General features: G+C 36.1%; 4 protein-coding genes and 1 long non-coding RNA gene across 6 annotated transcripts; 3 read left to right on the plus strand and 2 right to left on the minus strand.

Annotated features, from left to right (window-relative positions):
* Positions 1-20,488: 20,488 nt before the first annotated feature.
* On the plus strand, positions 20,489-36,532 carry LOC126829313 (calponin-1). The gene is made up of 5 exons (XM_050559088.2): positions 20,489-20,726; positions 29,220-29,350; positions 30,788-30,884; positions 34,795-34,932; positions 35,493-36,532. The coding sequence occupies exons 1-5, from the start codon at positions 20,676-20,678 to the stop codon at positions 36,414-36,416; spliced, it is 1,341 nt and encodes a 446-aa protein (XP_050415045.1). The 5' UTR covers positions 20,489-20,675; the 3' UTR covers positions 36,417-36,532.
* Positions 36,533-40,488: 3,956 nt separating this feature from the next.
* On the minus strand, positions 40,489-56,213 carry LOC126829748 (putative ankyrin repeat protein RF_0381). Of its 2 annotated transcripts, none has more exons than XM_050559862.1 (7): positions 56,146-56,213; positions 53,154-53,302; positions 49,905-50,025; positions 49,110-49,326; positions 48,479-48,586; positions 47,528-47,694; positions 40,489-46,639 (listed from the first exon to the last, which is right to left on the minus strand). In XM_050559862.1, exons 2-7 carry the CDS (start codon positions 53,250-53,252, stop codon positions 45,795-45,797), a joined length of 1,557 nt encoding a protein of 518 aa, XP_050415819.1. In that variant the 5' UTR covers positions 53,253-53,302; positions 56,146-56,213; the 3' UTR covers positions 40,489-45,794. The 2 variants fall into 2 exon arrangements, with proteins under 2 accessions (XP_050415819.1, XP_050415820.1); XM_050559863.1 differs by lacking the exon at positions 56,146-56,213 and adding an exon at positions 53,769-53,894.
* Positions 56,214-59,264: 3,051 nt separating this feature from the next.
* On the plus strand, positions 59,265-61,993 carry LOC126829750 (uncharacterized). Its single transcript, XR_007683510.2, has 3 exons — positions 59,265-59,373; positions 59,811-59,953; positions 61,487-61,993. It is a non-coding gene; the product is annotated as an uncharacterized LOC126829750 (long non-coding RNA).
* A 22-nt stretch (positions 61,994-62,015) lies between these two features.
* LOC126829749 (sorbitol dehydrogenase) lies at positions 62,016-73,883 on the plus strand. Its single transcript, XM_050559864.1, has 9 exons — positions 62,016-62,193; positions 66,398-66,431; positions 67,538-67,702; positions 68,405-68,564; positions 71,702-71,820; positions 72,206-72,271; positions 72,558-72,730; positions 73,082-73,203; positions 73,509-73,883. Exons 1-9 carry the CDS (start codon positions 62,092-62,094, stop codon positions 73,663-73,665), a joined length of 1,098 nt encoding a protein of 365 aa, XP_050415821.1. The 5' UTR covers positions 62,016-62,091; the 3' UTR covers positions 73,666-73,883.
* A 945-nt stretch (positions 73,884-74,828) lies between these two features.
* LOC126829465 (uncharacterized) lies at positions 74,829-90,899 on the minus strand. The gene is made up of 9 exons (XM_050559370.2): positions 90,705-90,899; positions 89,170-89,550; positions 87,376-87,708; positions 86,150-86,431; positions 84,733-84,834; positions 82,696-82,821; positions 82,187-82,208; positions 81,759-81,900; positions 74,829-78,458 (listed from the first exon to the last, which is right to left on the minus strand). Exons 1-9 carry the CDS (start codon positions 90,760-90,762, stop codon positions 78,333-78,335), a joined length of 1,572 nt encoding a protein of 523 aa, XP_050415327.1. The 5' UTR covers positions 90,763-90,899; the 3' UTR covers positions 74,829-78,332.
* Between the last annotated feature and the right edge of the window lie 45,166 nt (positions 90,900-136,065).

Here is a 136,065-nt window from a genome sequence, read left to right on the forward strand (position 1 = left end):
AAAATACTATTTTGGAGTAGATATAAATAACATATTTTGCATTCTAGTCGGTAAAATCAAATGTATTGGACGGACTATATGAATACATGAATCGATTTTTTAAAAAAAAAAATTTGGGGGGGGGGGGGGGCACATCTGTTTTGTGGGACATTTTTTCGGGCATCGGAAATCAGTTTTTCGGAAATCGTAATTTCTTTAAAGGGCATAGGCCTATGGCTCTATTATTTGGAACATTAAAATATACGAAATGGGTCTAAAGCACATATTGTGGAATATGAATGTATACAAAGTGACCTCTAGAGAATCCGCAAGCTAAAAATGCGATTTTTCGAACAATCAGGAGCCATAATCCAGGAAGTTACGCGATTATCAAAAGGAACCAAGATCATAATGTGTAATGGTGATATATTCACATGTTTTTGAGGTTTTTCTTTTTAAATCGGATAAAAATTGGGACCTCTCTACATGGACGGCAAGCTAAAAACGTGATTTTATGTACATTCAAGGGTCATAATTCAGGAAGTTACGGTCCGATACGCGCGAATATCGACAGGAACCAAGATCTTTGGGCTATAAACATGTATTTTAACTCTCATCAAAATCGGATCAAAATTGTGACCTCTAGGGGTCCACAACTTTGAAATACCAGAAGTTTACACCAATTGTGTACGAGGGGCGGCCATTTTGTCCGGCAGTTTTGGTCCGATTTTCACGAAATTCGAACCCAGCCAAAGTTACGGCGTAACGGTGATATATTTGAACGTTTTTTTTTTTTAAATCGGATAATAATTGTGACCTCAAGCTAAAAAACCGATTTTTCGTACAATCAGGGGCCATAATACAGGAAGTTACTATCCGATATACGCGAATATCGACAGGAACCAAGATCTTTGACTTATAAACTTACATTTCAAGTTTCATCAAAATCAGAAGAAAATTGTGACTTCTAGAGGGTCCACAACATTGATATACCATATTTTTACGCTATTTGAGTACGAGGGCGGCCATTTCGTATGTCAGTTTTGGTCCGATTTTTACGAAATTCGAACTCAACCAGCCTTAGGGTGTAACGGTGATATATTCAAACGGATTTTAAATCGAATAAAAATTGTGACCTCAATAGGGCCCACAAGCTAAAAACGCGATTTTTCGTACAATCAGGGGCCAAAATTCAGGAAGTTACTATCCGGTATGCGCGAATATCGAAAGGAATCGAGATCTTAGGGAGATAAACCTATATTTCAAGTTTAGTTGAAATCGGATAAAAATTGTGACCTGTAGAGTGTCCACAAACAATTGTGGACGGACGGACAGGGGCGACGACAATATACGTCCACATGAAAATGTGGGCGTGTAAAAAGACCCTTTTTAAATTTAATACCAGAAGTAAACAATGCTAATTATAGCCACGTAATCACCATGGGAGACTTTATTATTCGTTATATAAATCAATGATCGAACTGAAATGAAATGAAATCAGGTTTAATGTCTTGCTTTTCTGAACTGACTGAGATGGGCTTCTTATAAAGACAGTCATATTCCATGCAGTGTGCTATGAACTCAATGCTTCTCACTGAACCCAGTTGTTATGTGAAAATGATGTGAAAATTCTACAAGAAGATATGCCGGTCAACTAACTGATTAATGACAAATGTAAAGTATAGCTGCAGAAAAAAATTGAGACAACTCATGGCAACCAACTCAGCTTTGGCAATCACATACATGAGTCAATCTATTTTCTTCCGGTATGAAACTCGTACAACCTTAAACCCACCACAGTGTTAGTATGGGCAAAGAAGAGCTACCAAGTTTACTCAAGGATTAAAGTTTGAACACGCTACCTCAATTAGAGTTTGTGCGTTCCAGAGGGTGTGACGGACAAACAACGTGACAGCCAGAGCAGTTTTAGAGGAATTTGAAGCACTAGGGCGCGAGAAAATTTTGCATTTCGGCAAACGTAATTTGAATTTAGGGATGTGTTTTGTGTTATAAATGTGGTGTTTACCGAAAAATGCTGCTTTCCATCTCTCTAATAGTATCATGATTTTCACTTGACACCTTTAGTATTGTCCCACTGCTTCTTTATTTTTTTACAAAATAGTGGAACAACTATTTCAGCAATGGAACATTTGACCCACTAATCGCTGTACTACAAAATGCTCTGGTGACAGATGCTTAGACACTCACCCAATTGACATCTATACAAATTTAAAATTCTAGCTCAAATATAGGGCAGAGTTATTGTGTCCGTAGTCTCAACCAATGAAATTGCTTATCCTGCTTAGTCTAAGCAGAGAAAGCTCATCACCGAACTTCTTCAAGATATTCACCTAATAATCAACTACACTACTTTTGAACAGTCTAGCTCAGAAAGAAGCAGAGAGTTATTTTCCAAAAAGCGTGACGGACAAACAGTTGGACGAACTGATATTAAAAAGCCCCCCCCCCCCCCCCTGCTTTCTTAGAGATAAGTAATCGATGACACAATTATGTCCACAATACCAGGATATAGGCCCTATATACATCTTAAACCAATGGTAATAGAAAAATATATTTTTTGGAAAAGTCAAATAAAATTATTAAGCAAAAATTCTTCACAAACATAATGACACTATATAGAACAGTCTCTCTAAAAACGGGGGAATAATTAGCAGCCATGCGCCTTCCTAGATTACTGCCGCTGTAGGCTCATAACATATCATAAGGAATTCTTGTTGAATGTTAAGAAAACAGAACGAATGATAACACCCCGATGCTGGTGGTACACTGTAAAATAACAAAACATGGTTAACGGATAATGCAAACTTTGTCTTGCTTAATACGCGAAATTCTTATACAGCAGGGTAGTTTGCCCCCAGTCGATAGACAATGCTAATTTGCGCATGATGGCGTATTGCTTTTAATATATCATTCGAATAATTATCTGGACTACGGAACTGAAATAAATAATTCTTGGGCAGTAGCTGTCCATAATAGCTAGTTACGCACGTGTCCTATTTGAATGAAGGAATCAAAGAGCTTACAGTTTGAAAGCTTATATTTCCTTATAGTTCCTTTAAGAACTGTCTCTGATCGGACGATGTCCGCTGACAGTTTCATATTTCTATATAGCTGCAATATGAAAATACCGCTCATCTCCACCTCTGGTTTAAAGGACAGTATTGGTGTCAGTCATTATCACATATGTGATAGAGCTTGTTAAACACATTCCAAATATAATTTTAACACAGAGATCATTGCTACGATAGCTGAGTAATGCAGGTTAACTGAATCGGAAGTGACAAACACCAAAGGAAAACACGAGTCATCTCTCTATATAACTGACTGATGTGACGAGTGATAACAGATACACGGCCGAATTTCTGCTCACTAATAATTCCTTCGAATTATTAACACAGTCTAGAGTGACCGCCCCCCCCCCCCCAACTCATACTGCCAGCTGTTACTGGCTTGATAAAAAGTAGAACTTTACAGTGTAGTAGTAAACAATGGTATAGTTTATTTGGTATTATACGTTATCTACAAGTGTACTGGTTGTATGTATAAATAAATAAATAAACATTCTTATTGACCATTTGCATATTATTGGCGGCTAGCCACTGAAGAGACGGGCTAGGTATGATTTATAAGTCAATTGTTTAAAACATGTAAAGGAGAACTTTCCACGACTGGCATGATAGCAATGGTTGATAGAGTGGAGTGGGTGTTTCCTTAGAATATTATAATCTAGCATCGCTACCTTGTCATTGCTTTCTTGTGTATACATACCATCACTGTGCATCACGGCGAAATTTCATACTACACAAGTACGAGAGTACTATATTATGGACCAGGAAGTGAGCATAATGTCATCGCCGCCACCGTGACGTCATATCACGAATTGATGCACAATTGTCCAAGGAACAAACGTGTCAAGTTTTATGCCGATCGAACTGGTGGAGCCTAGACTCTTTTCGAAGAGCGTCGACCCAAGAACAACAACATGATGAGTAGCTCCTGGTCCAACAAAAATAAGGAGTGGAATTGGGTGTTCTAGATAAGAATAACCATAACTTGGCCTCGTTTAGATCACATAGTAATATACTATTCGATGTTTGATATTCATATAAAATAAAAAGTAAGCCGCCATGTTTGGTATTAACGTACTCGTTCCCAGTCATACTTGGTTACACTATGGATAGTACTTCGAGAATAGATCTCTGCCTTGAATGGCTGCCATATCCAAAGATTCGTATACTATATGTATTTTGTAATGTGGTTCTATCCCGTTTCACATCTGTCATACAGACAATGATTAAATAAACATTTTTAATTTTATTAAATGGATGCAGAATAAATACTTCTCAGAATTCTCGAAGGATACTTATTGTTTTCAACTAAAATCGTCGATTTAGGACTTACAATAATGGTCAACTAGCTTAGTGTCTGTTCTCAACAAGCGGAGATAATTGAAGACAGACAGCGTAAGTTTAGTATGGATAGTTGTACATATCAAAATGTGTATTATTCTTATACATGTCGCAACAGCCACAGGCCAAATAATTGTATATCCGAAAATATTTTAAATACAGTTTTATCGACCCCTGTATATTGAAAATACTACATTTTGATACAGTTATTTTGAAAGTTGCTGATGTCGAAAGTTAACATATTCATTCAGTGGACTAATTGAGCATAATAGAAGAGGCCCAACTGCTAATGGTGTCGAACAGTGCCAACCCATTAGAGGTTACGTTAAAATGGCATAATTCCAACAGCAGATCTTGAGAAAATGATACCTCGTAGGTACCCCCCGCATTAGTTATGTAATACAGTTTAGTGGTCATTGATATCGGGATAAATGCCCAATTGATGATTGTAAAATAAATCAAAATGTTAATGGTTTCCAAGAGTACCAATTATCTCGTTTACGTCATGTCTATTGCAGCACACCATGTTAAGACACTTCGTCTATAGGTGTTATTCGCCATACTTTATGTAACATAGTTCATGGTGCGAACACCGCATAATAACCTTTCAGCTTCCATTATAGACCTCTCATATGTCGCCATATTTACTATAAATTTACTTAGAACATATTCTATTGATGTGCAGATTATGACAGACTCCTTCTGGGTGTGGGGATTGATTGGAAATGAAATGAAATGAAATGGGGTTTAACGTCCTACTGTTCTGCTCCTAAACTGGGCTAATGAAGACGGGCATACGCCATACAGTGTGCTATAAGGGAAGTTTTGCCCGGACAGCGGCACTATCGCCCACTCTTATATCGAATTCCAACTGCCAGGGGATCTTTTAAGTGCATTCCAATATATACACGGGACCTCGGTTTTTCGTCTCATCCGAAGGACTAGACAGCTGTCCTTGTCAGGCCCTCCGTCCTGCATCACTGACAAGGGGAGACCACGCCGGAAAATCTGGATGAACTTTCTCGGCCAATGCAGGGATCGAACACCCGACCTCCAGGCTAGAGAGCCAGCGTCTTACCCACTTAGCCACGTGATCCCCATGGATTGATTGGTAATCGCACTTAGTTGGAAGTTTGTCGACGCAAACAATCACAGGTTATGACCTCAATCTAAAGACCTTTTGGAGCCATAGACCAAAGGCTTAGAAGGTGGATGGAACTATCCAACCTGAACAAGTCAGTTGGAAGAAACGACCTGGATCATCGAGTTGACTTGGATACGCAAGCTTAGAGCGCTGAAAAGAAAAGAATACCGGTTTGGCAGTCGAAATTTGCGCAAGGGTAGGCGTAAAGCTCATTTCCAACCGCTATGGCCCGAGAGACCCCTTGAGTAGGAATAAGTCAGATCGAACGAAACAGTAGTATGGTCAAACTGAGTGTGAGACTGGTATCTAATATACTGCTGTCAACATAATCAGATTACTTTCAACACACCTCTACCACTGTAGCCATAATTATATTACACTTGGCCATACAGAATTAACACTATCAAACTTTCTTGATACGTTCACAGTGGAGAAAATGTAAACAAATATATTTAAATCGCTTCTTCCTGTAGTTAATAATGACATTTGATGACTGGAGAACAATTAACACTAAATAGCACCAAAAACGGCACACTGTAGTTTATGATGTTCGACTCCCAGTTTGAATGATAGACTCCCAGTTTGAATGATAGCTTCGTATAACTATCTATCCGAAATGATTGACTCTTTCGCAGACCATTTGATGTCTACATACAAAAGACGCTAAAGCTCCACACGGATTCAATCTCTGACACACCTTAAAATATATTTCATCGAATGTTGTATGGATTGTCATTTTTTAAAATACAACAACTACGACGTATGTGTTGAACATTGTATCAGAAACAAAACCGTCTATCAACGTCGCGTACAAGCCAAGAGTGAGAAATGCATCAACAGGCGGTAGGTCTGTTATTTTGGAAAAAGAGTCAACCATTTTGAACTAAAAGCGATACGAAGCACTAGTTCCGCCTGGGGGGGGGGGGGGGTCACGTGACTAAGTGGGTAAGACGCTGGCTCGCTAGCCTGGGGGTCGGGTGTTCGATCCCTGCATTTGCCGAGAAAGTTCATCCAGATTTTCCGGCGTGGTCTCCCCTTGTCAGTGATGCAGGACGGAGGGCCTGACAAGGACAGCTGTCTAGTCCTTCGGATGAGACAAAAAAACCGAGGTCCCGTGTATACATTGGAATGCACGTAAAAGATCCCTTGGCAGTTGGAATTCGATATAAGAGTAGGCGATAGTGCAGCTGCCCGGGCAAAATTTCCCTCATAGCACACTGTATGGCGTATAGGAGCAGAACAGTAGGACGTTAAACCCCATTTCATTTCATTTCATTTCATTTCAGTTCCGCCTGGGGTTATAGCTGCATACACTACTGCCGGTCAAGAATGTAACCATCGAATACAATGAAACCGAATATACAATTGATAGTGTTTTACTAGGTATATAGATGATGGCACGATATGTTTATACAATGATGATAACTGAATATAAGTTGTCCGTATTTTAAGACTACTTATCAAGAACCACTCTAACGTCTTAGTCAGCATCTTAACTAAAGTGAAAACAAAAATAGACATTTGTTACATACTTAAACGGATCAAGTGCCGAAAATAAACTCAAGAGATTCTCATACAAACTGCTTTTGTACTGGGTTTCTATGGTGATAAATAAATCAAAAATCTTTAACTATGCTAGCACCATCTTGTTGCAAAATGACTAGATAAAGACTGTCCGACCCGTTAAAGACAACATCTGTTGGAACGAGTCCTAAATGGGAACCTGAATAAAAGCTATGTCCGTGTATGCTATTATTTAACTGAAGATGTCTATGGATAATGTTACTTGATACCAGGAAGTTTAAACGAAATACAGTGTTAAAAGCAGAGCTAATTCCATTTCATTTTATTTCTGTTGTCGCCATCCACTTCCGTCCCGCCGTCGTCGACAAATGCATTTTTTAGTCTTTTTGAATTTTATTCAACGAACGTAGATTGGACAACTTGTAAAGCTGTCTAATTTATGAAATCGGATCAGATACACCCCACCTGGTAACATTGATCGTTCTGTGGATCCTCTTAAAAACTAGGGTTAAAGAGCCTTTCGCTAGAGCCGGTTTTGTCGTCATGGATATACTCATTATATTTACATTAATAGTCATGTAATGGAAGATTTCAGGAGTAATGGAAATCTAATTAATTACTTTGCAAACATGATTAATTACTATTTATTGCAAATGTCAATACTTCTAACTATCACAAGCACCACATTTTAACACCAAAAAAGAAAATTATGTAAATTATAGAAATGTGTATGTTGGTTCCGAAATGACCAAGTTGTGTTAAGGGGAGATAAAACCCTATTTTGCTATGTGTCTGATTGACACTCTATTAAGTCAGTAGTAGAGCTGTTATTTATGGCTATTACCAGATACCCATTGTTTATACAATAACAACTGATGCCAATCTACAGTAATGTAATACTCAAACCTTCCCACAGCTAATAATAGTACTATAATAAGATATAACGCTGTGCTTATTGGCAATATCAACACATAGGCACAAAACTTTCTCAGTTTTCTCTTATTTTGGCTGAATATACATCAAAAGACACGTAGGGCAGACATTTGTTAAAAAATGAAAAAATGCTCATTACAGCTAGGAACTGATTTGGCCAAGCAATTGTCATCATATTGTTAGGTGATTAATCTTTGTTGATCACGTGGACAGCTTATACATTTTCATGAGTGAACACACGTTCATGGGAGTACTGATGCAAAAGTCACACCTGTCTCTGGCACGGACTTCGTATCAGATGGGGACGTATGGTCATTTCGAAGATATGAAGAAACACGAGAAGGTTCTTCGGTTGCTCCTCTGCTCACGCCTACCAAACCAAACCCCATAAATGTTTCAATGTGGAGGAATCATCTGACATCGAATCTGTATCTGGGGCCTGTTTTACGAAATTCTAACTAAGATAAAATCCAAATTTTAGTAATTTGATTGGATAATATGAGATTGATTTTAGTGCTTAGCCAATCAAAACTGAAGTATCTACTAAAATTTGGATTTTATCTTTAGTTAAGATTTTAAGAAACAGGGCCCATGTGTCGTTGTGCTTGTGACATTGTTGTGCAGTCATGTTGTGCAGATAGAAAAAGCCGTTTCTTCCTGTCGGTAGCTGGGGGTTCCTAATTAGGCCCGTTTTCCATGTGCGCGTTTTTGCGGCGTTCCATGTGCGTATTCCCCGCGAAAAAGTCGGTCTCATGCAAATGTAATGGGACCGTTTCCATGTAACCGGCGAAAACGCACGTTGGAAACGGGCTTAACGTTTTGTGAGATGTAAAGGCACGTTTCCTCATAATTGAGTCAACTATTCGACCATCTACCTCTAGTCTAAATATACTCCTTGCAGTCTTGCCTGCTATTGAACACGTGATTAAGCTAGTGGGGTCCTATATAACATATGTGTTATAAGAGAACCTAAATTTTAAAAAATAGATATACATATATAAACAAATAAGGTGCGTTCCATAAGGTGTGTCTATAACTTTAGTTTGAGATACCTAGATTAGATACCACACTCCATTAATCTCTATCTTAAAATAATAAACCCCAATTAAAGGTGGTGAATGGTTTATATCGCTAATGTCAAACACCCAGTCGTTCATAAAATTGATGGCAGTATAGTAATAGAACAATCGGAATTGATAGCTTACAAGAATTTAGTACGGATCCAGCAGCATATTATGATTTTTGCTTCTGGGGAATCGGGCACTCGTGTGACGATGTAATTTCTGAACAATGAAATCCTCGGTGGAAGCGAAAGTTAACTCTTACGAACGAACGGTCAAGAAATGAAATGATATGGGTGTAAACGTCCCACGAGCATCCGCCATGCAGTGGGCTGTGAGATATTTTGCCCTAGCAGTGGCATTTCCGCCTACTATTCATCCAATTCCAACTGCCAAGGGTTCTTTCATATGCATGCTGACGGGCATAGGTCCATGGGTGGTCCTCGGCTTTTTGAGAACGATATGACCAATACAAAGTTCGATTCGATTAGTAAGTCAGCACTAGCTATGTTTACCAAACCAGGTGACGTCTGGTATGTAGCTTGACTTAAATTTACCTCACGAGACGATATTTAAAGGGACTATCCTGATTTGAACAGAGTCTCAAAAATAAAAGTCCGAGTACGTATGAAATTTAAACACCAAAATATAGAGGAATGGTGTATTTACCCCATCTCCTCAAAATTTTAGCTGAGTCGTTTGGACGTGAACATCAAAACTGCTTATCCGGGCACGTAACCCTTTTAAGATTTCTGGTCAATTTTTTGGATGGGTGACCTGATAATGAATTCCCGTTACTTTTGAGGTTTATACAGTGAATGACCCATGTGCTATACTTGATAACGAAAGGTAAATTTCACCGACACATTATTTTTATAAAATAAAAGTCTGGTTTTATCCAGACACCGCATAATACAGCTTGGGACACCCGTCCGGTCTCCATTTCTAGAATCAGACTGATGGGTTTAAGTTGTTTGAAACGTATCACATATATTGAGTTAGTTGCTCGGCCCTAAGGTAGGGGATTTTAAGGGATTTTAACAGAAAATTAAGCAGTTTTATTCTCCAAAATATTATTGGGATTGGCCCTTTAACAGTCATAAACTTGAACATGAACATCATTTAAATACAAAAGTACTATAAAGATCAACAGATATGTACCGCGATTTCCCGTTCTATGTAGGGCGATAGCGTCGCGCACACAGACTTTTTTTTAAAAAAAACAACAATTTCAAAATTACTGAAGTCTCAGCAATTTAGATTTATTATTTAATCAACACCATTTAGAAAAGGAAAAACAGCCGTGTTGTTGACGTAGAGCTTGGAATAATATCTACACTAGCAACTATATCTACATATCTATCTGTACGCATAATCGAAAGAAAAATAGACTTGTGGCTAAATATAAACTATGACCTCTTGACCTTTCTATTATTAGAAGTTGGATGTTCATTAATTCTAAGAGTATAGCGATGAAATTTTTCCTGCATCTGGCACAATGGTTTACTGCATGACGTGTCTATTCTATTTTTGAACGATACAAACCTGATTATGAATTACTGATGACATGCACCAATTAAAGACAGAATGACCACTTAGCTATATATGGTCATATGATATAATATTTAAAATAGAAATAACCTAAGTATGAAACCGTTTAAGATATGCATCTCCAGACTAAAAAGAAAACAGAAAAGAAACTCTCGAATTACAGGTGCAGTAACGATGCAGACTTTCCAAAGTTGTATGCTTTAAAAGGTATAACCCTACTCACTAGAAATACATTTATGTTCAAATAATGTTTTCGTCAATTCAGATTTATTGCCGTATAAAGCACGCTATTATATTGCTGTGTTCAGACACGAAATTGACGGAGATGGTGGGAGATATAAATTAATGAATAGATTCTGTTTTATTTAACTGACATCTGGCGTGCACGTCAAATAATCCTTGACAGTTGAAATTCGAAGAAAAAGTAGACCGTAGCGCCGATATCCGGGCAAAATCCCCCTCATATCACAATGCACGGAGTATGCCCTTCTTTAAAACCCATTTCACTTCAATTCATTTCTCATCATTTCAGATCCTATAGCTATTAGCTCCAAAGTATAAGTTTAGTGACACAGAAAACAGTAATTTCGCAATGTTACATGTTAAAATCATGAGTTTAACAGTAGTTTACCATGGTGGCAGGATGTGACATATTACAATCAGGAGTTTAAGATTATTTTACCATGGTAAAGTCTATCTTCGGACTGGCCGGATTATCAGCTTGCACAATGGCAAGTGGGCCCCTGATGAAGTGGTACCTCTATCTAGTGAACTCAGTGGACTGCTTGAAATATTATTTTATACTTTTGAACTATCTGTTAATGTGTATAATGTGCAGTTCAAGTAAACTATTTGAAAATATCCACTAATTATTTAGAAATATGAAAAACATAATTTTAAATAAAATCAACAATTCAATAATAACGCTGTATTTACATTTGGTATCTACTGTATTCTACTGTGTACTGCCAGCTATATTTACAATACATGTAAACTGTACTTACTAAAGAAAACAAGACTGGGAAAATTCTAATTACATCTTTTTGTTTCCACTAACATATTTTTTGAAAATTTAATTTATTCATTTTAAAAATTAAATAATAGAATTGTATTGGTGATTGGGTCCCCTTTGTCTCCTGCCAACCAACATTTTCAGACCCACTCCGCCACTGGTAAGGTCTCAGCCACTTGAAAATAAAAAAAAACACAACACAGTTTATATGGAAATACAATCACTAGTTTATAAGTATAGCACGACGTTTCGACAAGTATTCTCTTATCGTTATCCAGCACAAATGATATTTAGTTAAACTGTTATAACAGCATTTATCTATGGCTTCTTTTTTGTTTTACTATAAATATCACCTTTTAGTTTAACTAAAAATCATTTGTGCTGGATAACGATAAGAGAATACTTGTCGAAACGTCGTGCTATACTTATAAACCAGTGATTGTATTTCCATATAAACTGTGTTGTGTTTTTTAATGTGTTCAATCGCTAAATGCCACTCAAGGATTACACTTGAAAATACATTTAGTTCATATCGAACCGAATTACTCAATTATTTCGGATTTCCTATCTCATCAAAGTGACACCCACCCTTCACATTTGTATTAGAAATTATTGAGTAATGTCTGTTTTTGTATTTGTTTCTGATTTCATAGTCTTGGTAGATCAAAGTCCCGATATTTGGTAGTTTTTTTTACAATTAAAAACAATTCGTATAGCATGTGAGTAAACATAATAGGATATATTATCGAAACACGTGATTCATTATATACACCTGAAACTACAGGTAGTTGGTCTACATGTCAGATAAAACATCGGCCAGTTCTATAAATATTTATTACCAGTGCACAACTACGTAACATCTGGAGTAATCTGGTTAATAAAACGGTCAACTATATACTGACTCATTTAATAACAATGCTGGGGAATCTTAACGTGGGCATCCGTCGACTGATCCTAAAATATTCTAGTCTACGTTGTTTAGTTGGGTTTTTTACTCTTGAATCATTTGTTCCAATGTGAATGGTAAGAATTATAATCGCACCCAAAAACAACAAGCCCTTCATAACCCATTCCTAGTCCAATAAAGAACTGAATAGGTTGTTTTGGAAAAGCGAAGACAATTTCGATTCTAATTTAAAACGAATCTCATAAAACCGAAAGCATTAATTAGCTAAAAAGTCTATCAAAGCCCTGCTATCTCGTAAATATCAAGGCGACAATACGCTTAATAAATTTGTTTATTTTGACTTTGCCATTAGTAAATTATTATCAACAAAGAGTTTGGGGGCCGAAGGTGATGCCAGTGGTGTGAACGACGATAACGATGGTGACGCTAATAGAAAACAGCTGCCAGTGTCTGGCCTTCTACCAACAGTATCACCTTCCAGGGCCGGCGGGAGCAATTCTTGATTGGCGGCTGGGTGGGGGGGGGATACCATCCTTGGTCTATAGGCGAGAGTCCAGGGGTCTAGATCGTCGGAGATGCTTTCTGGGCGATTTCTGGCTAATAAAATTACGCAGGGCGATTTCTGGCTAATAAAATTACGCAGGAATGACGTAAATTGCATTTCTTGTCCAATTTCCTTACCATGTAAACACAATCTATGGTGGTTTAATCCTGTGGTGCTGAACTTGATTAAACTTGCAATGTATGTTTATAACCGAACGATCTCGGTTCCTTTCAATATTGGCGCATATTGGAAATGAAATGGGGTTTAACGTCCTACTGTTTTGCTCCGCACTGGGCTAATGAAGACGGGCATACGCCATACAGTGTGCTATGAGGGAAATTTTGCCCGGACAGCGGGCCTACGGCCTACACTTATATCGAATTCCAACTGCCAAGGGATCTTTTACGTGCACGCCAATGTGTACACGGGACCTCGGTTTTTCGTCCCATCCGAACGACTAGACAGCTTTCCTTGTCATCCCCTCCGTCCTGCATCACTGACAAGGGGGAACCACGCCGGAAAATCTGGATGAACTTTCTCGGCCAATGCAGGGATCGAACACCCGACCTCCAGGCTAGCGAGCCAGCGTCTTACCCACTTAGCCACGTGATCCCCCTGGCGCATATAGGACTGGACTGTCACTTCCTAGATTGTGGCCCCTGATTGTTAGAATAATCACATTGTAGCTTGTGGACCCTGAAGAAGTCACAGTTTTTATTTGATTGCAAAAACTTTTCAATTATATCGAAGTTAAACCATAAAACGGTTGAGTTCAAATTGCTCGACAAAATGGCTGCTCCCCTTAAAAGCATGTAATTCCCAGGTTATATATTAAGGCCACCTGTGACCTGCACCAACCATAACCCAAGACCTAGCCCTTACTCTAACCCACAATCCTCGGCAACAAGCCTGTGCCCTAACCCTGTTTGCATCTCGTGACCTTGAAGACAATCTGCCGGTGGCTTTAATATATATATCTGACCGTAATACCCAGGTTGTGGAACATCCAGCGGTTTGAATTTTTGATTCAATTTTGATAAAGATCACAATTTTTTATCTTATTTTCAAAAATGTTCAAATATCACCGTTATTTCCCGGGAATCGGATCGAAACTTCTCTTCAAATAGCCACTCTCCTTTACTTAAAAAAGTGTAATAAAAGCAAGTAATACCCAGGTTGTGGACCATCTAGAGATCACAGTTTTATCCGATTTAGATGAAACTTAAAATGAGTATCGTTCTTGTTTGGGTTCAATTTTCGTTCACATTTACTTCTGCCTTTTACACAAAATGTGAAATATGAATGAAGTTTGTGAACCTTTCACGATGGAACTTAAACTATGTGTTAAAGATAAAAAGTTCTTGAATGAGTTCGACTTTAGTACGCATCAGACGCTATGTATGGATTCTGTAGGCCCTCCAGGGGGGGGGGGCACCATTGTCCCATTCTGATGAAACTTAACAAAAGATCTTGAATGAGGTAATGAGCCCTTTTCTCCATCCATTTCTAGTAAAATGTGGGCATATCTTGCATGGCAACCGCTTGTGTTAACTGGTCATTAACTGATAGCAGTGAATTATTTGATAGATAAGGGCCACAAGGTAAGAGTATAAATAAAACTCCATCCCGTCGTTTTTCTAATTACCTAATCTGTCATAGATACAACGGACGTGAGATGGACTTGAAATAAAGATCGACTGTTCAGTTATCTAATCGCCACCCTCACAACCGTCGTTCTCTTAACCCATGGATCAGTATAGAGCATAGCAGGGTTTTCTTCAACTGAAATTCTATGTTCTAGAAGTCTCATTTCTGTGTTAAAATAGTGCTGACGTGCCATTAAACCATATTTTATTCATTCATTCATTCTGTGTTAAAATTGGGCCTCTTTGATTTTAATAGAATAGTTACTTGCATGCAATAACCTGGAGAAAAGAGTACTTGCGGTCAAATAACTTGCGGCTAAAGCCCCCCCCCCCCTCCCCTTGCACACCGCAGAGCCTGCCTTCTGAAGTTCATGCCCAAAACATTTGCTCCATTTAGCGACAGGGTAGCGTCTGAGCATCTTTCAAAAACACGAATGTTGTTAAAAGAGCAAAGTGAGAAAAGCATTTCATAAATCACAAAATAAGCAAGGACGAATGTAAACTAATGATTAGCAATGATTAGATCACCTGTATGTTCAAGAATTCATAAAAACAATTATACTTAAGACGGCTGGAAACTTAGCGACCATTTTGCACACAACCTATGATTTTTACACCGCAAGCTTTTCGTCTTGAGTTTTACAGCTGACGTGCGAGACCTGCTCTGAATCTATTGCCACCAAAACATCGAATTCTCATTTAGTAGATTGAAGAGCAACTGCTCATTCTCGAAATAACGCTATAGTTCGCCTTCCCGTGATAACGTTTACTGACATTTCGGAACATAAGACGACTATCTCATGTAGTTTAAACCAAACACTAGCCACGTCTAACTGGAATTTAAATTCTGGGAAAATGACCCTGGTTTTAAAATATATGCTGCATGTCATGTACATCCATCTTGATGAGATATAGATCTATAATAACCGGTATACATACTAAACATGTCATATTTATATTTAGTATTTATACAGGCGCGGATCCAGAAATTTTTGCAGGAGGGGGGTTGTCAGGTTCCTGAAAAAATGTTCTCTCGCCCTGCCCTGGTCTTGAAACTTTTTGAGAACTACATGGTCTCTATCGCAATTTTGGCGTATATCTGGGATAACCAGAGGTCACTTTCACAAAACACGGAGACTTAGATTTTACACAAAAACATGCATGATGACACTTAAAGAAGAAGACGGACATCATCATCTCCAAATTATGAGGCATACATACAAACTGGGCTTTTTTTAAAGAGAGAAAACCAATACCCCACCCCGTTTGACGTCAATTTTTATTATGAATTGATACGACCACATTGTGATTCAATTTCATTGATGCAAAGCATTAAAGGTGATATCAGATATCTCTTTTTCATTATCTCGCACTTTGAATGCCCATCCCATCCCACCATCTGGTGATAAAGGATAAAGCACACGCCGTGACACAATGTTTTTTTATTATGTAGCGGAGCAGGGGACCCCAAAACCTTACAACTTTTTGTATGTTTAGCTGAGCAAAACTGCCCCACCCCACCCCTCTGGATCCGCCCCTGTTATAGATGTATTTCCTCAGCGAATCTGGACTGAATGAACGAGGACCTACTTCACCCAGTTCTAGTTATAGATCTATACTGCTGTTTAATTACTTAAGTCCACCCAAATAACTGTATCAAGGACTGTATTAAGTATAATACCGAACCGCACATGTATCAGTTTCACTGGAGCTCTGTGAAGGTATTTACCGATTTAAAGGGCCGTGTTGCCTAAATGAGATCTACTATAAAAGGAGAGCCACATAACCTAAGCACAACTGAGTCATGGTATTATTGATGTAATGTACTTGAAATAATAAAACGGTTCGCTCCTAAATAAAGGTATTTCTGAAATAAACTTTTCGGAATGAAAACACTCTTCTTGCCATCAGTTAGATGTTGCTCAAAATATCGAATATCATTGTTCACAATATTGTGTATCCGGTTTATATATCATGGTAAATTGACACATTAAAACATTGATGAGAGAGAGAGAGAGAGAGAGAGAGAGAGCGAGAGAGAAATGGGGTTTAACATCTACTCGACACAAACTAGGTCATTTCGGGACTAACATATGGTTCAATTTTATTTCCATAATTCGCTTGCGCGTAGGGGTCTTTAGCAGTGGGAGGAAACCGGAGGACCCGGAGAAAACCCGCGAGGTTGGACAGGCGCCCTACTGACTCCTTGTCATGTGCAACCGGGGAATCGAAACCACGCCAGTAGACTCAATGACAGACTTTATGATACAGCGCGCACGTGCTAACCATTCAGCCATCCAACCCCCCACATTGATAACAACATAAGATATTTTTATAATTTTAACGGCGATATAATTTATTATTTCTTGGTGTCAATTATTTACACCGCTTGCCCGTTTGGTAGACACACCGTAAGGGTGCTATCATTGGAAGTTTATTCCTAACTAGCTTTAAAGCATATCTCAGTGGCTATTTCAAAACAATAATGCAAGAAAGGTCACCCAAAATAGCCCCAATAAACTCAAAATTAAACATTGTTAACATGGAGTGGTGTTTAGCCTGGTATAAAGTTTTGACCTCTCCTGAAAACATTTAATCCAAATACTGATATAACATAATGTCTGATAAAACATGTTTGTATTATATTTTCTATACAATAATTCAAATAATGATATCACGTTATGTGTGACAAAACATGTTTGTCTTTTTCCAACTTTATTCAAACAATGATATCACATGTTTGAATGTTTAAAACATGTTTAAAACATGTTTGTCTGTTTCTTATAGGGGGGGGGGGGTGGATGGCCTAAAAGTTAGCACGTGCGCGCTGTATCATAAAGTCTATTGAGTCAACTGGCGTGGTTTCGATTCTTCGGTTGTATAGGGTCGCCTGTCCAATCTCGTGGGTTTTCTCTGGGTGCCCCGGTGTCCTCCCACTGCTAAAGACCCCTACGCACAAGCGAATTATTGAAATAAAATTGAACCATATGTTAGTCCCAAATGACCTAGTTTTTGACGAGTTAAACCCCATTTGTACATCTATATCAATATTTGTGTCGAGTGGACGTTAAACCCCATTTCTCTATCTCTTTCTCTCTGTTTCTTATACTTAATTCGGCCTGACAAGTACAGCTGTCTAGTCCTTCGGATGAGACGAAAAACCGAGGTCCCGTGTATATATTGGAATGCACGTAAAAGATCCCCTGGCAGTTGGAATTCGATATAAAAGTAGGGGATAGTGCCGCTGCCCGGGCAAAATTTTCCTCATAGCACACTGCATGGTGTATGCCCGTCTTCATTAGCCCAGTATAGGAGCAGAACAGTAGGACGTTAAACCCCATTTCATTTCATTTCATTTATACTTAATTCAAATAATGATATCACATAATGTTTGATATTTTTATAACGTGTTTTTCTAATTCTAATAATGACATCACATAATGTCTGATATGTTTAAAACATGTTTACCTGTTTCTTATACTTAATTCGAATAATGCTATCACACAATGTCTAAAATACGTCTGTTTCAACTGAATTCAAATACTAATATTGCATTAAGTGTATTAAGTTTAAATCATTTTTGGAATGATAAATTTATATAACAGATAAAGTTTTTTAGCAGACAACACCTGGCGTATGAACACAGGGTGAATGAATATGATGTATTACATCTAGTTGTAGAAAGGCATAAACATTAGACCTATTTTAAAGATAAGATACTTTATAGCTGGGTTTTAAGTGTTAAACATTTTATTTATTGGTTCTAAGTCGTAGTTCCAAATATATGTGCTCATTTTTCTTCTCATATTGTGTGAGAATTGGGATAAAGTTTAAACTGTTTGCAAGAGAATAATATAATGGATTATATATAATACTCGATATTTCCCCAATTCATTGTCAAAAGAAAATGTATATTCTATGATATACATTAGATTTATTGGTTCTAAGCCATAGTTCTAAATATATGTGTACAGTTTTGCCCATTTTTTGTGAGATCTGGGGATAAAGTTTTACACTTTTTGCAACGAGAATAATACAACGAATTCTAATACTCAATTTTCCTCAATTCATTGTCAAACGAAAACGTAGTCTTTGTGGCCATACGGGGATCACGGTGGCTAAGTGGGTAAGACGCTGGCTCGCTAGCCTGGAGGTTGGGTGTTCGATCGCTGCATTGCCCGAGAAAGTTCATCCAGATTTTCCGGCGTGGTTCCCCCTTGTCAGTGATGCAGGACGGAGGGCCTGACAAGGACAGCTGTCTAGTCGTTCGGAGGTCCCGTGTACACATTGGCGTGCACGTAAAAGATCCCTTGACAGGTGGAATTCGATATAAGAGTAGGCCGTAATGCCGCTGTCCGGGCAAAATTTTCCTCATAGCACACTGTATGGCGTATGCCCGTTTTCATTAGCCCAGTTCGGATCACAACAGTTGGACGTTAAACCCCATTTCATTTCATTTGTGGCCATACAGGTAATGTATTAATATCTCAATGTCTTAACTAAGGTCAATATGACTTAATGCGACTGATTAATTTCCAGTATTACCGGTGTATAAATAACTGGTTAAAATGAAGAATTTATGGAATACCCTCGATGGATGACAAGATTGCAAGAATTCCTGGAAATCCTATCAACTCACATAGAATCACTGATTCAATCAGCTTAACCATGGGTTCTTGACTAAGATACGAAAACAATTCCATCATACCGTCAACGCTCATATCGAATAAACCACATGTCAGAGTAAATGAATACATATCTTAGAGAGAGAGAGAGAGAGAGAGAGAGAGAGAAAGAGAGAGATAGATAGATAGAGATGGGGAAGATTAACATCAACCAAATAAAACTAGGTCATTTCGAGACTGACACGCGGGTACAACAATTGTATTTCAATAATTGTACGTAGGGGGTCTTTAGCAGTTTGAGGAAACCGGAGAACCCGGAGTAAATCCACGATTTTAGGCAGGAAAACCTGATCTAGTCACGTACATGTGTGAGATCGCAACCTCGCTAATTGACTTATTGACAGACCTTTTGATCAAAAGCGCACGTATTAGACCATTCGCCCCACCCCACCTCCCTCATAAAATAAAGAGTAGTCACCGTTAAACTGTAATTCCAAAATTTATAAAGAACACTTTTAATATTATTATCATTTTAAATTCGCTTTACAATTATAAATCCTAAAACCAATTCTTGTTAATTTTTTTTTTTTAATATATAGAATACATCAATGAACATATTGTTTGTCAACATTAAGGACATCAACAAACAAGTAATTTCAAGGAATTATCAAAAGTAAGGCGATGCTGAGCTTTTTTACGTTTTGAAGACTCAATGAAATAACGGTGAACTTATTGTACCAGATTTGGACCGAACACTTTCATTAATAGCTTTCATGTATAAGTTCAATAGATATTAAACGCCAATGTGATGGCACCATAAAAACGTCAGAATGACTCACGTCTGATCGGAATCTAGGAGTAAACTTCAACTAGTTTCTATATATTGTAAATAAATAACACGAGGGAGGAGCTGGAGTGAACATGGGGAATCCGTCACATCACACAGAAATGTGAGTCAGTAATATTCGCCTTAGCAACGGCCACTTCCGAAGGAGTTTACCAAATATTTCTCGACCAACCGTCTTTCCAGAAGCGCTAGTCAGTCACATGTTGCGAGACATATAAGGTGAAGGCATGTAGATGCCTGAAACATGAAACCAAGGTAACGGCCAATTTTTCGGCAGCTGAGCAGGCAAGAATATTATCATATCGGTAACCGTCTTCATCCTTTCCATCGAAGCTTGCAGTAAGAGCCGTGAGGGTATTTGTTGGCCTAGCAGTACCATTTCGCCCAGTTCCTAGCTCGGCGTTTTCAACTTGAGGATCATTTAGTAACCCCTTTCTTTTTAGTGGAACTGTGATTTTAGAAAACATTAACCATGGCGATTATAGCAGCACCCAAAGGCATGGATCGTGCTTTGATCACGAAGGTGAGCCATTTATTAACTTTTATCTTGCTGGTTCCAGGATCAAAATGTCAGGTGTATTTATATATCGAGTCGTAAATATCTAATTTCACGCGATATGTCTTATCTTTAATAACAAACCAGCATGGTGGTTTCTCGATATCAATATAAATATGATTTTATTGATAATGATCTAATTTTAAGAAACTTTCCGATCATTACCTTACAAATTAACACCTGTTGGACAACCCACAGCCATCCCTTTATGGGCACACACTGGCAAAATCCATTAAAGTCCCAGTCTTCCCATAATGGATATTGTTTTTTTTATTCAAATGTAGCGTTTATCTATAAGACTTTACGATTTCTTTACAACTAAGCTGTAACTGTGACATCTGTGTAAGATTTATATTCATCTGAACAACAAGGTCAAATATCACCACCATATATATCACGATGTCTTTGAGGTCGAGGCCGTTTTGGTTACACGATTGATTACCAGACGAGAAATGAAAATTCTCTTTCCCCTCTATCTAAACCTCACCCTGAAGAGACTGGTTACTCATATAATGTCTGGAACATTTCATACCACTTACATGTAAAAAAAATGCCACCTTCCCTATATATGTATCATGTCATTGTCCAGTATACTGCACGGGGCATAAAATGATCAATTTACTGGAGCACCTGATACCATTTCTCGTTAACTCATTTTTGCATAAATTAAAATTTGTGATTTGTTTCCTTTCTTTGAATACATAATATTTGATCATTAATATTCTATCGCACCGTTTTATTAAAGAAAGATGATACAAATTACAATACAATAAAGTTCGTTTAGTAACAGAAGCACAATTACCGAGAATTCGTCAGGCCTTCTGTGCATTCCTCGCATCGCCTAATATGAACACTTTCCAAAATTAGACTGATGTAAGCTACCACTCAGCACAATATCAGCTCAGCGAATACACTGAAGCATTCGTGTGATATGGGTGAACGCGAAAACCGTAAACAAAATGATGCCAACAGAGGCAACGAGAATCATATCTTTTAATACTCTTTACCCAATTTAATATTTTTTTTCTCAATTTATGACGTCATCACATTCCGCGTACACGTTTAACACATACTTTAAAAAATTCATCGTGAACTGAATATGGATAGCTTAAGTACATGAATAATAAGGTTCAGACAGATAGTAAAGTGATTAATAAATAGAACAATACAATTGTCATTTAAATAAACCAAAGGTTCTCCCAATGTCCAGTCATGTTTAAGAAATTAACGCCAGTCAGTTTACGAAAGTTTGAAAAGAAAATGTTAGCTGAGTCAACTTCTCAGAAAAGAAATAGTATCACGTGCTCTAGAAATAATAGATACATGGGCCTGCCTTGTGAATGACACCCGTGAATATTTGAAGGATGGCTTTAAAAAAATGAATTTTTTTTTTTTCGTATCCATATTGGTAGGTTGCCAACACCAGACTATATGAGAGAACTTAAGCAAGCATTCCTACTGCCAAATAAACTATAAAGGCATATTGCTTCCTAAACGGCCAACAAAATACAATATCCAATGGACGACAACATATACATTTTAGATCACCAATCTGTTCATTATTTTATCCCAAATGTTTTCTTCTAACATTTACGGTGGACTTTCTATTGATAGGCCTATAGGCCTATGTGACTCGAAATGTCTAGAAATCAAATGAAATGAAATGGGGTTTAACGTCTTACTGTTCTGCTCCGTTTGGGATAATGAAGACGTGCATACGCCATGCAGTGTGCTATGAGGGAAATTTTGCCCGGGCAGCGGCAGTATGGCCTACTCTTCTATCGAATTCCAAGGGATCTTTAACGTGTACACCAATGTATACACGGGGCCTCATTTTTTCGTCCCATCCAAACGACTAGATAGCTGTCCTTGACACACCCCCATCATACACCAGTGACAAGGGGAAAGCACGCTGAAAAAATCTGGATGAACTTTATCGGCAAATGCAGGGTTGAACACTCGACCTCCAAGCTAGCGAGCCAGTGTCTTACCCACTTAGCCACCGTGGCTAATTATTGGTAAATTCCAGTGGAATTCAATATAAGTTTGAGCAATTTATAATGAAACTGGTCATACAGACAGACGTCTGATTCCAGTTTATCAAAGACCAATTCCGACAAATTGTGCGGTACTTATGAAGACTGAATCACTTCAGCATGTATACCAAACACCAATCTCGTTGCAAATTGTCCATGATTACGCATTTATAATTTGGGGAAGTGTTTGTTGGATAATTAATTATCAAGTTACCCTCTCTAATACAATTCCCATACAGTGTTTTGCGTAATCAGTGTTCCAAAAAGATCAAAGAGACGGATTATATTCCAATTTGCTAGCTTGTCAGTAATGAAGAGGCTCATCATGTGGATTACGTAATTCTTATTACGAGAAAGGGGGAATCATTAAAGGCGCGAGCGCTTATTAAAATTAATGACACGGATTCAATATTGTCCACGGCGATCTTCCATCCATGGTTAATTCTCAATTCAAAGAAAATACATGCCTGAGTAACGAGGATTGATAAATATGGACGCAGTTAGTTCTTTGTGATCATTAGTGATGTTATAAATTATGCAAGCAGCTCTTGGTGAGCATTAGTGGTGTTATAATTAGTCAGGTAAATGCGTGACATAATTCATTCTCAACTCATTTGGATGCGTAACGAGAATTGACAAAAATGCAAGCATCAGTGATGTTATAATGTATGCATGCAGTTCTTGCCGAGAATTTGTGATGTTATAATATTTATGTAAGCAGTTCTTGGCGTGAATTGGTGATGTTATAATTAGTAAGGGTCTAATTAGTACTGTAGAAGCGTGACATATTTGATCAACCTTAATGGAAGGTTACTTTACTCATGTCTGCTGAAACATGGTGTTCATTAAAATACTTGTCTAGGATTGGTTAAAACCAACAACAGCTCTGTAATATTCTTCTATTGCAATAAAATCTATGTAAGTGATAATCTGCACAACAGGAAGCAATAAAATAATAGAAATACTTGCCCTGGTTAAGTACTTAATTGTTTTTAAATATGGCCATAAAATTATTAGTATAAATTATTCAACCACTTTAAAAAGATCTCTATAATATATTTTAACAGAAATAGAATATAGATGTCTATCATTTCAGAATTTTAAGAACACCATTTTATTTTTGAAAATATTTTGCCTGCTTTAACTACATTAAACTTCATTTTGTAATATTGCAACATCATCCCAAAAGTTCCATTTTCTAATGAAGGATTTTAGTATTTTTATATTCAGTTCCCTATTAAATAAATATCCTTCCCTAAACTTTTGAAGAGAAAAGATTGATACTTTGAAAAAACAAGATTCTGTTGAAATTCTTTCATTTCAAAATACTAAGGGCTCTTTAATTTAGTAGAATGAAACTTTAATTTGGTGAGATATTTTCTAAAGATATTATTAAAAAAAACTGATATCTTTAAACTGGTTGAATATCTGCATCTTGATCGAGGAGATAAAAATCATATCATCATACTGCATAACACAAGATATCATTTGTAGGATATATGAAAGAGGTCGGCATAAAGACGGATCCTTGTAGCATTCAATGTAAATAGACTGATTAACGGTATCTACATGCAGACATTCGGTTTTGTAGGAATGTGGACGGGTCAGCTGGTATTCTGTAGGGTATTGGATTACAGCTTTTATCATCACTTATAACGGTAAACAGCAGCACGCGCCTGACATTATAATGATTGTAGTGATCACAACAGCCGACTACACTAAATGCTTTTCTTCACGTCAATATAATATATCAGACGTTTCAAACTTAAATCTTTACAGCACATTTTAAGATTAATTAAGAAATAACACATTTAGTGGTAATCATATAATGTTCGAAGGGGTGTTTTAAAACGAAATGTGAAATAAAGAAGAACCCTATTGAAATTCACAATAGTCCGATTACAAATGACTGCTATCAACAAAGATTTTTCTACTGATTTTAATTTTAATCCTCGTCTCTTTGCGTGGCTCTTATTTTCTCCAAAATCTTCCCCAGAAATATGTATGGAATTCTCCATATAAATCTTGGGATTTCAACGTGATCAACCGTTTAACTGCTTTATCATTCCGCCTCTAAATCGTGAAAATTGACGAAACCCAGGTCGAAAATGTACAGACTATCAACAAACTTGTTTCGATTTTCCACCAAAAAGTCAACAAAGGGAGAGAAAGGCTATACATAGAAAGAACGAGGGTATTATTATCATATTATGGATTATATAACTGGTGGTGGATATTGGACCAATGTAAATATACCCACACTGAAACAATAGCGAAAAAAGTCCTTGTCATTTAACCTTACAAAATCGCACATTTCTCAAATATAAGGTTTCAAAACTCTAATTCCTAAATTAGGCGGTATATGAAATAACAGTTGTTTGCGATAAGCGGTGATATCGAGAGATAAATCACAGAAAAGTAGATTTTAAATAGTGAAAGTAAAGGGGAATATAGTGTTAGAAATTACATATTCAACAATTATAGACTAATTAATAATAACAAATTATTCTGGATTAAACAGACTCATTGTCGCTTTAAGAGATGGGCAAATAATATTAACAACAAACCATGATCTCTTACTATAATGCCAACGATAATGGCATCCTCATGCACTAAGCCAAGACTACCGAAACATGCTACGTGTGCCAAAGATATGTTGGAAATTCAAACTGGAACACGGTTACCGGATACATTGGTTGTTGTTAGAGTTACAAGAACAACTAAACAACCATTTCAGTTTCAGACACATTACATACATTCAAATCATTCGGACACATAGAGCTGAAAAATGATGAAGACCACCACCTCTAATAGATTTAACAGGAAGTACATCTGCATTAATTACCCAAGCTCATTAGTACTTGCATGATGTCTATATATGGACTCGAGATTACATTCGAAACAATTCAGGACAATAAAATTCAGTAATACTGAGTGATCGGGGGAGAACCGATACAGTCCAAACATACCAAAGATAACATTCCCTTATAATGGTCGAGATAAGGTCTTCTGTAACGTTATGGAATGTCCGTGTCAAAAGGAATTGGCTCTGCGCTCTAACAGTCCAAACATGCTAAAGATAAAACTCGCTTTCATGACTGAGATAAGGTCTAGTCAGTTTTAAGTTAACGTACACGGCGCACATTTTCGGATGCCTGTATTTCTTTATTTTTACCCGACATTAATCTATACTAATATTACTTTGTGACTGTCGTTTGTTGGGGGTAGCTCCGTAGCTCGGACCGGGGAGTAATTAACATAGGCATGGTGGTGATGACCTACTGCTTCCGGTTTCGGAGTTCTGCTACGTCCGGTGCATGGCTATACTCGTCAACTACTAGATAGACATAATTATACCAGACAATGCCTTTCGCAGTGTTTTCGAAGAATATGAAAATTGATAATATTATTTATGCTCAAAAGATGTTCTGTGGAATAGATAGTCAGATGATTGCCATAATTTCTGTGACGACTTGACGGGACATATATTCGTACATCCCCTCCTCCACCCCCTCCGGCATGTGCGCCACTGATGGTAATGCTGCGCTCAATTTATGATAGGTATAGATGATATTACATCCTCCACAACGACTACTGATTAAATTTATCAGTGAGACCATTTGGTGTCCTATACCAACCAAGAGATCAAATATCAAAGATGAGTGATCCATGGAAGGGAGCTAAACAGACCCACCCTAATGTGATGCCATTGCTGATACCTAAATGATAAAAATCAGTATTAGTAGACGGTCTCCATGGTGAATCATAACACTGAGCAGACGTACTGTTGATATGAATTTCGAAACATAAGAGATGGAAATCTTCTGAATTCTTCTCTTACTGGTTGACATCATCAATAATTGGATCTGTTCACAGCGAATAGATATCGCTGACTTAGCATGGATGCTTGGGTTTGCACACTGTGATCCATCTTTTTCCAGAAAGCAACTTACCTCACAGGGCTAAATAGGAATTATTCATCCCCAGTTTAAGAGGGTCGCTGGTTTAATAGAATTTCTCTGCGTTGCCCCCCCCCCCCCCTTGTCAGTGGTGCAGACCGGAGGGCCTGTCAACAAGTAACAATAATAGCCGTCCGGATTGGACGAAAAACCGAAGTCCCGTGTACACATTGGGGTGCACGTGAAACAACCCTTGTCGGTTAGATTTCGAACTAAGAGTGGGCCGTAGTGCCACTGTTCGGGTAAAATTTCTCTCATAACAAACTGCATGGTGTATTTCATCTTCATTAGCCCAGTCGGATCACAACAGTAGGACGTTAAACCCCATTATATTTCATTCCATTCAATAGAATCACCAACATTCCAAATTCAATTCCAAACGATACATCCTATTAATTGTCATAACAAAAACGTATATTATGAAAATGTATATTTGATCTTAGGTGTAAATATAAAGGTATATTATGAAAATGTGTATTTGATCTTAAGTATAAATATAAACGTATATTATGGTAATGTATAATTGATTTTAGGTATAAATACTAACGTTTAATTATCGTACTGTATATTTTCTAAATTAAACTGAACCTAGTAAAACTAATCTTATTCCTTATTATAAATACAGCATTTTTGAATATATATTGCAAACTATCAAAAGGTCATTCGCTCTCTTATAACGCCATGGTTTAGAAAAAAAGATTGGTTTCAAAAGAATTGACAGCAAAATTAATACACTTTTAAATAGTATATTTTAACACTACGTCGACTAGTGAAACTGGAATTAAAGCTCTAATACGCAAGAATAATTTCCCGAAAATAAAATTCTCTTAATTATGATAGTTTATACCTTTTCTTACCATTAGAATTCCACATGTAGTGACTGATTACGTAAATGGTTCCCGCCATACCTTTATTCGGTAAAGATCTTCAGTGACTCAGTTCTTAAAATTAGATCATTATGGTCGACTAAAACAAAGCAATGTCCGGCATGAATTTGGTATTGTCATTGTCCGGCCATCACATATCAAAAACTGTGATTACTTAAATATTAATCTACCGATGACATGTGTTATGGGTTAAAATTGCTTGAGAATCATATTTACTGTGGTAATGAAGTAAGGAAGTCGAATCAGCCAAACTTAGCCATCCATATGGGTTGTATAAATTAGTCCATTGGCAACGTACTGGCAGTTGAAGAAAGGCAAAGTCTAAAGATAGCCTTCTGAAATCTGATACACAATCAGAAGATCGTCTGTTACCTGTCTAGGTTACCAAGTCCCATATTGAACGTGCAGTAAAAACAACTTCCCCGATTAACCAGTCTGAGTATGATATCAACCGAACACTAAAGGAGCGTGTATACATCGCATCTTGTAGATAAAAATAGATAAATAGAAATACATCAGCATGATATATATCTGCTGGTTCTAACAATGATATATTCTACAGGAATGGAATCACCAGTAGGCATTGTTAATTTAGCGCATTAGATAAAAAAAAACCAATGCAGTCGTCAAATTAACTTAAGGTTCTCGGCTATTTGTATGGAACTTTTAATACCGGTACGTTATGCTAAAATTTCTGATGGTGGGCAATTGCAATGAAGTGCTTTCTTTTGCTATTTCATTAGACTGTACATAGTGACTGGCCAAGAACACTGTTTATAACACGCGATACCACTTCTTATTCTACTGTCAATCCACAAAGTTTATAATTTCTGATTTCTGTCATGCCTTTTGTATTAAGGTATAGGCAGTCATTGTATTATTTGTTTACAAATAACAGATCGACGGAAATAATGCAAGAAAAATGTTCACACAAAACTAATTATAGAAATGCCATTGACACTGTCGTAAATAATTTTTGACATGGTCTCACCTAGACCCTTTTACGTTTGACTCGGTACCTGGTTGGGCTTAGTGGACTAACTTTTAAAAAAAGCTTAGCTTACGTTTATCTGTTTGGTTTCCTATTTTCCAAGAATTCGTGCATCACTTTGGATTTCATTATATTGCTTTAATGAAAAGATATGTTAAACAATTTTCAACAACCCTGTCCTATTTCTTATATATTTTCTATTTTACAATGAGTTCTACTGCCAAGCATTTTATTCGTAACTAAGGAATAGGAAAAACAGCAATACAATCGTGTCCTTTTCCCCTTTTTCTTTCATTCTACCAAGCAGACGACTCTGCTGTTGTCAGGGGTCGGCTAGGGGGCGGGGGCGGTCTTGACAATAGGCGAACTGCTCCCAGACCCAGCCCCATCCATACCACGCTCCAAGGTCTTCGTCCATGCCAGAGCTGATGTTCATTAATCGCAGGATTATTGAATGATGGTGGATACAAGCAATAATTAACGAGTCATTGTTATTGTGCGTATAATAAGATTAACCGTAAGGCATTACGAGTCAAGAATCATTCTTTGCCAGTGGTTAATCAAAATAAATAACATTAACATTTCAGATGGGCGCCAAATACGACACTAACGCCGAAGCTGAAGTAAAACAGTGGTTAAAGGAACTGTTAGATGTTGACATTGGTTCTGGTACATTTGAAGTAGAGAAAAGTCTCCGAAACGGAAAGATTTTAATGGAGTGAGTATGTGGAAAGGCGTCAAAGCGACTTCATTCATTGTTTTTTTGGGGGGTTTTTTGGGTTTTTTTGTACAATTTGTTGCACCACAGAAAATAGAAAAGGCTACACAAAATAAATGATGCAGTCGAATCTCGTCATCTGCAGATAATCTATATACTAATATTTGTGACTGTAATTTGTTGTGTCTGTTCATGGTTGGTGGCTACAGTAGGGCTGTTCAGAGGAGGTAACCTAGGCCTGGTGGCGTTGGCCTACCACTTCCGGTTTCAGAGTTTTTCTACTTTCAACACGTTCAGCACCGGGTCATCCGCTAGTAATGTTTATTAAAGTTTGTGAAACAACAGATATCAGACGAATACGTCAGTGTGATTCCAACCCTTCCATTAATTACTGTCATTTTCGGATTAAGATAAAGATAAACCCTAGGCCAGTCCATTTATTTATGAGCCCCCCCCCCCCCCAATTCCCTCACGACAAGATAAAGATGAAAGTTTGTTTTAAACTCAATCGAACAACGCCAAGGATGATGACGATGTTTAAGACTACAGTATGTGTATAAAAAGACTAAAATGAAATGAAATGAAATGCCAATGGGGTTTAACATCCTACTGTTCTGCTCCGAACTAGGCTAATGAAGACGGGCATACGCCATGCAGTGTGCTATGAGGGAAAGTTTGCCCGGACAGCGGCACTACGGCTTACTCTTACATTGAATTCCAACTGTCAAGAGATCTTTTACGTGCACGCCAATGTGTACACGGGACCTCGGTTTTTCGTCCCATCCGAACGACTAGACAGCTTTCCTTGTCATCCCCTCCGTCCTGCATCACTGACAAGGGGGAACCACGCCGGAAAATCTGGATGAACTTTCTCGGCCCAAGGCTTCAGCCTGCCAAACCTAAAGGTAAATCTGACACTTATTTAATGAAAGAGGTATTAAATGTGATTATTTTGTGATCTTTGTGGCTAAAGTTATCAGGCCAGCTATTTGAACTATATCTACATTACCACTGTGGTTAGTGTCCTTTTATAGTGGCTAAGTTGTCACTCAATCTACTTGAATTTTGACCAGCGCTGACTAATGCATGCCCGATGATTACCTTACTGTTTGATTTGCAAGAGTTTTACGAACTTGAATGGCTTAAGATCTTTGATAGACAAAGAGGTGTGCTTATTGGTATTCTGGTAATGTTCCCTTGGGCGCCATCAGTAAGAAAAACTGCTGTCAGGCATTATGTTCGTTGCCTGGCAACCCGTATTATGATCTAAACCAATAGACCTACATTTATTGCTTGAACAATGTAGCACAGACGCACCCACAATGGCACTCACAATTTAAAAAAAAAACAGGGCCCAAACGTCGTACATTTCCAGCCGTTCAGCTTCCATAGCTCACCCTTAGCACCTATGTTGTTACATTTATTTTTCCATTTCAGTCTCGTAATTAAAATTTATGAAGGCACACCTAACAAACCACCAAAATGTGACCATATAAAGTTAAAAGTTAACGCACCAACGTCTCACTTCAAACAGGTGAGTATTTTGACCAGATCAAGATTATTAGTCTTGTATATATCGAAATCTCAGCTGAAGACATCAATTGGTCAATTAAGTACGGATCTCTGTTTTAAAACGATTCTTTATCGGTGTATATTATTAGTACAGATAAAGAATCGGTTTAAGACGAGTTATTTGCCCTTGAGTAGGTAAGCAAGAGACGGGCTATTTTATTGTGTCATTTCTCAAGATACATGTGTATACAGTCCTAGGACCATCTAGAAATCAGCCAGATTTCTTCAAGTTTAGGAATGTGACCTCAAAGATAATAGAGATCTGTTGAAGAGAATCTTGTCATCAACTTCTCAAAGATAATAAATTGTCGCCCAATTATTATCTATTTAGATGGTGCAGTGTTTAAGTGTCATATTACACTGCTCTATATTTAGAACTACAAGCTACATGTAGATGGGTTTGAGATTTTCAATTCAAATTGAACTAAAATAAGGGAATAAAAGAAAATAATCAAACTGGAAGTAGAAATAAACAAATTTAATAACAATTTAATATAATGTAAATAATATTGATTCAAATATTACATAAAGTAATAATAAGATATAGTTAGATGTAATATCTACTGCATCTTATTTTAGCCAGGTTATACAAATATCAGGTTCTATGAGATTTTCAATTCAAATTGAAATTGAATAAGAGAAATCAATCAAATTAAATATAGAAATAAACAAATATAACAATTTAGTATAATAATAAAAAAAATGGATTCAAATATTACACAAAGTAATAATAATAATAAGCTTATATAATGAGATGTAATATGTACAGCACCTTGTCTAAGCCAGGCTATAAAATATCTTACACTATTTTACTCATATACTTTGATATTGACCAATTTGATGTTAACCAATTAAATGATTTTGGATTTTTTTCCTGGGGAGATTACTATCCATAAGTAAAACAAGCGTTGTTGAGCACATTATCCTTCTATACCTCTTGCCAGTGGCACTTTACATTCATCTATGAATATTTATTTCCATAGAAAGGGCTCATTGTTGAAATATTTACGGCCTATTGAGCCATCGTACATGTATATTATATGTGAACACAGGGTACAAATTTACAAACTTATCAATTATTATTTAAGAAAATTTGATCCAAAAATATCTTATGTTGGTGCATAAATATGAACATTTAATGATTTTTTAAATAGAGGGAGAGGTTACCAAAAACATATTTAATATACAGCGTTGCCATGCAAGAGACGCCAACATTTTGCAAGAGATGGACAGAGAACAAGCTTTAAAAAAATGTTTTTCGTACAATCAGGTATCATAATGCAGGCAGACACGGTTTGAAGTATCGACTGGATTCAAGAACTTTGGGATATAAACATATAAGCGGACAAGATAAAAACGTGATTTTCCGCGTTTGTCGACTTTCCATGCAGGCTACGGATTCCTTTCTGATTATTTTGGATATGCTAATAACACTCTTCAGCTCCTCATAATACTTCCATTTATTTGACAGATCAGATTCATAATCTGATAATCCCCCATTAAAATTTCTACAATAATGGTATTCAAAATGGCATATTCTTGTCCATTCTATTGCATTAAATTTGTCTTTGTAATGTTCTTGGAGAGTTGTAATTGTGTCTGTTTGATCAAGTTCATCAGAAATCACACTAAGATTTGTCAATTGCAATTTACATGAAATTTCCACATACAAATCATATAAAGAAGTATTATTTTTATGTTGTATACCGTTGTCAATAAGTTTATTGTTTATTTCAACAGATAGTTTCTGGCAGAAATTTATGCGATCACTATATGAAAAAATATAATTTAATATAGATACACTTTTAACATAAATCTTCTTGTCAATTTCCTTCACGTTTTGATCAGTTCTTTTAAATGCACTTAAGACATTGTGTTTCTTCAGTTTAATGTTATCTGTTTTCATACAGGTTGAATATTTTCGAAGCCAGACACTTTAAAAACCATCTTAACCTGGGGGAAAATATAACAATGTTTTAATTATAGTACTATAAACCTGCTTTTTCGTATCCTTTAAATGAAAATTGAGTTCCAATATTGTAGTTATTAGTATAATTTATTCAAGTCAATATCAAAATATAAGTGTAAATATATTACGGGTGGTGTAAATAAACAAATAAAATCAATTATAGGTGGGTGTAATATCAAAATATAAAATAAATAGAACTATCATTATGAGAGATATCTGATGTCTGAAATCATTTTAAATATAAACTATCCTTCAACTTTTGCACTGAATCAAGTATTAATTTGATATTATAAATTCGTACTTTTCAGTTCACTTAAATCTAATATATATATAAAGTCAAATGAAATATATTGTTAAATTTGATTTCATCTAGAGAAAACATACATAAATCATGATACAATAATTTGATAGGAAGTCGCGATGGTTAAGTGAGTAAGACGCTGGCTCGCTAGCCTAGAGGTCCCGGACCTTAAACCCCATTTCATTTCCTAATTTGATATTTGACATAAATCGACGAGTATTTTAAATCGCTATTATTTTACTAAACAAGTATTTACTAAATATTTTAAAATCATACCCATTGGCTTAGTAGAATTGTGATATAAATCAATGAAATTAAAAAAAAGGTTATTTTACTTAAATAGCTGGTATAAAGTAGAAATATACCTTCTATTAAATCATATCACCGATGCTATAATAACTACCTAATCAATATCAAATCTTATTCTTACACTTACACAATTCATACAATATAAAAACATAAATAATATGAAATAGGGGGCGGGGGGAACATTCCATAGTTTTGCTCCGACTTGGCAAATAAAGACGGGCATACGCCATACAGTGTGCTTTGAGCTATAATTTGCCCAGACACCGGCTCTACAGCCTACTAAATTGAATTCCAACTGCCATGGGATCTTTTACTTTTGCTCCAATGTGTACACAGGTTTTTCATCCAATCCGAATGACTATACGTTATCCCTTGGCAGGCCCTCGTTCGCGCCACTGACAAGGAGGAACCACTCCGGATAATCCCAATCAACTTTCTTCCACAACGCAGGGATCGAACATGGGACCTCCAGGTTAGCGAGCCAATGTTTACCTCACTGAGCCATCATGACTCCCGAAATAAAGTAAAAACATTTTACATACAATAAATAAAGAGACTTACCTTTAAATCAAAACAGAGTTCTAATATTGCAGTTATTAATTCAAGTGACGATTAGATGTTCGTTGTCATTTGTTCCTGAGGTTTTACGTCCACTTGCACCAAGGATGATATTCTAGACAAGACGATTTAGACTAATACTACTACCTGGTGCTTTAACGTCTGCTTCCACAGAAGTGATGTCACAGAATATTTGTCCGCGAATTTAAAGGCTGGAATTTCCAGCCTACTTATTTTCTAATAATTTGATTAGTGGATGTGTAATCATTTTTCTAAACACCATTGGAAAACTAGAGGTTTATCCATTGATTGGTTAAAAACCAATCTTGACTAACTTAAATCCTTCAAGTGTCATATTGAGTAATTTGTATATAATTAGTGTTAAGCTGTTAATAAAAATGTTATATATAAAAAGAGCTTTTTATTTTAGAAATTAAAATGTTGTCATTTGATACTCACAATGGCAGGTTTATAGCTATCAACACTTATCTAACTGAACTATTTATATCAGGCCAATAATGCCACTCAAGTTGGACATGTTGTTTAGATTAGCATTCCAGGCAATTAAAAATCAGTGAACCGGGCCAAACCCAAACATCCAGAATTTAGCTCTTTTTTCTAGATGGTCCTAGGGGTGTATAAAAAATATTGCTTTTGTGCAGTTTTGTAGCAAGATCATTCCTAAAAGAAAATGTCAAATTATTCTAAATTAATGTATCTTTTGTAATATTTCAGATGGAAAACATAGAACTATTTCTGAAGGCTTGTAATGCGTATGGAGTTAAACAGTCAAGTTTATTCTTGACCTCCGATCTATTCGAAGGAAGGAATATGGCTATGGTCCTGGCGACCATTTTGCAATTGGGAACTGAGGTATGAAAGTTTCTTATTAACTTATGTTATATTGGCAAATAGTAGTCGGCATGTTATATTTATGAATATGGGATGTCAAAAATAACTTAATTTTAATGTGCTTCAATTACACGTAATAACGACCGAAGCCGTTAGGTGACATTTAGCACTTTAGGGCAGCAAAATCATTAGTAGATTTAATGTAACCTTTTTTTAAAAAAAGTTTGAAATTTATTCAAGATAAGGGGATTTGATTTTAAACATATGCTATAGGTGTTTCGTCGCGTTGCCGGAATTTTGGGACACGAAATAAATCATGATTTTAAGGCATTATTGACCGCAGATATACACGGGGAAAGACAATTTAGGGAGATATTAACGGGTCATGTCTAATCTTTTAGAGGCATTTATCAACTGGATAGAGCAATAAACAATAACACATACTTGTGGAAGAAGAATTACTGATTTATTTTTAGGCGACGTTTCGAAGAGTATTTTCCCAATGTTTTCAAGCAAGTACTATTTGGTCCTATCTACTGCAAAAAAACATATTTTTAATTGTATATCTTCTCTCTTTTCAGGCGCAAAGACACGGATTCAATGGGCCAACATGTGGATCAAAGCCAACTGAAAAACACGTCACTAACTTCTCTGAAGAACAATTAAGAGCTGGAGAATGTATTATTGGTCTCCAAGCAGGAACAAACAAACTAGCTTCCCAGAAAGGAATGAGCATTGGATCAGTCCGACACGTTGCTGATATCAAAGTAGAAGACCAGTGTTCAGAAGGACAGGGTGTTATCGGTCTTCAATCAGGTACAAATAAATTCGCTTCCCAGAAAGGTATGTCCTTCGGAGCTGTTCGTCATATTGCTGACATCCGTGCTGATGATGCTTGTTCTGAAGGTCAGGGAGTCATTGGCCTCCAGTCTGGTACCAACAAATGTGCCAGTCAGGCTGGCATGGTGATGGGAGCTGTAAGACACGTCTCTGATATCCGATGTGATAATGCTATTCAGGATGGACAGGGTGTCATTGGTCTCCAGTCCGGTACAAACAAATTCGCCTCCCAGAGCGGTATGAGTTTCGGTTCAGTCCGCCACATTGCTGATATCCGAGCTGATGATCAAGCACAGGATGGACAGGGAATTATTGGTTTACAATCCGGATCTAACAAATTTGCCTCCCAAAAAGGTATGTCTTTCGGAGCTGTACGTCACGTATCTGACATCCGTGCTGATAATGCTACTCAGGATGGTCAGGGAATTATTAGTCTCCAGTCAGGTACCAACCAGTTTGCATCACAGAAGGGTATGATGGGTATGGGTGCTATGAGGCACATTTCGGATATCAAAGTTGAGGATATGGCTGCTGAATCAAAATCTGCTATTAATCTACAGTATGGTAACCCATCTGGTGCCAACCAGTCTGGTATGTCCTTTGGTGGCCGAAGAGATATCATGAAAACAAAGCGAGCAGAGGCTGTAACCGAAGAGGACTCTTAATGGACTCAACTAAACAAGAAACTGTTCCGTGCCAGGGTTGAATGCACTTAAAATACTGGAAATCAATTCAAATCCCAGAATCACTTACTGATATGAAATAAACGTGATTACCTTTCGCTTTTTTTTTCTCTTCTTCAAATTTTGAGCCATTTCAATGGGTTTTTTTCTCTGAAAATGACTGTATATATGTACGCTTTTCTTTTAAGTTTCTTCCGTCACGCAAGTGTATTTAATGCCGATTTGTCTTTAATGTGCTCAATTTTATGAAATATGTAAGGGAATATCCTAAACCCATTAAAGTTATTAAGCTTAGACCTTAAAAGTATCCTTAATAACAAAATGACATATCATAAAAGTAGCCCCACAAATTTTATTTCGTTAATTTATTTTCTTTTTTTTTACTTAATTTATTTACTTTCCTTGTACTTGAATATAAAAAAAGGATGTCAGCGTCCCCGCTCTCTATCTCTTAGATGTGACGTAAATGTGTTGAAAACATATTGTGGATGACAGTTAAAATAATCTAACAATAAAAATATAAAACCGTATAAAAAAATAAATAAAAACCGATGAGAACCTAGATGGACTGTTGTAGGGTACAAAATATCAGAATTTTCGATGTACTATACAGATTCCCAGATTAAACGTCTTTTTTATGCTTATACTCTTACAAGATATCTTTCATCATCGCTACAGGACATACAACAAAACACGCTGGGCCAGACGAAACAACCAAAATGTACAAAACAATAACACAAATTGTTTTTTTTTTCACTTCACAATCCAGGTATATATTAGAATAATGTGGTTCGAAGCGTATTTATGATTGAATAAAATTATTGTTCATTTGAAGAAGTCGTTTGTTTGGGTTTTTTTCTTCTGAATATATACATGTCCAACATAGGCTTGGTGCCTTTATACATGTATATGTTTATCGTTCACTAATTAAATAGGGAGCCACGGTGGCTAAGTGAGTAAAATGCCGGCTCGCTAGCCTGGAGGTCGCCGGTTCGATCCCGGTGTTGACCGAGAAAGTTCATTGGTATGCAAGCTTAAGATCCCATGTCCGTTGGAATTCGATATAAGATGAGGCCGTAGCGCCACTGCCCGGGCAAAATTTCCCCCATAGCACACTGTATGGCGTGTGCCTGTCTTCATAAGCCCAGTCGCAGCAGAACAGTAGGACATTAAACCCCCATTTCATTTCAAGTTCACTTGCACTGATACCCATTTCACCACAGAACAAGCATGCCAAATTTCATATCGCTAGTACTGGACTTGGCGGAGCGGAAGATTACCAAGAGTATGTGATCATTCCATATTCAATAGTCACCCAACATAAGGAAACTGGACTCCACCCTTGTTCGAATAAGGATGTGGATAGCCCCAAAGAAATATAAGCTGAATAATGAAGTTTATAGCCCTCCTACCCCTAACCAAATATTCCCTCATAAAACGAAATGAATAACAGTAATAGTTTTATTACAATATCATTACGCAGGTCTTCCGACAGATTTTTTTTTGCGCCGGAGGATGAACAATTTTGCCCGCCCGTCCCCCAATTCCACAGGTGCAAGGACATTAAGACAGTAAATACATGTACACTACAATACATTTATGTTCAAAGAATCTTAAGTGTTCCGTTTGATTAAAGCTAATCCCACTTAACACTGCTGTAAAGGAAGCAAATTTTTGTTCCAAATTATGACTGGTCAATAGTCCGATTAACAACCAATAGGTAACTGCGTAACAATATCATTACGCTTTAAACAGAGCTCCAAATTTGACCAAATATGTTTACATAACGTTACGTCATGACTCATGATTTTATTTTGCCCAATTAACCAGGGCATAGCAGAATATTGCAGAAAAACTAATTGCGTGACAAACGAGGCTATCAACACGGGTACAATGTAAAACATACTGTTTGGAGACGAACATACTTTCACCGTTTTTAATATACCTTAAATCACTGTCCAAAGTTTTAGGGAAGACCCCAGATTAAACGAAGTGCTGTCAAGTTGCTCTACTTGGGATAGCTTTGATTGAACGGGAAGAATAGACACACTCCCTCAAAAGTTGTTAGCACGTGCGCGCTGTATTATAAGGCCTGTCATTGAGTCAACTGGCGTGGTTTCGAATCCCCGGTTGTACGTGACAAGGAGTTGCCTGTCCAACCTCGTGGGTTTTCTCCGGGTCCTCCGGTTTCCTCCCACTACTAAAGACCCCTACGCGCAAGCGAATTATTGAAATAAAATTAAACCTAGTTTGTGTCGCGTGGACGTTAAACCTCATTTCTCTCTCTCCCTCAAAAGTTCAAGTATCAGAAGCCAATCCAGAAATGGCCAGAGAGGGATTTCTCTGGCCATTGCTTCAGGAATATGGTCATCCCAAACTTAGGCTGCTTGTCTACAGCTAGCTCCGCTTGAGAACAGGCCCTAAGCTAATTACCCGACATTTTAATTCCTACATCGACGATTTTAGTCGAAAACACTGAGTATGCTTTTAGTAATTTTTAGAAGTATTTAATTCTCTTCTATTGTCATATTGAATGGAATTAAATATGTTTATTTAGCCGCTGTGGGTATGAAAGATGTCAAACTAATCAAAGCCGAATCACAAAATAGTCCTCTAATTATTCAATATGGCGGCGCCCATAAAAGGTAATTTCACAGAGGCGGTTATGTTTGCGGTATCTAACCTTGTTTTGAAAGATAAACAGATTGAAACTCTAAAGACAGTTTACAATTACAAATATTGCAATATTACCCACTAGCACATATTATATATCGCTTTTACCGGATTGGCAGAAGTTGACATTTTGCTAAAGACATGTGTTTACATAAAACACGTGCTTGATCGGGTTATTTTTACTCTGTTGTGTACACAGAGCTGTAGTCCAGACGATAAGTCCCGCCCCAAAATGATCACGTGAGCGTTTTAAATGGCGGCTAAATAGGGCAGTGATCATAATGACGTATGACGTAGATGGATCGCTGCGTGCAGTTTGGAATATGGTGAGATGGGCGACAGCTGGGACACTTGTCCAGGGGCCAGGAGACTAGCGGGGCTCGGAGATATGCCGAGTAATTTTTTTTTTAAGTTGTGGGTATACACTGTAGAGATCGTAAAGTAGAAGAAAACTGGTGACTTTTATTAATGTGGGTACCTAGTGGCGTGGTTAGGATTAAAATCGGATTCTGTAAATCCACTTCCGTTTGAATACACTTCAACATGATTTTGGGTTTTGAAAAAAAAAACGAATAGTTTATGTGATGACAGCATTTTCTTTTTGATATTTTGGAGTCTGATGGTCACGGTTTTGGTTTTTCCATTTGTTTGCGTGCTTAAAATGTCCTGTCAAAATCGTGCACATCTGATTATTATTACATGAGTAAAACTAAATAAAACGTAGTACATATATTTGGTATGGCATAAGTTGTGTTAAATTTCAGTTTCTGTGTTTTAGCAAAGTGACCTCCCTGACAGGGCAAGGGGGGTGGGGTGGGTTGGGCCTAGAAATTTTTGGAAAAGATACATGGTCTCTAGCTTCATTTTGGGGTATATATGAGACACTTTGATCAGTTTGATTGTGTATAAAACAGATACCAACAAATTTTATATTCAGTACTAATATTTATTTTCTTGGTAAAGAAGAAACTACATATAAGTATAAATAAGCTTTTGTAACTGCCAGACCAATAAATTAACATAAATTATATAGCAGTATAACTATATTTATGAGATCAAAGCAAATATAATGTACATTTATTACAGCGTATTTTTGATAAACTGATAAATAAGACTTTCAAGTAATATATGTGTATCAATAAAGCATTACTTAAAGATGCATTCTGTATGGTTATTGCTATAATAGTTCAAAAATAGATAACCAAAATTATGATAATAGAAAATTTATTGCATGTGAATAAATGTCTAACTAATAGTTTATATAACATTTAAAGCCAAAATAAAGACCTGCAATAGACAGATTTTTAGCTCTTACATAATGCATCTTTAAAAAAATCGGTATGGTATTTAACATAATCTCAACAGTAGGCCTACATTACCAGATTACCAATAGGAATACAATTTTGTTTTTTTTTTTACATTTGAGTTTTACTCTACTTTTCTATTGTGTCGATTGTATTGGAAATGGTTATAACCCCAAAAACAGTTAAGACACTTTTCCATAAATCTACACAGCACAGCCCTGCATACAAATACTGACAATTTAATTAATCAACAGGGTTACATGATCTGAATAAAATAATAAATAAATAAAAATAAACAAAATCAGATTGCAAGACTAGAAACCTTAAAACCTGTTTGATACCTTTTTCTTTGTCTTTTTTCTAGTTAGGGAATTTATGACCAGACAGTATCTAGATTCCTAAAAGCACAACTGAAAGTATGATCCTAAAATTGTCTATCAATAAATGAAATGAAATGAAATGGGGTTTAATGTTCTACTGTTCTGCTATGACTGGGCTAATGAAGACGGACATACACCATAGTGTGCTGTGAGGAAAATTTTGCCCGAACTGCGGCGCTACAGCCTACTCTCATATAAAATTCTTGTATGTTCAAGCCCATGTTCAAGGGACCACGTTTTTTCTTCCCATCCAAACATCTATTCCCTGTACCTTTCCAGGCCCTCTGTCCTGCATCATTGACAAGGGGGGAAACAAGCAGGAAAATACAGCTAACACTGGGATCGAACAGAAGACCTTCATGTTAGCGAGCCAAAGTCTTACTCACTGAGCCTCTGTTGCTCCCGTCTATCAATAAAGTAAATTTGTTAATATAACCAGTTTTTTTTCACCTGTAATCACCATACATGTACTTTAATTCGCAGGGATTTGGAATAATTCCTTACCTTACACATACATGTACAAAAATAAACTCTGTAATAATAATAATAATAATAATGAAAAACAATAACATATTCTATTTTAAACAGCACCATTCTTTGTGGCAAGCCATTGATCTGGCAAGTCATTCATCTTAAATGTTTTATAGAAAGAACATTCATGTCAGGGACACTCTCAGAGGTCACAATTTTCAGAGCAGAGTAGCAAAACTTTCAGAGCATAGCAACATAATTTTCAGAGCATTAACTATTTTGTGACATAACTTTCAGAGCATAGTGACATAAATGTTTCACACATCTGCCTAGGTTAACAGGTAACAGACAAACATCTGAATAGATAAATATTTTTTGAAAATACAGTTTTTAAAGAAATTCTCCTCAAATAATCTAGAAAAGTTTCTTCTTAAAATATTTAAAATGTACCTGGTAATTTTCATAGTTTTGAATTAATAATAGTTTATAGAACTCCAAAACAGAGGTAAAATACACATTATAAATAGATTCTGAAAAAAAAAATCTGGAGCTGGTCAAGAACTCTATATAATGAGGACAACGTGGTAATTCCCTTAATCAACAATCACAAAGACAAAAACTTGGGAAGAACATATCGGAAAAGAACTTAGGCCCCACCAATTTGATTTTCTGTTCTTTCAGGTCTTGATAACTAAAAAGCCAAGTCCTATACAGGTGTTCCTGAAGAACAAAAAATCAATTTGGTGGGGCCTAAAGCCCTCAACTAGTCTAGAAACCATGTTTGCACTGGTCAGTGTTGATCCAAATCAGTTAAGTTTAAGAACTATGCACAGTAGCACTCACAGTAAAGATTTTCCCCAAAATTAACATTTTTTTTTTTGAAAATGTTATAAAAATCTGTTAAGAATTGAACTTTGTAGAGCGAATATGGACACAGATCACTAAAGATTTCCCCATTGACTCCAATGTTAATTCTCGTATCTTAGACCGGCTCTAACTTTTTCCCAAATTTTCGTTGGGTAGAACGCTTTCTACCACAGATGGAGCAACATGTGGCAACCACTTGCCCAAAAGCACGTATGAGGTTCTTCATGAAAAACTTGAGATACACAAGCTGGAAGTAGAGACAAGTAAACATGCAATTTCAGGCCCTACATTTCAACCTAACCAACCTCTCAACTCTTGTATCCTTCCGCATCAAAATTATGAATATTCACCAAAACCTGGCAGAAAATGTATTTTCAAACCCTTTTCCTCGATTCTACACCAAAAAGTCAACAAAAATCGCCATGCAAAAGGGGGAAAAAGGAAAAGGGAGAGGAAGACTAAAAATAGCTTTGGCCCTTGTTTCGTGGGTGACGGCGTAGGAATATTTGGTGATCTGTGTCCTATATGAGTACCATTAAATGTAAGGTATCAACAATCAGGGGCCATAACTCTTGAACTGCTTTTGCAAAAAATGGTCAAAATCTTCACTCACAACTAACTAGTTCAGTAGATGAACACAACTCTATACAAGTAAGTTGATTGCTCCCAGCCTCTCCAAACAATTCTGTCAGATAGGAAACAAATCATTGACTTTGTTACTGTCAGATAGGAACCAAACCACAACATGTAACCACCATTCTAGATGCCTCTATCTGAAAATAACTTGACTTGTCAACGCAGCTCCTGCATCTATCAAGATAGCAGGAGCAGCATATCCATTAGGCTGCATGTGTTGTTATCTTCCACTAAGAGTATTAAAGAAATGCAAAACATGGCGACAAATGAATAGCTAGGGGCTATAACAACATACGACCAGACGAAACACGAATGTGTGTAAAAATATGTTATGTTTGTTGTTTTTTGATTTGATATTTTTGATACCTAGATCATTCATGACCTTAGTTAACATTATTCAATAAATTCCTCTGAAACAATGTACATAAACATATTGTGATAAAATAATAAAAATATATCCATTTTGCTACAACTGGCTCCTTTAATAAAGGTAAAATCATAATCTTGTTAATACCAATGTGATCATCTTATCACTTTGCAGAGTTTCTGAATGTTTCACGTCCCACACACTAGGTTTTTGGAACCAAGATGTATGACAAGTGAAGGTCACAGCCACTGTTTTTTTTCCCAATATATTCCTACTTGTTCTAAAAAGAGTAAACGAGAATAATTTGGTCGCTACAAAGTCACAGTCAAAAATCTAGTATCTCTTGTTCAAAGGGCTAATTTTCATATAAATAGCAATATAATCATCATATCAATATTGTTTTTTGTAAATATTAATCACCTTCTTTGAGAATTTCAATTTTAGCATAATAATATCAAATACAATTTTTACAACTACAATGACTAATATTACAATCATGATGATTTCAGTATAATCACATCAATGACAATATTTGTATAAATATCTACTGCAATCTGGGGGATATGATATCAATCCTAATTATTACAATACACACTGAGTCTAGTTGTGTGGTTTCAATTCCCCGCTTGTATGTGACAAGGAGTAGGGTTGCCTGTCAAACCTGTGGGTTTTCTCTGGGTCCTCCATTTTCCTCCCACTGCTAAAGATTCCTACACGCAAGCCTTAAATAAAATTGAACCATATGTTAGTCCCAAAATGACCTCTGGATGTTAAACCCCATTTCTCCCTCTATATAATACCCATCTGTATCAATATAATCGTGATGATATGATGGATATTTGTTCTTAACATCATTGACAAGTAAATATCAATATTAACATACATGGTAATAATATCATACCCAATACACTGGGTATATTTTGCATGAAAAAAGTAAAACAATTCATAACACAATAAATAGCTTACAAATATAATTTTTATGTTTCTATTTTCCCTCTAATTAATATCATTTAATTATCATTGTGTTCAAAATAACTAATAACATAATACATAAAATAATTATACCATAATTTGATTGTTTTAAAACTTTCATAATCGGCTAGATACTAGCCACAAGAATCGACCCCACCCAGACCCTGCCATAAGAAAATATGAGAGGACTAAAGAATCCCAACCTAAAGGTGAATATGCAAGCTTCCAGCCTAGCAAGTGTTCAGAAGGTGAATGGATGGTTCCTCTCCTAATTTACTAATTCAGGCAAGTTTAGGTCTGGGTGAGTGATGTCTGCCACCCGCCCTCTTTATGTAGTAAGTAACACAAACCATTTGAAAAATATGAAAAAGTTGTTATTACTATAACCCTGCAGTTCCTTAGATTTACCCAAAGCAACCCAAAACAACTTGAATTACCAAAAACATCATAGTTTTTATGGTTTCCTTTCTTTCTGTATGTATGATGAATAATATTCCCTAATATTCACTCTATTTTTTAAATAGTTCTGAAGAAAATAACATACCGGTAAATAAATGGAAGATATAAAAACAAGAAAAAAAACTCTTAATTGTTACTGTAATGATTATGGAGTCAAACTAGTAATTCTCTCCCTATATTGGCTTTAATGTTAAATCCTTGACATTTCTTGATCTACAGCATTTGTTTAATAACATACTGATCATCTTAATCTTTATAACCACAAAAAGCCTGATATAAAAAATATAAGATAAAGTGCAGTTAAAGCAAAATACTGGTCGTTTTGGTTAATTCAAGTTGATTTGGGTAAATCTATGGGCTCCTATAAACCTATAAGTACATGCTGACAGTAACATGGATTGAAACATAAATTTTGTTTATAAATTTATTCAGAAACCTTGCAGCTTCTCTTACTTAATAAGCAAATTTATATTCCCATTAATGTCGCTGACATTATAGCCTACAGGTTCTAATGAAAATAACTTGAGAAATGTGACAAATATTGTGAAAAAGTAAGCCCCTTCAGATTCTTAATTTTTATATTAACATAAAGGAAGATAGTATTAGAGAAACTGTTTTATTTAATAAATATATACTGGTAATATAATAACTTAGAATATATGTAGATCTTGAGACATTTCAATTTTGGCAAAAAGAAAAACCTCATAATATATTATAAGTAAACTACATATTAAAATTTGGGTTTATTAAGAAATTGATCATCAGCTAGATACTAGCCATTAAAATGAAAGATATGTAGGAGAAATCCCAGATATATTTCTGTGATGAAAGCTTTCTAGGAAAATATTTAGGTCAAGTTAGCAGGAGGAGTTGGAGATGAACATCTTGACTAGTAGTAACCTTGTGCCTGGATGAATCTGTCTATACTCAACATGGGGACCTTCCATTGAATTATGAAGTTTGTGTCCAATTGATCTACCTTGATTTAATCTCCTTTCTAACCAACGCAGAGATGCCCTGTCTTGGGAAAGAATGGTTTTAGTTTTAACCAATTAAAGTAGATGTCGATAAACTTCTAAGAGAAGTGAGAACTAATAAGGAAATGAAATGAAATGGAGTTTAATATCCTACTGCTCCAACTGGGCTAATGAAGACCGGAATTAATAAGGAAGTAGTTATATCTAAATGTAGACCATTCAATACAAAACAAACAAAAATAAATTAACAATAGCTAAATAGAATGTAAATGAATTTCACAAGTTAAATATGAGACAATAATATCTGGCAGTTTGATCGATTGTATTAATGGTAGAATAGATCTACTAGTCTTTTTACTTACAGTCGCTCTTATCACATCTCTACATAGTCTCTTTAAACTAGACGGCTGACACAAAACATTCATCACAAGGTCACACATCTCTTTATGATGCGACTCAAATTTTGGCAAAACATTCCGTATCATGTCCATATTGATAATTTCCAAAATAACTTCAATAAGTTTGTAGGTTATCTTCAAAGACGTCAAAGCATTTTCGAGTTCGTATTCTGTTATCCGTGCTCCATGCACCAGCAGAAGTGAACTAGTAGCAAGTTTACCCATGTTGATAGAATAATAAAGTGCGTTCAGTTCTCTCTTGTCTAATATGTTAAGCTTAGCCCCATTATTAACCAATAATGATGGAATTTCCACAGAGAAATGCCGAACCGAGAAATGTAAAATAGGTTCTTGATCAAACATACGGACATTCACATCAACATGTTCCTGGAGCAGACGTTTCAATACTTCATTTGGATACGAGAATTCAAAACAGTACGCCAGTGCTACAGAGCCATTTTTATCTTTATGATTCACATCTGCATTATATTGTAATAATAAATTGAGTATTTCTATCTGTCCTTCTTCACAAGCCAACGCCACAGGTTGAACATCACGAAAATCACCTTGATTGACATCTGCTCCAGCAGCTAGTAGCGCCCTCACTGCTTTAGTCTGATGATATTGTGTAGCTACGTGTAGTGGTGAAAACCCTCGACAATGCCAACCACTGTCTGATCTAGGTTTATTTACATCACAACCTAAACAAAACAAGGAAAAACATGAACATGATGACTTAGATTTTTGATACCTCACTGTTTTCAAACAGATTAGCCGAAAATATTCGCTTTGCACTATTATTACTGATAGGGATGACATCTGGGCCAATTAATCAGCCCTCAATATTATCTTTTTTTCTTCTGCAAATTAAATTCTAAAACAATTTTTTAAATTATTATGAAAGAAAATAAAAGTGTTTGAAGTGTATCTGGATAAAATATATTTCCTATTTAGTACAAATATGTACATAAAATAGTATGTGCAGACGTAAAGGTGCCAATTCTGCCCAAATGGGTCTAAGAGCACATATTTATCTTTTATGAGTGTATATACACTGATTTACATTCATCTTTTAAAACTTTTATTGCCATTTCAGTTCATATAAGTGAATAGTCCAAATTGAATGGCAGGAATTGTTAGTCCAGTCTACATCAGAAGTACGGTTTGACATTTCACTTACGCACTGACATTTTTTAATCGTTCATAAGGTGCCTGATTACAAATGGCGCTAGAGAACATAAAGTACACGTTCTCATCGACTGATTTTAAAATTGTTCATTGTGTCTTAAATATTGGATGTCAGGATCCAATATTTTTACAGCAAGATAAAAGCTTCAATATTGATTGGAATGGACCAATAAATCGTGTTTGCAATGTTGAAGATGTGAATAATATTAAGCTAGAGCTTTACGCGCTTTGAATAAAAAAGGATCTGGCAATTCTATGATCTTTTAACAGCACTCATCATAAGAGAAACAAGTAATGTTATCATCATTATCTGCTGTGCATTTTGATTTCAATGGAAAATGACATTTTTCAATTCTATATAGTTGTTGCTGCAGTTATTCTATTTGGCAGACACTACGTACCTTGATCTATCAACAGGTTAACTATTTCATGATGATTATGTTTACAGGCGACATAGAATGGACTAATACCATCTTCATCTACGAGATCAACATCACAATGGCAATCTAATAATATTTCTACAATGTCTTTATTACCAGTATAACAAGCATGATGTAGTGCCACTCTCCTGAAAATTGTTCAAAATAAAGTAATATAATTTGAAGATGATGAACCAATAGAGTATAATATCAAAAATATTAATAGTTAACGAGGGGAGATAACTACATATTTTGTAATATGGAGTCAGACTATTAATTCTCTACCTATTTAATGCAATGTTCAATTTTTTTAGAACATTCCGATGATCTTAATCTGTACAACCACAGAGAACCCAACATGTCACAATCATCTGATAAAAATATTAAAAGGGGTTCTTTGCTACACCTGGTGAAAGGTATTTATAGGCAGTGACATCATTTTTGTACGTTATTTACTTCCTGATCCTTCCTCCCTAATATTATGAACATTCACCAGCATTCAAACACTCTTATTTGACCCTAGACCAATTGTCATGCATAGGCAGTGGGGGGTGGAGGAGTGAGAAGAGAGAATTGCTACAACTAGAAACATAATATTCGTTCATCACTTGTCTACGATATCACTCTAGGTGGAAGTGGAGGTAAAACCCCACAAACGAACGAATGAACGATCGTCCATCAGGTGAGGCAATTACTAGTCTTAATCCATATCCACAAAACAATCGACGTTCCTTCATACAATTCAGGTGTGCCTGGAAAATGGTCTTAGACTATAAGCAAGAAGAAAGATTAATTCAGATAATAGGAGCGATTATTTCCCAATAAGATTTACCTCTAGTTAATTAAATGAGTTCTGAGGGAACACATTAACAATCTTCAAGAATCTGATCAAAAACTTAATCATTAGCTAGTTATAAATATTCCTTAACCTACCCATGATTGTTTGGAAAATTAACATCTGCACCATGACTTGCTAATATGCGTACTATTTCTGTGTTATTCATTTCAGCAGCTTTATTAACAGGTGTACATTTGGCATCTCTGTAAACAGGTAAAAATATATATTTATACATCCTTTATTTTCCTTGTGGGTTTTTTTGGACTTTGATATACAATTAAGGGGCTGAATTCTACTGGTTTTAACCTAGTAGCTGAAATATGAGTACAAACTATCCTCCCCATTTAGCTATAAATAGTGGTAAGTGTGGTGCACTCTGTCTAGAACACTTAGGGGATTGGGTGCCTGAATGTTTTAACATGTGCACCTTGGATCAAAACGTTTGTCACTGAGTCTGGTGGCATGGTTTTGATTTCCCGTCTACACATGACAAGGTGTCCAACCTGGTTTTCCTACGGGTCCTCCAGTTTTTTCCCACAGTTAAAGTGAATTATTGAAATAAAGTTGAATTAATCCTGAATCTCTCTCTCTCTCTCTTATTTGAGAAGTTCAGACAGCAAACTACTTTTGTATTTTTCTTAATAATGGAACCTGTAATTTAAGTTTAAAATTTGAATCAGTTTTAAGTTTTAGTGAATAAGAATGCTGTAGAAGGCCTATACTCACTTTGCCATAAACCTATCTTTACAGTGAGTGTTGATATCTACTTTCATAAGACATTCATTGAGTAGGAAGTCTACTATATCTCTTCTTCCTGCTTCTACTGCCAGCCATAATGGTGTGCAGTTATTTTGATCTACAGCATTTACTTTAGCTCCGGCTGCAATCAGCATTTCTACTGCCTTTAAATCACTATTTTTACAAGCACAATGGAGTGGTGTTTCTATAAAAACAAATTATATAATAAAACTGATTAGATACTAGAATTAAAGGTGCATTATTTTTCATGCCTTAAAAGACCACTGTATTGTGATCGTTGTGCTTTGCCATTAAACATGCATGATGCAAGAAAGACTTGCAATAGGTAGATTTAGCTCTAGTATAATGCATGTTTAAGTTAAACAGGTTTAAAATGCTGAGGATCATTAACAAGTTTAACTTTATCACCTGAAAGCAAAATTTTTCTAACTCAGAAGGCCTTTTATTTTAAAACTTTGCTTATCTTGCTCTTCTGAAAAGGTTAACTTAGAAATACATGAAATGTAAGTTTCAGCTAGCTTTAGACATGCAAAGTAAGTTATCTTCCTGGCCAAATGATGACATGTGCCAGTACATTCGTAATTAACCCTTAATCGACATAGTCGAAATAGTTAAGCTGACTTGGTTTATAGCACTGTGAACACAACATTCCATTGCCCAGTTTAAATATAAGCATCTGAACGACATATAAGATTTCCACAGTTCCTGAAATCTGCATTTAACAATATTTATTAGGTTATTGTTAGTTTAAAAGTAGTCTACCTGTATAATAACCATCCTCCATATTAACTTCTTTATGCTGTAGCACATATTCCAAAACATCATACTGTTTATGTAATACAGCGGTATATATCACAGATTTATTCTCAAAAAAAATATCAACCTGAAACAAATAATTCACATCAACAGTGAACACATTTTGCTTATTAGGCCACACCAGTGTTGCTATTTCAAGGGGCATAACTCTTATCGTCATTTAAGCAGACAGATTCAGACCACAATTAATCATGCGTAGACAAAAATATTCTAATTTGCAATAAAAATAGATGCACCTCACTGCTTTTCATATTTAATTTCCGTTAGAAATTCAAATTTGTAAAAACTAGAAACTGCGTAAAATTTTTGGTCTGTAGCTTGAAAATTGACTGACATACCAGCATTTAAGTTTTATCAGTTACCCACAAGATTTCGAAACAAAATATGTATCAATAATTTACTCGAGATTCAGATATCTTTGTAGTGAAGATATAAGACTCAAATTTGGTAGTCTTAAAGCTTTCGAAACAAAATATGTATCTATAATTTACTCAAGTTTTAGATATCTTGTTTTTACTTTTTTAGTGAAGATATAGGGCTCAAATTTCGCAGTCTTAAGGAACTTTTTGTGTAGATTACGTATCTGCAATCAGATTACAGGTGAGTTGTAGGGTTCGCATGCTACTTGGTCATGAAAATGGAAAAAAATTTGGTGTAATTGTATATTTTCTGGATTTTGTAGTGCCCCAGGAGCTACAAAGTAACATATATAGATCCAAATTTTGGCCTGTCTACAGATTGCCAGTAGTACTACGTAAGAAACATATGAAAACCAACCAGTCTTCACTAAATTCCCAGAAAATTGGCCTCGAATATGGTTTCCGACACAAATTTTTGAAAACTGCCTCATATTTTCGAGCCGATTGAATCGGTACATGAACACCTAAAAATCTGACACTTGGTGAAATTATAGTTTATAGTAATTTCTCCAACATATGTTAAAACCATTCTTGTCCCATGTCATCTAGACCTTTTTTTCAATTTTCAATTGGGTCAATCTATGTCAATTATCACCCAAAAATCGTTAAAACCGTACCCTCTTCCGAGTTTACTGAAATTTGGTTTTTATGCTTATTAGGGCTGAAAAAGCTGTTATTCCAAATTTAACTCGAACAAAATGGGTGTGTCCGTAATCATTCATATGGCCATAACCCAATAACTTATATGTCAAAATTGCTGAAATATGTATTTCTGGAATGGGAAAGGGGATGATTTGATGTTTGAATCATATTTATCTATCTTTAGGAAAGTTTGCAGCAGTATACTACAGAGCTTATCCATGAACATAATCCTGCTTTAAGTGCAACGACACTGATTTTCAGCCTCAAGTGTGAATATTTAACTTGATTTTACATGCATATAAAAGATATTATACCTCCAATTGATTGACATTGTGTAGAAAACATGTTGGGCTAAATTTTTCACAAAAGTTCATCTCAAGGTTACATGCAAGGTCAAATTCAAAGTCTAAAGGTCTTCACTCTATATTAAACACACCTTTGCCAAAGATAAGTGTTGATTTAGAATCCTTGTAGAATTCTCATTCCAGAAATACTTATTCCTATTGGTTACTGACTTATGGTCATTTGAATGGCGGCCACACCTATTTTGGCCAAAATTCCCACCATTGGGTGGACCGTATCTCAGGAACTGTTACTAAGTGTTAGTTGGATCAAGCTAACATTTTGAATAGCACACTTTTCAGCCCTAATAAGCATATAAACCAAATTTCATTGGGTGATAATTGACATGGACCAAAACACAGATTTTGAAAAAATATTGAGATGGCATGGGACAAGAATGGTTTTTACATATGTTAGAGAAATTACTACAAACTACAATTCCACCAAGTATGAGATTTTTAGGTGTTCATCTACCAGGTTCTATCGGCTTGATAATTAGGCAATTTTCAAAAATTTGTGTCTGAAACCATATTCGAGGCCATTTTTCTGGGAATCTGATGTAGACTGATGTGTTTTCATGTTTCTTAGGTAGTACTACCGGCAATCTCTAGATAGGACAAAATTTGGGTTTCTATCTATTACTTTGTAGCTCCTGGAGCACAACAAAATCCAGAAAATATACAATTACACTAATTTTTTTTTCGGTTTTCGTGGCCAAGTAGCATGCATGCCTGTAATCTGATTGCAGATTCGTAGTCTACACAACGATGTTCTTTATGACTGCCAAATTTGAGCCCTATATCTACACTAGATAGGTAACCAAGCTAAAAAGGAACCGAGATCTTTGGATTATAAACTTACATTTCAAGTTTCAACAAAATCGGATAAAAATTGTGACCTCTATTGGGTCTACAACATTGATATACTGTACCATATTTTTACGCTATTTGAGAACGAGGGGCGGCCATTTTGTCTGTCAGTTTTGGGCCGATTTTCACGAAATTCAAACTCGGCCGTCCTTAGGGTGTAACGGTGATATAATAATACATTTAAATCGGATAAAAATTATGACCTCTATAGGGTCCACAAGCTAAAAATGCAATTTTTTCTACAATCAGTGGCCATAATTCAGGAAGTTATGGTCCGATATGTGCGAATATCGAAAGGAACCGAGATCTTTGGGTTATAAACTTACATTTCAAGTTTCATCAAAATAGGATAAAAATTGTGACCTCTATAGTGTTCACAAGCTAAAAATGTGATTTTTCGTACAATCAATGGCCATAATCCATGAAGTTACAGTCCGATACATGCCAATATCAAAAGGAACCAAGATCTTGGGGTGATAAACCTATATTTCAAGTTTCATCGAAATCGGATAAAAATTGTGACCTGTAGAGTGTTCACAAACAATTGTGGACGGACGGACAGGGGCGACGACAATAAAAATGAAGGCGTATAAAAACAAGATATCTGAAACTCGAGTAAATAATTGATACATATTTTGTTTCAAAATCTTATTGGTAACTCAAAACTCAAACGCCTGTATCTCTGTCAATATTCTAGTTTTTACATGTACAACCGTTTTTTTCCCATATTTCTTTTTTGGGGGGGTGGGGCAATTTCCCACCAATGGCCCACTTGACATGGAATGATCATAATATGATAGAAACAAAGTGTGCCGGCCAGTACATGCTTCAAATTATGTCTGTCTTCATTAGCCCAGTCGGTGCAGATCAGTACGACGTTAAACCCCCATTTCATTTTATTATGATACTGAAACTAAACCTACATGCACTCCACTCTTTAGCAAATCAAGAGCGTCATCCTTCCTGCCTTCTTTAATAGCTGTATGTAACATTTCACCTAACTTACTTCTCACATTTCCCATTTACAAATCAATCTTTATAATTATATCACATTATAGCTTATCATCATTCTCTGAAAAACATAATGGAATTTTTTTTTTTTTTTTTTTTTTTTTGTAAACTATAAAACTATATTTTATTCAGTAAACTAGCAATATGGAACAAAGAAAGATTCCCCATCCAAGTGACAAATTCTAATTATAAGACCTGCTATTTAATAACTTATGAATTGTTTACTGAGTAAGTTATGAATTCTTACCCCGAGTTCACAAAGCATTCTCCGACTTAAGTTAAGAATCTACTCAAAATTGTTACCATATCTTAACAAAAATATAGCCCATTATAAAATTTTTGTTGTTTTAATGTATCATATATGTCAATAAGAAATAATGTGCAAAGTTGTGTGCTTCTGGATCAAAGACATTTCTCGTAAACAATGATTGAAAGTTGAGTAAATTCTTAAATTACGTCTGAGGATGCTTTGTGAACTCGGGGCCTTCTTATTTAATAACTTATGAATTGCTTACTGAGTGACTTACATTGTTTACTACTGAATTGCATATCATCATCATTATACAGACAAGCTTTCCAAGTATTGGCAATAATAACTAACATACTGTTGGCATTTACTGTGTTGTTATGCTACAGTGAGTCATGACTTTCACACTCCACACTCATATTATTGTACAGGAGGTTAGATCAAAATGTCTATCATGCAAGACGTGCATGATTGAATCATGACAAACTTGAATGATGTGCATGATGTAATGTAGGTAGAAGAGTATGAAATTTTGTTTTTAAAAAACAAATGGATGGCAAGACGCCAATTAATTTGGCCATATAAACAAAGAACAAATAGAGCTTTCAGATAATAAAACATGTACCAAAGCTATAATGAAATGAAATGGTGTTTATCGTCCTACTTTTCTGCTCTGACTGAGCTAATGAAAGAGAGAGAGAGAGTGAAATGGGGTTTAATGTCCACTCGACACAAACTAGGTCATTTTGGGACTAACATATGGTTAATTTTATTTCAATAATTCGCTTGCGTTTAGGGGTCTTTAGCAGTGGGAGGAAACCAAAGAACCCGGAGAAAACCCACGAGGTTGGACTGACGACCCTACTCCTTGTCACGTACAACTGGGGAATTGAAACCCCGCCAGTTGACTCAATTCATATAACATTTCAGGCCTAAAGAAAGATCTGCAATAGGCAGATTTAGCTCTTGCATAATGCATGTTTAATTAAGGAAACAAAATCAAAATATCGAAATCTGATAATATCCTCTGGCCTAGATTCAAGAGGATTTAAATCAGGCCCATCAATTAGATTACCTAAACACATTAAGATGGCGAGGAATGTGTTATAATATCATGACATCATACAACAATGAACAAACTTGGCGATCAACCTACTGCAACACCACAGACAGTTCAACTGGGAAGATCTGTTTTGTTGACAGAGAGAGAGAGAGATGGTATTTAATCCACTGAACACAAACTAGGTCATTTTGGGACTAACAAATGGTTCCATTTTATTTCAATAATTGGCTTGCGCATAGGGGTCTTAAGCAGTGGGAGGAAACCAGAGAACCCGAAGAAAACCCACGAGGTTGAACAGGCGACTCTACTCCTTGTCACGTACAATGACAGACCTTATGATACGGCTCGCACATGCTAACCATTCGGCCACCCAACCCCCTGTTAAGAAATTGAAAAAGTAAAGTGTTGTTTTAATGTATCAAATATGTCAATAAGAAACTAAGTAGAAAAAGTAAATCGTTGTTGGACTGATATTCCAATTAGAAATTCAACTTTTACTATATTGTAGTTTGCAAGGGATTCCTATATAAATGGCTTAAATCAATCTCAGGGACTTTAATGTATAGTAAAAATGGTAAATATTTTAAACTTTTTTTAGGCTTTTTTAGGAATTTAATTTATTTCGGGTTGTTTTTGTTTTTTTAATTTTAAATCATTCTTTCAAGAAATATTACGAAAATAGCAACATTGGCTTTTTGCGATTTCCACTAATTAGTAATAAGAATAGCAACATTGGCTTTTTGTGATTTTCACTAATTAGTAATAAAATAGATAGCACCCCACCATTTTTTGAAAGAGAGTCTATAATAATAGTATGAACCCCACTATAAGACAAACTCCAATACTCTAGTAAGTGTAGGTGCAAGAGAACCACAAATGAGCGACTATACTATATACCGGAAAACACCCGGAAAACACCGAAAAACTATCGGAAAACACGATGTTATACTGAATACCGGAAAACACTAAATACCGGAAAACACCGTAAATAGGTAACCCGGAGCCTGGTCCTCTGTGTGCGGTCTTATAGACCTAGGGTTCCGGTATTTAGTGTGTTTTCCGGTATTTAGTGTTTTTCCGGTGTTTTCCGGTATTCAGTATATAACATGGTGTTTTCCGGGAGTTTTCCAGTGTTTTCTGGTAGTTTTCCGGTTGTTTTCCAGTGTTTTGCAGTATATAGTATAACCCCAAATGAGTGGCAAAGCCCTTTTCTCTACACACTCACCTACCAACTTACTAACCACATAAAAATGTTTTTAAAATGCACCGAGTTCCTAAATTAAACTAACACTATACAATTTTTCTCTTTTTTGTTTATCATTAGGACAGCTAGCTTCTGTTGTTTTATAAGGAAACGACTTTCTACCAGGCGGCATGGCTAATAATATTAATACACTAATAATAATAATAATAGTTTTCTATATAGTCAGCTGATCGAACTGTCATTTTCAGCCGGCATAAAAATACCTATCCTATGATCTATGATAATAATAGGTTTACTAACACCATTCCTTTTATTTGAGAAATTTTGAAAAAAAAAAAAACGATGAGAGTTTTGTTTTTACATTCCATCAAGAAGATGAAGGAGTCTTACCATAATCATCGGTGCCCACTAAATATCACGCTAAATGGACTCTAGTCATTGCTTGTGTTCATTTTCCGACAGTCACTGAAAAGGGCTAACACTTACAAGTTGAATATTCGTATTCGTAAATTGTCTCGACTGTCGCGCAAGTACTTGTTACGATAATAAACGAAGCCTCGGTTTTCTATGTTCAAGTAGCTAAGTCTCTAACTCAATATCATTCAAAGTCTTCGACACTGAAAACACAAATTATTTGTCAATTTAAATCAACACTGATGTTGTGATCTTACCGGGAAAAGATGGGCTTCCGATATCCAATATTTAAAACAAAATAAGCATTTTACCATTGGTACACGAATCGTGTACCATGGCCATTTGTAACAAGGGACTCGAAGAACGAGGCTAAACATATTCCACAAGTCGTGTCAAACGGTGACGTCATATTCTTATCTGGGGAGCATACGCAATAAATACTATCGCCGCAGACTGGAATAGCCCGGGCCCTTATTCACGAAAACTTAAACTAAGATAAAATCGAAATTTTAAGAAATACTGCAATTCGATTGGCTGACCAATAAAATCAATTTGCATATATCCAATGAAGATCTTCCTCAGTGTGCCGCGAAATTTTGAACGGCACACTAAGAAAATGTGAAAAACCACGTGTTCCCAATTGAGTATTCACTGGTGTATACTCATAAGTTTATAGCTGTGGCTTTCATAATTTTGGGGGGTTGGGTGGCTGAATGGTTAGCATGTGCGCTCTGTACCATAAAGTCTGTCATTGAGTCAAGCGAATTATTGAAATAAAATTTATGTTAGTCCCGAAATGACCTAGTTAAACCCCATCTCTCTCTCTCTCTCTCTCTCTCTCTCTCTCTCTTAATTTAGTTTGAGTTATTCTATGTGTCTATGACTATAGTCTCTGTCTATGGTTGTATTCTGTCTGACTTACCATGTTTTTATTTTGCAAAATTAAAATATTTTTCATATATATTTAGCCAAGTGTGCAGCTATTTTTTCATGTTTTCCAAGGTGTGCCAAAAAAAGGTTGAGAACCACTGCGCTAGAAATTGCCATTCAATTGAGACTTCTGGCGTATTTTGCCAAACATAAATGATTAGAAATTATAGTAAAAACGGAAACGATTGAATGTAAATCAGTTTAAATAAACATTCATTGTACATTATTATATTAATCGCGACCCATTTGTGTCCATTTCTAGGTCCTAAATAATAATATTAGCGATTTAGCCCATTAACGTTTATGGCAGACAGTATCTAATACATGTACACTCAATGAGTAAATACCTCAGCCATCCGATGATCTAGGAAGTTGATTGTGAACTTTCCTTGTGGATAAATGCCTAAATGATAATTTATATAACGTTTGAAGCCAGAAAAAGACCTAATACATCTTTAATATAATCTGAGCAGCCCTGGATTTTTTTCTTGTGGTTAACCCAGTTCTTTGAAAATACCGGTAGGATATTTTTTCGAAGAAATAAAAATTTCAAGTTATTCAGTTATTCTTTAAAAATTATTTACAACCATGCTAAGTGTAATATATTGTATCACAATAATTAATATTTAACATTTAATATTCAAGATAAATAATAATATAATTTTACAAGATTCCAATATTTGTTTCAATAATGTTTTTTACTTCTCAGGATATTATTTCCTTTTTAAAAAGTATAAAATTCGATTTGTCCCGGTGTAGTTTAATCTGATCTGACGATACCTGATTAAAATCTATGGTCAAATTAATGTTTCTAACGACGGCCAAATTTTCTACATTTTGGTTTAAATTAAATATATATGAAGAGAAAAAGAAATTATTTATTGTTGTTCCTGCATTTCGTGTATAAAAAATATTTTATCAAAGATGGTTAGGAAGGTATCTTAAAAGGTAGTGATAGGGTATAATATAGGACGAAATAAAGAATATCGAACTTTTAATATTAAACGTACTTCAGGATATACTTTTGTATTCTTTTCTACATAAAGAATTCTAATCACGGGGGGTAACTCCTCTTCATATTCCTGGATTCAGACTAGTAATCCTCTTTGATGAACATTCCGATGATCCTAATCTTTAAAACAATAAACAGCCCAACATGTCACCATTTTTACGTCTGTCAAAGTAATCTATAGGCTCTGACATCAAATTTGTACGTTATTTCCCTACTTACTGATCCTTCAGCCTCAAAATCCTGATTATTCACCAAAACATGGCAGCATATTCTTGAAATCAGGGGAAGCAATTACTAGTCTTAGTCCTGTATACCCACTTAATCTTAATGGCCAATAAAAAGTTAACTTTCTAGCTACCATGTCAATTTCCAATAAAACTGCAAGCAATTTTAAAGATATAACATTTTTTTAAAACATTATTTTAAAAAAAAATGCTGATGAAAAGTATAGGAGGTGAAATTTCTCTTACAGCACATTGCATAGCGTATGCCCGTCTTCATTGGCCCGGTTGGTTCAGAAATTAGAAGGTTTGAACCATTTTATTTTATAATAATAATAATAATAATAACTTTATTTAAGAAGGGTATACTACACCTTATCATATACTACAACTTATATTGTGATTTTCTCGCAATCTTTAATAACATCCCAATCGTCCTATTAATATAGGCCTATACTTGACTATCAAATTATTGAGGTTTGACAATACTGTGACACTATTATATGGACGTTCGCTCAATCACGGCCTGATAAACCATTAAATCCTAATATTATCATAGACTTGGGCATACAGACCCCAAAATTATAAGTGGGACAGTAGAATTTTTTGCCCCCAAATTTGAGATTATTACCAGTTGAACAATTTTTTAATCATGAGTACTTTATGTTTTATTATACACCGTTAACATAATAATATCGAGATAAGGGTAGATATGTAAACATTGGTGGCATGGCGACGTCAGCTTTAATATTTATTAAAGACAAGTTGCGAGCTAGCTGAACTCCAGGTCAAGAGATAGACATATCTATCCGCGAATAATAAAAGATCAATTACGTTGATAGAAAGTGTATAATAAAGGTGGAACAGAATTATTCAGTAGCACCGTAACAATATACGTTATTAGGTGTTATTGTTAACGGATCAACTTTTCATTTTTAATAAGTAGACCTATACTGACGATGTAAGGAATGTTTCTATGTACATGAATATGTAAAATGGTTTTTGCTGTCGTTCTGTCCCTTTGTTTGTTGCATTTACCAGGTAAATTAATTAATTTTACTTTATGCCGAATAAAACATTATTTAAAGAATATTTAATGAAGCTAAACATCTCTATAAAGTGTTAATAGAACTTGGTATCTCAAATTCTGATGGGTGAAGATGTATGCGGTTCACTTTCTCTTCCGTAATATTTAGTGGAACTCGTTTTGTTTACTAATTTTTGTTTCGTTTCTTTTCTTGGGCGGGGTGTGTGTGTGTGTGTGTGTGTGGAGAAGGGGGGGGGGGGGGTCTTAAGGTGAGTTATAGCTGAACATTGGCTGGATGCATGGACCCTTAAATTTTTGACACCTACCTCGCAGCATCACACTAATCTAATTATTCATCTTATTCAGCAAGATGTTCTTGCTATCAAAGAAAATATTTTTTTAAGTAAAACAAATGGGATCGCTGTTGTTAAACTTGTATATTGTTTTGCAGAGGTCTGGAGTTTAGAATGTTATATTTGTGATAGCGGCTGGACCAATCAACTCTGTACACAGAAAACTACGACTTGTCAATCAGGTGAAATATGCTCCAATACGCTTGAAAGAAAACAGTTCGAAGGCCGACTTTTTACAAAGGTATAAATAGTTGATGTCTTGTAACGTCATATTGTTATTTCGCAAAGTTGCAATGTTTGTGGGCTCAAAGCAGAATATCTGAGTTCAAATAACGACGAATCTGTAATGTGTGGCGCCTAAGGGTTTCATATATATCTAGTCCTTCGGATGAGACGAAACACTGAGGTCCCGTGTACAAATTACACGTAAAAGATCTCTTGGTGGATTGGAATTCGAAGGGCGAACGTGCTAAAATTTCGATACTACTGTTTTCTCTGATATCTTTACTAATGCTAATGCGAAATACTATGAGAAACAATCACCATTATATTGAGTGGAGGTTGAACTCCATTCCGGAAGCCGCGGTGGCTCAGTGAGTAAGATGATGGCTTGCCAACCTGAAAGTCCCGTGTTCGATCCTGGTGATGGCCGAGAAAGTTCACCGGGATTTTCCGACGTGGTTACCCCCTTGTCAGGTGTACAGGATAGAAAATCTCGCCAGGGACAACGTATAGGCGTTCGGATAGGACGAGAACCCGAGGTCCCGTGTACACATTGACGTGCAAGTAAAAGAACCGTTACTAATATGTATCAAGATAGGAATCCAGAATAATGCAATTATGCATTCCCAGGGACAGAATTAACTAAACGATTGAATTATTTTGTAATAATAACCCGCTTGTATCTTGATGTTTTCAACAATAAATGACTGAAAGCAACAGGCATCGAAATGTTAAACAAGGGTAGCTTTTTATACGCCAACATTTTAATATGGTCGCATATTGCCGCTACCCCCGCCCGAAGGTCCATCCGTAGTTCATATTTCTTGTTAACACAACAATATATTTTTGAAATTGTGTTTTCTATTTCATTAAAACATTAAAAACCTGTTGATTTTCAAAGATTTTCAAAAATACCATACAAAGTTATTCCTCATTGTTACGAAATCTTGTTAGCGCTGTAGAAGCTTAAATTGACGTCAAATCATTCTGAAATTAATATGGGTTGATTTTTATATGGAAAGGAAGAGCTGTATTGACTTCCACAGTTATTACTTATTTGTTACGAAATCTTGTTTTAAATGTTTGGACGACTTAGCTGCTGGTGGGTGTATGTTTAGTTGCATGGTAGTCTGTCGATTTAGTAACAAACGTGTCTCTGACTCTTATCCAAGTTCAGCCACATCAAGGTTTGCCCTTGTCAGTGGTGCAAGATAAAGGGCGTGGTTAGGCTAAGCGCCATTGTATTGCCAAGAACGTTCAAGATTCCCTGGCAGTCGGGAACATAAATAAGGGTAGGCCATAACGCCGCTAGCATGTCAAAATTTCCGGCATGGAACATTGCATAGCTTATGTTCGTCCGTCGACATTGGTCCGGTTGGCGCACAAAAGTAGGTTGTTAAACCCCATTTCATTTCTTTACAGGGTGTCGGATATTAGAGGGAAAAGTGTGGAATCGGTGATACTGCCATTATTGGCTCCAAAACGTAGGGTTGTCTGATGTCTCTTTGTTAGTAGGGGTTTATATAAATAAGTTTTGTTTTATTATTTTCAGGGATGTATGGAAAGGCAGTTGTGTCATGATTTGCAATCATTAAACGACAGAAAAACCTGTAGAGATACGCCTTCTGTTTGCGTTCATTGCTGTGATAGTACTTTATGTAATCAAGGACAGATAACTCGTAGCTTCTTACCGATAATATTGTTATCGACAGCCCTGGGCTTGATATAAATGACAGATTAATTCAGTGAAATGGAACCGCGGTTGTTGAGCGGCAAGTAAATTGGGCATAAAAGAACCATTTGATTTTTCAAGCCTGGTCTCCACTTATGTTGCGTAGCTCCTGCGATAAATCTCTCGAATACGATTCTAAAATTATAGTTGGCCAAATAGTAAGTTCGTTGTATGTGACGTCACAGAAACGACATCTCAACAGCCCCCAATAGGGCGAGTCAAAGCCCTATATGAGTTCCTACTACTGTACACAGTAATATATTATAGGCCTATATATATATATATAGATCTAAATTATGGAACTGTAAAGTCAAATTAAATCAACTCAAATCAACCATATAAAACGATCTCTAAAGTGAGAGTATCTCTTTAAGCATTTACATAATGAACAATAGAAATGATACACAAGATAACCTATTTAATTTATGATTAGTCAACTTATCTACAAAATAGTCTGCAATATAGGTAAAATGGCGAACTCAGAAAATACAGCCGCTGTCCTACATGCTGCAAATGATCTTCGCATGGTGAGTAGATTTTTAAGGGTGTTTTATTTCATACATAAATGAATATGACATTTTATATAAAATATATCATATTGTTTGAATTATGAAATATGTACCAAAGCCTCAGGTACGCAAATATGACCACGGCGATACGTGTAGACAGGTCTAAATGAATATGACTATTTACATAGTTTATATTTAGCCAACACAAAACCCGAATCGTCCTGTAAATAAATCAGAACATAATAAATAATATAAGTTACATGAGTTATATTTAGCCTGCACAGTAGCTGAATATGCACAAAAAACTTTATCATTCAAAAGAGTGATAAGATTAAGTTCAGTTTATGTGCTTGTCAAATCCAATGTCCCTTCACCAGAGACAGGCGCCATTGTGGGAGCCGGGGTGGGTCATTGATTAAGATGGTGGCTCGCTAACCTGAAGGTCGCGTGTTTCGATCCTGGAGAAAGTTCATCGTGATTTTCCGACGCCGCCCCCCCCCCCCTTGCCTTGTCAGTGGTACCCCCGTACTGGCAAGGGACAATGTATAGTTCCTATAGGACGAAAAACCGAGTTCCCGTGTACACATTGACGTGCACGTAAAAGAACCGTTAACAGTTGGAATTAGAAATAAGGCTAGGGCGTAGTTCTGCTAACCGGGCAAAATTTCCATCATTGCATACTGTATGGCGTATGTCCGTCTCAATTTACCCAGTCGGTGAAGTAGGACGTTAAACCTCTTATCATTTTATTTCAAACTCCATTCCTGCCTTCCTTCCTGAATGCGGGATTATAAAACCGCCCATTCTCCAGCTCGTTACACACGGGAAAGATGTGTATTCCTAACAATTATTTGGGTCAATTTGCAAAAAAATCCTTGATTTTGTCCACGAAGCAAGTGAGTGACACCACTACACTTTTATTTAAGTAGCTCTTATAAGGTAAAAAGCTTCACAAAACGACCTATTTTGGGCGAAGAGTGATTTTCTGTAGTCACAAACGGACACAGCTCACCAAATATTTCTACGCCGTCACCGCGAAAGTTATTTTTAGTCTTTCTCTCCCTTTCCCTTTTTCCCAGTTTTGCATGGCGATTTTTGTTGACTTTTTGGTGTAAAATCGAAGAAAAGGGTTTGAAAATACATTTTCTACCAGGTTTTGGTGAATATTCACAGGGGCGGATTGGGGCCGGGAACCGGGCTCCCGTGTCGGAGCGGCCCCTTTTACTCACCGCGGAGCCCGGACGGGGGTCCGGGGACTTTCCCCCAGGAAAATTTTGAAAAATGAACCCCAAATATGCGATTTGGTGGCATATCTGATTAATTTAGGCCAAAATTCTGTAATTTCATGGGGGGTTGGATGGCCGAATGGTTAGCACGTGCGTGCTGTATCATACGGCCTGTCATTGAGTCAACTGACGTGGTTTCGAATCCTCGGTTGTACGTGGGTTTTCTCCGGGTCCTCCAGTTTCCTCCCACTGCTAAAGACCCCTACGCGCAAGCGAATTATTGAAATAAAATTAAACCGTATGTTAGTCTCGAAATGACCTAGTTTGTGTCGAGTGGACGTTAAACCCCATTTCTCTCTCTCTCTCTCTCCCTCTCTCTCTCTCTCTCGGTAATTTCATCTCTGAAAATAACGAGTTAATAAAAATGTCAAGGAAATCGTTTCGCACTCATATTCAGCCAACAGACCAGCTATCATCAAATTTTGCTGAGGACTTAAAATTGAATTATTTTTGGAGTTACGAACCATCGTAACAGTGTCAGGTGAATCCTATGAAATTTTCGGATGAAATTCGGAATCCCCATTGCAGGATTCCGAATTTCGGCCCACACCCAGCCCAGAAAGTCTATTATACCAGCCCATTCCAGACTCCAATGATGGCGTGGCGGCCCGTTAAAACCACCGGCCACATACAACATGATCATCATCGCTCCATGGCCAGTCCTATTTACTCCCCCCCACCATATAATGTTCAGCAGAAAAAGTTTTTTTTAGAGGAATTGGACAAAATTATTTTTTTCATTTTTTGTCCGATCGGCCCTTCGGGCGATCGATCCGTCCCTGAATATTCATGATTTTGAGGCGGAAGGATACAAGAGTTGAGAGGTTGGTTAGGTTGAAATGTAGGTTCCAAAATTGCATGTTTTCTTATCTCTACTTCCAGCTTGTGTATCTCAAGTTTTTCATGGTGAACCTCATACGTGCTTTTGGGCAAGAGGTTGCCACATGTTGCTCCATCTGCGGTAGAAAGCGTTCTACCCAACGAAAATTTGGGAAAAAGTTAGAGCCGGTCTAAGAGACGAGAATTAACATTAAAGTCAATGGGAAAATGTTTAGTGATCTGTGGTCACACAACGCAGGAGGGTGGAAACATGATCTATCTTCAATGGCTGATTCGTTATATATTCTCTCAATGATAATCATACGTCAAAATAATAATCATACGTCACATTATGACCTCGCATTCATTGTTTTATACAATATTATGATAATAGATACGTAAACAAACAAGGGCATGCTTATAAAGAACCCTTTTCGTTGCATGGGAACTGCGGTGACTCTGGCTCACTAACCAGAAGTTCTGGGGTTCGATCCCGCTATTGGCCGATAAAGTTCCCCTGGAATTAACAGTGGTGCAGGAAACCGAGTTTGTGTGTACTGGCATGCCCGTAAAAGAACCTTGACAGTTGGAATTTTAAATAAGACCAGGCCCCAAGTTCACTAAGCATTCTCAGACTGAAGTTGAGAATTTGCTCAACTTTTAATCACTGTTTATGAGAAATATCTTTGATGCAGAAACACAAAATTTTGCACATAGTTTCTTATGGATGAATCTGATACATTCAAACAACAAAATTATTATAAAGGGCTATATTTTAGTTCAAATAAGGTGGACAAGTTTGAGTAAATTCTCAACTTAAGTCTGAGAATGCTTTGTGAACTCGGGGCCAGGTCGTAGCTCCGCCACCCAGGCAAAATTTCACCCATAGCACACCGTATGGTGTGCGTCCGTCTTCATTAGCCCAATTCCTTTAAAATTTCTTTTCATTGCAAAATTTTCATTGGGTTGTCTCTTTAATAAATTGCGATATTAATTATAGGTATAGTTTTAACTATATGATATACTGTAGCTATAGATCATTGATAATATCAAAATAATGTTGTAATAATATCCACAATAGAATATTTCAATAAAATAATAATTACAACATGGTTGATTAACAACAACAGCTGTCATTTAATAAAACCATTTTACATCCGACCATACAGCCGTTGATTGTTTATAAATGAGTTATCGTTATTATCTTATACCATGTGCTAGTTTTTCAACGCAAAAAATTTTTGAGTATCATTATGTGGTGGGGGGGGGGGGGCGTCTTCCCAGAAATGGTCTGATGGACCAAGCTTTATATTATCCACTCACCATCGAAATTAATGTATCGATTTTGGGCGGAGTAATTATCATCGATTTTTTAATTGTTCGATCCTCAAAATTGATTAGTTATAACACACCTTCAACACCTCGTTCAAGGCAGGGGGGGGGGGGGGGGTGGATGGCTGAATTGTTAGCGCGTGCGCGTTGAATCTGTTATTGAGTCAACTGGCGTGATTCCCAATGTATACGTGACAAACTCCTGAGGTTTTTTCCGGGTCCTCCAGTTTCCTCTCACTTGAACCATATGTTAATCTCGAAATTACCAAGTTTGTGTCAAGTGGACGTTAAACTCAGTATTTTTCATAATATTCGAAATTAAAACACGGATATTGATCCATTTCAATCAATATTGATGTTGCTATCTTGTCGTGAAAATAAGGGACCCTATATCCACTATTTAAGAACACAAGAACATTCCAAAATCACTACACGAGTCGTGTATTCTATGGTTTTGGGCGCAATTTGTAATTAAGAAAGAAAAAAATATTCAACAAGACAATGCGGAAGTAATTAGTAATGCAATGGCTAATTCACAAACGACAAAATAATATTTAAAAAACGTAGAATGGACTTATCAGCCGTTTTTTACCGAACATAATTGATTAGAAATTACAATAACATTTTTAAATATTGAATATAAATCACTTTGTAAACATTCATATTACATTAAATGTGCTTTTAGACACATTTTCATCTATTTTAAGGTTCCAAAGTCGTATTAATAATACATACAGATGTATTTTGATCAAGCATCTATTAGTAAATGTGTTTATTTATTTTAGGAAAGTATCAGTGTTCCAGAACCAAAAGACACAGGTAATCATGGTGGTTATGAAAATCTACTGTTTCAGGGATATTTTGTGGAAACAGTTCAGGGGCTTGGTGATCGCTGATTTGGCATGACCAACAGTAGTTCAGCTCTGAGCGTAGGTCTCTGTACAGGGCGAGAGTAATGAGACCAACTTTACAGGGCGAGTGAATGGGGCCTACTGTACAGGGCGAGTGTAATGAGACCAACGTTCATAGCTGAACTAGACCAACAGGATCCTATGTGGACACAAGAAATCCAATATATCGGTAGGGCCGGTCCAGATGGTTCTTTCCTCACGATGACGAAACTTTAGGCTGTGTGGAACATAGGAAACAGATGATGTGGGCATAGCAAAAATGTGTATAATAAACGTAATATCGTTATTAAAGGAGCTAAGTCTCTAACTCAATATTTTCCATAATATTCGAAATTAAAAACACGAATTAGAATTCAATATTGGTCAATTTCAATCAATATTGATGTTGTTATCTTGCCGCGAAACTATAGGATCCTAATATCCAATATTTAAGACACAATTAACATTTTATAATCAGTACACGAGTTGTGTACCCTATGGTTTTGGGTGCCATTTTGTAATGAACAAATAAAAACATATCCTACAACACCATTGGGAAGTAATTAGTAAAGGCTGATTCACGAACGACAAAATAATAATTTAAAAAACGTGTAGAATGGACTAAGCAGGCGTAAACTGTTTGCGTATTTCACCTAACATAATTGATTAGAAATTACAATATTTTTGAATATAAATCATTTTACATACATTCATATTACATTAATATGTGCTTTTAGAAACATTTTTGTCTATTTCAAGGTTAAAAAAATAGAGCCAACGCCCTTTAAGTAAAAACTGGTGAGATATCAATTTGGATATTGGTCAATTGCTACGTTAGCTTTAACAAAAAGAAATAATAATTAAATTATCTACTAAGATACACTTTGACAATTCTTGGATTTTTCGTGATTTTCCCGGGAAAACATATAAGCGGGATATATATAGTGATCAATCGAGGACGGAAAGAACAGCCCACCTCAAATGTTTGCTGAACTACGTCACTATCAATTATTGATATCATGTTTTATTTTAAAGATGTTCTGATATCTATGGGATCTGTTGGTATCTGTGGCTCAGATATAAAATATTGGGCATTAGGAAAATGCGGAAAGTTTGTTGTCAAAGAACCAATGGTGTTAGGTCATGAAGCCAGTGGTGTAGTCGTAGGGGTCGGTTCTAAAGTAACTCATCTGAAAGAAGGTTAGTTTTAAACTTTGTTGATCTATCGAATCAATTAATCTAAAAAGTACTGAATTTTGGAAGGGTTTCGTTATACTTGTCATGCCAGAGTACCATAAAACATTGTCATTATCTTTTATAAGCCAAGTGGGCAAAGTGTGGATGCCTTGACAGACTTACTGCATACCCACATAAGTTTGGAATCGACTTTTTTATAAAACATGGCGGTTTTCGAGGGATGGCCAAATGGTTTACGTATGGGTGTCTAGACAGACTTATCATCTAGACTGCATACCCATAGAAGTTTGGAATCAATTCTCTATAAAACAAGGGGTTGGGGTGCGTGTTAGATCATAAGGTCTGTCATTGAGTCAAGTACGTGGCAAGGAGTAGCTGTCGCCTATCCCAACTCGTGGGTTTTGTCCAGGTGATCCGGTTTTCTTCCACTGCTAAAGACACTTACGCGCAAGCGAATTATTGAAATAAAGTTGAACTATATGTTAGTCCCGACTGGACGTTAAACCCCATTTCTGTCTCTCAATAAAACATTCGTATAAAAACTAGAATCATAAGAAAGGGACAGGGACCAACTTCCCCATCTTCTAAACAGAAGGATAAAAAGTGATTCTGGCAATTTTAACACTTGTCTTGTGACTCAATATTTTGTCGCTGCTCTGACTAAATTCCATCTAGAAGCTGTTTTCGTACTATTTTCATTTGTAGGAGATCGTGTAGCGATAGAACCAGGTATACCCTGTAGGAGTTGTAAGTTGTGTAAGAAAGGACGATATAATCTGTGCCCGGATGTAGAATTTTGTGCAACGCCCCCTATAGATGGTAATTTATGTCGTTTATATAAACACCCTGCTGATTTCTGTTTCAAGTAAGTGATTCTACAAATTGACTAAGAAAAGAACTTATTATATTTCGCTTGAAATAAAACTCTTTAAAAAAAATTGAAAGATAAACCTTTTGCTTTGAAGGGTGAATCAAAAACAAGCAGAGTGACAATAATTATCTTATATGCCGACGACCCAAGCCACAAATCGGCCTTAAGATTTAAAGATGCATAATGTAAGATTTAGATAAAGGGCTGGCAGTTCTTGCTATAATAGCTAAAATATATACTAAGCCAAATTAAAAACTTGACACTCGGGATTTTTGGGACTAGATTTTTAATTGGTTTAAGGCAACTATTTTAGTGTTATGTTGTGCACAGACGACCTTGACATCAACAGAAAGCAAGAATACGTCTCGCCGAAAGTCCTTGACATTGATAACGTTCGTGATGTCACAGTACCCCCCAAAATGAAATTCACAGACTTGGAGAACAATCGGAATAAAGTGTTTAGTAACGGTTGTGGCCTCCTCTAGCGTCTCGTACTGCCACACAACGTCTTCTCATGGATCTCAGAACATTAGTAAACACTACCCAGGACTTGGACACCGGCATTTCTTAAAAAATTCTGGGTAGCAATTGCTGTATGGTGTCGAGCATTGTCTTGTTGAAACGTTAGTCCAGGCCCATGTCTCTGCATAAACGGAAGAAGAACAGGTTGCAAAATCTGATCCCTGTACTGGACAGCATTTAAGTTCCCTTGGACAACAACAAGAGGAGAACGTCCATGTACACAAAAAGAACCCCAAACCATGACGCTGCCGCCACCAAATCGGTCAACTTCTCTGACGCATACTTGAGCGTAACGTTCACCTCGTCTGCGGTACACTCAGGCCCTGCCATCGGCAAATCTCAAAGTGAATCGAGATTCGTCACTAAAGACAACCGAATTCCACTGTCTTTGAGTAAATCTTATGTGTCTTGTGGCCCACACAAGTCGGTTACGGCGATGAAGAGGTGTCAATGTTGATCCATTATAAGGCCTCCGAGCAGTAGCGGATTATCAGTGAGGCTGATGAGGCTGCAGCCTCAGGCCGAAAGATTTTGTAAAAAAATATTTTTTAGACTTGTCTGATACGATTAAAAACGCATAGACAATGAATGTTAGGGGGGTGGGGTTTAGGCCCAACGGGAATCAACATAGGCCCTGACCCGAAATTAATTAGGCCCACGCCATTTTAAATAGGCCCTATTGTTTGGAGATCTGATCTTATTTTTTAAACGTAGGCCTACAATGTACGTTAAATCCTTGTAAGTTTTCGGTTATGTCTTGCTTAATATATTGTATCCACGTGACGTCATTTATGGGCATATAAAGTTACATTACGTTTTTAATGTTAGCAACTACCTTGGCTCTAACTTTAAAAACTAAATAGGCCCTCCAGCAACTGTCGCCTCAGGCCTTAGTGGAGCTTAATCCGCCACTGCCTCCGAGCTCGAAGACCAGCAGCCTGCAAGCGATTTCGAACAGTTTGTGCAGTTACCCTTCCACCAAACATCTCTCTACTTGTGGAGGTTGCAGTGACAAATCTGTTTCTAAGATGACGTAATCGTATTGCTTGATCTTCCTGGAGTGACGTCACACGTGGCGCTTCCGCCCTTGGGCGGTCGGCAATAGTTCCAGTTTGAAGCACTCTCATTCTAAGATTAATTATTGTCTGGCGTGAACAATTAAAGGCTCTTGCAACAGTGACCACAGACTGACCAGCATAGAGCCTACCTATAGCACGTAGACGTTCTACTACATTTGAAAGGCGCGGCATTATCTTACAAAGATGAAAATAACAATTTTAATTTGTTTTTCCAGTTCAAGTTACGTGTGCGTGTTCAGTTTAAGCAAACTTGCATCGATTGACCTCACGAGTTTGTGTTTACACGTGTTTTTCAGGTTTTTCATCTTTATATGCTCAAAAGTCACGTGATCCACGTGACTTTACAATTTTATGAAATTAAAGGCTTCTTACTACTTACTATCGTTAGAAACACTTTAAAATTTATTTGACTTACCAGAAAAAAAAATTTGTTGAAATTCATCAGTGTCAAGTTTTTAATTTGGCTGAGTATAGATAATGACAAGAAAATAGTCTATGTTGAAAATGGAGTGAAATTACTTCATTCTGGGCGGAGATGGAGTTGTTTGAAGAACAGTGTAAACCCGATTGTCATTGCTACCCTTGTTACAAGTTACGATAATAAACAAAGTCTCGTTTATCCAATTTTTTATTAATTGATTACTTGTTTAAATCCGTTGAAAATCAATACCATCCGATGACCTAGAGAGTTGATTATAAGCTTGGCATGTGAACAAATCTCTAATTAATTATTTATATAAGGTCAAACTAAAGATCTGCATTAGGCAGATTTAGCTCTTATATAATGCATCTTTAACGACCATTTAAAAATAAATGGGTTACATATTTTCTTCACGAACGTCACTTTGTTGTAATCGACAATGCACTGCGGAAAATGGCACGTGCGATCGCAATCTGTTTCACAGAGATCTTTTAATATCTCTGTTACAGATGACTGTTTCGACAAGTGACGTCACATCACGCGGCGCCAATCATTGGCTCAATAGCGCGTGCATTGTTTACATAAGACGTTACTGATTCGGGCTAAATGGTGAATTTTACTTATTTTAATACCCATTTACACTAAATAGGAAATTATTTTTACCTACAAACAATTCAAACGTCTTTATTTATTTTTCTAATAAATGAAAAAAAAAATGTTTTAGAATTTAATTTAACGGAAGAAAAAAGTTAATATTTGGGACTCATTGAGTCGCATCGATGTCATCCTTATCAGTGATTGTAGCGGCCTAGCGAAAATTCACTGCTGATCAGTGTGGTGCGATCGCGCTCCAAATGAACGATAGAGTAATGTAATAATATATGTGATTGACCAGCACTGGTTTACAGAGGCCTAGTTTCGTAAACGGCCTTGCTGGTCGAGCTGCCTACGACCTGTCGGAGCCTTGGCCCGTCTCAGTGAAAACGCGATAATTTATCGTATCTATCGGTCACAAACATAGATTTTCTATCGGCAATTTTCACCTGGTTCTGTAGTCCTACACAAACAGACATTTGATATTAGATATTCAAATACAAATTAATTTTCAGATTACCTGATCATGTATCGTTAGATGAAGGGGCCATGTTAGAACCTCTGTCTGTGGCTGTTTATAGTTGTCAAAGAGCGGAGATTGATTTAGGATCAACGGTTCTAGTGTGTGGTGCAGGTATGTTGTTTTTTTGGGTTAGGTTTATTGGGTAAGATTATCTGTCCTCAAGCGCCCGCCTGGTTTGATAATTAATGTGACTGGAGGTTGTAGAGTGAAGTTGCAGGGTTAGTGTTTGTGGTTAAGATCATAATATCTCTTAAAGGTATCTCATGTTGTGAGTCTGGAACTCTCCAAAATGATGAAACTGCAATCAACTGACTTGAAAATAGGATCGTGTGTTTTAAGCAGATTGGGATTTTCCCTTCTATTTTGGCATTTTTGTTTAGCTCATTACGGTAATTTATTTAGTGGCAGATGCATAATTTTGCGACCGATTGCATTTATTTTGCGACCGACTATTTTTTTTTCTTTCCTGCTTGGTCAATAGTTTTGTATATTACAGGTCCTATTGGTTTGTTGACGATGATGGTAGCCAAAAATGCCGGTGCTACAAACATAATGATTACAGGTAGACAAAATATAAACTTTACATTGTTTTGGGAGAGAGAGAGAGAGAGAGAGAGAGAGAGAGAGAGAGAGAGAGTTTAACGTTTCTGGACTAGATCGGGGTCTTTAGCAATGGGAGGCAACAGAATGACCCCTACGAGGTCAAACAGACCAGACGCTGTAAAAACGAATTCTCCCGCGTTTCCATTTTTTTTCAGTACAGAAATGAGTTTAAAATATGGTTGAACAACTTGAGATCCTAATCTAAAATTTTCTTCAGACTGATTTCTTTTTTTTCCAATTGTTAGATATAGATGAGCATAGACTTAATTTCGCTAAGAAAATGGGGGCTGATCACATTTTTAAAATAGTGGATAAAGACGGTGATGTGGTGGCGAGAAAAGTTGGCAGCATTTTAGGTGAACCAGACGTGACATTAGATTGTAGTGGAGTTGATTCCAGTTTTATTCTAGGAATTCAGGTACCGTAGATTTGTCTTGTGACACTTTTCATTTCTTCAATAATTACGATTTTCTGTGTGTTGTCAACTATCTCCATAGTCGGACAAAAAATTTGATTTTTTCCTACCCAAGGTTTTTCAAGAGAGTTATCTCCCTTGCACTGTCCTGTGTTATTTCCATATTTTGTGAAACATTTTCTAATCCACAAAAGTCGTGTCATTTTGCAATTCAATTTTTTTAGTTTATGAGTCATCGATGAGTGCTTATGTGGGGGGGGGGGGGTGTATAATACGAACTCCACTGTTTGCAATTAAATTTATGTGTTATTATGTTCTGTAGCTGCTACTATTTTATTTATTTATATTTAACAGGTGACTCGACCGGGAGGAAAAGTGGTGCGAGTAGGGGGCGGTTCTCCTAAAGTTGAGTTACCTTTAACTCGTTTAAATGCCAATGAAGTGGATTTACTGGGTATATTCAGATATGCTAATTGGTAAATAAATTTACTCACAGCAAGAAAGAAAGGACTGCAATTTTTCTAAACTCAATATTTAAAAAAAAAAAATTCCTTGTTTGATCAATGTTTTCTGCCTTTTCAAATCAAAATATGACATCGGTTGAAAATGATGGCTAGATTTGTGAGTAGGTAATTATTTTAATGATTTCATTCTTTTGCTGTATGAGTGACTTGTTAATTGTGATTATCGCTTACCCCTATAACTTTGGCATAGGTGGTTATCCAGGCAATTACTAAACATTAACATCGTCTGAAGATTATATCTAATATTTCTATTTCAGTTACCCGATTGCTTTAGATTTAATTGCCAGTGGAGCCCTAGATGTTAACCCATTGATATCACATCATTTTACTTTACTTGAAACAGAGAAAGCTTTTCTTACAGCTAGTGATCGGAATAGTCAATCTATTAAAGTCATCATACACTGTGATCAGTAATTAAAAATATATTACTAAATAGACAACGCAGTAAAACTATACAGCATAACACAGACGCAAAAAAACAACCCACAAAATGACAACAAATTTAAACGTTATGGTGATTCCAGAGTTGTTGGTTACTTGAATTTACCGGACAGGATAATTGTCTATTACAGTGAACATTCATGTACGTTGAGATAAATAAAGAAATACAATTGGGTTTAACATCCTATTTTCTTACAATAATCAGACTAATAAAAACGGGCATACGCCATTCAGTGTGATACAAGGGAAATTACGTATGGATAGCAGTGTTTCTGCCCACTTATCAAATTTCACCTGTCATGGGTTCTGGCACAATAACAACCCTCAAAGTTATAGACATCAGTAGTTCAAGTACAATAGGTACATGTACATGTAGGAAACTGTTTAGGAGTTAGATATACTCGTAATGTCAAGACAAATATAACTGCTTTGAGGCTGAAATACCACTGCCATTGTGAAATCCCCTGTCTGTCTATTAACACTTAAAAAGTAGATAAGTTTTAACACCTTGTCAACACAATACTGTTATTCTGAGACTAACATATGATCATATGTTAAAGTGTGTAATGGGGTTTAACGTCCTACTGTTCTGCTCCTATACTGGGCTAATGAAGACGGGCATACGCCATACAGTGTGCTATGAGGGAAATTTTGCCCGGGCAGCGGCACTATCACCTACTCTTATATCGAATTCCAACTGCCAAGGGATCTTTTACGTGCATTCCAATGTTTACACGAGACCTCGGTTTTTCGTCTCATCCGAAGAACTAGACAGCTGTCCTTGTCAGGCCCTCCGTCCTGCATCATTGACAAGGGGAAACCACGTCGGAAAATCGGGATGAACCTTCTCGGCCAATGCAGGGATCGAACACCCGACCTCCAGGCTAGCGAGCCAGCGCCTTACCCACCTAGCCACCGTGGCTCCACCCAGAGAGAGAAACTAGGTCATTTCAAGCCTAACACATATTTCAATTCTATTTCAATAATCTGTATTCGTGTATGGGTATTTAGCAGTGGGAGGAAACTGAAGAAAACCCATTAGGTTGGACAGGCAACACTACACCTTGTCACGTACAAGCAAGGAATCAAAACCATGCCACTTGACTCAACCACCCAACCCATAAAAAAAAAAAGAATTTATATAATTTTTCTTATTTATTATTGAAATAATCAGACATGCCAAGGAACAACAGTTAATTAAAAAATATTAAGATATAGTATACATTTCAACAAAATATAATGATTTATATATAAAGGCATTTACAATTTACTTTCATAAAAGGTTTTTTTTTTACTTCAAGGTGGACGTCATGATATGTGAAAGAATAATTCTCAATAATGGACGATTTCAAGAAAGCCAAATCAATGGCTACACTTCAGTAGGCACTTCACAACTATTTCTGATATGTCATTTTGTTTTTGTTATAGTTTTGTTATAAACTATAACAACCACCTGAAATTACATGGTTTCATAGTTACATGGACGAAAAAAATGGAACAACCTAATGGGAGGTTTAACTCAGGATTAATCATTACACCACCAATGACTTTAACATTTTTTTTAAATATTATAATAAAATTGAAATATTTAACAAATTTGTATTACTCTTTAGTAACAAGATAAATTATAACATAATTTCGATATTGTTTATAAAAACTTTCTATATTTCATTTACATGTACGTTATTAATGCGATTTAATTGCATTAATGTACCGGTATATATTATTAGTTTGAATTATGTAATTCTGTACAAGTTTAAATTCTGTAAGTGTGTGTTTTTTAAGTTCTAATTACTCCTAAGGTCCAAAGAATACTCTTAAGTTTGTGTAAAACTTGACAACAATGGTTAATGATCAATACACACAACAAATATGAATTCATTATTTCTTTCAAGTGTAATTAAATCCAAAATATGGATATATGCATACTAGTACATACATGGTACTATAAATTGTATCCATTTGTTTTGCAGTGAAATAAGAAAATTGAGATCAAGAGCTTCATTATTCCTAATTCAATTTGAAAATAAACTTTTCTTTGGCAAAAGCAAAAACAGATACAATAAAAAAAAGGAAGAAAATATATTAGAAGGGAGAAATATTGGGCAACTAAAGATGATCTAAAGCATTTACAAATTTGGCTATTATTTATAGCTTATATAATTATATATCTAGCAAATATGTACAATCTATATTACATAAAAAATTATATATATTTATTTAGAGCTTTAAGATAGTACTATGTTTGTGTACCTGTTAAAATATCTTATTTCAACAAAATAAACAAAAAGATTAACACAAAAACATGAAAAGAAAAAACGAATCACTCAGAACAAAAGAAATATGAAGCATTTCTATCCTACAGAATTTCTAAGCATATGGTAATGATATCTGATAATTCATTTAGAATTCTCTGAATAAAATTTCACAATATTTAACACGGAATGCTGATAAATACAATTCATGTTAATTTTATATACAAATATTCGTTTAAACATCCCAAATAAATAGTAGATCGATCTTTTGCTGAATTGAAGTCATAAAATTTGCATAATTCATTTTCTGTCTGGGGCGAGTTTAATTGTCATTATCCAGGAAATTCTATAAAACTGTGCAGCCTTAGATAAATTGAATTGTGAACATTTACAACACCATTGAGGAACAATTTTACTCTATTCTTTTTATAAAGGTATATAATTTGAGCAAAATGGCTACAAAAATTGGTTTCTGTGAATTTATTGAGCTCTTTATTTAATAAAAACTGAGCTTTTTTCCTAATAAATATAATTTTGTCTATGAGCATTTAAAGAAATAAAATATTTCTCCTATTTTTGCTTCTACATCTCAACAAAGCATAAAGTTGTAAATTTGAAAATATCATTTGACTTTAATAGATTACTACATATGATGTTTTCCTAAAATAAATTTAGTTGTAAACGTACAATAAAAAGAAAAAAATTATTTCAAAATGAATGTTATAAGGAATTGATTTCATGATCATTTAATAGTAAATTTTATAAATATATGTATGTAGGCCAATACGAGTCTTCGAGACAAATCCTACCTACCGAATAAAATGGTAAAATAAACTACACAGTAGGCTACAATAGGTGGCCTTCACAATAATGTCGGGATCTAGCTCCCACATTTTTTGCCAGACATTTATGTTTGAAAATGAAATGGGGTTTAAACATCCTATTGTTCTGCACCTACTGGGCTAGGCAAGATTTATGTTTGATCTATCTCTTGATAGTACATTGTAGTAGTAGCTGATGCTTTAACATCTAGTGATATTACAGACAATATATCTCTTGGCGGTTTAGTGTCTGCTTTTATGTTTGATCTCCTCAAGGGGCTTAAATATAATGCTGAAAGAGGCCATTCTGTCAATCACCATAAACTGCTACTACATCTACCGGTACTACTATAATAGGGATATACATGTACATCCGATTCCAGCTAATGTCTTATCAAAGACTGATTTGAATATCTGAAATCATGATTATCCAAAATTTCTAGTGATTGATACGATAGTAAAAATGTACATGTATATTCACCACTGAGAAAAGAGCTACACTTATATATACAGGGTATCAGCTGCACAATATGAACATATATGATTTACTGTATATACCGTATGATAAATATACAATGACATTAATAATAAATGATGTGTTTGATTTTGTAGACCATGGCACTATTATTAATACATGTATGTTATTCAATGATCGCCTTTAATGTGTGTAATCCCATCTATAGTACAATTTGAAAGATTTTCTAACAACAGCATGATTAATTTCAGGCACCACCATGGATGATTCCACACTAAGTTCATGAAATGTACCAACAATACTATTTAGAAAACTATGTTTCAGTATTTAAATGCTCATCTATTTACCGAAATCCCAATTTCTGTAAATGGCTTTATTTAAAACCAAAATGGCAGATTGAAATGTACATTGTGTTATAAGTAAGTAATTCATCTAATTATTTGTTTACTATAACAAAGCTTACTAAATATATCTGATATCTTTATGATATGAATATATGAAAGTTATATTGAAATATATAGTACATATATATTACAATAAACATAGATGAATTTGGCCATAGTAACAATTACATTGTCTATGTAGATCAGTATAATATCCACTGTTTTTATTAAGCACAAATTCTTAATTCCTTTTCCATTGTCTGTGCAGGTTTCTCTTTGTTTACACGATATTTCACACTCTAGCCACTTTTGCACTTTTGTTAAAAAGACTAAGAAGATCCGGGCAAACCTGCTTCTTATTTTTCGATATATATTCCAATCTACATTATCTGAATGGTCTTCCATTTTGTCCACATGAAATGCTGACATCATACACACACAAATATATACATGTAACACACATAAATTGATTGGTTGTATAAACACAGCACTATATAAATGATTCTGGTTCTTCCACGTGAATTAGTCATTTAATTACAAAATATTCACACAATATAAGAATCCAAATTCTATGGTAAATGTTGGCCTTCTACATATATTCCAAAGTACATTTTTCTGCAAAAGAATGCAAAAAACATTTTGTTCATCTCTCAAAGGCCTTAAGAATGCTTTTTGGTACATCCCTGTTTTCAATTTGTCTTTAATGTTACACATGTGGCATTGAAATGTCGGCATAATCAGCATCAGACAGCGCCACTGGTTTTCGACTTCTTGGTCGATCATCAAAATTCATTTCTCCATATGATAGATCATCACTCTTCATGGAAAAAGACTGGAAAATAAAAACATTGTCAACATTACTAATAATACAGGATACAAACATTAAAGGGCTGTTGATCATTTTGGATAAATCTCCACCTTCAATTTTGTGAATTGCTTTTGATAATCAATGTCAAGATGATAGAAAAAGATTAAACATTACAATATCAGAAAATGATTCCGAATCTGGGTTGTGATCAGGCGATTGAGGGGGCATTTTCGAGATATAGGGGGTAAAATGTCTACAAAGGTGGGGGAGGGGAGAGGCCATTATGTTGACCTAATATATTAATAAAACATAAATTTCTCTAACTGACCATCTATAAATAAGTCCTTACGATGCCCCTGGACAACTATTTTGATTTATGGGAAGGTGGGGTGGGGGTAGCAGGTGTGGAGGGGTGGGGTGGGGATAAAATTGGCGGGGAAATGAGTTCACGTTGATATGATGATTTTCTAAGAGCTTGATGAAACATCTCTAAATATGTTTATATGATTCCTATTATATGGGGGTGACGCCGGGGTTAGTGCTCGCCGTGGGGGGGAGGGCGGTGCGGGTGATGGCGGGTGGCAACATGTGTTTTTGTGGACAGAACTCATTTTGTTCATAACTGAGTTTAAAGTTGTATCTCGTTAGCGTTTTCGTTCAAAATATTAAATTATAATGGTACTTTTCAAGAGATCTGGAAATGTAAATCAAAAACACATTAACTCAGAAATATGTTTAGTTGTTAGTTTATTCTTAGTCTTCATCAGAAGATTCAAAATCAAAAGTTCATATGAGCGAGACAAATACTTTCTTGGTTGCTGGCCAACAGCTCGCATATCCTTTGGATATGCTTCAGGAAGCAATTCACATTGTAAATCTTCATTCCAGTCATGCAACAAAAGACCACGTATACGGCAAGGTGGTAATAAAGAAAGGTCTGTTATTTTTTCACCCAGAAAATCTTTTTTCTAGCGTCATCTAGTGATGTAAGTCGTCTTTCGCGATATTTTTCTACCTTTGCCCGTCTCATTATCGATCAAAATTTGTATATTTGGATCATCGTTTGCGAAGAGAATGATTGGGATGTCTATTTTGCCCGAGCAAGAATGCAAAATACAATTTTTTTCAGCACCTCCATTAATTTGCAATGCGAAGAGGAGTAGGTAAGATATTTTGGTATCAGTTCTAGGATATTCTCGACACTTTCAATACTAATCTTGATATTTTTTGATCCAATCAAGATTAGTATTGAAAATGTCGAGAATATCTCGGCCTACGGTACATGCTTTCAGTGGTAATGACTATCTGTCTTTATTTTTCAAGATAATCCCAACTTTCTAACAATTTTTTAAGAGCTGGGATAGACAAATGATGCTTCTGATGACGTAATTGCTGGTTTAGAAAAAACTGTTTGTAGATGACACTAGAAGAAAGATCTTCTGGAGAAATTTTAATTGTGATGAAAAATAACAAAACTTTCTTTCTTTATTACCATCTTGCCCGAGTAGTTTTTTGCTGCACATTAAACGCAATAATTATGTTGCAGCAATATGGAGACAGGTTGCAAAATTAATGATCGAACAAGATGAATGGGTATCTGAAGCATATCCAAAGCATATACGCAGGCTGTTGATCAGCCATCAAGAGGATATCTATCCCGCACATATTATAAGAATAAACTAATATCTAAACATGTGTTTTTTATGTAAATTTCCTGATCTTTCGAAAAGTACCATTAAAATTTAATATTTTTAATGACGATATTGGCACTGAACGAAAACTCGAGAAAACACTTTTCAGGTCAATTTTGAACCAAGTGGTTTCTGTCCCCCAAAATACATTTACCCTCCCCTATACAACGGTAATCGTATACACATTTTTAGAGATGTGCAGTGGAATTAAAAATAATGTTTTTACCAAGCTCTAAGAAATTATCACGCCAATTGTACCCCCCCCCCCCCATCCATACCCGCACACCTGCTACCCCCACCCCACCTCCACACAAATCAAAATAGCTGTCCAGGGGCATCATAAACACTTATTTAAAAATGGGCAGCCCTAGAAATTTATGTTTTATTAATATATTATGTCAACATAATAACCCCCACACACACACCTACCTGCTGTCCCCACCCCAACTCCCCACAAATCAAAACAGTTGTCCAGGAGCATCATAAACACTTATTTATAGATGGGCAGTCTTGGAAATTTATGTTTTATTAATATATTACGTCAACATAATGACCCCCCCCCCCCATTGTAGACATTTGACCCCCATATCTCGAAAACGCCCCCTCAAACGCCTGATCACCACCCAGATTCGGAATCTACGCAAAAAACTGGTCTAGAAAAACTTGGTCTCATAAATTCACAGCTCGGGTGGCGATTCCCCCCATTCAGCCACCGGACTAATATTGTGTATCATTAAGATAACATGTCTTAAGTAGAATACAATGAGGAATACCATAAGCTTACTGTGTCATCCATTGTATGTATCTAGATACACAATGTATCAGTCACTGCACATTACAAAATATCAGTGTATCACTGCAACATAATTCAAATTCACAATCTTCCTGTGTATCAGAACAGCACAATATCAAGAAACCCAATACAGCTGTGTATCATAACAGCCAAATATCATGATACACAAATTATTCATTCAGACGATGATGTTTTTCCATTTCACAAAATGAATTCCACTTTATTCTGTCATGAGACACATCAAAACAACAATAAATATTATTATCTATCAAGGGGAAATCAGTCTAACAAATATTGAGTAAAAGATCTATATACTTACAATACACAAAAACACATACTTATGGAAAAACAGCTACTTATTTATTTGGGCGACGTTTCGAAGAGTATTCTCTCAACGTTATCAAGCTAATACAGTAATACAAGAATAATGAGATCAATATATACAGAAAACTGTAACAACAATTCATGAAACCATACAGGACAACAACAAGATCAAAGGGGTTTATTCTACAAAAACTAATTAAGTGTGAAGAGTAGCCATTGAGTATAGTTAAGCAATTAGGTAGCTATGATGATAGATACAATACTACCGGCAGAATGGGATAGTACCTACAATACAATTATGATATACCATGGTTTGTTTAGATAATGGTAATTAACTTTATATGTCTAGTGATTAAATGTACAATTAGACTAGAGTAACCCATATGTGTAATATGTGTGTAATAATACTCTTCGAAACGTCGCCCAAATAAATAAGTAGCTGTTTTTCCATAAGTATGTGTTTTTGTGTATTGCTCTACCCAGTTACTAAATGCCTCTTAAAGATTATATACTTACAGTATTATGTGCTGGATAGTTAGTTGGGGAATAAGGATTTGAATTATAAGGACTGCTGCTAAACGAATTTTGATAATTCTTTTTCTTGTCATCACCAACTAAATCTGGTTGGTTTGCATAACTGTTTATTGCTGGATTGTTGCTACAGAAAAAAAAAAAAAAATAATACAATAAGACAAACATTCTGAAATTCTATTTTATCAAGTTGTTGAATAGTGTGAAATAAAAACAAATAATTTGAAGTAAAACATTAATAAGAAGATACATCTATTCTTTGCTTTCCAAGTTTAATCCTTACTACTGTAGTGAATCATCTGAAAGTCCTAGACTTGTCATATATTTGCTGTTTCAAAATTTTAGTCAAACCTATATATGTCATGGATACAACAACTAACTATGTTGACCTATGTTAACACTGAACAACTTACTTGTATGCTTTTTCTGGAGGTTCTGAAAAATCAACAAGATATTAACAATAAACATTAAATTCAATTAAATACATTCTTCTAAAAATAAAACAAACAAGCCTATTATTTACTATTAGATAAAATATACAAATAATTTTGGGCAAAAATGTTTATGATAAGTGCCAATGCTCAATATATACAAAATTTGATTGTCCATGTTCTGAACACCATATCAGATGTACCTTTACATTTAGTACAAGAACAGAAGATAATTGCAATTGTACATGATGAATGAAGCTGATAAAGCTGTAAGGGTGCACTATAATCTCCTTGATGTTTATTTAAACATAGGACAAAAATGACTCATGTCTTAAAACTAAACTCCTTGGAGTCAATGCCCTCTTGACATATTCAAATTTAACACTTGACTTTTGTTATATTTTTCACCATAAAAATGGGGACAAGGCAGGATAATATCGCAAAACCTGAAAAATGAAATAAATACAAAATTAGTTTAATGATAAACATACCTTCTATTCTTTGTTGTTTATTTGGACTTTTTTTCTTTTTGACTATTATGAAAATAATAATGGCAATGAGGACAACAACAGCTACCACAACACAAATAATAATAATCAGTACTGTATTATCATCGTCTGAAACATAAAAAAATATAAATATTCACACAATTCTGAAAATAGGATGAAAATATTGATTGATTTTTCACAAGAACCAACATTGGTTCTGTTTACAGCCCTGCGAGATCCTTAGAAGATGGCCTCGAAGAAACCTGATCTGTAAGATTCACGCTTTATTGAAATGCCCATAAATGTTATTAAATCGGTGGGTTTCAGAGAGTCATTTCAGAGTTTTTGAATCCCATGCAAACCACAACATTATGAAAGTTGAATTTCAAAATGATAGATGCCGGTACCAGTGTCACCCATAAGTATTGAGTAAACTCTAATCATGCAGCCAAGTAGGTAATTGGGGGGTGGAGGGTTCTTAATTAAATACAAATTTATGATCTGCCGCAGTGGATCTTAGTGGCAGTGGAGGGTGGAGAGCTTATATGTGATTCAAAGGAATTTAATATATTCTAATGGTTATTACCATTAAAAAAAACATTCAATAATAATTACTTAATTATTAATTAAGTACACAAATCTTCTGGATATTTTCTTTGTGTTCAGCCTGAAATCTTAAGCTGACAAATACCAACCCTCTGGCCAAATTCTGATGTGACTTATCAAACAAGTCTGTGACTCACATATGTTTATATTTTATACTGTACTAGCAGTTTCAAACACCCTAAGAGGGAAGAAAGTGAATATTTCTAGCAACTTTATCACAAATTGTTGATACTTGGTGTAAAAGGACAGTAAAACGTCTAGAATACAACTTGGTGTTTTTGCTCCCCTTTTAAATATTTTGCAAAGATTCAGAATTCAGATATTTAAATCTGTGAGAATTTGTACTCAAAATTCTAGACTAGCAAAATCTAAACCATAAATTTTAAAAGCATATAAGAAGAGGTGTCATGCATACTAAATGTTACAATGTATATGTATGCCAACCTCTACAACATGCTTATTTTTAAAGTTTCATATTTCAGTTTGTTTTTTTAGTAAAACTGTCAAATTTAAGTTAAATATTACACACTTTAACAAACATTCCAACTATAAAATTTTAACATTGTTCAGTTCAATGTGAATATTAAACATGCTGATCCAATGACTTTAATATATTTGTAAGTATAAAAATGAGATGTTTTAAAGTCCCTGAGTGCCATTTGAACAATATAGGAATCTTGTGGAAACTACAATACTGTAAAAGTCAAATCTCTATTACGAATATCAGTCAAAAAATAGTTCAGTTCCATTCAATATTTATAAATAAGATGAACTGAAATTCCACTGATCTATGCTGCTCTGTATGTAAATGGGACACCACCATCTTTATGTTTTGTGAAATTTAATTAATGGGCCTGTTTTTAATACGATTGAATCCAAGGATAGAGATTATCTAGTCTTGATATTTTTAATGTTTTCCTAATTAAATGTTAATTAATCAATCTGAGTACAAATCATGCACAGTTACTTTAAATAACTGGAGACAATTTATAATAAATATACATTACACCTGTGCACAGAAGTAGATGCTGTAGTTTAGGCAATTTTGCTTATCTTTACAATCTAGGTTTCAGTTATTAGAAGGAAAATGGTTTCTGTTTTAAGCTAATAAACAACCTTTCGATTGATTCAAACAAACGTAAGCTTTTCAGTTTGCAAAACTGACCAAAAATTTATAACCATGGCGAAACCTGATTAATGTTGACACCCTGTAACAATCATGACTCGCTGTGTTGGCCATTTTGGTTTGTAAAGCACACAAGTCTCACGAAACTACAAACTAAAGAAACTGATTACAAATAAATTGTATTGAAAACATCCTAAAATTCAAGAACAGTATGTCAAGATCTCTCTCGCTTATCAGTGATGATAAGAGTGCTCTTGTTATGAATTGAAGATTAGAACTGAAAATAAATCTTTAAAGTTTAGTCTTACCCGGAGTACTAGTGGTTTTATCCGTGTTTCCATTACCACTACCGGTATTTGAAGGAGAAGTATTTTCGGGGACATCAGTAGGTGAAGCAGTCGAAGGTATTTCTGGGGGGAAAAACATGCAAATCATCAGTATATATAATCAGACAACTGTCAGTCATGCAGTCTACTGTATCGTTGCAAAAAGTTCTTAAAGATGCATTATGTAAAAGCTAAATCTGCTTATTGCAGGTCTTTTTTATGGCTTCAAATGTTATTATTATAAATTATTATTTACGTAGACATTTATTCACATGACAAGCCTATAATCAACTGAGATTAAGTGGATTAGACAATATCTGCCATCTTCGTTAAATGTGGAAATGAAAAATGAAGACTTTGTAGCAATGGTACTTGTACTTGACAACTGAGACTATTCACGGTATCTCTTGTCAAAACTTATAAAATTCATAACTTGACTCAGCATAAAGATACACTAAAGTAATATATTTATTTTTCATTTTCTATTTTTGAACTATAAAACTTAGAACAACAAGCACTTTAAATCTTACATAACGCATCTTTAGTATAGAATATAATAATGTTTGGTCCAAATTACTTCAAAATAAAAACCACTTAAACATTGCTAAACGTCTTCTCTATTTCTCAGATTTGAAAATAATTATTAATAATATTTGATAACTTCCAGTTTACTACTGGCCATGATAAATTTTGAACAAATTTGAATATAACAACATACTGTTCAGCAATGCATTTGTCATTAAAGATTTTCAAAAAACATAACAGTAGACAGATATCAGATCAATGCTATTTGAACATTTTGCAACCAATATTCTTCATTGCATGATTGTTAATAATTAAATTGATGGTATATTAAGGTCGTTAATATGGGAATTATTATAGATAAGTATAGAATAATATGATTAATATGGTAATCAGGTCTAAAATATCATAATATACTAGAACAACAAACAAGATACAAATTTAAGAAATTATATGCGATAATCATTGTAAATTCTGTGTTCAGTGGACATCAAGTCGACCATACTTTGAGTAATATTAGGCTAAAATTAACTAAAATACCTCTTTTGGGTCATTTTACACATCAATCACATCCATGTCACAATATTCAACGTTTTTTAATCAGTGTTTTAAAAAAGTATAGAACAAGAATTTGATTATTGTTGATGGGTAGATGCTTGAAGAGAGCCAAGTTTATAGTTAGAATTTAAACATGAGCTAAAAGGGTGTCAGGCAGATGTCTTTGATACAGTAGGTCTGCTTGTTACCAAAATGAGTAAAAAAAATTTTTAAACAATGCTGACCACCATCTGATGGTCCCCACAGAGGTCTTTTTAGCTAATGGGGGGGGGGGCAGAAAACAACTTAGGTTGAAGCAAAAGAATTTCAGATTACTTACGAATATTAATGTCGATCGTCTGAGTCGCAGTAAAAGTCCTATTTTGGTAGGTATTTGTAGCCTCACATTCATATGTTCCACTTTGATCTACCTGTGCCTCTACCAACTCCAAAACGCCATCAGTTCCTCGGTCATAGGTTTGGTTAGTTTTGAGATGGCGCCATTTATAAGTAGCAGCAGGAACCACAGTTATCTGACAAACAAGACGAACTCTTTTACCAACATCATGTATAGGTACATTTGGATCTTGAGAAACACTTAAACTTGCATCATCAACTGGATCTAAAATGGCAGAAAAAGTTTAAAAAATACATGTAGGGAACTAATTTACTTAAAAAAAAAAAAATATTTGTTATTTTGAGGGTTTGTAAATACAGGCAACAGGATATATACATTGTCATATGCTTGTCAGTATTCTACATGTCTCATGATACAATCAATCGTTGGCAGATCAAAAGTCTTTCTTTTGCTACAATGCCAACTTTGCAAACAAGAGAGTATAGGAGCACATACAATGTTAGGTGCATTGAGTAAAATGTAAGAATAGTAATAGACAGTTTTACAAAGAGAGAGAAAAATAGGGCTTAATGTCCACTCGACACAAACTAGGTCATTTCGGAAAAAAACATAATAGTTCAATCTTATTTTAATAATTCACTTGCACGTAAGGGTCTTTAACAGTGGGAGGAAACTAGAGGAAACAGAGAAAACCCACAGAATTGGACAGACGACCCTACGTACATGTACAAGCTGGGAATCAAAACCATCTCACTTGACTTAATGACAGACTTTATGATCCAACTCGCCTGCATTAAACAATCTTCAACAAGTAGTAGGTAAGTTTCAATATTTCAGATTTCAGAATTCATCTAATTAGGGGGCACTGTGTTCTCTTTGCCCATGATTATTTATTCACAAAAGAAAATATTATATTTTAGGAGAACCGTAATGGTATAGCATATAAATCATTTTTCTATTAATTTCTGACAGTGTTTTAGAAAGAAGGCTACACATGTACATGTACTTGCAGAAACCATGCATTAATAAATTATTAAAGTCTTTTTCTATTTAAATATGTAACATGAACATCAATGTTTTGATATATGTCTGAAATTAAGGTCCTACATACACACTTTTTCAATTTTTAGCTAAATGGTAATATTATTTATGAAAACTAAATTTAGCTACATGTATACATGTCCATCAAAATATTTATCTTTACTTACAGTTGACAATCAGGGGAGATAAATCTAAGTAATCTTCTGGATCTTGATAGATAGAATGAATAGTTCGACATCGAATAACAAGTCCATTATCACTACGAGTGACATTTCGAGTAAGTCTTGAAATAAAGGTCTGAGTACAGGAACCAGGAGTGAAGAAATCATCGAGATCCTCAGAATCAGCAGATAAATCTTGTATAATAGATCCTCTTATACCTTCCCACTTTATACTTCCAAGAGGGGTTTTCCCAACAACGCTTGTACAATCAAATGTCATCTTATCATACTCAGCATTTTCACCTGATGGGATCAATGAACTTGGTTTTTCAGGGCGACCTAAATAATGAAGTATAATCATTAGACTTATATTAGACAAGAATACAACAATACATGTACTATGTTAAGCTTTCCATCAGAAAATATGAGAAAAGCAAAGGATCACTCTCCAAAGATTTTAATTTGAAGGTGACCCAATAGGCAACAATGTACGGTACAATTACAGTCTATAAAGTGTTCAGTTTGTCAATCACTGATTTATAACATGTTTGAGATACAGAGATGTTTTTTCTCCTACATTTTATAATCAGCTGAGCTTACATGTAGAGGTGAGGGCAAGTGATCACTATCACGCTACTTTTACTGTAAGTTCTGGCTTTAAAAGTTTAAGATTAAAATTTATATAGAAAGTAACCCAGGTATTATACATTGATGCCTAAAATGTTTTCCTTTCTGAGGGTATGGGCTTGAAAAATCTTGACAATTTTCCCATCATACCACCATAGATTGTGCTACATGTACTCACATAATTATATTCAGAATTTGAATTCCCTGCTGTTTGAAAACACCAATTCATACAATTTGTTAAACCTTTTGACCAAATTTTAAAATACAGAAAGATAGGTTGCCAGGCAACGAAACATACGCCCACAGCAGCTAAATCGGATATTAACTTTGGCCTTTTTAGAGCGTCCACAAGATTTTTCAAAGTGATCAAGGGCCATAACTTTGGCAGTAATTAACGGAAATCGCTGAAAATCAATAGGCTTCTTCGTCTCAAGACCTTAAACACTGTGTATAAATTTAAAGTCAATCGAATATTAACTTTAGCCTCTAGAGAGTCCACAAGCAATTGTAGATGCCGTACCGACGACGGGGGCGACGACAATATATGAGTGGGCGTATAAAAACGGTTATTCCAAAAACTTGTAACGTTCTTCGTATTTCATTTACACCAATTTTTTAGTTCAGAAACAATTTGTAACAGTAATTTGTTGAAATCTTAAGTTTTCTTTCTCTAGCTCCATTTATGTCAGATAATTACGATTTAAAAACAGCCTCTTCATACCCTATGCCCAGTTGTGCATCTGTAATTTGTACTGATGTAAACAACATACATGTAGTGTATGAATTTTAAAAGATCAGATGATAAATATAGTCTTTTTAGTGTTTACAAAAACACTGTCTACCAGCAATAATAGACCACATTTACATGTACAGTGTAGATGTATAAAAAGGGTAAGACACTATTTCATATCACCTTACTTTTTGTTTGAAATACATGTATACATGAATAAATAAAAAATATGTCCAGGCAAAAAATCAACCACTTTACTATATTATGATACAACAAATCACAAGTTAGCTGTTTGCTCTCTATAGTATATTGTACGGGTGCCTAAGTCATTCGACAATGAAATCGCATAACCTGTCTATAGTACCGGTACTTGTTTTTCTGAAGGACTTTACATTAAAAGGTACATTTACTACAATATACATGAACAGTGCCAAGGTGTTTACCTTGTAAAGTTACAGCCATGGTGCTTTCCTGATTTCTAAGTGTTCCACTACTAGCATATTCCAATGTACACTTGAACTGTGCCTCATCAACACATATTAACGTTCTAATATCAATATTACCACCAGTGGTAACTTTTAACAGACTACTCCTATTTCTTAATTCACCAGCATCTTCATAATAAACTGCATCACCATTTCCAAATTTAGCTATATCAATAAAGTTTATATCAGAATTTCTTTTTCTAGCCCATGTTAAACTACTAAATGTTTCTCCATTCTCTAAATTATAGGTGCATGTGAGATTTAATCCTTCATTTAAAATGCCACTTTTATTTGGAGCAGTTACTGTTGCACCCTGCACTAAGGCGAAATGAAAAAATGCTGAAAAGAGAATAAAATTATCGTATTGAATTATAAAAAAATCAGGTAAATTTAACACAAATCAAACTGCCAAACTTCTGGTGTATGCACCGGTACATATACTTGTCAACTGTTAACAAAATATTTCTCCAAATGCTCAATTTGTGAAACTTAAAGGGACAATGCAAACCTTAATGACTGTGGAATGGGATATTTCGCTGTTGATCTCAGATTTTAGAGTACCGGTACCATGAGTGGTATGAAGAAAATAACAATAATTTGTGCTTGATATCGATAAGAGACACTTGTCAAAACATTTTGCTACAATGTATATGTGTACAAACCAGTGATTGTTTTCCATATACATGTAACTTGTGTTGTGTTTTTTAACGGTAAGATTTCAGAATTCAATAAATAATACTATTTCTGAAATCTTTTCAAGCCAGACTTTCCTTGTACATTTTAGCTTAACATTAATTTGATATGCTAAGATAACATATTGCTTGAATACATAATATAGGCCTAGTAGGTACAACAGCATATTCATTTTCTTTTGAAAATACTGTATGTTACAATGTTACTTCTTTTGGGATTGGGCACTAGACACCTACTGGTACTTCTTTTATTTTTTTAACCTGCACTTCTGGTTAATGCTTGGTAATATGTTGTTTTTCATTAAATTAATATTGTTTGGTCGTTACATGACCAAAATGTTTGGCTGTTACGACCAATTATTTTGGCTGTTATGTCCATAACTACAGAGAATGTAGTGTACCATCATATCCTTTTAAACCTCTCCCTATATGAAGCCACTGCTAACCGTCCTACGTGACATTTATGACTTCACCAGTCGGCATGTTTTTACAACAAATTATTAATTATATACCGGTGCGGTATTAACTTTATTTCTTTTTAAACCTATTCATTCTACAATAGATCTAGTGAACACTATATTTTCCCATCTCTTTTTCATCTATAATATTTATATCAGGCATAAATTCACATGCTAAATATCGAAAGTTCATATTGTTGTATACACCTCGTAGTACACTGTCACTGGTTAATATCTAGGCCACTGCTTGGCTCCGATTCAAATAGCGACCACTGAGTCGAGACCGAGAAGAAAATGACAACAAATTATCGTAGATTTACACTCGAAACCTCCATTTACTTACCAGTAATAATGAAAAATAATATATCCAGAGATAAACTGTGTGATTTTTTGATATCCATGTTGAATGCACATTTAATATTTCGCAATTCCAGGTAGTTTGTCACAAACTGAATATATGTCAACACTCGTCACACAACACCCATATAGCGTCGGCCATTATCAACTCTGAAGCGTAGAGAGTCTGCGTGTGAATCATACCCATAATGCACCACTTCCAGGTAGCTTACCTATCAGCCAACCACACTAGTATACGCACTATCTGTTGTTGCCTGATCACAATCGTTGAGTATTTTTCCCTGTGAAATGAAAAGAACAGAATGACAGGAAAATTAAAATCTGTATTCGATTGAGACGGTACTGTTGCCCGTCTATAAATAGGTTCTTAATGTCAAAATGGATTTAGGATAAATTACTACTCAAATCGTCATGGTCATGGACAATGACTTCACCTGGGCGTGACACAATTATTAAACGCAATCACCACCCAAGCCCTTCGTTACTATATTTCTTTACTATTAATTAAAATTGCTATGAAATTATTTCGTGTAGAAAAACAGAAAGAAATCAACGATATTTTTTTCAATTTTAGAAATTGTTGGGGGTTTGTTTTTATTTTTGGTGGGGGTGAAATAAAGATTAGTTGCATGACTTGAAAAAATTGGACGAATCGTAGGCTTTGGTTTTCCAGAATCAATCAGCCTATTCGGGCAACGTCAACGTCTGTGCACTAGAGCTACCAAAGAAAGTGTTGGTTTTTTTTCCTAGACAACGGAAACTAAAACCACAGTTTTGGTTAACAATCATCTTTAATACACCGATTAATTTTATCTTGATTTCATAACTTGATCCAGTGTGATTTAACACTTGGATAGGTTTGCTATTTGTAGTACCAAAGGCATATCTAATGTCTAATTTGAACGAATATGTTCCTTCAGAATAGTAACTTACTTCATTACATTTTCTAAGATCTTAAAATCAACCATATAGAGACTTGCGCATTCCACTTCTTTAGCGAAAGTCATGCATTTGAGAATATTGATAGTCAAATCAATCAAAATTATAGGTTTTTTTCCCCTTTTTTTAAAAAAAGAAACAGGAAAAAAAACGAAATTTACAGTTTGTTGGTGCTAAAAGCATAATTAGTATTGCTTGTCCCCGTTAGCCTTTGTGTCTGAAAGGCGTCTGATTTAATTAACAGGTATTATTAATGAGAATCGTAATTAAACAGAGCTTGAGCAATGATCCATGACGTCATTTCATGCCTTCTAATTATTATCTTCACCCATAAGCTGCTTTCGGTTTAGAGTATTGCTGTAAACGTGACTTATGTTTAGATTATTTACCGAATCGATTATGTAACATTTAATACTTTAACAAATTACTACCTGTAGGCTTAAAAGTTTTACAGGATAACGGTTAAGACAACCACTATCTGATATTAATAGAAAAGTCATAAATACGACTAACTTGATGGATTAGCGTACAAGTAGCCCAACTAAATTTGAATGAGTGACAAAATAAATGATCACCCGACAACATTGATCTGTTCATCCAGGTTCACATGTATGCTTCAAAGGCGTAGCAGAATTTAAAAAAAAATAATAAGACTAGGCCTATCAAGGAAAGGAAGACAAGGGGAGGAAAAATGTATTATTTAGATTGATAATCACAAAGTAGCTTACTAGCCTATAACTGAACAGTAATTCAAAACAAATTCTGCAATTCTACTTTATAGAAATATTCCTTATCCGTCTTTAAAAGTCTGTTCTAAACTATGAGGGTACGCGGTCATGTCAGACATTTATGTCAAAATTCTTATAAATTGCAGATAGCGCAGCGACTTATAAAGTTACCATGACTGCACAATCTATTGTATTTATACAACATTTAAGATGAGACAACACTACACCTATCCAATGCATATCGCGGTTGTCATGGTGATATTATGTCATGGAATAATGGATGACGGCGTGACATAGATAAAGAAACGCTTTGTTGTAATACTGTAGAATTAACCAGACTCAGACAAAGTAAAAGTATTTATCCCCTACTTTAGACCTCGTGCTTGCTAATTGACTGAATCCGAAACACGACATAAATTGTAATGTTCCGACAACCTCAAGTGAGGAGATAGGCCTACACACTCGAGCAGCTAGGGGATGAAATGGGTAGAGACACAAGGCAACAAACTTATTGTATTTAGTATACAATTATAGGCAAAAAAAAATAAAAAAATAACAACCCTAATCTTTTCCCCCATTTGCTAGGTCCTGGATTTGGTGTGGATTTCTGTAGACAAATTCCAACACTGGAATTTGGGTATTTACAACAGCCCGAATAAGCATTACCTTTCGAATTTCTGGGGAGTCGAATTTCTGGGCACTCGAAGGACTAAACACTATGTTAACATAGACTGTAATTAACCCTTTGGCATAGAACCCTATCTACTTATAAAACTAATATTTACCGTTTATCGAGGAACAAGTCTTAGACTGTATGAATGTTGTGGTCATTACAGAAAACATTCATAATAGATTCTATTATATTCCGCATGCATATAAATATCTTTATGTGCTTAATCATGCAATCATGATCTTAAAGTTATCGATAATAAACCCTTGTAATTGGACTGTATTTACATAAGAAAAGGGTAATATGGAAATCATCTGGTTATTGCTTTTATCACGCATATTCAATTGTGAATACAAATATAATATAATACTCTTGCAACGGTTGTGCTTCTGCTGGAATGGAGTCTCGTAGAAATCACTGGTTGGTGCTGATGTACCATAAAACAACATTTCATTCATTGCTTCAATAGTTTGAATATTTACTGGTCCGTACATCAAAAAGTCAAAACTCCGAAAGATTTATAAAAATTCACACCGAATCCACGATATAGTTGACGTCATTTTGAGACTGTCATAATCAAGATGAAATGAAATGGGGTTTAACGTTTTTTCTTTCTGTACTAATAAAGACGGGCATACGTCATAGGCCTACAGTGTTCTATGAGGGAAATTTTGACCGGACAGCGGCGCTACAGTCTACTCATATCGAATTCAAATGTCAAGGGTTATTTCATGTGCGCGCCAATGTGTACATGTATGCAACGCCGGATTAACCCCGGGGCACCATGGGGCCCAGGCCCCAGGGCCCCCCACCTTAGAGGGCCCCCACAAAAATCTCAGATGCGCGCCGCGAGCATGGTCGGACCGAGGACTCCAACGGCCGGTGACCTAGTGACGGGGCCCCCTCCGATGCTCCGAGATGTTTTCTGAGTGGATCGCCGGAATTCAACGCTATTTACAGGCGAATTGTCAAATTCTAATGAGAGTACTGCCTTGTACGTTTTTGAATCTTGCAGGCGAGTGTGGCTTGGCAACTTTCCCGGAAACTTGAAGATTTGAAAAATAAACGCTTTTTGTGGCTTTATCTAAGGGTATAACACATGGTCTTTTATTGTCGTGAGATCTTCTATCGGACCGAACATCGTCTAACTCGAATTATCGTATAACTCGAAAATATTACCCGTCCCCATCATTTCGAGTAGCGCGAATTTTGCCTCAGATTGACGTACGATTGTATATAAGCTATAGTTGTTGATATTTTTTGTGGGTATAAGCTGAATTTGATGAAATGCACATCATGATCACACGAAATATTCAGATTTCTTCATTAAATCTCGTATTACCATTTGGTACTTACAGTGTTAGACATTCGTCAAAAATCGAGTCCGGCTTGGTCGTAACGTTACGGCCTCCATTCATCAAATCATCGTGGGGGATATAATACGATTCCGAATCAAGTGACCCCGTTATTTATCACCGAGCGACTTCAAAATTAGGTTTGATGTAGCTCTGCTCACTTACAGTGGCGGTTTTAACCGGCTCAATGGTCTCCATCCCCCTCCTCTAGAAATGCCATCATTTCATAGCACTCGCATGGATTGGTCCACTGAAATAACGCCAGAATGCTCTAATTTTGTGGCAGAATTTTATTTTTTTCTAGGGGAGGTACTTCTAAATGGCTCTGACACAAGTGCCCGAAATACCAATTTCTGAAAATTTCCTGGGGGGAGCCCCCCCCCCTCGACCCTCCTTGCGGGGCTTCGCGTGGGGGGAGACCCCCCCTCGATCCTCCTTGCGGGGCTTCGCGCCTTCGGCGCTCGCGGTGGCCGGCCACAGCTCCGCGGTTGCTGATCAGGGCCCCCCACATGTTCCAGGCCCCCCACCATGATTAATCCGGCGTTGCATGTATGAGATCCCCGTTTATTGCCCTATCTAAACGACTAGACACTGTCGTGTGCAATGTACACGTGCAATGGATATTAAAAGGACTATCCCGATATCAATAGAGTCTCAAAAATAAAAGTCGGAGTACGTATGGAATTAAAGCGCCAAAATATAGAGGAATTGGATATTTAACTTCTCTAAAAATTCCAGCTCAAAATATTGAGTCGTTTGGACGTGAATGTCAAAATTGCTTATCCGGACACGTAACCCTTTTAAGATTTCGGGTCAGTTTTTTCGTTGGGTGACCTGATAATCGATTCCCGTTCCTTGAGAGGTCTATGTAGTGAATGACCCATGTGCTGTACTTGATAACGAAAGGTAAATTTCAACTACACGTTATTTTTATAAAATACATGTAAAAGTCTGGTTTTATCTAGACACCGCATAATACAGCTTGGGACATCGGTATCCATTTCCAGACGAAGACTGACGGGTTTAAGTGGTTTGAAAACTTATCACAAATATTGAGTTAGTTGCTCGGCCCTCAGCTAGAGGATTTTAAGGGATTTTAACACAAAATTACGCAGTTTTATTCCCCAAAAAGTATCGGGATTAGCCCTTTAAGGGATCATGGAAAAACAGTACCGTTCTGCTCTATTCGAATATCAAGATACAATTTTGTTAAAAGCAAATCTAGAGCCACATGTATGTATGCCGACATGATTGTATACACCTCCCACTTCAAATCAAACGCGTTTTTAGAAGTTCTAGGAAGAGTAAGTATTGTCTGTCTCGTGCACCACCCCTGTTACTATTTATAGCTTATTGCAGCGATAACCTAGATTTTTCACACGCTTAAAGTTACCTATTGAACGTTACCGACCTTTTATACTATATTCAACCTTTGAGTGAATCCATTTCCAATACCCACAAGAAATCATTAGTATAATTTCATTAACATTTGATGCCGAAAGAAAGATACGGACACTTTCTTTTTAAAAAAAACACAGCAATTAACGTATTTAATGGTCCATAACGTTTATCAAAAACTGTATCTTTTTATCTCGTTGAAAGGCCGTCCCGCTTGAATAAATTTTATGAAAGACACTGGTTCAATATAGGCCATTATGTAAGGTTGTATTGTTATAGATTTTCTAGTACTTGATTACATTCTAATTAAATGATATAAAAGAACATTAAGGGTTAACGCAGAATAGTCCGTTTTGTATAAGGATGCAGACCACAATTAAATTTCACCATGCAGTTCGTTTATAGCAATTCTATCTATCTCCATTTTCTCCCCTTTTGGAGGAAAGTTGATATTTTAGTTCAGAATCGAAGAAGACGGTTTGGTCTCAATCTGATTAAAACACAGATCCTATTTCGTTTCGTTTTTTTATAGTTCACAATTTCGTTTTAATTGTCTTTACTAATGTAGTGGTGGCCATCAGAGTATAAAAAAACGAAACTAAATATAGATCTGTATTTTATTCAGATTGGTTTGAACTTTAATTAAAACATTTTCTGCCAAGTTGTCGTAAATATTCATGGTTTAGAGGCGGAAAGACAAATGGTTGATTACGGTGATATAATTATGCTGGCTATGATCAACCTCATACATACAAAGATGTTGCTCTGTCTGTATTGATAAGCCCAATGAAAATTTATTAAAATGTTGGAGCCGAGTAAAGAGACAAAATTGACATTAAGACAATGGAGGGAATTAATTGTGGTCTGCATCCATAAAAGAATAAATGAATGAAATGGGGTTTAACGTCCTGCTGTTCTGTTCCGACTGGGATAATGAAGACGGTCATACGCCATACAGTGTGCTTTGAAGGAAATTTTGCCCGGGCAGCGGCACTACCGCCTACTCTTATATCGAATTCCCACTGCCAAGGGATCTTTTACGTGCACGCCAATGTATACACAGGACGGGTTTTCGTACCATCCGAACTACTAGACAGGTCCTCCGTCCTGCATCACTGACTAGGGGGAACTACGCGGGAAAATCCCAATGAACTTTCTCAGCCATTCATAAAAAATGACTATGAGCAGTTATGGGAGAGAGACAGAGAAATGGGGTTTAACGTCCATTCGACACAAACTAGGTCATTTCGGGACTAACATATGGTTTAATTTTATTTACATAATTCGCTTGCGAGTAGGGGTCTTTAGCAGTGGGAGGAAACCTGAGGACCCGGAGAAAACGCACGAGGTTGGACAGGCGACCCTTCTCCTTGCCACGTACAACCGGGGATTCGAAATCACGCCAGTCGACTCAATGACAGACTTTATGATACAGCGCGCGCACGCTAACCATTCAGCCATTCAGCCATCCAACCCCCCGAGCAGTTATGGGACTGTGGGATTATTCTATACCAATGCCCATTATATTATCTGCGTTGTAAGAAATTGAATTCAACCGGACTGTAATTCCTTCATTTACAATAATATTTTGCGGTTTTCCCATTTTATAAATATTAAAGTATATATTCGCTTGCGATTAAGGTTCTCTATAGCAGTATGACGAAACCGGACGAAACGGAGAAAACCCTACTCACGCCACCCTATAATGACAGACCTTGTGATCTAAAACGTACGCCTTGCCCCCCCCCCCCCGAAATTAAATTATATACCAACGACTACCTTGCTTATGTATGTACCTAATTGTGCTGCGTTATTTCAGAATTTTTTCTGCCGGGTGGTTCGTGGTTTAATTCTCCTACATTATTGTTTTTGAAATCACGAAACAGAAAAGATTCCTCTTAAAATAAATATGGCGTCGAACGCTATTCCAATGAGCAAATGCGCATTTCATCGGCCATCGTAGAATTGGGCTAAGTCTAGACGCCCAGAAAACTTCAAAGATACGTTAATGTGTATGGAAAATTGTGTACATTTATCAGGAATTTTAATTATTAAAATACATTCAAGAATCTCATTTCCAAGAATTCGCTGTGATCGACCTAGTTCGTGTTTCACCTTCTTGATGTATACAAATTCAGAACGGATCACAATTAGCTATAGAACTGTTTACATTTCTAGTTAGTGTTGATTTCTGTCTTTCTAATTCCAAATATAAACAAAATGTGCAAATTGATAACCTCGTAAAAGTTGATTATTGTACACGGCCCATGGGCTGCGTTTAGACAAGCTCTTGGGTTGCTCGGTTCATTGTCAGGAAAAGAAAACAGACAATTTTATTACCATTCTCTTGACTTATAAAAAGAAAGCTTTCGACTCCTTAGAGAATAGAAGCTGACAATGGTGATTGACAGATTCCCCATTCATAAGATCCACTAAATTCGATTTACATTGTCCCATGACAAGAAAAAACAAACAGAACGGTAATTTTCCTCCAGTTATAAAGACTGCTCCAATTATTATAATGGTGCTAAGCTGCGGCTGAATAAACACTGTCCCTTTATACATTGCATGCTAGAGTCATTATCCAAAAATAAACGAGTGCAAATATTGTGATAACTGACTGTTTATAATGAACACCACGATCTAGTCTAGACCCCCACCTGGTTTTTTTTAACATCCAGACATCCCACACTTGTCTTCTCAATGACCCCCATTTCACTTTGGTTAATTAGAAAATAATCGAATTATATAGGTGAACTAATTACGAATCAAGAGTGTGCTAGAAACTTTAAACGTTTGGTTTGCCAGACAGATTATAAAAACACAGCACGTATAATAATCAGTATATAATCAGGGGGAATTCAATATAATCGGGACATAATAATTTCACCAACCACAGTATTAAGAAGCGTCTGTTATCTCAAAGGTTACTAGGTATGAATTCGATTTTCGACAATTTCGATAGGGTTTAATTTCAACCAACGCGAACTGACTAAAGACCGTTACACATTTCGGTTTACTATACACACTTAAAATCTCTAACAGTCACTTATATACTTAAGGAATATTACAAACTGCCATATTTTGAAAGTTGGACTTCTTAAAGTAATATCAACACCAAAATGGTTCAATTCCGTTCAGTATTTACAAAGAGGAATTAAATATTTGTCAAAATTCGACATCCTGGGTTAATAATCTATTTGAAAAATTAGGTATTTTCGAAAAATGCAAATGAAGATCATTGGCTTTAATAAAGGGGAGGCACAGAATGCGCATGTTGCCAGAACAACACGTTGAATAATACACATGGACTGGATAATGTAATATACATTCTAATACACACTCAATAAAGTGATAATCTTCTACACATTTTAATACACATTTAACAACGTGAGAAACTACTACACATTTAATACACATTTAACAAAGTGAGAAACTACTACACATTTAATACACATTTAACAACGCGAGAAACTACACATTTAACAACGCGAGAAACTACTACACATTTAATACACATTTAACAACGTGAGGAACTACTACACATTTAATACACATTTAACAAAAAAAGGGATAATGTATGCTGGATAAACGCTTTAATACACACTTTATAAAGTGATAATGTAAAATACACATAGGCACTAGATAAATTAATACACGTTTCAATACATATTTAATGAAGGGATGATGATTCAGACATGTGGCTCTGCGGGTAAGGAGTAACACCACTAACCCACAAGTCCCGGTGTTGGGTGAGATAGTTTCTTGAGATTTTCAGCGTGGTTTCCTATCGTCAGTGATGCATCGTCTACATGTTCGCGTGCACGTTAAACGACCCTTGAAAATTGGAATTCGACGAAATAAGAGAAGACAGTAGAGCCACTACCCGGGCAAAATTTCAACCGTAGCCTACTACACGGCGTATGCCCGTTTTCAGTTTCTCGGTTGGAGCAAAACAGCGAGACGTTAAACCCCATTTTATTTATTCATTCATTCCTTTTAGATACATGTATGATGTAACAACGAGTGTCGTCTGCAAAGCTCACTGAAAAATATATTTTCAGGATATAGGAGTCATTTCTAATCTCAATGTGTCTCTGACCTGATTAAACAAGGATGAACGTGTTTAACACATTTTCTTCTTCAACTTGTTATGTTACAGTATTCCTGAGAAAGTGGGAATAATTTGTCATCTTCAACAAATTTTAACAAGTGGTTCACATTTGTTTTTACGCCGTTGGCAAGGTAACTGTAGAAAATTGCTGGGTCATATAACGCGAGGTTGTAAGCTTCGCATACAAGATTTGTTTTCAGTTGAAATCAAGCGAAACAGCAGACGATGCGTCGCCCCTTTTGACATGAATCCTCACGTTACGGAGTTTTAAAAAAACATAGAACCCCACAATTTGTATTTATTTGGAGGAATGTTCAAATGTCACGTCCTTTACACACACTGCTTGTTAACAAGACGACAATTGGGAAGAGAAAAAAACAACAAAAACTTGTAATCCGCCATTATTGTATTTGAACATTTGGAAGAATTCTGCTTATTCAATATTTAACTTTTGTCGACTCCGGTTTTCAACATACTTGAAGCATATTATAAAACAAAGACACAATATCAAATCCATTATGAAAAAATTATTAAAGATTACTCAACTACTGTAAGAGTTTTTGACAAGAAATGTTTATTTTCAAGAGATTGCCCAAAACAGAGAAAAACACCTGGCATCTTTATTCGACTGACACAAAGTGTGCACCTGAATAATGTTTTATCTATTTGAACAATTGCCAAACCTTTCCTGGGATACGATTGAATCTGACAAACTTGACATCATGGACGGCATAACGACTAGCTCACACCTGGAAGTATGAATTCAACTTCCCTGATCTTACGATAAGACTATTTGTGGGAAAATCGTTGCGATGTTTTATTGCCCACTTTTAATTTCAGTCATCTTCAATAGAAGGCTTGGTCTCACTTTAACAATGTACATCTTATCAAGGCCTTCACGTAATACCCTGCATATTGTGACACTATCAGATTCCTCGATCGTCGCGAATACCAAGTCTCACGCTTTCAAGCTAAAATGTCTACCTGTGATAATCGAGTTGCAAAGTTCAATGTTCATTCAGTGTCAAGGTTTACGTGGAGGTCGCGATGTCAAAACCTCTGATTGGACGCTACTGCTCACGTGTCTGTAGATAACAGAGCTATAAGTTCGAGAATTGTGAAGTAAACAAGCAACGGCCAGATGTTGTAAAACTCGCAGTCGTTGTTTCAGGAACATGATTTTCAGTATGCATTTTTTGAAAACAAATATAAAAGGTCTTAAATAATGACAAAAAGTCGCACTATGTCCGCAGGAACTCGCCAGTACACCAGACCAACCACTATACTTTAAATCAGTGGTTTATAATTTTTGCTTTAGCTATAGCTCTCTTGGTTCCCAAGGTAGTTGTCAAACGTGAGAACAATAAACGACAGAAATTCATTCGAAGCCGAACGAATGGAAATACTCAGCGAGGAATTGACCATTAGGCAAATAAGGCACGTGCTTTAGGACCAGCTAAAAATCCATGCAACAAAAAAATAAAGTAAAAAAAAAATGTTGTAATCTAGTCACGGTAATCTTATAGTAATTACAGTACTATTGTTAAATTAAACTTTCTTCCTTTTATCGGTGAACTCAAAATATGTGTATTTTCAGGACATCTATCAAAATGTGCCTTAGGGCCAGCAGAACCTTATTCCGGCAGGCACTGGAAACACTAGTAGGAGTTCATGAGGGTTGGACGATTTTATTGCTCGAAATGCTTCAAATTAGGTCCAAACTGTGTTTGAGATGCTTCAAATTGGATTGAAAAATGTGTCTCAATTAACAATTCCATCTGATGGATCTTTTCCTTCATTCATGATGTCAAATTGTAACGAGAATAGTTTGAACACTAAACGTGGAATCTTTGCACTGGTGTATTTATTGATGTCTTTAGCACAATAAAAATTCTACTTAACATATTCATTCATAACGTAGGCTAAAGGGAGACATTGGGCATCATCATCCTGTCAAAACCCAACATTAAACTTGGGTGAAAAAAACTTTGTTACCAATCTGATTAAAATACAGATCTATATTTCGTTTCGTTTTTTATACTTTCGATGGCCTACAAGTATAAAAACGAAACGAAATAGGATCTGTGTTTTAATTAGATTGCTTTGTTACAGACATTATTTCTTTACCCGGGATTCTTTGAACCACTTTATAAAATTATTGGGTTTGGAAAAGTTGCTAAGTTGACCCCATAAATAGCAAACTTGTAACATGTAGGTAAAAGGTACGTAAGTTTCTATAATATATACACATAGCAAGTTCTTGCTTTGTTCATTGCCGTGACATTAAGTAAATAGTATTATGTGCGATAGGTTAAGTACTGAATGAAGTCAGGTTTGACCTTTACAACAAACAGAAATCAGACATTAGCCAAGCTATCTTTATCTTCAGAGGCTTTGTAGAGGAATGGGGTCGAATTATCACTATGTTTAGGTCATTTAACTATAGACCTTTTCAATATTGATCTCCAGAAAAGGTCACTTTTCAAAGTTTAAATAAACAATAACAAGTACGACGGTACTATGGACCGGGAACCGGGTATGACGTCATCGCTACCATCTAGAAATTGTGACGTCGTATCGATTGCGCAATTGCCCAATGAATAAGCATGATGATAAGTTTAATGTCGATCTTACTTGGATTGGCAGAGCCTTGGGCATTTTTGGAAGAACGTCGCCCCAAAGAACAATAACAACAAGATTATCAGTCAAAAAATCAAGCACAGTCGATACTTATATAGTCAATATACAAAGTACAGTGGACGAATTCGGCAAAATCCATGTTCCATAAACGAAAGTGGTGTATCAGGTGTTTCAGTGAATGATAATTACTAAACAGGGCTTTGATAATATAATTACTAAAAACACCTTGTACGATTTGCAAGGAGCTAATGTAACGTACAATATCTCCAGACGATAACTGATCAAAAGTGAAAAAGGTTCAGTATTTATATTCACGAGCACCGGAGATCCATGAAAGCAAGTGTTGCAAAATATACCGGAGGTTTCCAAATGCCTTACCCTTAAAATACCTGATGAAATTACTTGGCTTAGCAAATTTATAGGGTTTGTTCAAATTTATATAGATCTATTTGATAAACACAGATATACTCGTATGAATATATACGCCATTAATACCTACTTGATGTCGTAATAAATATGTCATAATGTTATGGGCAGTCATTGGTTTATGGTCTGAAGTTGGTATATATAGTCTACTAGATAAGACCAGTAAGCTTAAATCAAGGATTTACCGGATACTTAGAGTTACTGCAGCCAAAAAGACCGATATTTTGACAAATCAAAACTTTTTTTGCAACAGAATGATTTTATTTTTTTTAATGCAAATTATAAATGAAATAATCAGTCGTTCTAGATTATAAATGGGGAGCAACGGTGGCTAAGTAACTAAGACGCTGGCTTGCTAGCCTGGAGGTGTTGGTCGAGAAACTTCATCAGATTTTTCCGACGTGGTTTCCCCTTGTCAGTGGTGGAGGACGGAGGGCCTGATAAGGACAGCTGTCTAGTCGTTCGGATGGGACCTCTAACCGCGGTCCCGTGTACACATTAGTGTGCAGGTAAAAGATCCCTTGGTAGTTGGAATTCCATATAAGAGTAGGCCGTATCGCTGCTGTGCGGGCAAAATTTCACTCATAGCACACTGCATGGCGTGTGCCCAGTCGGAGCAGAACAGTAGGACGTTAACTTGCGGTTAAGCCCCATTTCATTTCATTTCATATCATTTTAGATTAGATGACTAGACACCCCTGCATCTTTGACACACTGATCAGCAGTGAATATTCGCTAGGCCGTTACAATCACTGATAGGAATGATATCGTTGCGCGTTATAATATAACGAGCTCACAATATTAACTTTTTTCTTTCTGCAAATTAAATTCTAGAACATTTTTTAGAAAAATTAGTAAAGGTTTTCGAAGTATGTCTAGATAAAAATATATTCCCTATTTACGTTAATTGGTAAATTCTGCCCGGAACAGTTTACACTACAACGACTTATGTAAACAATGCACGCGCCATCGAGCCAATGATTGACGGTCCTGTTTGTGACGTCACATGTAAAACATATACTTATACAGTTATAAGAAAGCCTTCGCAATACCCCTGTGACACAGATTTCCCCATTGAATCTAACACCTTATACCTTTGGCTCAATAATAAGTCGACTGGCAATACTTTGATCCACCTTACTTCAATTTAAATTTTAAAACATATCTGACCTTATGATATTTAACCATGTTTAAAATTTTAAGATATGTCTTTTGTTTTTAAACCCTATCTATATTAAAAGATAAAAGATAGATTTGTTTTGGTATATGAATTACCAAGATCAACATGTTTTAAATGTTAAGATACTGTATCCTGTTTTAGGTGTCTTTTGGGGTTTTTTTTAAATTTTATTTTTTTATTTTTGATTATAATGCATCTTACCATCCTCCGTCCTACTGTCATTCAGCGCACATCCCTCTATAAATCTATGTAAGAGTGTCAACCTGCGCCAGTCGGCACCTGATTGTCACCATACCAGCAGGTCTGATAAGTTGCCTTTAGTTATCACTTTTCCCAATCTAGTGTATCTCAAAAGGCAATACTGTGCCCATAGTAAACTTAGGCTGGCTGTCTACAGTTAGCTCCGCTTGGGAACTGACACTAAGCTGATTGACCGACATTTTAAGTCCTAAATCGATGATTTTAGTCTAAAACACTAAGTATACTTCGAGAATTTTGTTGAATATTTATTCTGCTTCCATTTAATAAAATTGAAAACAGTTTTAGTCTTTGTGTGCATGACAGATGTGAAACGGAAGAGAAATGCATTACAAAGAAACAGTATACTAATTTTTGGATATGGTGGTCATTTAGTACAGAGATATCTATTCTCGAGTAATGTAGTAGATGGATCCCTGTGTGCAGAATGTACTTCGCCTTTAAGCACGGGAAAAGTGCTGTGGATTTCCTTTTTCGCCCTCACATTCCTACCCAGCACTGGACCTGTCACTCAAACACGACTGTCTCTTGCGGAAAGTTTCTTCGGAAACATTTATCTGCGATATCACCCCTCGTAATACTGTAAGTACGATCCCGCATTCCGTAGCTGACTTGCGTATAGTTCTCTTGTGTGGGCTTGCAAGCTATGGGCGCACTCTATACAAGGTAAAGGAGACAGTTAAGACACTCTACCTACTATTAAAAAGGACCAGGTACAAATCCCGGTTTGGGCCCAGATGAACCTTCACGATTTTCACAATCGGGTTCCAGAATGTCTAACTCACTAAATTCACATGTAAACCATGCACCTCTTTGGGGTAGCCTCAGAATGGCTGAATTATTATGTTGACTATTATTCTTAGTGGATTATCTATTTCTAAATTTAATCACATTTACTATTTTAATAATAAGTTCCATTTGTCGTTTTAGTAATATAGTACATTATAGGGAGATATAAGCTTTAATAAATATAAAGAACTATCCTTTATGTAATCCTATAATATTTTTTTAAAATTATGTTACCCACTAGTATAGTTTACCTAAAATCAAAATTACTTATTGGGTTCATGTTAATTCTCATAGAAATTCGTGCAATATACCGTAACTAAACAGACCACATTGTTATATAAAAACCTAATAAAACTCCCTTGTATTTGTTGTTCAATATTTATATTTACATGTTAAACATACTTTCTGGCGAAACGTGTAACGTAATCACTATACGCCCGATCGCGAGTAGATGCTGTCACCAAGTCTTGTTTAAATTACTTTAAAAGTGAACGACATTTTAAGTTTAGATACTGTAGAGTAGATACTGTCACCAAGTCTTGCCATAATTACATCGTATATAGACATTTTATAGTTGTATTATAGCAAGAAACTGGGCGTGTTATTTTAAACAAAACTGAACTAGCACAAGATAATGTTTAATTTAATTCAAATAAAAGGTAACCTGTGAGTTAGGATAAGTGAAAATCTTATTTTTTACCAACGACTTTGCAATATTGTATTTGTTGAATTTGACTTCCCATTGAATTTTTTTTAGAATTCCCGATTGAATTTCTTTTTAGAATTTCTTGAATGAATATACTGAATTTCTGTTTTAAGTTTTCTCGATTGAATTTATCTTTAGAATCTGTTAATTGGATTCCAGGACTGTACCACAAGGATAGAAATATCATTACCAATACCAGCAGAAAATCCACCCGTAAAGAAGAATCAACCTTGGGTTGTTTTTATTTTATAATTTGTTTTGGTTTTTTGTTTTTATTTGTTTGTTTGTTTAAACAGTATTTTATTCAATTAACAGAATTGGATTAAACAACAGGCAAAAAAGCCTATATAAATAGTTCTCTCTAGTTGTTGGGGTTATTACCAATAAGAATTCGGTTAGCATTCAGGAATATAAAAGTAAGAAACACCAGGCTCAGAACAGGATTCCCTCAAGGCAGATGCTAAGATCTCTGCAGATGGTTTGTCTGACTTCTTGGCAGATGTATGACAGAAGGAAGTTATGCTGCAGGAGTAGACGTTAGGCTACATTGTAAATTTACGAAAGAAAGGAGATCTTACCGACTGTTAACTCTGAAGAGGAATTTGGTTTTTATCACTAGATCCCGCCTAAACAACTGATTAAGGAATACAAACTGCAAATGAAAGATCCTGCATACAAATGCTAAACTGGAAGGTCCGAAGCGTTACAGAAGAAGTTCATCTATCTGAGAAACATCGTCGTTAAAGCTGGTGAAACTGACAAGGTTATGGACCGGGGGCGTATAGATTAAATCCCCACTTATCTAAGACGGATTATTCGTATAGGATGGACAGATTGTATCGCATCTTGAACCGGGAACTGTGCGAAACAACACAACAGAAAACCACGAGTGAGTCCAACAAGAACATCTAATGGCGAAGGATTAGACACACGTTTCAGGCATGTTTAGTGACGACCTAGAGTAAGAACCTAAAATCTGAATTAAAGACCACAGATATATAACAAGAAGAGGAATTGAGTTTCTCTTTTGAGCGTCTTATTTGAATTCCTCTTTGACCTATTTATTGGAATTTATCTTTTGACGATCGTAATAAATGTCTCTTTTGACTTTATAATGAAATTTATCTTTTGACTTCTAGATTGGATCTTTTGAAAGAGCCTCGTAAATTTCTCTTTTGACTAAACTGAATTTCTGTTCTCATTGACATTTTACTTTGCTATAGATTATCTCTTTAATTGAACTTCTGTCCTGATTTAGGGGTTGGAGAGTCTTTACCGGACGTCTCATAAAAGATATTTCTGGAAGGGATTTCTTTCATTCATCTACGTTTACTAGCTTTAATTTATAGATCTTTAATTAGCTTCTATTTTCATTGAACATTCTCATATCAAAAATATATATTGCATATCCCTATACTGACTTTAGTGAACAGCTGTCGGTTGAACTGAAACACTATCTAGGTGGGGCTTTGGTTGTAATTGGATCTTGAATTCGATTCTGTTGCAATTGAATATCAGATTGGTATCTGGTTAAAATTACACAACCTGTCTTTTCATTGATCGTCTATATTGATTGTTGCTCCGATTAATATCTTGAAACCATAATACGCTGCTCAATGCTCAATATTAAAACTGCGCAGATAAGCTTCAAATTATTTGCTGATTTCTGCAGTTGTGACAACATTTTTGAAAAGATAGATTGCGTACATATTTTTTCCACTTTCTTATCTACTAACGCTCCCCACCTCCCCTCTCTCTCGAACCGACTTTCACCTTAACCCACACCAGTGGTTAATTTATCAGTTTGTGCACGTAAACAAGATGACACATTCGACCAAACGTGTAATATTTATGCAATATATCACCATATGTTGATGACAGTTTGCTGAATGGTTTTTATATAGCTTAAAGGTTTTTATGATGCAGAAGCATAAGTGCTGAAGTAGTGTATGATTTGTAAGATTGTTACAGGTTTATTGCTCAGTGGCAGCTATACAACCCATACAGCTATAGATTATCATTTTATGTCCTTGCAACACGTGTTTGAGTATTCACCCACAAATCCGTTCGAGAGATCGAGAGAGAGAGAGAGAAAGAGAGAGAGAGAGAGAGGGAGAGAGGGGTGGGGGCTGGGAGTAATGAGTAATGTCCCCTCGACATAAACTAGGTCATTTATTTCAATAATTTGCTTGTGTGTCTTTAGCAGTTCGGAATCCTGATAACCCAGCGAAAACCCACGAGGTTGCATAGGTGGCCCCACTCCCTGTCACGTACAAGCTTGGGGTCTATACCACACCACATCCCAATCACCAAATCCGATCGAACGTTAACATCTAATTTGAATGAATTCAAGTGGTTTAGAATACCTTATCCAATTACTTCTTGGTGTTATTTTAAAGTTTAGATATTTAGTCGTTACGTTCAGGCATGCCCCATAACATAATTTCATTTACTTCATTCTCTAAATGAATTTGTCAGTTATCACGTTCTCCGTAAAGTGTCAAATTTCATTTTTTTTTCGCTCTGTAAAAACAATACAGGTAATTTCAACGAAGACAAAACAGGACTCATGTCATTTACACGTATTAGTAATGTATGAGTAATGATTGTGTTAATTATGTGAGTAATATTTGGGATTAACTTTATCATACTTAATGACTAGAGGAAGAAAAATACATATTTATTTTACCGCGAGCATAAAGCATAGATAGGCTACATACCTTCAGGTTCGCATAATTTTACAAAAATCGGGTTGTTTTACTTTAGTGAATCATCTTCATCATCATAAGGCCTGTCATTGAGTCAACTGGCGTGGTTTCGAATCCCCGGTTGTACGTGACAAGGAGTAGGGTCGCCTGTGCAACCTCGTGGGTTTTCTCCGGGTCCTCCGGTTTCCCTCGGTTTCCCCCCACTGCTAAAGACCCCTATACGCGCAAGCTAATTATTGAAATAAAATTAAACCATATGTTAGTCCCGAAATGACCTAGTTTGTGTCGAGTGGACGTTAAATCCCATCTCTCTCTCTCTCTCTCTCTCTCTCTCTCTCTCATCTACTACAATGGCTAACGATAGCAGACTCTGGGAATGGCCAAGTAAAAAAGTGACTTATAAATTAAATAATAGTAACAAATATATTATTATAAAGACAGGATATTGACAGGATCCGTGCATGACGCCATTGTCGCCATCTTGGAGTTGTGCCATTATATCAAAAATTGAAGTTCATGTCAATCGTGCCCAAGAAAAAATACAAGATGATTAGCGTTTGTGTACCTTATTCAAAAATAAAGCGTTGAATTGAGCTGATTATTTCGATCAGCGACGAGAAAAGCCTGAAACGATTAATTAGGAGTCAACTTGTTTGTTAAATTAATTTCCTTTTTGGCTTGGACACAGAACGTAGAATGTATAAAGTTTTATCTTACTAAAGACAGGTTGTCATCCCACAGAGCGATAAACATAGTATTATTATAAAATCCAATTAAATCGAACATTATATATTTTTTCTCTATAGAACAAAGAGGGCGTGTCATTTAAAAGACAAATAATGTGCAGTATTTCTAAATTTCCCGACTTCTGAACATTATTAATTTTTATTTTTATTAAAGTAATGTCATGCTTTATGATTCTTAAAAGCTGAGGTTTGTGACAAATGAAAGCTGAAAATGAAAACGTGTCGCTTCCAGATAATCACCAGGGAAATCTATCTTACATCTAAAGAGTCACGTCCGTTTAAAAAAATATCATTAAGCTAATTATATGTATAAATTTCGTGGAATTTTAATCAAAGAGTTTTTAATAAAATGTAAATTATATAATCTTTCTGAAGATAAAAAATTATAATCTGCGGAATTTACTCTAGCTCATATTCGACGGTGATATCATTCTGAAGAAGGAAACATTTGATATACTTTATAGACTTTTAAGTATATGATTCAGGATTATGTGGCTTTTTCAAGAATGACTCATCGAGAAAGAGCTTGGGTTTTATATCTGAATAAAAGCTGAATAGAAATGACTTTCGGGTAATTATCTAGAAAACGCAACATATGTAAATTAATTCAACAAGTATATCTGAAATAATAAATTAGACTTCACATATCGCGTATATTGTATAGCTCGGTGTCTTTGATCGTTGGTATTTTTTCTTTTATTTATTTTCATTTAATTTGCTCGCTACACGAGGGACTCTTGTTTAATAATTTTTATACAAAAAACTCCTATTCTCATAGAATTTAAATTTACTCCTTTAAATCCCAGTCAAATGTCAAGTTTGTTTTTAGAATGTTTGAAATGTTTATTTTACATATCTGTAAAGATATATCTCAGTGGGACGTCTGCTGGTGTCAAGTCAGTTTGAGTTAGATAATTATAATAACATTAACACTCACTGGAAGTGCGCACAATTTTTGGTATTGTAAGACCGGAAGTAGCGATGGAAAATATTGTTGAGACTCCTCTTAAAGCTTGGCTAGGGCCACACCCAAGGGCTTCGCAAGACTGGATAGCCTAGTTCATGCGTCACATTCAGTGCACAAAGAAAGTGGAAATAATACAGTGGGGGATAATACAGATAACGGTATCTTAGTTTCAAAAAGCCCCTTTGATGTAATTCTAACCGTTTCTTCCCGATTGAGTATATTATTTTGCCTGTAATGGGGGGGGGGGAGAGAGAGAGAGAGCGATATTTAGCAGTTGGAAGAAACCCACGAGGTTGAATAGGTGACCCTACTCCTTGTCACATACAAGCGGGGAATCGAAAACACACCACTTGACTCAATGGTAGACCTTATGATTAAACGCACACGCGTTAAACGTTCGGCCACCCCAAATGAGTACACTCTGCTCTTATCACAGTTTGAATGGGTACCCGGGTTAGTTCGGTACCCGGATTGGTTTGGGCTCATGTAAAATGTCAATTATAACGGATGAATTTGGTTTGTCCTATTCTCAATTGTCTCTGTTCGACAACACACCCAACTAGTATATATGTTTTCTTCTTTATTTAGTAAGGCCTACTAAGGCCTACTATTATTCTTACTGGGTATGCATTGTATATTATAAAATCTTAAACGAACCCCGGATGTGTTGGATTGAACACTGAATTTTTATCACTGCAAATTTTATCCTACATCTGAATAATTAGCCCATAGCTAACCCTTATAAAAATAATCTTTTCCTTCTTTTTATACATAAGATACGACTGTGTCACGACATCTTTGCTTCAGATCACCGCAATCGGTTGAAACGTTAGATTTATTCAAGCCAGATGGTTAAAAGGAAACCGTTTATCTCAAATTCTCAAACTTCTTCAGGACGTGGGAACTGGTTTTTTTTCTTACGAAATCTCCCAAGAATCACAATCACAAAGAAGTTGTCAGTGCATATTTTGCCGAGAAAGACTTCGTTGATATTAAGTGCCATATAATTCCATCCTTTCATAGATAAATTTTCTTGCCGCATGTTTTTTCAATCAAAACAGGTTGCTTACTTTAGTTTTAATTTTATAAACTGACGGTGGCCTGTTTTTCTCGTTTGAAATTTAAACCAATACAACGCGTCCTACTGTGATATATTCATATATTTCATAATGCGTAGTTACTTTGCTAGATGAGGGTAAGAGCAGCAGTGGTTTTCCTGTGAGGGTGATCAGAAAATGGTGTCTAGGCATTGCCGTCCACCATAGCGTGCACCAGGCCCGTAGCCAGGCAATGCCCCCCCCCCCCACCGAAAAAATGTTTTGCCCCCTCCCCCCGAAAAAAAGTTGCCGACCATAGCTCTAAAATACCTACTGTAGACTGTGCACCCCCCCCCCCCCAAAAAAAAACTTCTCTACCCCTGCTCTGTCCCAAGCTGGCTACGTGCCTGACGTGCACGTACATGACCCTTAGTAGCTGGAATCAAAGGAAGAATATCCAGAAACGCCACAGTTTGAAAAATCCGCCTTCCTCGTAGCAACACACTTAAAAGGTTAGGTCAAAAATATAACGGATCTTTTCCTTATGAATACATACAGGGTACGTAATATAAAGATAAACTGACTATAAAACGGATAGGCACAATTGAATCAACAGTATATAGACTACTTAAATGTCTAATATTACAGTATAGGTTCTAAGATAAACACAATAAAAAGTGGTCCTGTTAGAAAGTTTATTGCTCCAAAAGTATTGAAAACCGCCAATCTTAACCGTAACCTATAAACCATAAGAAGGTCTATTGATTTCAGGACGCCATATCTAATTTCTTGTGATTGGAGAGAGAGAGAGAGAGAGAGAGAGAGAGAGGGAGGGGGGAGGACCGGAGGACCCTGAGAAAACCCACAAGGTTGGACAGGCGATCCTACTCCTTGCCACGTACAACCATTGAATCAAAACAACGTCAGTCGACGCAATGACAGACCTTATGATACAACGCGCACGCGCTAACCTTTCGGCCATCCAACCCCGCTAGAAACATAGAGGTAACTAACCTAGGATTTGTTGTTTGATCTAAAGCATATTTGGCAGTCAATACATTTGTTAAATTTTAATACGGAAAATGTTGATTGGCCAACTGTAGCATTACGTCTTTAAATGGGGAATTATATAAACAATCATGACCAAATTAAAACAGTATCAGCAGCCCCCCCCCACCCCATGGTTTCTTCTAATTTATTAACATATAAGATCAAAATAAATAAATAAATAAAGATTCTACCCTTTACCATCCACCAACATGCTCATGCACATAGTTATTTTGGTTAGATCCGGCTGTGTATGTTTGGTAAAATTTCTGGGAGGTCAAAAACGTGTTGGGCACCATGTGGTGGATGGTGGTATTTACTGAAACACACGGAAGGAAGAGAAGCATTGATGTACCATAGTGAGAATATATTTACGAAGTGTCAACGTGATCTTGTTTGGAAGTGATCAAATGTTAAAAATATTAGTTTTTCAGAAACATAGAAACAAAAAACCAGGAAGTCACGATTTATTGATTTTTCGGGGGGGGGGGGGGTTAATGACGTCGTATATATGCTGTTTCGTCTTCGACTTAATGCGAAATAGTATGCCTAGCCTCGATCATCATTACTAAAGTTGGTACGAAAAAAAAACATAGCCTCGATTATCCACATTTTTGATTTAATCATGAATGAGCGTTGAGCAGCAGATCGAATTATAATCAAGTAAATATCGCTAGCGATGACATCGGAAGTTAATTATCATAATGTATGTTTAACTAAACAAATAATCATAGTGGATGGTAATGGCACAATCTTTGAAAGTCAAAACACCCATTCGTTTTATTTTATCAGAAATTCTCGGAATCTGAAACTTTCATGTTAAAATGAAACTAGGGCTAACCCATGCTTAGACAAAGAAAGGCGGTTGTGTCCGGGAGTTCCGATCTGTTCTAAGCATCTTCGAATAATGCTTTATATTTTTCAGTGGGCCTTGTGTAGAGGAAAGATTGTTTTATTGCCAATATTATAATAATAAACAGACAACCACAAATCAAGTCAAGCGTTTAAAGAAACAGACGTCAAATTATGCAGGCAGACGTCGTGTCGACTAATGTATTAACCGGGTTATATATGTAGGGAATGGCTGTACCTTGACGCTTGTTTACACTATAGGATATATTGACCGTTATATGTATGTATATACCTGACGGATGTAAGGTCTGTTGCCTGCAAAACTCATTCCAGATGAGTGTAAAGGTGGGGGTATTATTTATATAGGTAAATACCTACCACTTCCCTTACCTACTTATATTTACATCTTACCAGAACATAAGTACATTAATGCTTTCTTTAAACATACAGGGTCTTCTCCCCACGTGCTGTTAAGAAAAAATAGTAATTGTTTGATTTGGAGATGAAAATGCGTTACCAGGCATCCACTAGACACATCTCAAGGAGTTTAACGATTATACAATTCAACCTTTTATAACCCGAGTTTAAAGATCCTTCCAAATGTTTTCCTTGCAAGAAAAATGAAATGAAATGGTTTAAACGTCCTACTTTTCTGCACCAATTGGACTAATGAGACGAATATACGCTATGTGCAAAAGTTTGTCCGGACAGCGGCGCTATGGCCTACGCTTATATCGAATTCCAACTGTCAGGGTTTTTTTTTACATGCACGCCAATATGTTCATAGGACCTCGGAATTTTTGGTCTTATCCGAACGACTAGACACTGCCCCGTGCCAGGCCCTCTGCCCTGCAACACGGACATGGGGGAGCCACGCCAGAAAATCTTTCTCGGCCAACCTCCGGGCTTCTTACTCAGCCCCCGCGGATCCAATTCCAGCAAAAAGGCAAGGATGACTTCTTAGAGGATTTCCCCACTTTTGCTATTATAACAGCTGAATAAAAATTTTCAGACGATAAACTCTAGGCTGATGAATTGCTTAGCGATCTTCAGTATATATTGTGATGCATTATTTTCTGTATTATTGTTGTAGAGTCGTATTCTTTTAACAAGAAGTCAGCTAATCAAATACCTTTAGCGAAAGCACGGTTGTACGTGACAAGGAGTAGGGTCGCCTGTCCAACCTCGTGGGTTTTCTCCGGGTCCCCCGGTTTCCTCCCACTGCTAAAGACCCCTACGCGCAAGCGAATTATGTAAATAAAATTAAACCATATGTTAGTCCCGAAATGACCTAGTATGTGTCGAGTGGACGTTAAACCCCATTTCTCTCTCTCTCTCTTAGCGAAAGCAAAACCCAAAATTTATAGCCAAAAAAATATTCCCCCGGTTAAGTGGCTATAAACTCTAATGTTCTCTTACTTCAGAAGATCTCATTTTGTGGGTTAAATTAAGCTTGAACTTCATCATTGAGGTTCAGAGATCAAGGGTAATCATTTCGCTAGATTCACCCAGCAACAATCTTAACAAGATGCATGACAGTGAGTTATATTAGATGATGGTTAGTGTCAAGTGTAAAACTGTATACATCACGAAGATGGATGTGTTAACAGTCTAACCACCTGTTCAGGATATCTATACTAACGATCTACAATTTGCCATCTAGTAGATATAATGTACCGTTATGTATTTGAAGAAACTGTTAAAATAGTAAATGTATCGTCACTTTTATGAGCTCCGCTATTACACTTCGTTGGCCCTTGCCGTCAAGGAATGCAAACTAGTAATTGAGAAGTAGAAGTAGCATTTGGCCAAGTCAACCTCTAATTAAATCCAGATGTTTAAATTTTCGTTTTGTTATTTAGTTTATGTTGAGAATGGTGAAACATAAGATATGGAATATGAACAATAAATTATATCTGATTTAATAACGTGTCTTAGGCTAGTTCTTCAATGACGTTTCTGTCATAAATAGACTCCCGTTAAAGAGCTATTCGGCGAAAGATTCATTGGCATCGGCTAGATTACCCACCTACTCTCTGTGTATATATCTAAAATGTTGTCAATATTGGCGCCTTTGTTTTAAGTACACTAGGTAAATAGTTATCAGCAGGGCATTATGTTAGTATTGTAAGTAATGTGGCACATGGCTCACTGCTGAAAACAATTATTGGCCCACTGCTTTGCAAAAAGATAAAGAAGCAGTGGAGCGATACCGATGATGTTGTAAAATGGCAATCATGAACTGCTGATACTGCTTGAGAGAGGGAAAGTAACATATTTAGGTAGGCATCACAGTCTTATACGCCAGGTTCACTCTAAGGTACCTATGCCAAAATACAAAAGCTTTCTTGCGCTCAAGCTATACCCTGCCCCCCCCCCCCAACACAGGTATCCTACATTAGACCTCCAGGTAAGCGAGCCAACCTCCTACTCATTGATCCAACGTGACTCCCGTATTCGCTTTAAATCTTCGCTTTAAGCGTGTTTATATCCCATAATGACTTGTAAGAATGTGGGTATATTATATACAGTGTAAGAATTGATAGATTCTAGACCAGATGCTCAATCTAATCAAAATCATTTTATCTCCAAATCTGTTAATTCCGTGATGACTTCTTAATGGCACCAGATTCCATCCATCTATATATGCTATCAAGGAATGCTGTAATTGATATGAGTGTAGATTTGACCCCTCGCAGAGATCTTAATTGTAATCTTAAATATTTTATCTTTAAAGCCGAATAATGGTTAATTTTATGATGATAACTTCTGGATTTTTACTGGTTCTTTCATGGACACTGGAATATACACACTAACTACGAAACGTGAGCTAAGGTAGAGATCTTGTGTTCATTTTCTATTCGTCTTATCTAAATTAAACTCATTTCTTCTGGAAATTGGAATCTTCCTGTCTACATCAATGGCTTGATTAAATGTTACATGTAGATGTTCTATTTTCGGAATAACGATAAAGATAAATGGATTTGGTCGTAAAGCTTTAATGAAATTGATAGAATAAAGTCAAGGATTAGGTAAGAGTTAAACATGGTACAGTTCATGGCCCGGGGGTCTAAATGGTGATTTTTGCCTTATCGTTAATTACAGTACCAAACGTCTAAACAAAATATTCTGTAGCCCTATTCTCTGTAAGCACTTTTCAGATGCCAAATAGAGCTTCTTTAACTTCTCGTGGCTTAAGGCCATAACATCTCTCTCTGTCCGAATGAAATGGGGAATGGAGACCAAAAACAGCAATAATATGGAAACTGCTGAACAGATCATAGAAAAGGAGAACAATACGCAACTGCATCACATACATGCATCACATACAATCTATCGTCTTCCACAAATCCAGGAATCTGGGAAAGTTCTTGTATGGCTTGCAATTTTTGCTGCATATTCGCATACATTATAAATTGAAATTAATAAAAATCCCAGTGACACACTAAAGTTAACACTAAAAACTCAAACTCCGATGTAAAAAGATTTATAATCTTGCTCTCCATTGCCTCCACCTTCCATGCCGATATTCCACGATCTTTCTAACTTGATGTGAAGTCAAACTAGTATTTCTTTCCCCATTGCCCCCATTGCCTCCATCTTCCATGCTGCATAATGATATTCCATGATCTTCAACATCTAGTTTGATATATCTTCTTGTTTCAATTCTTAAATTACATGTATGTGCTCTTACATATCAGTTATTATCGTACACCATGGCACGGCTCTTGAAATAATAGTTTACTAAATCGAAATTGATTTTATTTAAAATGAAACCCAGTTCCAATTTACATTTTCATGGTCAGAAACATCACACCTGCCAAGACCGCCGCTCTCTTTGATCGTGGCAACATCAATCAACCTTTCACCTTTATGCATTGAAGTGTATTGGTCATCTGAGGAAATTATTCAGTTATAAAAGAGAACGAGGCGTGTTTAGTTTATAATGCAGGCCTATTGTTCTCAAATTATTGTCATTTAATGATCGGTTTGAAACACTGGATGACGCATACAACAGTCGACATTAAGGGTGCAGACCACTCGTAAATTCTAATAGAACGTCCATGACGCGTGGTCAGAACGCAAGGATAAATCAATTGATATAAAAACGTTTTTCAAATACAATGGACGAGAATTTGAACAGAAATGAGGATGGGGTGATAATAATGATGATTATGACCTTGAGTATTATTCGATTAAAGATGGTTGCTTTAGTCTGTCTTGCGTGGTAGGCTAAACTTGAACGTGTTCGTTATTTTAACAGATCACTTATTGTCATTATGTCAAACTTTTAGTTCATCGTATTTGAACGAAGGTATTCGCTTTGAAACTTGATCGTTAATAAGTTTATCCTTTAAGTAACAAAAAGATATACATGTAGTTTAAAAATTCCTAAGTTACCGTGTTCCATCTTCTCGTAAATGTCACTTTACGACGAATTTCTTCGCCCTCCCATCCCTAACACAGGGCTGTTAATAAAAATGTTAATGTGTAATAAAATTCTACACATGATTAAGTCGTTTAACCCAGACCCCTTTTATTTACATTAAACTCGCCTCAAACACGTTCTCTTGTCTTCATTGTTTATGTATCAGCTGATTACTGGACAACCGAGTATGTTGACCCGCATATTTAAAACTATTAGCGTCCTTCTCCAGTTGAACGATTTAAAAGCGGTCGGCTTCAGCGTCTGTTGATGAAGCAAATCTGTAGGAATTCACATCAATACTAAATATACGTTAGTTTTGGAAACATGCCACTCAAAAAGCCTATTTTAAACAGATTTAGTGAAGAGTTTAATACCAAACTGTTGACACAAGATGTCCGACAAAGCAGGCGTTATCCAGATATTTTAAGAGAGTATTAGATAGAACGTAACGATTATAAATATTTTGAGTGTTGAATTATTTGAGTAATTTAATATATAAATCGTTGTGGTTGAGAATGTCAACACATCTGACGAAACGTACGATGCCGTCTCTCGGGATTCTCTTTACTCCCACTGATAGTGATAATAGGCCTACCATGGTTGTTATTGTTGTCTGGTCTGGTGAAATAAATAAATAAATACGTACCTAAACATCCAACACAACCCTCCCCCATCAATCGCCAAAGTTGCTTATCGCGACTTAAAATGAAATGAAATGAAATGGGGTTTAACGTCCTACTGTTTTGCTCCTAAACTGGGATAATGAAGACGGGCATACGCCATACAGTGTGCTATGATGGAAATTTTGCCCGGGCAGCGGCGCTACGGCCTACTCTTATATCGAATTCCAACTGCCAAGGGATCTTTTACGTGCACGCCAATATGTACACGGGACCTCGGTTTTTCGTCCCATCCGAACGACTAGACAGCTGTCCTTGTCAGGCCCTCCGTCCTGCATCACTGACAAGGGGAAACCACGCCGGAAAATCTGGATGAACTTTCTCGGCCAATGCAGGGATCGAACACCCGACCTCCAGGCTAGCGAGCCAGCGTCTTGTATCTGTGTACCTATGTATTTTTTTTTGTTTGTTTGTTTGAAGTATATTATTTAGATTTTTTTCCTTTTTTTAATTCATATATACAAATGACCATTTAAGGTTTTTTTAATGCAATAAAGTTACTCCTTTCGTTCTATAGTTATGTATTGTGCATAAACACGTGTATTTTTATTCTACTTTTAATAGCCTTTATTAGTACATATACATATATGCATGTAAATATAGTATTTCATTATCATTGTCATATAATTCACATATGCCTGACGCGGTTGGTGCTGACGTGCCATAAAACCCCATTTCATCTGTTTGTATTACGCAGAATTGACCAACTTCTAGTCGTAGTGGCCTATTTGTTTAATGAATGAATGAAATGGGGTTAACGTCACTATCTCTATTCTGTTATTTTAACGTCCGATCCTACAATAGTGATATCGCAGACACGACTTCCCTGTGTGTGTCGGACTTAACGTCCGCTTCTACCTAGGATGATATCGCAGACAAAATAGGACTTCTTCTTTTTCTTCCCTTTATCTTTGTGATGATTTTATATTTGTGACCTTTAACCGTTTCAACAACATAATCCATTTAATTAACAAGGTGATGTTTGACTCTACGAAAGAAAAACAATATGTCATCGTGTCGTGTCATTTTTAACAATTAACCTTAAACACTCAAAACAAAGTTACGCTGATGCCTGAAATGGTTGTCATATCGCTTCATCAAATTCAAAATAACTATTTCTGACCCAATAATTATAAATATTCACAACATTCACCCTAAAATACCATAATTATTATACGCCCACATTCAAATGTGGTCGTATTGTCGTCGCGTCCTCCGGTGTCCACAATTGTTTGTGGATGCTATAGACGCTTAAGTTAATATCCGATTAACTTTAAATTTATACAGTGTTTAAGGTCACGAGACGAAGAAGCCTATAAATATTTAATGGTTTCCGATAATTACTGCCAGAGTTATGGCCCTTGGTCACGTTGAAAAATTTGGTGGATGCTCTAGCTGGACACCACAGTTATAATTCGATTGATTTTATATACAGTGTTTACGGTCATTGGAAGACTACACCTATGCATTTTCAAGGATTTTCGATAATTACTGCCAGAGCTATAGCCCTTGATTACTTCGAAAAATCTTGCGGATGCTCTACAGGCCAAAGTGCTTATTGGATTGACTTTAGATTGATACATACAGTTTAAGGTCTTGAGACGAAGAAGTACATGTATATTGATTTTCAATGATTGTTGATAATTTGAACAGCTAAATCCATGATATTAAATGATTTGTATACTAAACGTTGGCATAGGTCAGAATTAGAAGCCAAACAAATTCTAATGATTTTCTGATAATTATTTTAATGAGTTGTTACTATCAGATTTTAATGTATTATAAATTTTTCATTACCGATAAAACAACGATTGCCAGGACGATTTAGCTGCTGTGGGCATATGTTTCGTTGCCTGGCAACCTATCTTTTTTATGTTATTTGGGTGGGGAGGGAAACTGCACTAAAAGTGTCATTGAATATGTTAAGGTCTTAAATTCTAAAGACACAAGTCGGCAGTATGCCAATAGACATTTTCCTTGCAAAATTATGAACTGGCAAGTTTCCTTTTGATAGTGATTTAAGGCACATTGCCATCGATATTCGTGGATAGGACCCGCCTTCAATAGGCCAATCGGTGCAGTAGTAGTGGGACGTTTAACCCATTTCATTTTGTGGATAGCAACAGACTTCAGGCGTTGACATGTAGATTTTTGAAACCGGCCCTGAACAACATATATGGCGGTGTGAAGTCATTGAAAGTAATGTGAACTTATAATCGATTAAATTGATTATAATAATGTTTAGACCTGCACATTTTTTCAATAAGACTTTTATTGTGCACGAACTGAATGTTGTGTCATTCGTAAACGTCCATTTAATCGTACTTTTAGAATGATTTTATTCAAAACTGAATTTTTCTTAAAGTGGTTATTATTATGAAATGTATAATAGAAAACCCATTACATTAAGGTTTCCCTTTTGTATGTTGTATTAAAAGAAGATCTCCATACCTACGAATTAGGGGTCATAAAATCTCAAGTCAAATAGGTATTTTGGGTTGTAAACAGGACTATTAGGTCAGTTGAGCGAGTTGTAATACTATACATTACTAGTTGTAAAAAGTAGAATAGATAATAGATTATTGTATCCATACCACGCCATTGTTATCTTTCTGACATTAACCACCCTACAATACATCAGTGGTTGTCAAGCTGTAAGGTTTAAAGTGACACTGTCGTCATTTTCAAGAAAACTCCACGGGTTGAATGTTATATGAAACCGAAGAATACCAATATAAATCTCCTCATCAGATTTTAATCGTCAACGAGTCTTTGAGATAGATATGCATGTACTACCCATTTGTGCCTTTTCAAATATGTCTTCGATGAGTCCAAATCATTAAAAGTTATTTTCAGTTTATACGATGCTTTAAAATATAACGGCAAAAACGTAACCATACTTTTATGATGACCTCCGTTTGGCAATGAGAATTTGGCTACTATGAATATCAGGACTATAATGTGTTGAATATAAGACCCGTCCGTCGTTCCATTTCTAAGGTACGCGTATATTTGTAAGAAAAGGGGTGTAGTATAAAGAAACTAAATGACAGTTTAAAGAGACAGGCAGCACGGTATATAGTCTTGTGGATATACATTTTATTATGCTTAGGCGACTATGATAATTGTGAAATTAAAGCGTTGATAATCAGTTTTTAATCATATTGATTGTGGAATATGTATATTAATTTATAGAAATTCTAACAATTTTGAAGCTCTGATATTAAATAATATATCTCTTCATGACGTCACTTAGTTTTAATAAATGCTATTTTAGTAGCCTAACGATGAAATCTGACCGGTTACCATTTAAACCCAATCAGATCAGAACGTTACTCAGATCACTAGAAACAAGAAACAAGAGCTGATTTGGTGCCAATCTAAGTTCCATTCAAAAGAATTCTCTTTAGAATTTAATCGGATTTAGTCACAAATATACAATATGCATCGTATCTTATCGTGCGATCCTACGTTTACGTATGCTATAGGTTCCCACTGTCGTACGATACATTACGATAGGATTGTCCCTATTGAGTCTACGATCTGGTACGTGCAGATACGTTCGGATACGTTTCGATACGATCAACACGATTGCTACGACAGACCTGATAGGATCATCACGATTACTCCACGAATAAAACCACGATTTTAATCGTAGCGCGAATCGTGGGAGTTGGAACCTAACATAACCGAAATATAGTTTGCACTGCTACTATCTTATAATGAACTCTATACTGTATGTCTACTTCGTCCATACGATTTTTATGAACAGAAGCAAACACCCAGATGTTTAACGCATTTTGCGACATGCAGGACCGGGGCCATGTTTTGGTACTGCACATAACACTAAAGTACCATTCGGCTGAGTCAGAGTTTAGCACAACAGAATGATAATCTTCAACAGTTTGTGGACTGCAAAGAGGTACTTCTTGGTTACACTTTTACTGGGATTTTATCCCGAGAGTCATACAGTTCTAAACGAACACAATGTTCTTTCAGTTCCTGTTTGAGTGAAGACAGGTCTCGTATTTTGCTGTAATCTGATCTCAATTTATCCCATTTACTTTCTATTCTTTTGAATAATTCTGAATCATCATATTCGAATATGACATGTCATTTCTGCGGAAGCATTTAACTTAATACATGCACAGCAATGGCTTATGGAGGAAATCATATATCATGAACGGCCTTTAATAACTTCCTTAAATAACAAAATATTTCCTTAATATTAAAATATTTTATTATCTATGTCGTTTGTCTGTCTGTCTTTCTGTCTGTCTGTTCGGGGTTGGCGGCTACACTAGGTCTGCCCCGAGTCTGAAATTTGGGATATAGGGGTAGCTCGTACTGGGGAGTAACATAGGCCACGTGGCGTTAGTCTACCACTTCCGGTTTCGGGGTTATGACCTCCGAGCAAAGCCGGTCTGTTCGGGGTTGGTGGCTACACTAGGTCTGCCCCGAGTCTGAAATTTGGGGTATAGGGGTAGCTCCGACCGGGGAGTAACATAGGCCAGGTGGCGTTATTTTACCACTTCCGGTTTCGGAGTTATGACCCCCGAGCGAAGTCTGTCTGTTCGGGGTTGGCGGCTACATCTGCCCCGAGTCTGAAATTTGGGGTATAGGGGTAGCTCGGACGGGGGAGTAACATAGGCCAGGTGGCGTTAGTCTACCACTTCCGGTTTCGGAGTTATGACCCCCGAGCGAAGCCGGTCTGTTCGGGGTTGGCCGCTACACAAGGTCTGCCCCGACTCTGAAATTTGGGGTATAGGAATAGCTCGGACCGGGGAGTAACATAGGCCAGGTGGCGTTAGTCTACCACTTCCGGTTTCGGAGTTATGACCCCCGAGCGAAGTCTGTCTGTTCGGGGTTGGCGGCTACACTAGGTCTGCCCCGAGTCTGAAATTTGGGGTATAGGGGTAGTTCCGACCGGGGAGTAACATAGGCCAGGTGGCGTTAGTCTACCACTTCCGGTTTCGGAGTTATGACCCCTGAGCGAAGCCTGTTCGGGGTTGGCGGCTACATCTGCCCCGAGTCTGAAATTTGGGGTATAGGGGTAGCTCGGACCGGGGAGTAACATAGGCCAGGTGGTGTTAGTCTACCACTTCCGGTTTCGGAGTTATGACCCCCGAGCGAAGCCGGGTATCCTGCTAGTAATAAATAATTACAATCCAAATTAACAGCTTCCGCGGGTGGGACTTTCTGTGTTTTTATAGATGGTTTGAGAGAGAGAGAGAGAGAGAGAGAGAGAGAGAGAGAGAGAGCAATCTTAAAACTAAGAAGATACTTATTCTTCATTTTGTGTGTTGGGACTGGGGATTGGGCATTTTGTTTCAATGAAGGTGGTTAAGTGGTCATTGGTGCGGACTTTGATTCATGTGTCATGATTTTGCCAAGAGCGTGAATATAACAAGGAGTAAAGATCCAAGTGAAGTACTGAAATAAAGGATATTCAATAATAGTCCCAAAATCACCTAATTTGTTGTTTACAGAAAAATATAATCAGAGTTTTTTTTCTGAATGTCAGGTACATTTAAACCACACATATAGCAACCTCGTTATATTTTCAAATTACACCAGTTTATTGGTACGATAACTGCATTCTGGTCAGTTCCAATTTATTTTATGATATATAATAAGTGGGGGTACCGTGTAAGTCAAGCTGTACTCAAAACACCTGTATATTGGCAACCTGTCTCTGCTAAGGATAAAACGCGGAGTAAGTGTTCTTCAACAAATGATAAGATTTACTAAATAAATAAACTGTTTGCCATGTGAAAAGAAGCCGGTAGAAAGTTGACATGACAATAGGTTAAACAAATATGTAAAGTATATATAGATAGGTAGTTGGGTAACCTATTTAAACCGTGTTCGCGAAACCCTTGCGCTTTTTGAATATTTATGTTTGATGGCTGCAGATGATCGTGATGAGTTTTATTAACTAGATTACACTGTTAATTGATTTTCTTCTATTTTATTGACAGATGTCATTAAATATTGACATGGTAACCTACAGTAATTGGCAATTGTTAACTGAAAAACGCACACAATAAGAACGATAAGGCACCACATGCTTTTTAATCAATTTCAATCATAGCGTGCTTAAATTTTATTTTTACTACACATCTCAAAGTAATTAACAAGTAGTGAAATAAATTGGTTTTAAAGAGACACATACATATTTGCAAAATCAGATTTCAAGCCCCTTTTCATCATCTGGAATGAATAAACACATACATATTCTGGAATGAATAAACAAAATGTAAGAATGCTTAGTGTCTTGCATTTATGGGGATACCCACGCTCTATTTAAAAAGCGCATACGACCAGGAAATTATAGTTCAATTATATTCTATATTTGTTAGCAATATGAAGAAAAACCTAACGAGGGATTTGCACGAATTATAAATCATAATCGGAAGAGTTTCTTCTCTGTGGGATAAACCCACATACCTGCAATATAAACATGTAAATTTAGGTTGTTATCGGTATCCAAACTTGTGTTTCGTGTTACGGGTGTTGGTATTTTTTCGATTTTGAGGTGTCATTATACTTTATATTCATATAGCGGAAGATCGGGGACGGGATTTCTAATTTGACCTGAAAGACAAAATAGGCCCTAAACAGAAGATTCGGATTAACTTCAAAAAAACAAAGAAACGGTACTGGACAATCATAAAGGTTCTCTAGTCTCTATTCTTAGATATGACGTATTGTTCAGATTATGTCACAACATCGGGATTATCGGGAGTTTATTCTTTTTTTTCTTTTTTTTACAATACAATGAAAGGAAAGAAAAGGGAATTAGCGGACTGAATTTAATTAGAGGAAACAAAAACACAATTTCAAAATTGATACTGTTAATCAATAAGTTAAAATGAAATTGATGTTATGAATAAATTATGAATGATGAACGTCAGCCGTATTTAATTTCAATGAATTGTTTCCATGAAACCTTTGCTATTACTATTCCAGGACACCCGATACATAGTTGGGTGAATTATTAATCTGATAGTTTCAGACTTAGAAAGAGCTCTTTATTATATCAATCAGGATTTTGAAACTTCGGTGACTGATGGCATCCTCAGGGTCCTACTAAGGACCGACAAGAGCGTTTTTTATTCACTTTTGGTCATAAGCGTCCAAAGTATTGCAAAAAGTTGATGATTATTAGAACCGGCGCCACAGAATCTATTTGGTTAAATCTATATGCTTATATATATGTTTGAAATAGTTTATTAGATCTATATTTCTTTATTTGTTTGAATTACTAGATTGATAAGGAGTTATGCTATTAGATCGGTTAAAGTCCTAACGGCTACACTTACCAAGGCCGTATTACCAGAAAGAAGGTGTTTTTGAGGGATTATGAATAGTTTAACGCCGTTGTTTGTATCGCCTCCAGTTGTTGGTCTTCTGTGAATTGAAATAGGTATACCATCTTGCCTCAACGGTTAAATAGATAAACTAGTACATGTAGATAATTCTTATAAATAAAAGATGAACTCTCTAATCGTGAACATAGCCCGTCTGCACACAAACAATCATGCTTAGGTGGCTTTTATAGAATTGATCTTTTGCTTGTTCGACATTTTAGATTGGCACTTAAGGCTTTGTTCCTAGTGCATTTGCATTGTCGACGTATAAAAAAACAATAGCCGTATGTTAAAGGCCCAATGTTCCGGAATAAACATCAATAGAATTTTTTAGACCATACACAATAGAAAGTAGAATGATCAAAAATGCATAATATATAGGTCCCAATTATGTAACCTGTCATAAAATAACTTTCGTATTCCGTTTTGCAATAAATACTCCCAGCTTTAAGCCCAAATGAAACGGATCCGTAATTGTAATATGTATTTCTTACTATATGGGCATGCCCTGTTGAGATGAGGACGTGTCTAGTTATTCGGATAGTATGCACGTGAATAGAGAATGATAGATCTAGGTGAAATGTGGTTGCGCGAGATATCGTCCTTGCATTGGAGACCAGACAATAGCAAAAAATAAACCGTTTGTTAATTTCAAATAGCCATGGTAAAGTGTCGGCTTTTCAGTTATACCCTGAATTTCGTACAATTTTTGCAACTCTGAATTTAAATGGCCTATTGATTTATAAGGTCATTGAAACATTAATTAACGTATTTACCCTAAAAAATAAGTGACAGGTATCAATCTAAAACTCTTATTTATGAATAAACATGTAGTTTCGCTTGACGTAATAATAATTAAGTTTTACCCCAACACAACCTCGCTGTAATTAAATATTTAACGTGTCACTTATTAGTAATTAGACCTTCCTCATTGATATTACGCCACAGTTGACTTTCGCACAATTTACTCGAGTCCCAAGGTGAAATTGACAATAGGGCGCGAAATGACTCACTTTGGAGTCAGATATTAAGAACATATGAGAACAGGTAACTGGTTGAATTGGCCTATAGTCTCGATTGTTTTCTTAACAAAACCTTGTCGCAGGCGACATTTTAACGAAAAAAGGTGTTCGCGACTATAAATAAATACTTTGATGTTTACCAAAAAGATACAATATTTGAGTGACCACTATGTCCAAGCAGTGTGAAATGACCATTATTGCTTTTAAGTATTGACAGTAAAATTTATGCTGTGGTCGTTAGACTGAATCAATAATAGCTAGACAGTAGCTGGGCACACAAAAACACCTGTAAGATCAACAAGTCGTATTGATTAAAATCTGCGCTGGTTCTTCACAGGTGATCAAGCGAATAATACCCCCAGAGGTTTAAATACTTTAAACTAAACGAGCGAACCCCAAATCTGTAAATTATTGCCCGAGGGTCAACCAATTTATTTGGGCTTAATAACAAATCTCTTTCCTTTTCAATTTCAAACTCATACACATAAGGTCATTCGAATATTGAAATATGAAATACGAACCAGCTTCAGGCCAAGATGAACTTTGACCTCGACAAATAGTGTCAAATTACTGAAGCATTGTTGAATGTAAAGTTGACCCGTAGTAGACATGAAGTGTATGGTAATAGCTTTGTATCCACAGAAGGTGTAAAATATGTGACCATAGTCTCTGATAAATTCATTAAGGAGTGGTGGTGCTTTGTGTCTGAAATTAACTCTAATTGTTCCGACTGTGTTAATTGTCATATTATACAATAAAATTACAAATTTAATGAAAGCTATTGCTTTTTGTATTTCCGCCGAGGAATATTAGGCTGTGTGGAACATACAAACATCACCATACTTCATATAGTGAGTGAAATAGATTTTTCATTTGAGATGGGGAGCTAAAATTTGAAACCCCTGACGCTAAGCGCGTCATCGCGTCTCCTTCACTTATCCCCTCGTCTAGATCAACATGTTCGATTACTGCATTGGCCGAGAAAGTTCATCCCAATTTTCCGGCGTGGTTTCCCCCTTGTCAGTGATGCAGGATGTCAGAGTAGCCCGTAGCGCCGCTGCCCGGGCAAAATTTCCCTCATAGCACACTGTATGGCGTATGCCCGTCTTCATTAGCCCAGATTAGGAGCAGAACAGTAGGACGTTAAACCCCATTTCATTTCAGATCAACATGGAATTGATAATGTTTGTTTAAAATGTGCTTTAGGGGAGTCAGAAAAAAGAGAAACTGTATGGGAAACACCTTCCAGACACTTCTACAAATATACTGTTAAATAATTCAGTATCAATCTTGTTATCGGTAGACATTTTAGTTCTGTATACGTTGGGGTATGTTTTTTATGTCACTGTTTTGAAGATAATATGTTTTCTTATAATAAATGGTTCGATTTTTTTGGCCATACGTTTGTTGTTCATGCTCTTTTGTTTTGTTATTTTAGTTTGGTGTAATTGTTACCTTTATAAGCTTTTGTTATTCTTCATGGCTCTGAGGCCGGTAAATGATTTGTATTGTTATTATAAAACTCTGTCTCTTTTGTGTACGATTCCTTTGTTCTACGGATGGATGGCATGGATGTAGATATACAGGTTTAACTACTTGAAATATATCACATAAAGAGTATAATGCTTTTATTTGGATTCAAAAGCTGTTAAAATTATGTCCTAGCCATTAGAACATGGGCATTAGGAGCGACACTGTAGCATCAATCTAATGAAGGAGCTTAATCCAATGTGGTACCTCGGGGTAGAGTGGGGACATTGTTCTTTTTGACCTTCCAATTGTTAGAGGCTATTAAATTCAAGGAATGATTTTGTGGTATGTTACGCGCCACATTCGCCATTTAAGTTATTTAAAAAAATATTGGAAAACAAAACTATTTTATCAACAGATATAAAATATAAGTCAGATGTTTACCTCAATTTTTTTTTTAAATCTTCAGGGTTGGGGGGGGGGGGCAACGTTTGTGTTACTTTCGATACGATACGATATGCAATGTGTTAATTTTGCATCTAAGCCTCACAGACATTACCACTGACAGCGTTTTGATCCTTGTGATGGTCGAGAAAGTGCCATGGAGGTTTTAGTAATGGTTCCCTTGCAGTGGCGCGGGACGAAGGAACATCCTTTAGTCGTTCGATAAGGACGTAAAACCGAGGTCCAGTATACCCATTAACCTGTACGCAATTCGAAATAAAAGTGGTCGTAGCACACTATACGCCCGTTTTCAAAATCCATATCATTTCCACTGACAGCAGGTATGAGAGGAAACTATGGAAACGACGCGTTCGCCATCATTCTGCCTGCAGTATTTCCAACAATACACAACCTTACATACAATATCCCGCTAGGAATTATCAATAACATCATCATGCTATCTATATGAAATATATTATCTTTTTACCTATTTTTATATACAGATCAATTATTCTTTTTATCTATGTGTTTATCAACAAGCTGTGTTAGTTTACTTGCTGTAGGTAATTTTATAGTTTGTTTATCTATCTATGTAGGTAAAGATACTCTTCCCTTTCCATCAATATAGACAAAAAATATTAATTAACGAGAACTCGATATGTTTACCTATAACGGTTGGTGATTTAGCCAATATAAACACGGGGGTCAAGCGGTTAATGAAAAGCTTAAACATGTACATAAACTTTATAATTCTAGGGCACGTGTTCGAATCAATCCCCTCGTGGCGTAATTCATATCTGAAGTATTGATGGAGTAATATTGTATGCCATTACAGGTTAAGACCCATTTTACAAACACACATAAATCATTGACTCTCTGTAATGTCTTCAGGAAGGTGTATGCTTCCATGGTGGCCCAGTGGGTGATGAGACGTTGGCTTGCTAACCTGGAGATCCTGTGTTCGATCCTCGGGATTTTCCGGCGTGGCAAGGGACAACGTATAGTCTTTCGAATGGAACGAAAAGCCGAGGTCCCGTGTACACATTGGCGTGCACGTAAATGAATTCGATACGTAAGCCGTCATGTAGCTGTACGAGCACAATTCCCCGCACAGTACACGGTATGTCGTATGCCCGTCTTCATTAGCCCAGTCGGAGCAGAACAGTAGGACGTGAAATCCCATTTCATTTCATTTTATTTCGAATTAATCCCCTGGTGGCGTAATTTATATGTGAAGTGTTGATGAAGTCACATTGTATATACCAATTCAGGTTTAGACACACACAAAATCGTTGAATCTCTATAATGTCTTCATGCAGGTACAGCCTTGTTTTGTCAGATAACTTGTGATAAAGCTAAATAAACAATCTCTGGTAATACTTATTATTTTCAAGGAGTGATTTATTATTATGAGCACCTTCCGTTGAAAGAACCTTTTTTACGGTCTGAAAAATACAACACGCGTACCGATTTTAGTCATACGTACATAATGTTTGACAATGGACTATAGTAGTTAATGAGATCGGAAAACAGTGTGGTATAAGGTATCCCGGAAAGGGTGTTTAATAGTGGTTTGGGAGGGGAGAATGGTCCAAGGCGCGAGCTTTAGATCATATGTCATAGATTGAGTGTCGTGGTCTTGACAAGAAGTAGAGTCACCAGCCTTACCACCCGGGGTTTTCCCCTGATGCTAAGGGTTTTCCTTCACTCGCAAGTCCTAAAATAAGTAGGTTGCTTGCCAGTATACCCTTGGTGGGTTTACCGAGATACCAACGTAACCCCATCCCCCGAAACCATGATTTGAAGCGGAGCAAAACAATGCAACAAAGTAGTAATATCAGCAGAAAAATTGAAATTGTCACCTCTTGTGGTTATATATATATTCAAATGACGATGAAGTCAATGTGTAACATTATTTTTGACCTTATGTTCATTTTTATCTACGTCTTTCTTGGAAGATACTGTGGAGAAACCCCTTATTTACTTAGCTAATGCTATTTGTAAAATAACTGTAAAAACACAATGTAGCACTTATGCGTACTTATCGTAAACCAAATAAAAACTTGAGATATCATGGATTTCCATAAAAGATACCACAGCGATTTAGATTTATATACAAAAGATAACAAATATGATATAGTGTTATATTAAAAGCCTTAACCCTCAGTTATTTATCTAGATGTAGGTATGGTGGATATACCAATTCATCTATATCATTGCTCTATTGTGTCCTATTGTCCTCTTCCGCATCGGTGATCAACTATTTCATGTCTAACACTCAATCTCTCTAAAACCTTCTTTTATTAGGATAACAATACGAAGAGTGGTCAGTTAGAATGGACAATGGCCAGTTACAAATAATAATAGGAAAGAACAATAAGGGGATAGATGGAAAGATGACAGGATTGACAAGCAGAAAGGTTTTAAACTATATAGCGTATGTTTGTGTAGATTACTAGTAATTCCTATATTGCTTTATACCCACTAATATCCAGTTTGTTTTGGTGTTACTTTTCTAACATGGTATTTTTACCTGGCATTTATACATGTACTATCTTTTGATTTATATTTAAATAGTATACCTGGTCAACCATGTATTTTTAAAGCCTAATTATACCCCAATCAAAACCCCAAATATATAAATAATAAAGAAAAACATCAGCAATTGTTGGCTATGTTAAATTCCCATATTTATTTATCCTGTCATGGTATTCTAACTGAAATGAAATGAAATGAGATTGGGTTTAACGACCTACTGTTCCGCTTCGACTGGACTAATGCAGATGGGCAATTTTGCCCGGACAGCGGCACTACCACCTACTCTTATATCGAATTCAAACTGCCAAGGGATCTTTTACGTACAGGGGGGACCTCGATTTTTCGTCCAATCCGAAAGACAATACTCTGTCCCTTGCCTGCCCCCTGTCAGGTATTCTAACATATTTTTATTTTTACCTGATAATTACTGAATAGCAGGATTCAGTAAGCCCGTCCAGCTTTCTCGTACCGTTCAATACACTTCCCAATCTGGCCACACATTATACTTAATCTTTAAGAGGCATTTAGTAACTGGGTAGAGCAATACACAAAAAACACATACTTATGGAAAAACAGCTACTTATTTATTTGGGCGACGTTTCGAAGAGTATTCTCTCAACGTTATCAAGCTAATATAGTAATACAAGAATAATGAGATCAATATATACAGAAAACTGTAACAACAATTCATGAAACCATACAGGACAACAACAAGATCAAAGGGGTTTATTCTACAAAAACTAATTAAGTGTGAAGAGTAGCCATTGAGTATAGTTAAGCAATTAGGTAGCTATGATGATAGATACAATACTACCGGCAGAATGGGATAGTACCTACAATACAATTATGATATACCATGGTTTGTTTAGATAATGGTAATTAACTTTATATGTCTGTGTGATTAAATGTACAATTAGACTAGAGTAACCCATATGTGTAATAATTCTAAGAAATAGAGTGGATATAACTGATAAATTGATAATAATATTAGAAAAATGAAAAATAATAAAACTCATAAAAATTCAAAGGTTTCTTATCCACTGTACTGTAGAGTGAGTGGGGGTGATGGAAAACACATAATTTAGGTATATTTAATAAGTTCATCATAAGCACTAGGCAGGAATATCCCTGTGTCGCGGTTGAGGTCTGGACTGTTTCTTTTAATGTGTATGGCCTCAATAATTTTGCGGGTTTTTTTCTATCGGTAGGTTGACCGCCAGGGTTCTATACGTTTTAATTCTGTGTCCTGGGTTGGATTGTGTGTGTTGGGCCACAGCTGAATTGGTAGTAGAGGATTTAGATTTATGCTGACTGATTCTCTTGTCTAAAGGCTGTCTAGTTTCTCCAATGTATTTTTTGTCACACGTGCAGGTTATTTCATAAACACATTCTTTTGGGTTCAGTTGTTTGGTTGTGGGAAGTTTGCCACTGGCCTTCAGGAGATCTTTGAGAGTTCTTCCATTGGAAAATGTTACCTGGATGCCTGTTGGGGTTAGGAGTCTTCTGAGGTGGTACGATAGTTTGCCTTGAAAAGGTATTGTTATTCTCACTGGTGGTTTATCTGGTTTAGGTTGGCTTATATCTGTAGGAGGATTGGTGGTGGCTTTGATGATTTTCTGCACTAATTGTCGGGGGTAGTTATTGAAGTTGGTTAGAGATGTTTCAATGTGATCAAGTTCTGCTCTGATGTAGTCTTTGTCGCAGATGTTCACGGCTCTGCGCGCTAAAGTGGATACAGTAGCTTTCTTTACGCTGTGCGGATGATTCGACTTATAATTGATGTACTGGTTGGTATGTGTGGGCTTTCTATATACGCTGGTATTTAGTTTGTCAGCAGATCTCTTAACTAGGACATCCAGGAACGGGAGGGATTGGTGCTGTTCTTTTTCTATCGTGAATTTTATTCTGTTGTTTTGGTTGTTGAGGTGGATGAGGAGGAGGTTGGGGTCTTCATTCTGTTTGAGAATGACAAAAATATCATCTACCTTACGAAGCCAAGCTGTAGGTTGAACCGGTGAAGTGGATAGGGCATCCTTTTCAAAACTAGTCATATAGATCTCGCTGAGGACTGGGGACAAGGGGCTTCCCATGGGTAATCCATGTACTTGCTCGTAAAAATCATCTCCCCAGGAAAAGTAGGTGGAATCAATGCAGGATTTAGTGAGGTTAATGATGTCTTCCGTGCTGAGGTTGTATACTTAGTGAGAGAGGTATCTGGCAATAAATCCGTAAGTTCTATTATAGATCTGCGCCAAAATATGGACATTCTTGTTGATGATTCCGATGCTTTAACCATGCAAACCTTTAAAACTTCGGTTACATACTAGAAATTCATGATGTGGTGAATTTATATCGTTGTTTCTCAGAGTAAAGATGCATAGTCCTATTTCGTAACAATGGGGTACATGAAATGAAAATCGCAAGGACTCACTTTGATTTTAAACTAATTAAAACAAGCCAATAATACATTAAACGGGAAACAAAACACAAATTCGTTGGATCAAGTAATAATATCTGGACTTTCCCAAGACAGCAAGTGTTCCCTGTATTCTGTACTTAATGCTATATTATTTGGGGATCACGTGGCTAAGTGGGTAAGATGCTAGCTCGCTAGCCTGGAGGTCGGGTGTTCGATCCCTGCATTGGCCGAGAAAGTTCATCCAGATTTTCCGGCGTGGTTCTCCCTTGTCAGTGATGCAGGACGGAGGGGCTGACAAGGAAAGCTGTCTAGTCGTTCGGATGGGACGAAAAACCGAGGTCCCGTGTACACATTGGCGTGCACGTAAAAGATCCCTTGGCAGTTGGAATTCGATATAAGAGTAGGCCGTAGTGCCGCTGCCCGGGCAAAATTTCCCTAATAACACACTGTATGGCGTATGCCCGTCTTCATTAGCCCAGGTTAGGAGCAGAACAGTAGGACGTTAAACCCCATTTCATTTCATTTCATTTAATGCGATATTGGAATTCATAAAAACCAGTAAATAAAAACTGAAATATTAGGGAATACAGAACAAACGCCACTACCAACATTAGGATGAATCAATAGGACCAATATTATGTATGTTTCAAAAGTCATTTGAAGGTGACCAAGATACGTTTTAAATCTGATTGAAAGTACAGGTATGTCACATGTTGTTCATATGTAGGATATTTAAAATTTATGATATGTAAGTAAATGTAATAAACAGTGTTAGATGCCATGTTTGACATAACGATGACGAAAACGAACAATGGTGTCACCTTACTGATACTATAAAATTTATACATGTATGTTGATTATATCGCAATGTCACTAGGTGTAAATCAGGGTGCCCTGTAGAATCCAATTTCATTTATTATAATCACAAAATTACACAGCGATAATGATAGCCTTTGTACAGCTATACGTATTTTTCTATCAATCACTAAGTGATTGGGGGAGAATGCAGTGCAGGCCAATTTAATTTATGTTTTAGCTTTGTGATAATTTATTTATATACAGGGACATAGATTTACAGGTATATAGGTAATCTAATCTCGAAGTGTATCTTAACTCCCCATCATTGACAGTGAATAGATATTTTCATATCACAATCATCTAGCAAAAAGGTATTCTATTATCCGCACACACCTATCAAGGGATAAAGTCATAAGAACACGGCTTATTTTAGACTAATAATCATCCATTTAAAATGTATGTGGGCGCAATATGAATAAAACCCGAGTGGGTGCGTTATATTCTATACCAAGATAGACTTATATATCTTAAGATAATTTATTTAAGGAGTAGCTGTTTATTCAACTGCATCCCATTTTTTGTTTTATATGTAAGGACTTTTCATGATAATACTTGCAGTTTAAAAGATTTGAAATTTGAAATGATTTAAAACTCGATATTTTAAACATCTAGATGCAGCGTTGAAGCCATATTGACATAACAACCCTTTCCACTTATTTCTTATTAGGTTTTAGGATAATACATTTAAAGAGAACACACTTTTCAGGAGTAAACATTGGGAATAGATAAACCCCACCCTAACCCAAGGCTATATATAGTTTGATAAGTAAAGTAAAGTTACATCACTGTGTACATATGGCCTTATAGGTAAAGTAAATATTAAGCTAATATATATCTAAATACGCAGACCTAATGTTTAAAGGTTACTAAACAATATTTTGGACAGAAAGACTTTATTGATCATATGACATCATCATGTTTAAAGCAACACTTCTTTCCTTTTAAAATTTAATGATTCTTGAGGTCGAAAGCGAAATATTAATTGGTCTAACATTGTTTAAAGGTGACTTAATAATCTTTTTGGACAGAAACACATTATTCATATGAGATCATCATGTTTAAAACCACACTTTCTCCTGCACTTTATTCTTTTTATCGAAAACAAAATATCATCACTTGGTCATTAATTGAACTTAAATAATGTCGATGTATAGTGTTTTGTCTTCCTTGTTATATATAATCTGAACAGCCAACGGCAAATTTTCAATGATAATTTAGAAATACGAATAGGTTATAAATCTCAAGTACGGTTAGGTGGATTCTTGGCAGAAGAGCTTTAATTAGAGTCAGTGGGGCGTAGCATCGTTTAGCAACGCGACCTGAAGGAAAATGACACGGGAAAAGGCTTTACTAAGACATATCGGATTCCACCATCTACTCTTATATAAAAGTTGAGATAAATTCCACCCAACGCCATCTTGGACATGTCACTGTGTTGTTTCACGAAGCTGGACATCCCCCATCAATAACCACCCGTGTAGTGGCCTCATAAATCACAGTCCACTTCGCCTGGACCATGGTCAAGATAACACACTTGATGCATTAACTTTAGGT

The sequence above is a fragment of the Patella vulgata genome, chromosome 8 (genome assembly GCF_932274485.2).
Source record: "Patella vulgata chromosome 8, xgPatVulg1.2, whole genome shotgun sequence".
Lineage (NCBI taxonomy): Eukaryota > Metazoa > Mollusca > Gastropoda > Patellidae > Patella > Patella vulgata.

Excerpts from the sequence above, each read along its gene's own strand:
- LOC126829313 (XM_050559088.2), top strand. The coding sequence starts at position 20,676 with ATGGCGATTATAGCAGCACCCAAAGGCATGGATCGTGCTTTGATCACG. Across the intron at positions 29,351-30,787 it reads AACGGAAAGATTTTAATGGA|TCTCGTAATTAAAATTTATG; the intron begins GTGAGTATGTGG and ends TTTCCATTTCAG. Across the intron at positions 30,885-34,794 it reads CAACGTCTCACTTCAAACAG|ATGGAAAACATAGAACTATT; the intron begins GTGAGTATTTTG and ends GTAATATTTCAG.
- LOC126829748 (XM_050559862.1), bottom strand. The coding sequence starts at position 53,252 with ATGGGAAATGTGAGAAGTAAGTTAGGTGAAATGTTACATACAGCTATT. Across the intron at positions 47,695-48,478 it reads AATTTTCCAAACAATCATGG|GAGAGTGGCACTACATCATG; the intron begins GTAGGTTAAGGA and ends AACAATTTTCAG. Across the intron at positions 46,640-47,527 it reads TAACCTGTTGATAGATCAAG|GTTGTGATGTAAATAAACCT; the intron begins GTACGTAGTGTC and ends TGTTTTGTTTAG.
- LOC126829749 (XM_050559864.1), top strand. The coding sequence starts at position 62,092 with ATGATTAGTCAACTTATCTACAAAATAGTCTGCAATATAGGTAAAATG. Across the intron at positions 66,432-67,537 it reads TCCAGAACCAAAAGACACAG|ATGTTCTGATATCTATGGGA; the intron begins GTAATCATGGTG and ends TTTATTTTAAAG. Across the intron at positions 68,565-71,701 it reads CCTGCTGATTTCTGTTTCAA|ATTACCTGATCATGTATCGT; the intron begins GTAAGTGATTCT and ends ATTAATTTTCAG.
- LOC126829465 (XM_050559370.2), bottom strand. The coding sequence starts at position 90,762 with ATGGATATCAAAAAATCACACAGTTTATCTCTGGATATATTATTTTTC. Across the intron at positions 84,835-86,149 it reads GACGATCGACATTAATATTC|AAATACCTTCGACTGCTTCA; the intron begins GTAAGTAATCTG and ends TTTTCCCCCCAG. Across the intron at positions 81,901-82,186 it reads CCTCCAGAAAAAGCATACAA|CAACAATCCAGCAATAAACA; the intron begins GTAAGTTGTTCA and ends TTTTTTCTGTAG.